Raw genomic sequence first — 144,179 nt, forward strand, 5'->3', positions numbered from 1 at the left:
AAGTGCCTTACGAAGCTGCCCACTAAACCATGGCATGAAGACACTTCTCAGGAAGCAAACAGAGGTGGACGGCAGGTAGGGGGAGGGCTGGCACGTTTCCACTCCAGGTATGACCAACCACCAGCCCACTTATGAAGTCTGAGCCTTGGTGGAAGTTTTAAGTAAATAAATAAACAAACCTAACCCACCCCTTCAGGGTCAAGGGGACATTTCACAGCGAGTGAGCAAGTGACCGCTTTCTGCCAGAAACGTGTGGTAGGGTGAAAACACGGTGAAAACAGAAGTTTGGAAAGGTTTCTGTCATTAAGTGATTTTACTGCCAACAAATGATGTGTGAATCTATAAAAGCTCTCATATCTCACACTTTATAACTGGAGACACCATTCTCTAACCTGTTAAAAAGCTTCCAAGTGATCCCCTGGATTTTAAAACCCATTTGTGAAGCACATAAAAACAAGTAACTTGCAATTAATTTGCAAGAACCATTTACCAACATCACGGAGCATGGAAATGTACTAACTGCGTAATAATAATATTAATAATAATAATAATAATAATAATAATAATAATAATAATAATAATACACCTTTGCATATTTGGCAGGTGGGGTTGAAAAATGAGTACTCTGATTTAATAAGCAGAGTGCACAACACTCACTATGATTTTCCAAAAGAATGAAGCGTATTTAATCACATCACTCTCACTAAGACACTGTCAAAAGTAATTCAGAGGAACAGAAGGTTTTTGAGAAAACAGAGTATTTTTGATTGCTGATAGAAAAAGACTTTGCCTTCCTTGATCTTCCAAGCTAGAGATGATAATAAAAACACAGGAAACATTTAAATTTGTGTTTATTTCTCTATTCTTATACTTTAAAAATTCCTGTTTCTGTGTACATTTTTAATGTGTATTGCATATTATGAAGAGCTGGGGAGACAGGTAATTCACAGATAAATATTTTAAAGTGTATATAATAATACACACATCTTAGTAATATGTTATTACATACATGACCTGCATGTATTTCTATACGCCCCTTATGATGGGTGAACATATATTCATATACCATGTTATATACAGTGTATATTATATTATTGATTGTAATCATTTTGTAGTATATGTTACATTATGTTATGCATATTGTACATAAATATCATATTTGTTTATATTTGATAATGCATATGTATATGTTGTAATCACATACATGGATTTATGTCTTGTAATTTACGTATGTTATACTCTTACTGCATAAGAGTGTATGTGGAATCCTCCACCATGTCCCTAGTCCATTCACTCTCCCTCATTCCTGGGGGACTTCTTCACATTTTCTTAATCTGCCTTAAACTCTTGACGTCGTGTTCCTCATCCTCCCCCTCAGCTGATGGTGTTGCTTCCTATTTCACCACGGAGATCATACCACTGCAGGGAACTTTCGCCATCCCTGCCCCGCTGTCACCTCACCCCTGCCACCAACACCTGTGCCCAGCTTGCTACCTTCTTTTTATGGTGACAATGAATGGATGCCAGTCTTCCAGCTGGGGCCCGCCTCTCCACTCATGCACCAGGTGCCCTCCCCTCCTACCTGCACAGAGATGGCTCCAGAAACCCTCTAGCCCCACCTGGTCATCATCAAGTTTCCCTGTCTACTGGGTCATTGCCATCAGTATACAAACCTGGTGTTTCTTCTACCATCTGTAAACAACCCCCACCAAAATAAAAAATTCCCCTTACTTTTACTTCTCCCAGACACAGCTGTCACTTTAGCCTTGCTCCAGGTGAGCTCATGAGCACTAAGTCACGTTATGCAACACACCAGGCACTGTTCGGTGTCACAGGCAAATAAGATGTGGCTCCTACACTACAGGGTAAAACCAGAGAAGGAACCCATCACAGTGGTTAGAAACCATCCCTGAAGGAGGACACTGGGAGAGGCACCAATGATGTCCCACCCCGGCCCCTGAAGGGAAGTCTCTCGTATTGGAACAAGACAAAGACATCAGCTGGATCTCAGGACGGGTTAGCCCAGCACACAGGTGGCTTCCAGGGACAGACTGTCAATGGACTGGGTATGAAGAGGGACAAGTCATTGACGTACCATCCATCTTGCAATCTAAAGAAGAACTAAAAACAATCATAATAGCTTACTGGTCCCTAGACCTAGCCCCTGCCCTGGTATTCTTGCCCGAGCAGCTGGCCAGAGGGAAGGTCTATCTACCTGGCTTCCCTTTGTTAAGACTTTAACACAGAAGAGAAGGGGCTCTCCAAGTGGAATATCCAGAACCAAGAGTAAAATGATAATCCTTCCATTCTGAACCCCTCCTCTGAGCCAGGCAGAGGCTGGACAAGGTTTCTACACAACACTTCTAAAAGGAAGCTATTTGCATCACTTATCCATACAAGAGGATTTGAAGACTCCAAGAGGTCAAGTGACTTCCCCAAGGCCACAGAGATAATAAATAAGGGACAGAACTGGAATATAGACCAGCTCTACCTGGGTTTTGGCGCTACACAGGAGATTGTGTGAGACTATTATAGGAGTGATCATTGTAGCTCAAAACAAAGAGAGATATTTTGGACAATGACCACTCACTGAAAAAGCTCGGGCTCTGAACTTTCAGGAGCAGACATCCATTTGCTTATGTGCCCATCCCCTATCTCTGATGGCCTTACGATGGCCCAAAATGACAGCCTGGCTTCTAGGCAGCTGTTGAGGTCCATTTCTGGGACCTTCCTGAGCTGCCTGGCTGCATTCCTGCCTTTGGCTACCACGAGATGCCCACATCCTTAATGTAAACTAGCTCCAGGGATTTTGGTTACTTGCAAGCAGAAGAATCTTAACTCACATAAAAGCCACGCAAGTATTAGCAGTTTTGAAAGAGGGCTTAGAGTAATGTAAAAGTCAGGGAATTTCCTTTCTAAACTTGGAAAGGCAAAGTAACCAAATTCCAATACTTCCCCCCAAACCTAATTTATAACTCTGGCTTTCTGATTTAAAAAGCACCAGAAGACTGTTAGAAATAACAGGGGGGTTTAGGGGATTAAGAGGTATAAACTATTATGTGTAAAATAAGCTACAAGGACATATTGTACAACACAGGGACTATAAACAAAGATAAAAAATTACCAAGGATTTTTAAGAAGGGATTTTAAGAATGAACCTTGAGTAGGGAAAAATATCCCTCTTTCTAAAACCAACCAAAACAACAACAACATAGCATTTATTTTCATTCATTTCACAGGAGGTAATGAAATAGAAACTTTCAGTTGGCTTATTTAAAGGGTTTACTTGTCTGAGCAGACTTTGGAAAAGTTCATTCTTTCTAAAAGCAAACACTTAGAAAGCTGGCTATTTGCTTCTATCTTGAATATGTGCCTAAATGTCTATAATTTCCCAGAATGTGCGGAAATGCGTTTGGTTTATTTCAAAAGCCTACTGCACACAGCCCCCTTCAATTTCCAGAACAAAATAGGAAGCTATGGAAAAGTACTCTACAGTGAAACTTTCCCACCTGGCAAATGAGTAGGCTGGTTTATCTGCGCACAGGCATGTTTGCATAACCGGGTTGCATCAGATATGAGACAGACAAGTGCTGAGAACAAAAATAACCAAATGTGGTGTTCTGAGTGCCTCTCCGCCTTCTGTATTAGGAAATTACCGTGGCCGACTAGAAGGAAGTGTTGGGACGAAAATGAATGGGAGGTGGTAGGATGCAGTAATTAAACTGTGTGCCCTTTTCCCCATTAAAAAAAAAAAAAGGAATCACTGAGAGCAGCTCTTTATCCATGTTGGTTCCTTTCCCTTCCGGGATTTCGATCAAGTCCTCTCCTTTGAACCAGTGAGGAGGGAAAGTTCTTGAGTTAGATGCCAAAACAGGAAGCAGGGATCAATCTTAGATCCCAATGCCACAGCTCGAAAAAAGAAGGACAATGAGCAATGCCCAAAGGATGCTTCTAGAATTTTCTACTGATTTTATGGTGAAATGGCTCTCAAAATATTACCCTCAAGTTTAATTGATTTCATCCTTAGAAATAAATGTCTGCATTCATACTTCAGCAGCACGTTTTGCTTAGTTTCTACCTGTGTTGTTGACAGCTCACATTTTCTGCTTCTTCCCCCTTGGAAGAGACCATTGATGTTGATGTTAATTGTGTGTCAGTGAAGGCATAGGGCACAGCATCCACCTTTCTTAGAGATGCAAGTTACTATAAAATTCTATTTTCTAGATGGAGAGAACCATGTGACATTTTATTACTAAAGATGTCACCTGCGATAGGGCAAGAAAGGGGCACTCAGACGTGGAAGGCATGACACTTACCCTATTTATTGAGAGCTTCCATCATCTCACTCTGCTATATTGACAGCTCTCTACCTCCGGAGAGGCAGGCCCAGTGCTGGCCCTGGGGCTGTGAGAGTGTGTCCGTGGGGCTGGCTGTGCTGGGGTAACTTGCGCTCTTCCTGGGATCATCCATCACTCTGGACCACAAGCACCACTACTGACTTTCTGCTCTCGATCTCCTCACCTCTCTCTTTCCCCTTCTGTTTCTCTGCTTTATTTTCCCTCTCTACTTTCTCCACCATTTTTTTTTTTTTTTTGGTTCCTTCCCTTTCTCTGTTTCCATTAGTCCCAAAGAGCAGAGGCAGCTCCAGAACGAAACCAGGGGTGATGTCCTGCTTTGTCATGTGCTACGTGTTTGCTTGTGGGAAGGCCATTCAATTCCTTTGAGCTTCGGTTCTAAGAATCTGGAGTAATAATGTTTGTGTGGCTAGTTTATGTGTACTCCCACATACTATTTAAGAGCTGGTATTATGATTGGAGAGGTACAAACAGATACATGACACCCTCTTTACTTTCCTGCCTGGAGTGGGAGAGGAGAGAGAGAAAGGTGGGGATCCAAAGTCACTGAAGGGACGTGCGACGCCGCCTCTCAGTGAGGACTCATTGCGTTCCAAAGTCAGTGACAGGTAACTTTGTCTTCACCACTTGCTTGAGGTGGACCTTGTGCTTTCCTCTCTTAGCTCAGTGACCAGCCGGCCGGGATGCCCCGGTCTGTGTCCACTACAGACACAGTGGACTACAGGCTTCTGTTTCACCAGGGCTTTCTTTCCTCTCACAGGCTTTGTCCACCAGGTCCATTCTGCTCTCCGTCAGTGGTTTAGGGAAACCCAGGACTGAAAGAGCTTACTCTCCTAAGGGTGATGATGACACAGACCTGCCCAGCAACAGATTAGCTGGGCGTCGCTTTTCAAAACTGGCGGCTCATTCTCTTTGTTACCTTTTTGAGAATATCTGGCTGAGCTGACAGTTTTTGACTCTAACATCACTCACTCCACCACACTTTATCTAACCCCTCGTGGCTTTTATCGCATTCTCTTTTTTTGTAAATACGGGCTTCACTGAGATACAATTCACATACCATAGAATTCACCCTTTAAAGTGCAATTCAGTGACTTGTAGTATATCCATGGCATTGTGTAAACATCACTGCAATCCAATTTTAGAACATTTTCTTCACCCTCTAAAGAAACCCCATATCCTTTAGCAGTTACTCCCTTCCCCTTCCCTTCTCTCTCAGCCCCTGGTCACCACTATCTGCTTTCTGTCTCTAGGAATTTGCCTACTCTGGACACCTCCTACTAATGGAAACATACAACATGTGGCCTTTTGTGACTGGCTTCTTTCACTTACAATTGTGTTGTCACGGTTCATCCATGTTATAACATGTATCCGTACTTCATTCCTTTTTATGGCTGAAAAGTGATCCATTGTATGGATATACATCTGGTTTACACATTCATCCGTTGCTGAACCTTTGGGTTATTTCTACTCTTTGGCTATTGTGTATAATGACTCTATGAACCCTCCTATATAGATTTTTGTGTGGACATATGCTTTGATTTCTCTAGGGTCTATTCCCAGGAGAGGAATTGCTGAGTCATGTGACAACCCTATGTTTAACTTTTTGAAAAACTGCCAAACTTTTTCTAAAGTGGCTGCACCGTTTTACATTCTCACCATGTGTGATGGCTCCAATTTCTCAAGATCGTGACATCACATTCTATGTTATGAGTTATCTCTGCACACATATTATCTTTGCACACATATTACTTCTCTCCTTGGATTTAAACTCCTAGAAGGCACAAACTGCACTGAGATGTCATAACAGCAACCACGGCACTCGGCAGGTTCTGAGTAAATCTCAGCTGTTAGTTGGATAAACTTTTTATTATAATCACTTACAGTTCCTAACTAGAGGGTAAGCTTACTTTAGGAGAAAATGCAGGTTTAATTTCACATCTTCCAAAAAAGTCTACACATAAACAGCCCTTCCATTTACTGGTCCTTTACTGGATTCTTACCATATATGACATTTAGGTTACTTGTCCAAGTAATTAACAGCAAAGCTGAAATTCAGACTCAGGTTTTCACTGAACCTCATTGCCCTTTCCGTCTATAAACTCCCCAAAGGAAAGGACCAAGGTTTCACTTGTTATTTCCCATTGTACACAGTACATCGCGGTAATTCAAAATAGCGTGTCTGATTATATAAATTTTGAGCAGTGATATAATGACTAATAAGCTAAAATCTAACAGTAAGGTATCGTTACCATGGTCTAGTTCAATTCCCTAATGCGGCTATATCTGACTATATACGGTAAGCATCTAACTACTTGCAAAGGACCACGGAACCATAGCCAGGACTATATCTCACTTAAATCCCCCAAAGTTGGCCTGTGTGCCTCAAAACGTCATCGCGTGGGAACCACAGAGGCGCTGCCTTTACAGCTGTTATCTCTGCGCCCAAGACACTGCCCGGCGCCATTCAGCTGGCATCCGCTGTCAGAAAAGCGGAACTGGCTGGAGACCTTTGCCCCTAACCAACATGGCCGCCCTGAGGCTTCAGGCTGAGGGCGGCAGAATGAGGATCACGTGAAAGAATCCTGCGCCTCTACTGGCTTTCTCTCCTGGACGGGCGGGGGACAATGACCCCCATGGGACCGGCCTTAAAGGGCCCTTGGCTAAATCCGCCAGAGCTCCGCCCTCGCGGAACAGCGGCGGGCGGGGCTGGCGCGCCGAGGCCGCGTCTCCGGGAACCCTGGTGACCGCCGCCGGCTGCGACGCGAGCCCGAGGAGGTTAACTCACAAGCCGGCCGACGGGAGAGCGCGAGGATCCCGCGCGAGCCCGGCGCAGCCGGCGGGGGCGCACGGGTGCGGGCGCCGGGATGGAGGACGGTGTGGCCGGGACCCGGTTCGGGACGGCGGCTGAGGCGGCCGAGGCGCGAGCGCCGCCCGGGGTGACGCTGCGGCCCTTGGCGCCGTTCTCAGGGGCGGCCGAGGCTGACGAGGGCGGCGGCGACTGGAGCTTCATTGACTGCGAGATGGAGGAGGTGGACCTGCAGGACCTGCCCAGCGCTACCATCGCCTGTCACCTGGACCCGCGCGTGTTCGTGGACGGCCTGTGCCGGGTGAGGGCCGGGCGGGGCGGGCCGCCGGGCGGAGGGCGGACACTTGTTGCCGGGAGGACGCAGCGCCGAGATCCCGGCCGGCCCGGGGCAGCCTCTCCCTGCCCGGGCCGCCGGCGGGGCGGGGAGGCGACCCCCGGGGCCGCGGCGACGTCCTGGGCCGCCCTGCCTCGGTCCTCTATGTCTCGGCTGGGGTGGGGGCACGCTCCCCGAGGTCCGGGTCCCCTGAGCACCTGCCGGGCCGCGCGTACAGCCCGCCCAGGGGGTTTTCAGAGGCTCGCCTTTCCAGCTGGTAACCGCCTCCCAGCGACTCCCCTGCCCTAGGTGTTAGCTGGGGTGGGGAAGAGGGGGCGACGTAGGAGGAGACAATCAAGGGATGAATTAGCTCCTGTAATTAGCTCCTTGGAGCTCGTACTGTCAGCGTGGGGGCTTGGGCCGTGACAGGCACTTACTCATCTCAAAAGGGGGTCGCCTCATTCACAGGGAGAGGGAAACAGACGTTGATTGGCGACGTGACTTACTGTTCATAAATAGGACCGCGTCTCCGCATTCTCAATCTGCACAACTGGAAGAAAAGCCAATGTTTGGGTGAGGATCCGCGGTTGTTCATTATCCAGCTCTTGGCCAGTTTTGGTCGAATGGTGTTGCGGGGGAAGGGGCCCACTTTCTCGGCCTTTAGGATATTTAGTCAGGAATCTTGCTCCGTGATGGGCGACATGCCACCATAAGGGACACTCAATACATGGTGAGTTGATTTCCCCCACCCAAATTCGCACAGTTTAGACGCTTTGGAGGGTGAGGGGGCAGGTATGAGTAATCAGCTGTGGTGAGGAGGAGGAATTTATTTCAAATCTGCAAATGTGTGCAGAATAAAATTTGGACAATGTGGGCAGTGCAGAATAAAGCCTGTCTTTGAGAGATATGGCCCATTTAGGAGAGCAGCTGTCAAAGAAAGTGATGCTTTCGGTGCTTGGCTGAGTCTCCATGTACTGTCAATGAACTGTAGCTGAAGGCGGCTGCCAAGAGGAACACCACTGTGGAACAGAGAATGGTGTGCCTGAGTCCCATTTATTTATAATTTATATGCTCATCCACTTTCAGAAAGGATTTACAGCGGCTGTGCTCTCAGATAATCGTCTATGTGTGCTTTCTAAAGCAACAATTGGCACACATACAGGGCCTCACTCATTCTACTCTAAAACCTTTTGTCTTCTTGAGGCTTAGGTCTAGCAGCATATCAAGTCTCTTTCTTAAGGGTCCTGGGTTGTCATTCTAAAGGAGCAAGATGAGATCATGTAAGATGCAGCTTATTCGCTTGGGTGTCTAGCAATTCGTAGGTTTACAGTTTCCCCAGTAACTCTTGGGGACCATCCTGAAATTGCTTTGTATAAAATCTCACCCACTTTGCTAGCTATTCTTTTGCCAAATGTATATTGAGATTCTGCTATGAGCCAGGCACTGTTCTAGGCTCTGAGGGCGCAGCGGTGAATAAAATAGCATCCCTGCCTTCAGGGCCGGCATTTTTGTTGTGGGAAACAGACAGTAAGCAAATACATGTCAATTATGTCAGGAGGTGATGTGCTATAGGAAAAAGTTAGACTGAGAAGATGGAGAGGTGGGGGGAGATGGCTGTTTTACATAAAATGATCAGGGAACAGCTCACTCACAAGGTGCTATATTGAGCAGAGACAATGTGTTGATGTTCATTCACTCATTATTCTTTTATTCTTCTGTTGTTTATCGAATGCTTACTACGTTCCAAGTACTGTTTTAGGCCTAGTGGATAGAGTGGTGAATATGGTGAGCTTCCTGGATAGACAATAAAAAAGGAAGTGAACAGGTGATTTCAGGTGGTGATCGGTGCAGGGACAACATACACAGGGTGATGTTTCAGAGAGCGACAAGGAGAGGGCAGGGTCTGGGTTGTATCAGTCACAGCCTAACAGGGACACTCTGGTGGTTCAGGAGGTTTTAATGAAGAACTGGTTAGTTGGGGCAGGACTGAGGGAGTCAGCGAGGAGTGTTGGGTGGCAGGGAGGAAGTCATGTCGCTGGCACCCTAGCAGAGGAGCCTCCTGGCAGAGCTACGGACACGAAGGTCTGGAATTGAGATGGTGAAGCAGGAAGTAGCAGGGAAGAAATACCCCCACTTGCCCCAGTTTTCTCATCTGAGTGGCAGAACCCAGCTGGCAGCCAGGAGGCAAGGGAGCCCAAGCAATACAGCCCGTGGGTGGGTCAGCCTTCCAGGGCCCAGGGCAGGTGGAGGGGGCAGAGAAGGGCCCTGGGAGCATTGCAGGCCAAGAGGACATGCAGATGGGGTCAGCACATGGCCACTTTAGATGGGGTGGCCCTGGGAGGCCGCTCTGCACAGCGTGGGCTTGGCTGACAGGGAGAAGCTCCTGGTGTAGTTGTAGTGTGTCTGGCATCCAGGTAGAGGGAACAGCAAATACCGAAGTTCCAAAGCAGGGATGAATGGAGTGTGTTCAGAGGACACAGGGAGGGCAGTGGTGGTGGCCCAGGTTGGAGGTATCCAGGGAATGGTTTCCATGGGGGCCTGGGAGGCGATGGCAGAGATTCGGATGTTATTCTGCTTGCAGAGCTAGCTGGAGAATGTCTTGGAGAAGGAGGTTGGGTGGGCAGGAGAGGAAGCAAGGAGGCCCCTTAAGAGGCTCTTGACTCCCGTGGTGGGGGCGCCAGGCAGGTGTCTGCACTGGGACAGTGGTGTTGCAGGTGAAGCAGGGCCTGTCCTCACCTTTCGGGGGACCAGAGCCTCAGAATGTGGGCTGGGGAGCTCTGAGCCTTGGGTGCCCATCCACAGAGTCCCGGAGACCATTGGTAAGCCTTCCAGTAGAAACATAGTTCCTCATTTAGCTAAAACCATCTCTCTAGGTGGGAAGATGTGACTCCTGAGATTTCAGTCTGACAGCCTTATTATTTTGAAAGCCCTGTTTCCTTAAAGCTGGGGTGTCACCTTTGGACGGTGTGATGAAACTGTGATTCCACTTCAGATCAGGGGTGTCTGACCCTTGAGTAAGTGGACCATTAACTGCATTGCCAACAGAAGTCCCTGTGCTGGTGGCCTGGGCCATCCCTCTCTTTAACCAGTCTGTTGAGGGGGACGTCCCCTGAGTGAGTGATGGTGTAGTAACCTGTTAGGGCTATGGTAACAAAGTACCCAGGGCTGGGTGGCTTATAGCCAGTTCTGTCGGCTGGCATGGATGGGTCAGGGCCCTTTTCCAGGTTTCACGCTTTTCACTGTGTCCTCACGTGGTGGAAGAGATGAGACAGCTCTGTGGGGTCTCCTTTATAAGGGCACTAATCACATCAGGAAGGCTCCATCCTCCTGATCCCTAAGCACTTCCCAACAGCTAACACTGTTACCTCTGTGGATTAGGATATCAACATATGAATTCGGGGGGAACACAAACATTCAGATGGTGGCAGCTGGTGTGAAGGAAAAAGACTGTCAGCGTTGTTTACATGTGTTCATATCATTGTCTAAACTTAATCTTAAAGGAAAGAAAGAAATTGACCTGAACTACCAATTCATTTGGGAATTTACATCAGAAGCCCGTTTTCTGACCAGTAACAGTTGGATCTGATGTGTAAATTTGTTTTATTAGCCAGATCATCATCAGTGCTGTAAATAATTTATGATGACTGTGTTCATTAAGTGTTTATCTAAAAAATAACTGAAACTGTATCATTAATTTCAAGTAATATTATTAGAGAGGTTCACACCATTACACATGAATGAAACCTTTTATTAAAATAAGGAGTTTTTTTGCTGTACAGATATTTGCTTAGCATATTTGATTCCCGTACTCTTTTTGTGAACCTTTTTTCTTTTTACTGAGAAAGCCAGGCAGTGCTTTGAACCACTAATTACATGTGCTTTGGATTGTTGGCAGTGGTTCACTGGGTCTCTGGAATAAGACTTTATTCCGTTGTCACCAAGTTAACCAGAAATTTAGAGTTCTCAAATAATATTCTGTTAGTTTCCAGACAGTAGATGTAGTTCGATAGAGTAATGGAAACAAATACCATTTTTCTGTTGTCTAAAACATGAATGTATATTTGATTGACAAAGCTTTGCCTGAAGGCTAATTTGGAAAATGCTAATCATAGAAAAATTTACTCTTCTAGTGAATAAACTCACCTTTCTTAAATGGCCACGTAAGATTTGTGATACTTTCCTTTTTTTTTTTTTTGTGGATTTTTTTTTTTTTGGTTTGTTTGTTTTGGCGGGGGAGGTACTTAGGTTTGTTTATTTATGTATGCATGTATTTAATTATTTATTTTAATGGAGGAACTGGGAATTGAACCCAGGACTTTGTGCATCCTAGGCACGCACTCTACAGCTATGCCTTCCCCCTCCTTTCTTTTAATAACGTGAAATATTCTGATGGACATGGAAGCAGCTTGAGTGGTGTCCTTAAATTCTTTGCATCAGTGATGACTCCTGAGCAGTTCGGGAAGCTCCCATGCCCAGGCTGCTCTAGGCCAGTCCCAGTCTCAGAGGCTGGGGGCCGCCTGGAAAGAATCACCTGGAAAGCTCCCCAAGGTGATTCTAATTGGGAGCCAACGTCGAGGACCATCGTCTAGCCAGAAGCGGGTCTTGCCTGACCAGAGTCATTGTTGTATCATGAAAAGATACTGAATAGCTGATCCTTGGTTCCACTTGTAGCCAGATCTGTGCCTTGATTTCCTCCAGTCTAAAATGGGAGTCAGCCTCTGGTTCTGGCTCCTCCCTTCTCCTAAGTGGTGTTTGACCTTGTGGCCAGGAAGTGGGATGATTGGCCGTCAGCACAAGGGTCCAGCCTTTGGGCAAGTGACACGGGAGATAAGAACATTTACTTCGACAGGGGGTTGTCTCTGGGGCCTCTGTACACATCCTCTCCTGGTGCTGCTCACCCTCCATCCCGGCGTCAGGTCCCAGGCTTGTCCTCCCAAAGCTTACACTTCGGTAGACAAGATACCACTCAGTAGTAATCTGATGATTGCAATATTTTGAAGATCCAAGGGGGCACGGCTGATATGCAGTTTCCTCTTGTAAAGTTATATATGCTTGACTGTGTATCTGCCTGTCCCCATGACCAGTCATCCTGTGGCAGCCTGTTGTAAATGTGACATTCCAGCAAGAGGGTAACAGGTGGGTTCTGTTACCGCATGAACCTCAGCCCTTCCAGGCCGTTTTCACTTTTCATCCTGGTGTCACAGGCACGTGGTTTTTCAGACTTCAATTACACATGAAATTTCCCCTGAAACCTCCTTAAGGGTGGAGAGATATTAAACCAATATGGTCTGGTTTAATTTGTTTGGGAAAGTTCAGGATGTTTTAAGTTTAAAGAAAGAAAAGCCTGCATATTATCTTTGTGCAAAGTTTGCTTTAGAAGTGCCCACTATTTCTCTAATTTTAGAATTTCTGACTCTTAAATAAACCCCTCCCCATTTTTTTTTTTACATTCATGGGGTTCTTATGAGTTCTCACCACTCCCTTCCCTAGCAAAATTTGGTCCTCTTTTCAGCTCCATTGCTCCAAGCGTTTTTTCTTCAGTAGCTGTAGCTTTAAATGTTATTGCCAGCACCTACAGACTTTTCAAGCCCCAAAGACAATTACATAAGGGACTCAAAAAAAAAAAAAAAGATTTGTGATATATCAGAATAGCTAAAGCAGAGGCTGTTTGATTCCCGGGTTTATGTTTCAGGCAATATTCTTTCTTTCATTTCTATAAATGTCATCAGATGACACAGTCCACTCTTTTTCAGACATGCCAATGAGGGGCCTGTCTGCCCTGTCCGGTGAATGCACCCCTCCTGTTACCATCAGAGCTGTTGTGCCCACATCAGTGTGTGTGCCGGGGGCAGGGTGGTGATGGCAGAGGCGGGAATAGACTCCTCAGTGTGCATTTTCTGTGCAAAATTGTGAGGACTCATTTCAAGGGCTGAGGGGAAGTGCCAGTTATTCGAAATACAACTCAGTTGTGACAGAGAATTTTTCCCTTTGTGAATACTAATCACTGTCACAACATGGGGACGCTGACAATTAATGAGGCGGTAAATGGCTTTGCTGTGTTCTCTGGGCGTTGGCAGGCTTCTGCCATGGTAATAGGAAGTAAAAATAGCTCCTCGACCCTTCTTGGGCAGAACAGAAACATTTTCAAAATATAACATCAGGAAAATATTAATGAACTCAACTCAGTCTTTGATGTTGGAGAGAGAGTTGACATCATGTTGTATAGATTTCAGTCACTGTAGAAATCCTTTACTATATTTGATTTAGTTTGTGTAGGTGTTTTTATTTATGTTTTATTTATATTTATTTTACTATTTATATTTACTTCATGGAGTTTAATATACTCCCGTTCCCCACTGATGTGTGTACATGAGGAGGCAGTGCAGCGTAAGAGTTACTGGAGTGGATCTTAAGCACACCTTTACCACTTACACGGTGTGACTCTGGGGAAGCCATTCACCCTACTGCACCTTAGCTTGCCTACCTTAAAATGGGGTTGCATAGTACACCTTAAGATGTGCATAAAATGCTTGTCCTAGGGACAGGAACATAGTAAACACACAATGTAGGTTAGTGTATTAGTTACCTACTACTGTGTGACAAACTAACTCAAGACTGAAAACAATAAACATTGATTATCTCCCAGTTTCTCTGGGTCAGGAATCAAGGGATGGCTTTGCTTGGTGCCCCTACCTCAACGTCTGCAATAGAGCATGAGCCGCCATTTCATCCGATGGCTCAAGTGAAGGAGTGTCTACTTCTAGATTGACTCACGTGGTTGTTGGCAGGATTGCATTTCTGGTGGGTTGTTGGACTGAGTTCCTTGGTGGCTACCGGCTAGAGGCCTTCCTCAATCCCTTGCCACACGGGCCCCTCCTTAGGGCAGCTCACAACTTGGCAGCTGGCTTCCATCAGAGCAAGCAAGAAAGGGCATGCGAGATAAAATGGAATGCATGGTCCTTTTTGTGACCTAATCTCAAGAGTGATTTCCCACCACTTTTACTGGATTCTCTTCGTTAGAAGTGAGTCAGTAAGTGCAGCTCACACTCAGGGGCTTACACCAGGGCATGAATCCTGGGGGGTGGAGGTCCCTGGGGGGCTGTCTTACAGGCTGCCTACCACAGTAACTGTTTATTAGTACATTTTTTACTCTGTAACCTTTTTTGACTTCTTGGAGCAGCTACTGTTCAGAAATGTTTAAGGTAGTTTCCCATCTGATTTGTTTTAGCTTCAACTCTTAAAAGAATATCATTTTAGACACCAATACTTAACATAAAATACCTCCCTGATAGGTTTATAGCTGGGTTTTGTAGCAAAAGCTGTTAGCCACTGAACTTTTGAACCAAGAGCTCAGGAAACTGAACCTTTTTTACACTGTGAAGGTTCAGTACATTTCCTTTCATTACTAACTTCAGCAGGTGCAGTGTGAAGTTCCCATGTGTAGTCATAATCAACACCATAGAAAGAGGTATTTGAGGTTGATCTGAATTCAGAATTAAAAGACAGAAATGTTATTTAATTCAGAAAGCTACTTTGGATTTTTTTTTTTGCACAATATAACAGTAGTCTGCTTTACTTTATCACCTTTATATTTTTTGTTAAATTTTCTGCTTCACTTCACAGATAATATAAGTAGTTGCTATTCATTAACATGAGATGCTTGAAGTATAATGTGTATCATTTCATCTTTTTACAAAGACTCTATGAAATAGGTACTATTATTACTCCCATTCTACAGATGTGGAAACTGAGGCTAGGGGGAGGCCAATTAACCTGTCCCAGGCCACATAGCCAGTAAAGGCAGGTTTTAGGACTCAAACCTAGTTTTAGCCAACTCCAAAGCCCATGCCATAATCATTTTATAGTGTGCAGTAACACACGTGAATTTTTTTGTATCTTTCACATCTTATTTAAACCCTAAGACATCTCTATGAAGAAAGTACTTTTATCCATAGGAAACTGAGCTTCAGATGAGCAACAACTCTGTTATTCTCTCAGCCGTTTATTTACATTAACGGATCTGTTGGAGGGCTTGCGGTCCATCAGTGGCAGCCGTGATGATGTTCTTGTGTTCCAGCAGAAGGCAGTGCCTGGTCACTGGGGCCAGACAGACCCGGATTTGATTCCCAGCTCCATCACTTCACTCACTCACTCACTCTCCCATTCATTCATTCATTCATTCATTCTACAACTGTTTCTGAGGGCCTGCTATGTTCTGAGCACCGTGCTGGTGACAGGCCAGCTGTGGGTCCCCAGGTGAGTCAGTCAACCTCCCCAGGTCCAGTATCCCCAGTTGCAAAAGGGGGACAGTAACCCTACCCCACAGTCACCGCAAGGCCAGTGTGAGGGGAGCGCAGCCCTCGGTGAGTGACAGACGCCATCCCTCCCGTTACGGGCTCCCCGGCTGGCAGGGAGGACCTGATAATTTTTTGTTGTGTGTGTTGTGTAAATACAACTAAATGGCGTAACAGATCCCTAGTAAACCACACGTCCTTGGGCACGACATCCACCCAGACCTCGTTTGCTTCATCTACAAAGTGACCAGGTTGACTGGGTCATCTCGGCGAGGTCACTTCTGGCTCTTGGATCACGGAGCACGGCCTGTTTACCCCTTGCTCCCCAATGTGTTCAATCAGACTTTTCTAAGTAGAAATTTGCTCAGGAAGAGAATTTCCTCTAGTGTGATTCTGGTTCTCTTCCACCCAGCTTCCCGGAGTTCCACCTGCGGGGGAGACAGCTTTTTTCGCCCATCCTGGGTTTTTGGCTGCAGCTTTTCCCCAAAAAGATGGATCACGAGAGAAAAACAGATAATCATGAATATCCTTGCGAGAAGCCTCGGTGAAACCTAACTCAAGGTGGAGGCTTAGAAGGGATGTGTGTAGCCACTTCCACAAAGAATAAATTGATAGAGAAATGACAGGAGGGGGAAAGCAGTGTCAGGCCCCCACACGGTAGCCTGCTGGGGGAAGGAACCTGACGGGGTGCCCCTTCAGGTCCCTCTGTAAGAGTCTGGAGCCCTCTCAGTAAAGGCGGCATTGCTATGCTACCTTCAGGCGGAAAAAGGGGAGAAGACAGACCTCTCCTGCATATGCTGCTTCGTAATGGCCTTCATTCAACTCAAAATAACTTCTGTGTCAGAGAGGCATATTTTGGGGTGACATTCTGGTCTCCACACCTACACTCCTGCCTGATCCTGCGTTGGTCAGTAGGAGGCCTGTCTGCTGGTTTGTGGTGAGAGAAGAGGTAAATTTCAGCCACTTAACACTTGTGCCTGTATTTGGTCTTGGAAATTTAATTGATCAGAGAGGAACTTGTGTCAGAGATGGTTTCACTGACCCCAGCGCTTACTCTGTCCATTTACCATTTGAGGGTTTGCCAAAGATACAGCCTTGCAGAGCCAGAACACTTAGGTGAAACTTTTTTTTTTTAAGTTTGTCCATTATTGGGGATTGTCCCAAAATCTCCTGATAATTATTTCTTTTTGATAGAGTGACAGTATATCCCAGTCGGTCCATCTGGTTAAAGCCTGTCGACCGGGAAAGTTACTAGTGGTACCATCTTTCACTCTTCTAAGTTTGGGTGATAAAGTATATATGTAGTTTGTAATTATACAGTTAGTTATAAACACCCTATTTATTTAGCATTTACCATTTGCCACATATTTTATGTACATCATTTCATTTCATCCTTCTTACAACCTCCTAAGATTAATACTATATTTGCCCATTTTATAGATGGAGAAGGCTCCTCCCTTCGCAAAACTAATCAGCACATAGAATCCCATGGCACCTGGGCGTCTGACTCTGGGCGCAGCTGCAGAACCACGGCAGGAAGGGCCCTCACGCCCAAGCCTTCCGTCTCTCCAAGGAGGAATCAAGGCTCAGAGCGGTGACAACGTTTTCTCCGGGGGGGGGGGGGGGGCGGTCACCACACATTTACAGAACTAGAACTTGCTCGCGGGTCTCCTTCCTCCCAGCCCACGAGTTACACCGCTCATCTAGTTTCCTGTGGAATAATGTCCTCCCCATCCCAGCTCCATCCCCACAAAGAACTCAGGGCATGCAGATGAGGAGAAGGACACCAGAGTCAACAGCTAGAACCGGCAGGGCTGTCTCCTGCGCCACCGTTAGGGGGCTGCCGAGGAGCAGGGTATCCCATCCCTCTTTGGGGAGGGGCGGAGGGAGCGTGGCCCAGAGAGCTGATCCCGGGCTGTTCAAACACCGGCCACCAGGGGGAGGTCACCTCACGTGTGTTCTGGGATGGAGCCTGGTAGTTGCCTTAGACTGTTTCAGGCATCAAAGACCGAACAGGCATTGTCAGAACGGAGAAGTCACTCCTTGTGCTGCCGAAGAAGCTCTTGTAACCATCAATGTGAGGTTGGAACTTTAAAGTGGAGAGACACCCCCCTCTGCTCAGTTCCCCATACAGAAAGCCAAAGCAGTGACAGCCACCCCCTGAGGGTACCCTCCCGCCGCGGGGGCGATGGGACCCCCTTTGGTTAGAGCAGGGAGCACAGGGATGCTGAGCTCCCCCCCAAGGAGTGACCCTCCTCTTCCAGCTGTGCCTGGTACGCGTTTGTGACATGCTCTGCCCCCGCCCCAACACACACATTTGTTGTACCAGCCTCTGACTCAAATTATCCGCATAAAGAAATGTAAAGAGAGAACTCACTCAGATGAAATAAACACTTCATTTCAGAGAGAAGAGGAATTTTCTGGGCTGGCTTCACCTATTGGGTGACTGCGTAGATTACTTCCAAAAGGCAAAGCTTGTGCTGGTGCATGGATTACCAGGCCAGTGTGGTGGGCTCCTGTCCTCAGACAAGTCCAGGACTACCTGCTGCTCGGGCCATGGAGGGACAGCTTTCTTCTGGGCTGGAGTCAGGATTCTGGGGAATTCACGTAGATCTTGGCTGTGCTCACACAACCACCTTTGCGTCCTGAGCTGCAGATCTCAGATGGTGATGGAGACCCCTCAGGGCTGAGTCAGCAGTCTGTCAGCTCCTGAAAACAGACCTCTCATCAGAAAAACTCACTGGGTTACAAACAGTGCGTGGCCTGGCCTGAAGAGCCTTACAGACGTTTGGCATCAGCAGGGTTGGTTGGCATCTATAGCTCTCTTTCTAGAATATCCGAATCCGAGATGTTTCTTTCAAATTCAACCACCTGTTTTACCCTGGCACACTTCCAGAGTGGTTTTCATTTTTAAAATCAGTTCTGGAATTTGTGTATTCCTTTGAAGTGAGACCCTAATGCAGTCTCTTATTCGTTTAATCCCGGACCCATATTGGGAAATACTGTAATGGATCATAACATACTTTGTAACATCCACACTCAGAGGATTTCAGTTATTTAGAGCATGTTCAGGGTAATGACCTGGTCCTCAGCACTAAGAGCCTGCCTGAGACTGTGGCACAGGTGAGGTGGATGAGGGTAGAGAGGTATTCGGGGCATGACTTCCTGCAGTGATTGGAAGGTAGTTGTGCAGAGGACAGAGTGGAGTGTTAGGTGCTGCATTCGTGGCCTGGAATGAAGCAGTAACACCTGAGGGCCGTGTCTGAGATTCTGAGCAGCTTTATCTTATATTGTAAAAGGAGGGCTGGGTGGTCCTTCACCTTACTAGGATGTTGTGAGAATTTAAGTACAGCAGGACAGTGTTTGTGATAGTATCTGAAGGCAGGGGGTACCTGAAATGATTTATTTCTTCTTTATCAAGAACTCTGTTTGAATGTCAATGAATATATGATTAGAGGTTTTATATTGAGTAACCATTTAATTTTTGTTTGTTTATTTCCTTTTCATTTATTATCTTGTCCTCCTTTGTTTTCTCTGCTAGATAGCACCAGGGCCACATTGGCAGGATCACCTACTTCCAGGTCTTCTTGTTGCTTGCTGCCTGTCTTATTTTTATGCCTCAGCCGAGAGTGAAAATGTGCTCCAGAGTATGCACATATTACCTGTGAGCGCTCACCCTTTATGGACAAATGCCTTACTTTGGAGCTGTGCATATGATAAAGGCAGTAAGATGCAGTAGATAGGAGTGTGGACCTCAGAGCCAAGTCAGTCTGAAATCAAATCCCAGCTCTGCCAGCAGCTAGCTATGTGACCTTGGGCAAGTAATTTAACTTCTCTGTGCTTCAGTCTCTGTGCAAAATGGCATGATAGAAGTATGTACCTCAAGGGGTTGTGAAGATGTGAGCATAGACATAAAGGGCCAAAAATAATACCAGGCTTACAGTGAGTTTTGTACATATTACCATATTATGTAATTTATTTTTCAAACGCAAAGATTACAGTGTCTGTATTGCTCACTGCTATTTATCCTGTGCCTAGGACAGTGCCTGCCACATAGTAGGCACTTCATAAGTATCGGTGTAGCAGTGGAAATCAAACACTAACATGAAAATGAAACTATTGCTCTTTTCAGTTCATTAAATATTAAGCCTTATTTTCCCAGGAGTAATTCTGGGCACTTCCAGAAATTGCATAAATTACTTTAGGCCAGTAGGCTCTGAAGCTCTAAAATTATTGCAGTGATTGTGAGCGTGCGCACACACGCGCCTGTGTGCAATTAACAGACCTAGATGTTGCTGAGCGGCTAGAATGCCGGCGTGAGATGCATTACTCCAGACGACTGGCGTGGCTTGTTATCACGCGGCGCGCTTAGAAAATCATGTTTTAACATGGATGAGCGTTGCTAAAAAGTTGAAGACATAGAAAACCTAAACACTTAAAAAAAAAACTTGATAAGATAATGGATATAAAACCATAAACTTTATCTAAAGCATAAAATCATTATTGATGACAGTAAGACATCCTAGGCTTTTCAGCACAATTTAAAAAAAAGATCCTGTAATTGAAAAATAAACATCCTGTTTGCTGGTGAGGTTTTACCCTTCCTCCTTCCCTCCCCTCTTTTCTCTCTCTCTTCCCCTTCCCTCCTTCCTTTCTCTCTTTTTGTTCTTAGAATGCCTTTTAGGAGACAGATCTTTTCAGAAATTCATTGTCATCTGCTAAGTCTCCACCTACTGGCCAGGCTCTAGCACCCTCCATAGAAGGTCGTTCTTTTGCCAAATCTTGTCCTAAGGGGGCAGAATCAACTTGTGATCTTATCTTTGAATGCTGCCCTGGTTTCCATTAGATTGTGCCAGGAAAGATGACCTTCCATAATGAAATGCATGCTGTCTGCTTAGCACGCAGTGGCCTGCTGTGCTTTTAATTAAATGAACCAATCTTTAAAAACTCCATTTTTATCCCCGAAGCAGCATGTCACCCACAGTCTGTCCCAGGTCAGTCATTCCAGTTGACTATCATAGGGCGGCACCAGTGGGGACTGAAGACTGGATCAAGGGGCTTTAGTGTGGTGTGATCTGGGCTCATAGTTCTTGGAGCCAGTTCTCTGTGCTTTTGGTCCAGGATTACTCACCCCTCATCCAGCCTTCTAGCCAGAGAACACAGCCGTTACAAGCTGACGTTAGCGGAAGTGACCCTCTGTTGCCCTGTGTCCACACTGTGTTGGCGTAAGTGTATTTAATGGCCCTGGGGAGAACTTTCTGAAGATCACAGCTCACAGTGAGTGCCGTTTACTGAGTACCAACTCTGGGTTATTATATTTGTCTAGGTTGCTGTGTGCTTTGAAGTGTAACTCACTGTAAAGTTTGTATTTGGTCATAAAAAGCATTTACTAAAAATTCCTCATCGTCTTCCCTCAACCTGTTTCTTAGAGACAACCTTGATAAGTTTTACTGTCCTCCTTCGTGCATGCTCTATGCAGGTCTGACGCCATTAGCATGTTGCCTGCAAGTTCCAAATCCTGCAGATTTGAAATAGCACCTAAATGGTCAAATGTCCTTGAATCAGGGCTCTTCTGTTTAATCTCTTCGTCCATTATCTGAACCATTTTCATAATATTTTAATGACCAGACCTTATGTTTTAGCCTTATTTAACAATTAAGAGGGCTGATGTTCCCCTGTTCTCATTTTCAGAATTTATTTTCCTGGCCAGTTTCCTTTGCTATTCTCCTTCGAGAACTTTTAAGAACCACTCTGTCATGTTCAGAGTATCCCCCTGCAAAGAGCAAAAACAAAAACGCAACAACCAAACCTGTTGGTATTTTGAGTGAGATTGTTTTGGGTTTATAGTTACTTAGGGAGAATTGACATCTTTCAGTATTATGTTCCTGTAATGTTGTTCTACTGATTTAAGCCATCTCTCACGCCACCTGTACAGGTTTGACGTTTTCCATATATGTATATTCTTTATATAGATCACCCATGTGTTTCTTTGGTTTATGCTTTAGATTTTTCAGTATAAATATTTTTATGTAAGCTTAGGAAGTGTATTCAAATATGAGATCTTGTCTTCCGTTATGCTTAATTTTACTTCCATATAAGGGAAATTGTTGTTTTCTATGCATTAACTAAAGCCTCTTACTGTTTCTAATAATGTTTCAATTGATTCTCCTGCATCTTGGAGGTATTAAATCATATCACCTGCCAACGGTGATGATTATGCCATTTTCTTCACAGCGCTTCTGTTTTATTCTCTTACCCACATGATTCTTTGACGTTAGATTTTGGCAGCGGCAGGTGGCATCCTTGTCTGGTACCCAGCGTTTAAGGGAAATGTGCTAGTGTTCCACCGTTGACCTTAACCTTGGCGTGGTGTTATGGTACTTTAATTTACCTTCCGGTATTGTTGATGAATACGTTCCTGTTCGGGACCTGGTCACACACAGCAGACACATTCAGCTCTCTCTCACTGCTTTTTTTGTAGTCTCTTACCTAGCACGCAATTCTCCTTTTAAAGAAGCGACTTTGGCCCTTCGGCCAGAGCCACCATCTTCCAATAATTCACCAAGATGACCAGCACAGAAAAGAGGAGAGGCACCCGCTCCATGTTCTCTAGGCCGCTTAGAAAACATGGAGCTGTCCCTTTGGCCACAAGCCTGCAGATCTACAAGAAAAGCGATCTTGTCGAAATCAATGGAATGGGCACTGTTCACAGTAGAACATCCCCCAAAACTGGATGAGTGTACAGTATTAACCTGGCATGCTGTTGACAGTGTTGTCAACAAACAAGTTCACGGCAAGATTCTTGCCAAGAGAACTAATGTACCTATTGATCATAGTAAGCATACTAAGAGCCGAGATAGCTTCCTGCAACACGTGATGGAAAATGGTCAGAAAAGGAAGGAAGCCAGAGAAAGTTACTTGGGTTCAATTGAAGCACCAGCCTGCTCCACCCAGAGAAACACGCTTTGCAGAAACCAGTGGAAAGGAGCCGGAACTACTAGAACCCGGTCCCTGTGAGTTCATGGCATGATGGGTGTAAAAATAAAATAAAATGAAAGACTTCTGGACTAAAAAACAAACAAAGAAAAAGAAGTGACTTCAAGCATTTTTTAAAAACTTTTAAAAATTAAAGTATAGTTGATGTGCAGTGTTATGTGACAGGGGTACAACATAGTGGTTCACAGTTTTTAAAGGTTATCCTCCAGTTACAGTTATTATGAGATATTGGCTGCAGCCCCCGTGCTGTTCAGCATATCCTTGTGGCTTGTTTGTGTAGTTTATATGTAACAGTTTGACCTCTTACTCCTCTAATCCCACCTGCCCCTGCCCCTCCTTCTCCCCACTGGTAACTGTTAGGTTGTTCTCTCTGTTTCCTTTTGTTGTATTCTCCAGTTTGTTGTAATTTTTAGATTCCACATGTAAGTGATATCATAACATTATTTCTTTGTCTCTCTCTGTCTGACTGATTTCGCTGAGCATGATACCCTCCAGATCCATCCACGTTGTTGCAAATTCCAAAATTTCATTTTTATGGCTGAGTCGTATTCCATTGTATGTACATAGCACATCTTTCCAGAACATTTTCTGAGCCACACGTCTCCATCTGCACAGTCTCTACGCCGTCAGCGGAACCCCCTGTGTGGATGGAAATGTTCTGTGTCTGCCCACCCAGTGCACTAGCCCCTGAGCGTCTGAGATGTGGCGGGCATGACTGTGAAGCTGAATTTTTAATTTTATTTCATCTTAATTAATTTAAATCATGACAAGCAATGGAGCCCTTAAAATGTGGCTAGTGCAACTGAAAAATTGAATTTTTAGTTTTGTGTGAGATTACTGTATTTTCGTTGAAATAGCCGCATGTGGCGAGTGGCTCCAGACTCGAGCAGCCTGGGTTCCTCAGCCGTGTCCTGAAAGGCTAGGATGTGAGCGTTAGCAAGGCCCTAGCGGCTGCTCACTGAGCCCAGAGAGGTTGAGATCGGCCCCACACCACACAGCAAGTTCATGACTAAGCTGAAGTGAGAGGCCAGGCTCCTTGTTCTCGTCTCAAGCTTTTCCTGCCATGCCTGGCCCTCGCCTTACTCCTCAATATCCACGTCCCTTCTTTAAATGACAACCAGAGTCGCGGTGTGTGCGGACCTATATGCCTTCAGGAAACACATCTTAGCCCCGCTGACTTCTCCGCTGAATGTGGGTGGACCCCAGGGCTGGTGTGGATGGAGAGGCTTCAGCTGCATCATCTCGCTCTGCAGGGCAAAGGCGCTCCGCCATCAGGGCGGGTGCACGGGCCCTGGAGGCCATGTCCCACGGCTGCTTGTCCGGGTTTTCTGTGTGGCCTCTGCTGGTGGGATGAAAGCACCATTAGGCACTGTGCCCGGGCATCCTCAGGAGATACTAGTACTGAGCCCTGTTAGTACAAATGTATTTTCTAGCCCATTCCCTAAAAGTGTAAATGCCCATGAGGTTGCCCTTTGCGCCTGTGACTAAGCTAAACCTTAAGAGAATTCAGCATCCAGTCAGGGAGTCGGGGAGGAGACAGAGGAAGGAGAGCCTTCCAAGGAGGCCCTTGGCCGGGGGCTCCAACGTAGAAGGAGGGCCTCCCAGTAACCAAGCAGCCACGGCGTTGCTCACAAGCTGCCTGGAATTCTTTCTGCCTCGGCCGGCCCCTTTCTCTCCCCTGGGGGATCCTGGTCAGGGCCACTGCTGGTGCCCTCTTAGCTGTCCCTTCAGCCAGTCATTCAGGTGAAGCAGGAGTGACCCGCCCTGGACAGGAGGACCCTACCCTTGTATCTGAAGGTCAATGCTCGTGGCTTAGAGGTTAAGAGCCCCGGATCACCTGGGTTTCAGCCCAGCCCTGTGGCTCCTTCCGTGAGCCTGGGCCACTCACCACCTGCTCTGTGCCTAGTTTGCCCACCTGGAAGATGGGGGCTCAGAATCACACCCCCTCCCAGGGCTCTGGTGACGATTACGAGTCTATAGGTGGAGGGTGCGTGGGGGGCCCAGCTCAGCTGTCCACCTTCCACAAATGGTAATTCTTCTTCACCTGAGAGAGGTCACCTCTCTCCACTGTGAGGGCGGGTGACCTCCAGGTTCCATCCACCTCTGCCCATCAGTGAGAGCTCTCCATGCGGGCAGATCTGAGGAGTGTTGCTGGGGTGTGCGCAGATGGCTGCACCAGTGGCCCCAGAGAGTCCCCTTTCCCAGCGGCATCACGTATACATCCTAGCTTGGCAGAGGGGCGGCTGGTGTATCTGACAGCAGGGTCCCAGGTCCCTGGGGCAGCTGGTCCAGCCCCATGACCCTATCGGAGCTGTCAGGACGCCGGCTCACAGGCCAGTCCAGACAGCATGTTGGTGATGCTTGCCCGGTGGCCAGTGCAGGCGGGTACAGGTCTGAACCTGTTTGCCAGGTGAGAAGTCAGCACCTCAGGTGGGAAGAGGACCTGCCTCCTGGGAGCCCGATCACACCCCCTTGTTTCTCTTCCGCAGCACCGGCTGCCACGGTGGCTCCAATGCCAGCACCCACCTGCAGAGCCTGGCCCCCAGATGCTGGAGTTTGTGATGAGTACATGGGTTATATACACTCATTGCAGAGTCAGTAACTTGCTAAAAGGTCAAACTCAGCTTGATCAGAACACAGCATTACTAGGATTCTACTCCTCCTGCAGCTGGTGCTCCAGTATTTCCCCCCATGATCAGGGAAGAGTCTTAGAGTACTTTCTTAGAGCTTAAAAACTGGGGAATTTTGCCTCCCCCTCTTTTCTGGTCTCCCAGCACACTCAGAGAAGGCACATGGCCTTGGTGACTTTCTCCAGCCATTTACTCAGCACCTGCTGTGTGTGGTCCCCATAGCAAGGGGGCCACACGGATGTGCTTAAGTAAAAGCTTGTATGGTGTTTTTTGTTTGTTTTTAACTGAAGCACAGTCAGTTTACAATGTTGTTCATTTCTGGTGTACAGCATGTGTGATTCAGTTATATATATATATATATGTCTGTGTATATATATATACATCCCTTTTCATATTCTTTTCCATTATAGGCTATTACAAGGTATTGAGTATAGTTCCCTGTGTCAGTGTTTATCCTGTGCCAGGTGCCGTTGCACCTGCTTAGAAAGGCAGATGTCATCCTCACACAAACCCTGTGAGGGAGATGCTGTTATTGCCCCATTTTATGGATGGAGTAACTGAGGTACACTCATTGCTGCACAGCTAAGTTGGGGTTGGGGTTGGAGCAGGATTTGAACGCAGGCTGTCTTATCCCAGAGTCCTAGTTCTTAACCACTACCTCCCACCCCCTACTGCCTCTCTGCTCCGGTCCCTCGCCTTAGTTCGATGCCAGCATCCCTGGGAGGTCTACACTTGTTGCATGAAGACACTGAGGCCTGCAGAGTTCACGTGCAGGCAGTAGCCAGCCTGGGGTTCAGACGCCACACCCAAGGCTCTGACTCCAAACGCTGCTCCAGCCTGTGCCCCTGGGGGCATTGCCATCCTAGCCCCTGGATTCTGCCTTGCCCCGCATCTGTCAAGGGCAAGTAACTGACTTGAGGGGGCTCCAGGCTCCCCTAGGGGCACCTCCTTGCTCCTCTTCCGTGGAACATTCTCGTATTTCTTTTTTAGCTGTGTCTCTGACTACAAAATTGTTCTATGTTCCCACACACATGTTGACTGGTTCTGTTTCCTCCAGCCTGTTTCCTCCAGACAGTTCACATCCTTTGCCTATTCAGCTGCTAGACTGTTTGAGGCAGGTCCACTGTCCGACTCAAGGGTCAGGACAGAAACTCTTCTCATCTCATCAATCTGTGTGGAACATCTTTACCCCTTTTCTGTCCTGCAACAATTCTGAAAATAATCACGTGCCCCTAATGTGGAGTAAGAGGATCAGAATGCAGACGTTGTTCATCCCCCAGCCCTCCAGCCTCACGATGAAACAAAAGTGTAAACTGGCAGTTTTTTCCCTACACATATTCTACAAGCATGACTGCCTAGGGAAGTGGTCATCCAGGGCACAAGCCAGTCCTCTAGTCTGAACACCGGTTCTTTGAGGGCAGGGCTCTTCCTGATTCACCCTGCACCCTTTTTGGGACCTAGCATGAGGGGATCTGTGATACATGTCTGTCACATGTAATTGATGGGAAGCCCCAGGAATACAGAACTTCCACGAAGAGAACATCCATGGCGGTTTTCTTCTCAGTTTTCTGGACATTTTCTCCAATGGTGTATTTACTAGACCTATTTCCTACTCTGAAAACCATGCATATCTTTTCTCCACGTCCCAGTTGTCTCCGCAGCCAGAGGACCCCTCAGCCGACCGTCAGACTCACTGAGGCCCGGGTCCTCCATCTCTAGGAAGCTCTGTGTCCGCGCCTCTAAAACCCAGACGGTTATTCCAACTCCGGCAGCTCCGTCCCTGCCTAAGAGGGAGGCCGTCTGGACTCGTGCGTGAGAACACTTCACCTTCTTAGTAGGAGCACAGGAGGGCGGAAACACTGGCTCGCCCAGCATCCCTTCATAACTTCCATAAGAGGAGGCTTGTGTTTCTGGGTGGCACCTCAGCCAAATCTTATTCCTAACAATTGAGTTATTTTACAATTGGTGATGATGCATCTGGGACCAGCCAAGCAAGGAGGGGCTTTGCATGTGGTAAAAATAGGTTGTGCCTTTGTTGCCGGAGAACAATAGGTTCTTTCTTGTCTGGAGCAGGAAAGAATTCAAGAGCGAGGTACAGTCAAGTGAAAGCAAGCTTAGAGAGATACACACTCCATAGACAGAGTTGGGGCCATCTCACTCAGAAAGGAAAGCGACTGAGGAGGCACTCACTCCAGAGGCAGGATGCGGGCCATCTCAAAAGGCGATAGGGAGAGAGGCCGAGCGGTGTTGGGTGTTTAAAGCAAAAGCAGATACAGCCTCCATAGGCAGAGTGCGGGCCGTCTCAGAAGTCAAGAGAGTGACTGTGAGGTGCAGAGCTGTTCGTTTTTATGGGCTCGGTAATTCCACATGCTAACGAGTGGGAAGATTATTCCAACTATGTTGGGGAAGGGGGAGGACTTCCAGGAAATGCCCACCTCCCTCGCCTGCTTTTTGACCTTTTCTGGTCAGCCTAGGAACTGTCCTGGTGCCTGTGGGTGTACCGTGAGGCTCAAGGTCCACTGGAAGTCAGACCTTCTGCCACCTTGGCTCTAACCAGTGTGTCCTGTCCTCAATGGCTGTGCCATTCCTTCAGTGCTCGTGCCCTGCCCCCCTCCCTCCGTCTCACCTTGGCCAACGGTTGGTTATAGGCACTCTGTTAGCACTTGGTTGTTGGGCTAATTAGCATTATGTCGAAACCCAGGAAATTGCTCATATTTGAGCATCTTTGACCTAAAAATATTGGTGCTTTACTGTTAGGCGTCCCTCCATGATCAGGTTTCTTGTATGAAACCGTTTCATAGTGAACTTCTCCAAACTAAAGCAGGATTGAAGTCATCATCTGAAGTCCCAGTCTGTGTAAACTTGGGTTAAATTTTACTGAAATGTAAGTGATGAAAGATTTAGCTCATTACAGAGGGAGGGCCAACCCACGTGTATTTGCAGTCATGTCCGGCGTTGGTGCAGTACTGAGCTCATGGGTGTTCTGTGTAGCGAAGCCCTCATGGCTGCTCAGAGCCCAGAGCGGGTCCATCTTCATGCTTCCATATGCACTTAAAAGGAATAGCACCCCAGTCCCTTCCCACATCCTCCTGGTGCTCCAATTAAGTCAGGCCATTGAGGTTTCCTGTGATTGTAGATTGATGTCTCCCAATAAGCCCTAGGGTACGTGGAAATCATATAGGAAAATCTGGTCAAGGACAAGATGGCCTGAGCCAAGAAATGTTTCTTCTTGGAATCAGGAAACACAAGTCACAGACAATTAGGTTCTGTTCACTTTTTAAGACCACACAAATCAACACGGGTCCTTGATAAATGGCTGTGTCCGTGTAGACTGTGAGCCCTGCTGTAGAGCAATGATAGGCACCTAGATGGTCCCAGAAAGGTGGCTCGGATGGAAAAGGAGATCAGGGATTCGGTGGGTGTGCATGGGAACAAACCGTCCCATTGTGTTGATGTGTTGTCTAATCCTGGTGCTGGGAAAACAGGATTTACCCCTCCCCCTCCCACTTAAACTTTAATCACCTCCCGATTCTGGTGTTGTATTCAGAGAGCAGCAGCCTAAATACTGATCCTTGGGTTTTATCAAATCTTTTTTTAGCCAGTCAATCAGCAGGCAGCGCCAACCGGCTGTGGCCCTGTGCTTGGGTGCTGTCACCCTGAAATAAGGAAGGCAGTTTTATTTGGGGAGGGGGCCTGAGTCCAGCAAGAGAGCTACCTGCAGATGGGGCCAGAGGGGGTGTCCCTGACCGGTCCTGATGCCCAGGTGCCCTGCGAGGCTGGGAGCTACCCCTGCCCCACCAGTGGCCCCCAAGAGCAGAACTTAACTCCAGAATGAAAGTTCAAACATTGGGGTGAATGAGGGTTATTTTCTCAGGTTTTCTAGCTCCCCATCATTTTTTTCGTCTCTCTAAAAAGGAAGACTTGGTCAAGATGGTGGGCCTGGAAAGTCTGACAGGGTGCGAGGGGGTGGGAGCGCTTCCCCATCCCATGCAACGACATTTTTACAGCTCAAATCCTGGCCGCGCTTCCGTTTGCTATGCAACCATGCATGTTGCAGCGGGGACAGGGGTGGGGGAAGGAGGGGTGATGGGGGTCAGATTAGATGGTGGCTCTTTCTGCCAACTCGCATAAACTGCTGGCCAGTTGGATATTTGCCTGCTAATCAAAAAATCCAATTTGTGGGGATCTGGACCCCTTTAGGTAGATCAATTAATTGAATTGGAATTTAGTGGCATTTATTTATTTATCTATCTATTTTCAGTTAACTGAAAATTTTTTTTTCCTTTTCAGTTTTATTAGGTAGAATTACTACAGTAAAGCTGCATACATACATTCTATTGCATGTAACCACATACACACAGTACACTGCACATTTCCTTTTAGTTTACATGTATGTTACTGACCATTGCTTCTAAGAACAAATTAGAGCTTTAGCTTTTTAAACTTTTCAGTGCTTTCAAATGACTTAAGCTGTTTGGTCTCAGAGTCATTGTGTTTGAAGCCCAGCTTCAATTTCTGTCCCTTGGCTCATACCCACCAGGGGTTCCCTGGTGCGGAGCCCCTCAGCACCCCTCCAGCAGCTGGCGCGCCCCTCCTCGGGCTCCTGGTCTGCACCACAGGGCTCTGTGCCTGCTCTTCCCTTCGCCCAGAAAGCTAGATCTGGCTTCCTCACCCGCTTTGGGTCTTGGCTCAAATGTCACCTTCTCAGGGGGCAGGACCCTGGCCATCCTATTTCAGCTGCACCCTGTCCCCTGGACCTTCTGTCCCCCACTTTGTCCCCACAAGACCCGCGGTGGGTCTCACTATTTATTGTCTGCCTCTTCCTACCCAACTCTGAACTGCATGCGGGCGGGGTTTTTTCTCCTTTTGTTCACGCTGTATCTACGTTCCCAGGTCCGAGGGCTGTGCCCGGTACACAGTAGGGGCTAAATCAGTACCTACCAAACTAGGGAACAGATCCCTTCTGACAGATCTCCAGTGGCGCAGCATCCTGGAGGTGGGCGCGGGACTCGGCTCTCTCTTGATTCTCTACTCTTCGTAAGGAGAAAGCTTTTGTTTCCTGGTTTCTTCTGAACACCGCACAGGTATCACCTTGGACGTGCATTATATGGGCGCAGCTTGATGGGTTTTTACTAAATAAACAAATCCTTATCGCCCCCAGATCATAACAGAGAATAGTATTGTGCCCAGAAATTTCTAGCCCAACCAAATCCAATCATTGTGGTCACTTTATGCTACAGCTGTCATTGGCCAGATGATCTTTATGTTTTAACAAGGACACGGTTTTACTTCTCCAGGAGATTTCTAGCTTCTCAAGTGCAGGAGAGGTGTCTTCTAGTCCTTCTGTAACCTTCCTCTGCAGCCTCGCCCAGGGACAGATCAGCCATAGGAAGAAGCGTTGGCTAAAATCCCAGTGGCCTGGAATATTGCAGCCCCGTAGGGTACTAGGTGAGGAGCAGGTGCTGGATGAGGGGGAGATTTGTTAACATGAAAAAAATGTGTGTCAGAATAATGCAGAGATAAGACTCCACCGAAGAGATGCAATTTAGAAAGGGAATTCAGAACAATTTTCCTTCCGTTTCCAGTTCTCATTCTGATTTAGAGGAGTCCTAAGATTGGTATCCTGTGAGGCGTGCTCACCAGACAGCCATTCAGTCGTTCACCTGTTCGTCCAGCTGACATTTACTGAATGCTTCTGGCGGTGTCCTTAGCCTCGGGGGAACCAGAACCTTGCCTTTGCCGTCAGGGGAGGTGCATTTTCACAGCAGAGACAGATGATATGTTTAAATGTCTTGGTGATAGTTTATGATTAGCGCCCCGAGTGAGGCACCTGAGGAGCCGTGAGGAAGGAGAACAGGAGAGATTTAATGGGAGCCCGGAAGGTTCTCTGACGAGGTGACATACAAACTGAGATCTCAGGGGTGTTGAGAGCCTGGTAAGATCCAGATAGGGGGTGGCTGGTGCAGAGGCCTCAGAAGAACGAGCGTGGGGTATTCACGCAGGAAGCCGGTGTGAGTAGGAAGTAAGAAACAAAGGGAAGATGGGTAAGCATTGAAAGGTGTTCTCCAGACTTAGGTCTTAGTCGGGGTTCTGCAGAGAAACAGAACTGAGAGGAGAGATGTACAACTACATCTACAGGTCGACCTCAGACACAGTGTGGGTCCCAGACCACAGCTATAAAGCCAGTTATTGCAATAAAGTGAGCCACACGAATTTCTGGGTTTCCCAGAGCACATAAAAGTTATGTTCACGCTATACTGTAGCCTATTAAGTGTACAATAGCATTATGTCTACAAATACATTGGATATAACTTAATTAAAAAGTAGTTTATTCCAAAAAAATGCTAACCAGCATCTGAGCCTTCAGTGCGTCTTATAGTAACATCAAATATCACTCACCACAGATCACCATAACAAGCGTCATAGTAATGAAAAAGTCTGAAATGTTTCAAGAATTACCAACAGGTGGTGCAGGGACACAAAATGAGCAAACGCTGTTGGAAAAATGGCACCGATAGACCGGCCTGAGGCAGGGTTGCCACAAGCCTTCAATTTATTAAAAACGCAGTGTCTTCAAAATGCAATAAAACGAGGTATTCCTGTGCTTGTGTGTCTATATGTGTCCATCTATGTACACAAGCAAAACGGAGTTCCGTATTCACAGATGCAGATATAAAGAGCTCTGCCCAGATGTCAGTTCCTCAGAGAGCTTCCTTGAATCTCTAGCTAAAGCAGCGCACTGTCCCTGCCCCTTCCCATCTGTCCTCACAGTTGTCTTCAAACGAGCATGTAAAATTTTAAAACACTGCCCTTTCAGCATATGAAACTGGTATCCACTGAATGCATATCAAAGTGTGACCCTCGGATAATGGATACAGCTTGCTTTTTATTTTATTTTATTTTATTTTATTTTATTTTATTTTATTGAGTTATAGTCAGTTTACAATGTTGTGTTAATTACCAGTGTAGCGCACAATTTTTCAGTCATATATATTCATACATATATTCATTGTCACATTCTTTTTCATCGTGAGCTCCCACAAGATCTTGTATGTATTTCCCTGTGCTGTACAGTATAATCTTGTTTATCTATTCTATATACACCTGTCAGAGATACTTCTTGCTTTTAGTTCCTAATGTCACACATTTGTATGGGGCTGTAGGGGCTAGTAGTCAGTGTGCATTTAGTTTTGTCATTTGGATTCAGGATACTCTGATGAATCCTCTCATGAAAGTCAGACTTAGAAAACGTACAGATTTCTTTTCGAAAAGACTTTGTCCCCCAGGCAAGCAGTTACTTGCTTCTGCAATGGTTTGAAGGAGCTTGACCTGTGAGCATTTTTTAAAAATTTGTAAGCACATGAGCCAAAGTTAAAAACAACTTATGATCTCTTCGGGATTTATCTCCTTTGGACTGATGTCCTCTGCACCCTTTGTAATTTTCCCCTGGCCTGTCCCTCATTACACCGTCTCACCTAGCAATTTGATGAAAATCTTAATTGGTGTCAATATCAACAGGACGATCTTTCGTAGGGGAATGTAATTTTCCACTGCAGTCAGCGATGACAGAAGAGGAGGTCAGTAAAAGAAAACCTTTTGCAAGAAGGCTGTATTTGCGGAGTTTTTCACAAGAACACACTGTAATTATGAAGTTTTATTTTTACCAAATACAATTTTTTTTTAACCATAGTAACGTCTGTTGTCTTAGATTTGGTAGAAACACTAGGAAAGAGAAATACTCTGAAGGCTTGTTTTGGACCATCATTTTGCCATGAGATTGTTGGGTGCTACCTGAGTCTCTGACTTCCCCTTTGGATTACTAATGTCTTCTGAGGGCCAGGGAGGGGTACGAATAGTCTTTGAAATGAGGTGTGACTTCTCCACATCTGGAATACGGGCAAGAGTTAACCTAAAAAAATTGTTGCCTGGTGGCAGGTGGCAGACTGGGCTCTTGGAGGGCTCTTGCCAGCTGTCTCTGGTCAGCCCCGTCCTCAGAATCCACACAGGAGCTGGAGACGCAGGGCCCTAGAGCAGGAAGCTCAAAGGAAAGCTGTCCTGTGGTAACTGGGAGTAAACAGCTGGCTCTGGGTTAGACTTCTTAACCTGTTTAGCTTGGTGCGCATGTGTGTGTGTGTGTCTGTCTGTGTGTGTGTAGAGTTTGAATTTTTAATGGTCAGCCTTCAGGAGTCTGTGGTGGCTGATCTGGTCACAAGATCTCCAAAAATTGGGGTTAAGTTTATCAACCTACAGAGATTTAAAACAACATAGAGGCTCTTTGTATTAGTTTTCCATGGCTGCCATATCAAAGTTCCACAGACTGGGCAGCTTACACGTCACAGCTTATTTTCTTACAGTTCCGGAGGCTCTAAGTCCAAGAGTGAGATGTTGGCAGGCTTGGTTTCTCCTGAGGCCTTGCTCCATGGCTTGTAGACGGCTGCTTCTTGCCGGGTCGTCCCTCTGTGCGTGTCTGTACCCTAATTCCCTCTTCTTACGAGGACATCAATCAGATCGGATTAGAGCCTGCCCCAAGGACCTCGTTGTACCGTATCTCCTCTTAAAGTCCCTGTCTCCAAATACAGTCACATTCTGAGGTCTAGGGGTTTCGGGCTTCAACATACGAATTTGGGGGTGGGTCACAGGTCAGCCCATAACACTATTGGTATAATCTTAGCCCTCCAGCTGAAACAGAGTAGAATGGTGGTTATCACGGGTTGTGGGGGGTGGGGAAGATGGGGAGATGTTGGTCAAATGGTACACACTTTCAGTTTTAAGGTGAATGTAAGTTCTGGAGACCTAATGTACAGCATGGTGAGAATAGCTGATAATCCTGAGCTGTATACTTGAGATTGGCTAAGACAGCAGATCGTAAATGTTCTCACCACACACATGGAAAAAAGGGGTAACGTGTGAAGTGATGGATGTATTAATTAGCTTGACTGTCGTAGTCATTTCACACTGTGTGTATGTCAATCCATCATGTTGTGCACCTTAAATATGTACAACTTCTGCGGTCAATTAAACCTCAGTAAAGCTGGGGGGAAGAATCTGCAGGAATTTATTAGCACCGTGGTTCCTAAAACAAGCAAGAGGTGTTCTCCCTTTGATGCTCTAAAATGGCAGCCACCCGACTCCTTTCCCCAAGCCTCACGTCCAGCCCAGGTGCAGGGTCTTCGGGTGTCTTGTCAGAAGATGCTCTGAGTTCACCTGCCCTCCAGCTCCTACTCCCTCATCTAACCCAGGATCGTTGATTCCCTGGATTATTGCAATGGCCTCCGAATCCTCGCCTCTACCTTTGCCCCCTGCTAGAACTCCAGCTCTCCACATAGCAGCCAGTGGTGTTTTTAAAACAGAAGTCCAATCCGGTCACTCTCTTCGCTCAGAATTCTCCAGCTGCATCCCAGCACAGGCAGCACAAGCTCCAGAATGCTTTTCTGGGCCCGTGAAGTTGTCCATGAACTGGCCGCCGTCTGCCTCCCCCCAAGTCTCCACTTGGATCATGCCCTTGTTGTGAGTTCTCCAGTGTGCCAAGTACGGTCCCTCCCGCAAAGGTCTGGAACCCTGGAAAATTCTTCCCGATCAACACACGGGGCTTACTCCCTGTCTTCTAGGTCTCTGCCCAGATGTCACCTCCTCCAGGATCTTCCTTGAGCCCCTGGCTAAACTGGTGCACTGTCCCCCACCCCCTTCCCATCTGTCCTCACAGTCGCCTTCAGACCCCTTGTCGCTCCCAGACATCCGGGTACATAACTGCTTATTTCCTCTCTATGCTGAAATGGGAGCTTCCTGAAGGCTTCCGTCCTCCTGACCACTCGTTCCCAGCACCTAGAGCAGTGTCTGCTTGTAAATAGGCAGGAGTCGTAACTGAAAATCCGGGGCTCATGGGAACCTGCGGTCAAAGGCCGAGAAGGCAGAGCGCCTTCGCCAGTGAGCACAGACCCTTTCCCCCCCAATCCTAAGAGGTCACAGGGGGAGACCCGCACTGTTCCCAGTCCCACCCAGAGCATGCCGCGCCTGGGACCATTCCTTGAGAAATCACCTGCAGGACTAATGACTCACCCAGCTTGCAGGAGAGCAGCCCTGTTGGCATTTTGATAACAAAGTCAGAGCTGGGAGGTCACGGGCAGTCTGGTCTCTAATTCTCGGACCTTAAGAGAGTGGTGCCCGCTCTGCAGGAAGGAAGCAGAGCCCCGGGAGCTGCCCTGCCCACTGTCTTGCTCAGCCGACGTGCAGACCACTGACCCATCTTCCTCACTTATTTTTTTTTCCCATAAATACTCTACTGAAACTGTCATGTGAGGTATCCTAACTGTGTTTAATATTTTTTAGGTTCTGTAAACAATAGAGACTTTTCATTCTTAGGGATTTTTGTCACATATAATGGGACTGCCGTCTGGGAATGGCCACTCCTTTCCTTTGGGGCTCTTGACTTCCGTGATCAGAATTTAGCAAACGGTGTGAGGAGAGTTGGGGGCTTGCGGGGGATGGAATTTCCCCTTCCTCTTTTCTCCTGTTTGAGAAAACTTTTCAAGTAAGAGGAAGGAGAGGGTATGAATAATACTTTCTCAGATTGAAAAGATCTTTTAAAAAAATTTTTTGTTTTGTTTTGAGGGGAGCTAAATTAGGTTGACTGATTGATTGATGGAGGTGCTGGGGATTGAGCCCAGGACCTGGTGCCTGCTAAGCATGCGCTCTAACACTGGGTTATACCCTCCCCTCCTGAAAAGACCTTTAAGGGGGCAAGCTCAACTTATTTTCTGACTTCCAGAGATACTCAATTTTGCTTTGTTCTGTTTTTAAGAAGCCTTTACTCCTCCCTTCCTTGCTCTGCCCAGTCCTGGAGCTGTCTGAGCAGAGACAGTCAGGACCCTAGAAACAGTGTCTTAAGTTGACTGGGACGCAGGACTAAGCAACTTTCCATCCTGAGACTCTGACAGAATTACAGGGGAGGCCCAAACACTGGCTACTTAAACCCTCCAGCTGGAACACGTGTCCAGTTGCTCTTTCCCACAGAGACGAAGACATCTCCGGGGCGACCCTGAGCCTGTCCCCAGAAGGGCCTAGAACTCAGGACTCACTGCTCAGTACATCTGTTTGGCAGGGGGGTTCTTCTCTGAGTGCTTGTTTAAAAGCCATATTTGAAGTTTTGGCCTAAAACTCCGCTCCCTCCTCCCTACCTGTCCTTTTCACAAACACCCCTGTGTCCCATACTTCTCTCTGCTTTCCCTTGACTTACAAGGAGCTTCTGCACCTGTGAATGTGCATGTGACACATGTGCGTGGTGGGAAGCTCCCAGGTCTCAGGCTTCAGACTCAAAGGGCCTGGGCTTGGGGTCCCTGCTCTGTGCAGCCTCAGATTAATTGCCTTTCAACTCTATGAGGATAAAGCGGGGCAAATACTGCACACCTCCTAGGATCACAGTGAGGCTCCCACCAAGGTGAGTGGCCTTGGAGAAGCTTCCAGAACTGTGCTGGGCAATGGGAGGCGAGAAGCACCGCCAGCACCTCACCGCCCCACCTTGGTTCTCATGACCTCAGCCCCCACCCGCTGTTGCAGGCGCCGTCTCTCCAGCTGCTCCGAGCTGCAGCGCATAATTCCTGCAGCCCCGAAGGACGTGACTGGATAACAGCCTGACAAGTGAGCTGCAGTGATATTTGAACACGAGCCCCGATCTGATTATTCTTCAGTCACTCAACCCCAGGCAAGAATGGATTCATACTTTCCACTGCCGCCTGCGCCAGCCGGTTTCCATATCAGCCAGAGCCTCAAGAAGATGGAAGGACACGCTGTCATTCTTTCCATCCACGCTGACCCTGCTTGCTTCAGGGCGAATGCCAGCACGTTTGGGAGAGGAAGTTGCAACTGCTGACCAGGCCGTGCAGACCGGCCCCGTTTCCAACACGCTTGAAGGTAGATAAGCAGGCTCTTGTGGTTCTGAAGCTGGACTTGCCTTACCTGTGAAAGCAAAACAAACAGGGCCGTCTCCTTCCTCCTTGGGAATTCTTGGTCAGGTTCTCTTATTTTGAGCTGTCGGTGTAACGGCGGTGCAGACGCTTTGGGTCTGGAAGTAGTGCCATGTGACTTTCTCCCTGGTGTTCCCTGACGCTTGGTGTCAGTTGTAAAAGTCAGCTTGATAACAGATTCCTTATGGATTCTTCCCAAGAGCCCCGGGAGACAGATTGGCGGTGGTTACTTCTACTTTACAGAGTCGAAAGGCAATTTAAAAGATAAAAGCAAAAATTCTGCTCAGGGTCATCCCTGCAAATCAGCGGTCCTGGTGGAATCAGAGCTCATGGCCCCCGACCTGCCAACCCCCCACCTCCCTCCTTTGAGCTCAGGGACATTCGTGGCTGACATTCTTTTCAGTTTTAGTAAATTCATTCAAGAGAAATGAGAGACCAGATCTATTTTAGGACCCCTGACTAATTTTGTCTTATTCTGTTTTCTGTAAAGCAAAGAGCTATTCATCAGCAAGTGTAAGCAATGTCTGAGTAACGCAGCTACACTGTGCTGGGTTTGGGGTCACGGTCATTGAACTGGTCATGAGCGCTGATTAGATACATGCATTGAGTCATACAGTGTACGTGCTGGGAGAGACTTAGTAATCATGTAATCCAGCGGCTCCCAAATCTGGCTGTTTACCAGAATCACCTAGAGAGCTGATTCCACATACAGACGCCCCAGAACTTCCCCAGTCCCAGCACCAGCGACCTGGCCTCTGTCTTTAGTGCTAAATTTCTAACAAGCTCCTCAAGTGATTCCTATACACCCAGCCTAAAAATCTCTAAATTTGAGGTTCAGAGAAACATTTGAGAATCACATTTTCTTATTTGCTGTTTTTTTGGGGGGGATTGGGGTTGTGTGTGGGGGGTGGTTTGGTTGCCTGCCTACTGTTTTTATTGTTCTTCAGGTGGAGAACCTGGGGCCCAAAGGCTAGGTGCCCCTTGCCTGGGGTCACACGACTAGTCAAGTGTTACAGTTGGGACTGGAAACCCACTTCTACTCTGTGCATGGCATTAGCGTGAACGCAGCCCGACGGCGTGGCCAGCAGAGGCTGGTGGCCAAGGCGCTGTCAGCAGAGACACACACAGCCCACTCTTGGGAATGTGTTGTAATGTGTCCCAGGCTCCTGTAAAGTCACTCTGGCCAGCATGCAACTCTCGGAGGACCCACTGGGTTCAGGAGATTCTTGGCTAACCCTCAGGAAGCATTACTTCTGTCTAGAAAGACTTTGCCCTCTCTGGGCAAGCCCACCGCCCCAGGGCCCAAATGGGACCCACCAGGATTGGAGCAGGTGCCAGGGCTTGGCCCTAGAATAGGGCTGGTCGGTCCAGTCTACCTGCTGCCCTGTGACAGCAACCTGCCTGGCAGTCTTGCTGTTACACAACCAGTTCAGTTGTCGTAGACAGTGAACTTCACTTGTCAGTGGCTTCAATTAAATGGCCCATTTTACTTTATTAAACATTGTTTTTCTTCCAGTTTTGTTGAGATCTAAGTGACATACAGCACTGTGTAAGTTTAAGGTGTACAGCATAATGATTTGACTTTAGTGCACATCCATCATACAGATACAAGAGAAGAAAAAGAAAAGTTTTTTCCTGGTGATGAGAACTCTTAGGATTTACTCTTAGCAACTTTCATATATAACATACAGCAGTAATAATTGTATCATTCATGTTGTACGTTACATCGCTAGTACTTTAAATGGCCTCAAAAATGATTGTCCAGTAGCTTCAGATGGGGCACTGGCTATCTTATTACTTACTGGACCTAATAGAGAGATGATAAGAATGGGTAGTTCGGTCTGTCTCAGATTTCCAGGGGGTCTGGCTAATTGCTACTCACAGCAGAAGACCTACTAACCTACGATGTAATACATTCCTTAATTTCCTCCTGCAAGATAATGCTGGTGCCCCTTCTGTTCCTGGACTTTCTCAATCTAATGTTGTGACTTATTTCCAGATCAAATATATAGAAATTTCTTTTTCAGACTGTGCCCATCCTGGCTACTCATGTAACATGGAGTCCAGTATGATGTCCTCATTTAGTTACCTAAATTATGTATATTTGGGGGGTGGGGATCATGAGGTAAGTAGTCAGAGATGCAGGGTCAAGGACAATGTAACATCTCCTGTTTCCATCCGGCTAGCCACCTTCCTAGGGGACCTTCCCCTCAGATACTTGCAGGCATTTCAAGCTCTGTGGTTCCAAATCCTAGCCATTGTCTTTATTCCTGCACTTGCCATCTGTCTTTTGCCCCATCCTATCCAAGGAAAAGGCTGTCACCACCTTCTCTTTCAACCTCACTTATTCAGCTACAGCTTTGTAGATTTCACATCTGTTTCCACTTTCCCATCCTCACTGTCACTGCCTCAGTTCACTCAGAATGCCTCTTACCTGGGTTTCTGAAACAGCCTCTGACCTTGCCTTCCTGTTCTGCTCCGGCGACTTCTGGTCTACCTCTTGTCTGCTCCCTGAATGATCTTTCTGAAGACCTATGCAATCTCCTCCCTATGCTGCTTTTAACAACTCTTCCACACTTACCGGTTGTCTTTAAAGTTCAAAATCCTTACTTTGCAAATAAGGCCTTTCATTTGCTCCTGCTTAGGACCCTGCCCTGTCCCTGCCATCCCCCAGCATAGCTCATCAAAGCCAGGGTGCAGAACCACTTGGGGTCCCCAGAACGCAGTGTGCTGTGTGATGGAATCTGGTGTTGGCTCCGTCCAGGATGCCTCACCCACTTATGCATCGCGCAGACCCTTTCCAGTCCTTCCGATAGCCTTAATTATTTTAAAATAGACTTTATGTTTTAGAAGAGTTTTATGTTCACAGTAAAATTGAGCAGAAGGTACAGAGGTTTCCCTTGTACCGCAACGCCACATGTGCACCCCGTTATCAGCATCCCCCACCAGAGCGATCGATGCATTTCTTACGACGGATGCACCTACCCTGACACATCATGATCACCCACCATCCATACTTCACATTAGGATTCACTCTTGATATCGTTCATTCTCTGGGTTTGGACAAATGGATAATGACATACCCACCATGACAGTATCATCCAGAGTGGTTCCACTGCCCCCAAAATCCCCTGTGCTCTGCCTGCTCCTCCCAAATAGCCTTTCAGCGGAGGTTGACTCCTTCCAACTAACCTCTGATCTTTTCAGATGAAGAAACAAAGGAACTGTCTCAGTATCACCAGTTCCCAGCACAGTTGCTTGTCATGTTGTATGTTATTAATAAATGTTTGATGAATGAATGAATGAGTTAGCTAGTCACTTTAAAACCAAGACACAGAATTGCCCCAAAGGGGAAAGCATGATTCATGAAGTATCTCTGGGTCTTCTCTCGCCTGCTCGTGTGTATTATTAAATTCATCTGACTGCAGTAGATTTCCTGCCAAGCAGCAATTAGACCCCCTGGAAATCTGCCCGGTTTCAACTTTAAAACATTCACATGCATTTACCAAGATGTGCAGCCTTCTCCAGTGCTCCTGCACTAATCTCTACCTGCTGTAATTTGTTTCTTCTAAAGACTATACTTGCTGGCTGGTTTTGGTTTTATTTTGTTTTTTTTTTTTTTAATAAAATGCATCGTTTTTCCTTAAAAAGGAAGGCTGAGTTTCAGAGCACACAAGACAATCATAGACTGATTTAAAGTACAAAGAGAGCTCCGTGGACCCTGGAAGCCCCACCAGCCGCCCACCCGCCGCTCCCTTTTTCCGAGTTGGATGGCGTCCCACGGGCTCTCTTCTTGTCACAGGCTTGTCTGGAAGGCAGCCAGAGCCCTGCCCTTGAAGAGGCCCCAGTTCTTGTTGCTGGGAAGAACAGGTCAGGGAGAGGGCACGTCTCGAGGCCGGGGGGTGCAGGTGTGAGCCCGTGGAGCCCCTGGCTCTCAGAGAGGATGCAGAACCATCCTGGTGTAGGGAAACAGGGGAAGCTGGGGGGCCACGTATAGAATCGTGGAGTTTCATCTTCGGGCGGTTCCTAGGGACCGTCTACATCGCTGAGCTCTTGGACACGAATCAAAACCTCCCTCAAGCTCTTCTGCATGTTGCCTTCCCTCCCCTCCAGCCATCACATCTGGGGTGCGTTGTTTTGGAAACTTGGGGAGGGCCCTGGTTCATTCACCCACTCACTCAAAGAAACACAGACTTAATGATCCCAGGCGGTGTGATGGGTGGAACCCCAGGGCTGGTGCTGCACAGGCCTGGGGGCGCCTACTCCACTTCTTTGAATTTGTTTCCCCATCAGTAAAACAACTCAGAGAGTGGTCCCGAGGAACAGTGAGATGGTGAGTTTGAGGGTCACATGGTGGCTGGGGGCTCATCCACTCTTCTGGGTTTCATTTGGTGATTTTTGTGCACGTCCTTGGTCAGTGGAATTATGCTTCAGAAGTCCTGATTCCTGCTCGATGCTGAAGGCCCTTGAGAAGACACTTTTACGTCACATCTTCCTCTCTCACCTCCAGGAGTAGTGTCTTCAGACTCCAGATGTGACTTTACTGAAGAGCGGTTCACCTGGAGAGCAAGGCTGTCTCAGTGACAGTGTTTGGCGCCTGCAAGAAGTTCCCGAGGGGGAGGGGAGGGAGGGAGGGAGGAGAGGAGGGAAGGCAGTGACGTCACTGGCAAGTTGAGTGGGTGGTTCCAGGCAGGGGGAGACCCTCAGCTGCATTTGCTTTACGGTGCTATCATCAACACTGAGGTGGCCCTGGGCCACCTGGGGGCCCCCGGGCGTGATGGCAATGAGGGGTCAGTACGTGGGGCAGAGAGCGGCTCACTCCACAGCTCTTAAAAGCTCCCGATTTCGGTAAAGAACGATCCACGATGCTGTTTGGAAATTCACTTGCTATCAATCGGCCGTTTTTAGCAGAGCCCCTCAAATTCTGGAATCCAGAATTGCCACCGTCCTTTTCCCCATATTTCCCCTCAGTTCCCTCTTGCCTGTCGGGTTCCACCTCCTGACAATCACACATTTACTTTTAGGTGTTAACATTTACGTTCTCTGCTGTAACCATTGCCCATGTTTTAGTCGTAACTTGATTCTAAAACCTGTAAATCAGGAAGTAGGGTTTATGCTATTATAGCTACAAAATATTCTTCAGTGCTGGGCCAAGCCATTGGTTAGAATTACATGTCCTTCTGAGCAGGTCCAACTTCATGACCCAGAGGCACTTGAAGAGAAATGTATTTAGCATCAAAGGTGAATGGAAACTCCTTTGATTCACTCCCAAAGCTGCCAATTGAAACTCGCATCACGTTATGCTTTCCTTCATGTTTGGACCTGACTTTCTTGAATAGATTTTTGTTTTTCTTAGAGTTTCTATTATTTTTTTTTTTAAGTGTCGTCATGCTTTATCACCGTCTTGAGTGTTTGCATCTTCTCAACTATGGCAGACGTTCCGTTGTTCTCGTTTTGGCTCTTGGACTGGCTCTTCTCAGGGTCTGAGGTTCACCTGCCACCCAGGGAGTTTTCTTCACTCCTTTCTTACTTTGGCTCCAGGGTTTCCTAGATCCCACGTTTTTCTTCTGTGTGGTTTACGTCTTTATTTTGCTGGACTGCATTCCCGTTAACTTCTTCTTCCCAATGAGACAGTAAAGTAAATCGATTTCTTGAAAATATCTTGAAATGCATGTGGAGCTTTGGGGGAGTTTTTGTTCTTGCTGTTGCCGCTGCTTTTTACCACTGCGCTCGAGGGCTAGTTTCTCTGCATGAAGAATTCTCTAGGGAACACTGTCTTCCCCAGAACCTTCAGGGAAAGCTCAGTGTCTCTTACAGTCTGTTATCATTCTGACTTGCCCAGCTTTGTAGGTGACTGGATTTTTTGTTTGTTTGTTTTTTGTTTTTTTGTCTTCAAACATCTCTCCTCATCTTTGATATTCTGAAATGTTTTACCCACTTGTCCACATGTGGGTCTTCATTCATGGTAGCCTTCATTTGGTAAGTTCTTTCTGACTGAAGCCTCATCTTGAGACCTGAAGAATCTGTTTTTTTGTTTTTGGGTTTTTTTTTTAGCATTCCTAATCTCTCCCTCTTTATTTATTTCTCTTCTTTCTGGAATCCTAGAAATTGAATGTGGAGTCTCCTACCTTGGTACTCTGTATCTCATGATTTCTATCTTTATGGGTTATTATGACACGGGTCATTTTGGCAGTTTTCTGCTAATTAGAGCAGCAGTGTGTATTGTAACAGCAACAACAAAAATGACAAATCTGAGTAGTTATAAGATGGAGTGAGTCCTTGGCGGAGGCAGGAGGGAACTGAATTGAAGGAATAAATGAAGGCTTTGTCTTTGAGAAGGAAGAGGAATGCTTCTTATTGACATAATAGCCAAGGAGCCATGCCAGGAAATAGAAATATGTTCTAGTACAGAAGAGAGAAGTTCACTCCAGTTTCTGGGCTTTGCTGGTCACATAAAATAGAAGTTGAGGTCATCCACTTAGACTGAAGACTCCTGGGCAAGAAAAGATATGGAGCATCTGCTGAGGCAACAAGTGGTGAATGAAAGTTTGACCCAGAAGCCTTGAAGACTCATCTGAAGGACCCAGGGTGTATCAGTGGTAGGGCAGGTTGGCCAGGTTTTGTAACATCCAATAATTCGGGGCTGTGAGCAGGAGGGGATTGAAATTTGGCAGCAAGTGTGGTAACAGGACATTGATGAGAGAACTCAACCAAGATGAAATATTTTCACCAGTGATGTTAACGTGAGAGAAGAGCTCGATAATCTTGACTTTATCCAAGTCTGCGACTCAGTGTTCTCTGTGTCCCTCCCCCCAACCCTCGATCACCGTCACCATGTCAAAGTTTGTCCCCAGAAGAACTGAGACCAAAAGGAAGTTGGAAGCCTTTGGTCCCCAAATTTGAGGGTCTCTGCTAAAATCTTTCCTTTTACATCAAGCCCGGATTCAAACATTATCCTTGGATCACCGTCATAAAGCCAGTCATTCTGGCTTGCACACACGCAACTTCCAGCTTGGCTCTAGGAGCAGGGCCCAGATAAGCCAAATGCACTCACTTTCATGGACTCTAGAATGCTGAAGCTGGGAGAACCTTCGGAGATCAAGCTCAGTGGTTTTGAAATGGTCTCATTTCGGGTTTTGTGGTTGCTGTTGTGTTTAATGAAATACCATTTTAAAACGAACTCTTCCACTGAGGCCACCAACACATACAGCGATGTACAGCCACCCCCTGTGGAGTAGGGGGTCTGCCCTGGAGCCCCGAGCTGAGTTCCTCTTTACCTCCTGTACCATCGTCACAGACCCCCAGGATTTCCCCTTATTTTATAATTGATGAAACTGAGCCCCAAGGAGGGCAGGCGAGGTCAGAACTGCACCCAGGCCGCCTGCATTCTGTTCACTCTGCTCTCCCTGCCACTGAGAAGCAGCACGTTCTGGACCCGAAAGGGCTGTGGATGAATCCAGACATTTGACATTTTAGCCTCACGGGGATGAAAGGAGACACCTCAGGAGAGTTTTAATCCGAGGCTCTTTTACCTTAGGCTCTTATGAAATCTCTCGGTCATAGGGGAGTTAACAGCTTGTGTTCTAGTCCCACAGATTCATTTGTGCCCTTCAGATAAAGTGCAGGCTCATTCTGAAGATTTTCCAGCCTGCTGTCCTCAGAACCTCTGGGTACCGTGTTTCCATGGTGATAAAGAGGACTCTTCTTGCAATAGGGTGATCGGTCTCTGCCTTTTCTTGGTCACCAATTATGTTAGTGATAATTAAATTAGGTCTTTGACAGGCATGCAAGTGAAAGCAGTTTGTTGTAATTTACCAAATTAAATAGAGTGTCGATGATTAATTGTAAAGTCATTTGAAATCATATCTGTATCCTCTGTATAGTTTTAATTTAAAATGAATTGATTAGCATTATTAGGGAAATTTGGATTCATACATTAAAAGTACATTCATGTTTTGGCATAATATTCATTTTTAGGTGGTAGATGTAAGTTTAATTCTTATAGAATAATTTAATGAAATTTTAAGTGGTGATTTATTTTTATCTTTTTTGTCAGAAAAAAATTGTCAGAAAAAATCAAACTATGTTTTGGCACATTTAAACATGTTCCATTCATTTATAAAGCAACTTCCCTCTGAGAACTCTTTAGAATCATGGTTAATTTTTGTGGGTCTTTGTTAAAGTTTGCAACTTACTTGAGTCTGTGATTGGAGAAAGGATTTTTCTTTTAATGTATTATTTATACAAAGTCACGTAAGTCTCTATAAACAAGAGCATTTCCTAGCACTGTACTGAAAGTCATTTGTGGGTCTTCTTTTCAAATTGTGTTTGAAGCAAGTTCACTAAGTATATGAAAATTAGGTGGGGGTTATGATCACATTCTATTTCTGGTTTATAACGGTGTTATTGTGTTGACCATGTACTTTATGTAGCAAATTTTGTTTCAAGTTTTCAAAAAAAAGAAAGAAAAGAAATCCAATCCACCATCATCAAAAGACAGAGATGTATTAGCAGAAAAATGTGTTATAGATGAAGGTAATCTGGAATGTGATTTCCAAAAACGTTTTGAGCCATAAAGTACGGGGCGCGTGGACAACATGCTTTGTACGTTTTAGCAGCGGAGTGCTAACTCGGGATGCTGGCCACACTGCTCTGTAGTCTTAACTCTTACCACCGAGGAAGCTGTCATTTACATCCTATTCTTGGGATTTTTTTCCGTGTTCACTAGGCCTCTTACACCACTGGTACTTAAATTAATGGAAGTTACATGCAGAAGCAAATAACCTAATCTTATTTGGAGAATTCTTGAGCCAAAAAAGCTTGCTTCATTTCCCTCCCCGACTTCTTCCCTCCCCCACTTCTTTCTTTCTTTTCTTCCTTCTTTCTTTTCTTTCTTCCTTCCTCCCTTTCTATCTTTTTTCTTTTTTGAATTATTGCCCTTTCACTTGATTTGTTCTCTCTTTTTTTCGCCAGAGCATATTTTACCTATACCATTTTTTTAACTCTGTATTTTTAGAAAGGAAAAGGCTTTTTTTGTTGTTTTCTGGAATCTTCTTGGTGTATTTTTTTTAATCTCTACAGGCAGCACACTTAATGAAACCTCAACTCATGTAGGAGCTTGGGGTTCTCATGTGGGGCCATAGAGGCCATGGGCACAGGCCCTCCCCTCCCTGTCCCCTGTCCCCTGACCCTCAGCTTCAGTCCGTGGTTGGACAAGGCCGCCAGGAGGAGTACTGGGAATGCCCCCCTGACCCCTTCATCCTGTTGCTTCCTGCCTCCTCCAGCCCCCCTCACCTCCACTTCAGGCCCCTTAGATCTCGCCCTGAGCCCAGTGATCTTTGCCTTAAAAATGGAGTTAACTGGCTTTAACCTCCTGGAGATTGTTTCCTCCTCTATAAATGGAAATAACCCATGTACACCATGACCAAGATGAGAAATTTTAAAATATATATGAACACCTCCATATGCACAGTTGCTGGCACGTGAGATGTGCTTAAATTGTTAGCTGCTTTCCCTTCCTGGTCTTCCCTTTTCTCTCCAGTTATCCCTCCACTCCCACCCCCTGGCTTGCTCCATCCTAAGAGCTCTGTCCTGCGACCTCCCTGCCACGCAGTGCCTGGGGGGGCAGGGCGCACCCACAGCAGGAAGTGCTCCTGGTTCTCTGGGTGGAGGGAGGGAGAAACCCCTGCCTTCCATCTGCAGCTCTGGATGTTGCTCTTTCCCTCTGGATCACAGTCAGATCCGGTTTGCAATCTAAAAGATGCTAATGGGCAAAGAATCGCTGCAGAATAAAGGCAGTATTCGTTGTTAGTGTTTGTATTAAATTCTTTGAAAATAACTTAAGAGAAATGAGCTCTTTCTTGGGTCTCAGTCTTTCAGGATTTATGGCAGTTCCTACACAGCAGTTCTCCCAACTTCAAAAATAAGTTTTTTCCCCAAAATTCCCTGTTAGCCTACCATTTAGTTCTTGGAAGGCATTTTTCCACATGCTGCCTAAAAGGCAGGTCCAATGTGCCCTGTTCAGTGGCTTCTGCCCCCATCGTCCACAAGCATAAGAACTTAAGAGAACCAAAGCTCCCTTCTGGTTAGAGCCCTTCACCATTAACATGCTACCAACGTGGGGTTCTTCCTTCGACTGATGTAAGGAGACCCATCCAGGGCATCCCAGGTACTGTAAATGTCAAGGAGCTAAGATCTAACACACCTTTGCTCCCTGGCATCACTGCCATTCCTTATCAGCAAATGCACATTTGAGACTCAGTTGCAACTTCACATCATTATGAAGTTGGAAAACATGATTCTCAAAGTTAACGGAAAGGTTAAAACCCACTCTACTCCGAAGTCAAGCTCTTAACAGCCAATCTGATTATGTTAGCAAAGTCTTTCGATGGATTTTGTGGGGGAGCAATTGCATCAAATATGGAGTGTCTCTACTTGCCCTTTCTCCTGCCTAGCGTGAGCACAGAAAAGTGTCTAGATTGCAAGATGGAATTCTGACAACTGGAGGGGACTATGAGACATTGGCCGAGGTATCAGCAGCCTTGGAAGTGCTGAAGCAGGAGATCGGCTTTCAGTGTGCACATCGATCTTCTTTTAATGAGAACGTATTGTGCTTTCAAAGCTGGAGCTCAAGTCCTGAGTGGAAGGCTCAGGTCCCCGTGGACGCTGCATTAAGTGCACTGCCAACCAGATCTGCCAACACCTCCCCTGTTCTCAGAGCTAAGCCCTTTCTGTGCGGTTATCCATCATGTGGAATTTGGTCCTAACTGTGCAAACCAACCAAATGCACGAGAGACACAGGACAATATCCATTTCACTCCGATTATCTTCTGTCCACGTAACAGATGGAACTCTGGGATATAAATGGCAAAAGAGGGACACATGTTTCCTCCTTCTTTTTTTCCTGTTGTATTACTATTTCATTTCCCCAGCAACAGCAGCAAGAAGTAGGAAATTCCAGTGAAGCCAATACTTGCTAGAGATTTCTTGGGTTGTAGGTTTAAACCTCACAAAGATTTCCCTAAGCATTTCCCCTGTCAGTAACTGGGCTGAAGTTTTAAGTTTCAAAGTTGATTTGAGATTATTTGGAATGGTTGGTTACCGTTTTCTAGTGGAAGGCTGCCTCTCAGAGCTTGTGTTCTCAATCTTTTAAGTATTCAGAGTTTCTTTTTACGTTAAAGCATCTGGTTTGTGCCGACACAGAGCTTCAAGTTGCAGAAACACGTAGAACCATAAAGACCTTTGGGGACGGGGTTAGGGTGGGAGGACGGCAAGGCAATACCATTTATCAGATTTTTAGTTTAAAGCCACGTCAAAGAACGCGAAAGTCAGGGTGAGGGGGTTTAGCGTGACTCTGGGCCCTCCTCGGCCTCCCCGCCAGGTGAGGATGAGGCTCGCTGGTCTTGCGTGTCTCCTGCGGGTCAGAAGCGGTCTGACTGGTGCTCCCCCAGGCGAACAGTGGTTGGTCCATACCTGCGCATGCGCGCCCAGGATGTGCACGTGGGCAGGTGTCGGTCTGTGCCGCCTGCACGTGTGTGCACGCACTGGTAGGGGAGGATGGGAAAGGAGCAGCGAAGAAGAAACAAGGAGAGTTTGGTTCGTTGTAAGTGAGAAGCTAGTAGACAAAGGAACCATGTTCTTTTGGGAGTGGAACGGTGCTTGTCTTGTAATCAGGACCTCCATAGACCCTGGCAACCAGCACGACCCTGGACCTAGCGCTTCCACACTGTAGCCCTCCTCTGTCCAGGGGACGTGCCACCCAGACCCTACACCCCTCCATTAACACCACGTTCTGGGTGCCCAAGACCCTGCAGTCCCTCCCCAAATGACCCACATCCACTTCCAAGATCTGTGTGGGCTTCTTCCCCAGACTGTGGACAGGTGGTGCCCTGCTAGGGCAGAGGGTGGCTGAGGGCAGCTGTCTCCGGGGCTGTGGACAGAGCTTCACTATGTCATTTGGGGTACCCACCTGGAGTGGGCAAGGCCATTTGAGGTGTGACCTCAGAGAGTGAAGTGCAGGCAGTCATAGGAAGAGAAGCGGTCAGTGTTCTCTGTCACACTCCAGTGGGGAACACCAAGGAGTCTGAGATCCTAAATTTGAGCCTGGCCTTCCAGGACACTCTGACTATCTTTGTCAGCTCAAGCTGTTATAACAAAATACCATAGGGGATGTGGCTTGTAAACATCAGAAATGTATTTCTCACAGCCCTGGAGGCTGAGATCAGGGTGCCAGCAAGGTGGGGTTCTGGTGAAGGCCCTCTTGTGGGTTGCAGACTGCCAGCCTCTCCTGGCGTCCTTACGTGGTAGAAAGAGTGAGTAAGCTCTCTGACCTCTTCTTATGAGTGCACTAATGCCATTCATGAGGGAACAATCCTTATGACCTAATTACCTCCCAAAGGCTCCACCTCCAAATACCATCCCATTGGGATTAGGGTATTGATATCTGAATTTGGTGGGGAACATTCAGTCCATTGCAATGACCATCTGTTTTTTCAAGGTAGGAAAATAGAAAGTATTTGATTTAAAATGTATTATTGATGTATAACTTTTGGCCATTTAGGTTCATGGTTATGCAGGCCTGTGTTTGTTCATAAAGGCAGCCTGTTGCAAACCCCTGTGCTGTATTATTGAGCAGGTCTGGAGTTCTTCACTCAGAAGTTGGAGACCTGGGGTCTGGAAAGGACTTTCTGTGCCCAGAAGCCATCTGTGCTTGCCAAAACTATCCCCATTTCCACTGTGGCATTATCTAGAACATTCCAGAAAGGTCTCAGGTTAGATGAGAAGTCCAAAGCACCTGAATGAGTGCAGTAACCATCCCTGCCTTCCAGGAGACGGGTGCAGCTCCACTGAGACTATAAGCATGGAAAGGCCTTACACTGTCGTGTGCCATTGGGGTTACGGTGGTGTCCCTCATCCTGTGGACCTGATGGTCACTGTACACAAAGTGGTGAACAAAAATCCAGACGTGAACCTGCCCTTACAGAGCAGCAGTCAAGTGCATATACATCATCATTGTTGAGGAGACACGGTGAAGCCCTTGACTCAAAAGTTATGTCTTTTCTCTGCAGCTAGAATTTATTAGATGTAAGTGGCAAAATTTTCCAAGAGCACAAAGAAGGAAGGCCATTGGATTCATCTAATAGCACCTTTTTAAAAATGGCAAAAAATGAAGGTATCAGCCAGGAAGAGGTCCTAGTGCTACGTGATGAGACCCCTTTTTGTGTAGGCAGTGTTTTCTAACCTGTAATTTGTGACACACACATACACACGCTCATCCAAGTGATCGCTGCAGTAGTGTCTTCCCCCAGTTAGGGCTGTCTGACTATGACACAGCTGTTCCCCAGCTGCTGGGCCCTCACCCTGCTGACCACCATGTAAATGGAGCAGCAGCCCAGATTCAGGGGCAGGGGTGGGCCAAGAGGCACTGCCAAGAGGCCGGTGGAGCAGGCAGCCCTATGTGGACCACACCAGACTCTGAGAGCCCGCTAGCTGTGCAGTGTTTTCAGTCAACGTTTCTCAAACTGTCCATAAGGGTGCCCTGCTTTGTTTCAATGTCCAACCTCTTGCCAACAAATAAATAAAATATAATAAAAACAAATTACTAGAAGAATGAAGTGGATCAGGAAGACATACAAAACACAAGCCTTAACTTTTTATTATTAGATGCAAGGGATATGCAATTTTTCTGATAAATTGCTTTTTTGTTTTTACATTTTTTTATTGAGTTATAGTCATTTTACAATGTTGTGTCAAATTCCAGTGTGGAGCACAATTTTTCAGTTATACATGAACATACATATATTCATTGTCACATTTTTTTTCCACCGTGTGCTGCCACAAGATCTTGTATATATTTCCCTGTGCTATACAGTATAATCTTGTTTATCTATTCTGCATATGCCTGTCAGTATCTACAAATTTTGAAATCCCAGCCTGTCCCTTCAATAAAGAAGATGTGGTATATTTATACAATGGAATACTACTCAGCCATAAAAATGACAACATAATGCCATTTGCAGCAACATGGGTGTTCCTGGAGAATGTCATTCTGAGTTAAGTAAGCCAGAAAGAGAAAGAAAAATACCATATGAGATAGCTTATATGTGGAATCTAAAATTTAAAAAAAAAGAACATAAATCTGATAAATTGCTTTAAAAGATTCTAAACTCCCAGTTTCTTTTCTTACCTCACTGAAGACTGGCCACTGGCCACAGACCACACTTGAGTAGCACCGTTCTAAATGGCAAGGAGAGGTCAAAGCTTGGACTTAAAATTAGAAATATGTGTATTTATAATTAGGAGGTTTTCATAAACTTTTCAGGAAAAAAAGAAGAAAATCAATGAACATCATATTCAATTTGCATTACTTTAAATTTTATTTCCAGTGAACAGAGCACACATTTTACATAGTTGTGGTTCTTAACCTGGTTTTTGTGGGGGTTTTTTGGTTTAGATTTTATGTATTTGTTTTTGGGGGGGGGAGGTAATTAGGTATATTTATTTATTTTTTTGATGGAGGTACTGGGGATTGAACCCAGGACCTTGTGCATGCTAAGCATGCACTCTACCACTGAGCTATTCCCTCCCCTCTTAACTGGTTTTTTATTCTGCTTTTGTTCACTGGCCCTTTTCTCACATGTACATCCCCCAGCTGCACTGCCTGGGTCCTGGCCCACCTCACCTCCCACCAGGTCGCTGTCTCTGCTGTTTGTGTTCCTCCAAGGCCTGATGTGGCCCCTACTTGCCTCTCTGACTTCGTTTCTTATTTATTTCCCATGCTACAACCCTTCCCCTGTACCCCATGTGCTCCACCGTGCTGAGTTCCAGACAGTTCTGGACCATCCCTGGCTTTTCACGCCTCCCGCCCGCAGCCCTGATAAACCAGCACTCTGTCCCCAGCGCTCAGTGAACCGCAGCTGTTAGTTCCCACAGATAACAAGCTCCCCACTTTGCTGCATTCTCTCAAGTATCGTTCTATCATAAACAGCACTGACTTAAACATCTTTACACAATTTGTCTTTTTTGAATATAGGAATTAATTCCCCCCAATGGAATCATAGAGTCCCAAGATTATGGACCTTATAAACATGGTTGTCTATTGCCAACTTGTGTTCCAGAAACGTTGAGCCACTTTTTGGTGTCAACACCCATAAATCCTGAATTTCAACTCAGAAATATGGTGCCAATATTGGCCCCAAGTTAGGTTTTACACTAGAGCGTACGGTAAGTCCTCAGGTTTGTAATTGCTAATGTCAAACTACTTGGCTTTTTGCCTTGGATAGTAGTTCTGCAAAGGCAAGGGCCTGTCTTCCAAAGTTCATTTACCTTGAAAACAACGGACACCTAATCAATGCATGATGGCAGAGGTGAAGACAGTGAGCCTGATGGGGAGATGAGTAGGAGTTAAGATAAAAATTCTGTTGAAAGATGTCCCTCCTATGTATCTGGCAAAGGTGGTGCTGAAGAGTAAAAAAGAGAGTCAGGCATGCGCAGAAGGTTGACACGGATGCACCGTCAACAGCATCTTTGATTATCTGGGGTAAGGGTGTCTATCCAACATGTGCGCTTGTCGTAATAGTGCCGGCACTGTGAGCACTTTGCGGGTCTCCCACTAAGTCCTCACAACAACTGTTTGGGCTAGTACTGGGGTGTTCTTGTCCCTTTATGGATGAGAAACTGAAGCACAGAGAGATGAAATAACCTGCCCAAGGTGGCAAGTCCACAAGGCACATAGTGGAGCTGGGGTTCACTCCTGGGTGGCCCAGAGCCCCAACACCACCCTGTGACAACGCTGTGTTGAACTTCTGCATTGGCCTGACTTGTAGTTCTTTGTGTGTGTGTGTGTGTGTGTGGTTATTATTGTTATTATTGTTGTTATTATAGAAAAGTCACAAGTTTAATACCAGTAACATTTGAAACCATTTGCCAGCGATGCCCACCATGCTTGAACAGAGTAGGATATCCCTGAAAACAAGGCTATCCAGAAGGATGATCACCATAAAGCTATCGGGATCAGGGCATAACACGGACACCTTACAGCCATGCAATCCCGAGCCTCCATTCAGAGTTCCCCAGTTGTCCCCGTGGTGTCCTTTGGAGTCAAGGATCCCACTGGGGCTCACTTGAGGCAAGTGGTTTGTCTTATCTCTTGAGTCTCCTTAAGTCTAGGACAGCTCCTTTGTCTTTCCTGGACTCATGACCTGGACACTATTGGAGGGTACTAGGCCTGTCATGTCACAGAATGGCCATCATGTCACACAATGGCCATTTGTCTGATGTTTCCCTAGGATTAGATTCAGGACTTGTATCTTTTTTTTTTTTAATTGAAGTGTAGTCGATTTACAATGTTGTGTTAATTTCTGGTGGACAGCACAGTGATCAGTTATACATATATACATATATATAGATTCCTATTCATATTCTTTTTCATTATAAGTTACTACAAGATATTGAATATAGTTCCCTGTGCTATAGAGTAGGTCCTTGTTGTTCATCTATTTTATATATAGTAGTGTGTATCTGCAAATCCAAAACTCCCAACTTATTCCTCCCTACCTTCTCACCCACTGGTAACTAAGTTTTCTATATCTGTGAGTCTTTCTGTTTTGTAAATAAGTTCATGTGTGTCCTTTTTAAAAAATTCTACATATGAGTGATATCATATGATGTTTTCTTTCTCTTTCTGGCTTACTTCACTTAGAATGACAGTCTCCAGGTCCATCAGTGTTGCTGCAAATGGCATTGTTTTATTCTTTTTTATAGCTGTGTAGTATTCCATTGTGTATGTATACCACAACTTCTTTATCCAGTCATCTGTCAATGGACATTTAGGTTGTTTCCATGTCTTGGCTACTGTAAATAGTGCTGCTATGAACATTGGGGTGCATGTATCTTTTCAAATTAGAGTTCTTTCTGGATATATGCCCAGAAGTGGAATTGCTAGATCATAGGGTAAGTCTCTTTAGTTTTCTAAGGAATCTCCATACTGTTTTCCATAGTGGCTGCAACAAACTGCATTCCCACCAACATTGTAGGAGGGTTCCCTTTCTGCACGCCTTCTCCAGCATTTTTCACTTGTGGACTTTTTCATGACAGCCATTCTGACTGGTGTGAGGTGATACGTCATTGTAGTTTTGATTTACATTTCTTTGATAATTAGCAATATTGAGCATTTTTTTAATCTACCTATTGGCTATTTATCTTTATACCTTTTTATAAAGCACAGCTCAGCAGTGTTAAGTATATTGACAGTGTGCAGAGATGCTGTTGTCCTAGCACTTCAGGTACTAAGAATGTCTTGGGAGGATGCGGGCTTAGCTGGCACCACATTCCTCCCTCCTGCCCTCCCATGGTGTAATTCCTCTGCCCTTTGCAGTGCCTCCCCTGGGCATTGTCACCTGTACTTCTTCCTGTGCCACGTGTGCCAGGTGCCTGCCTCCCCTAGAAAATCTGCTTTCCTGGGAATGCCTAGTATATAGTATGTATTCAGTCAGCAGTGGCCAAATATTCAGAACATCCAGGGGGTAATTATGGAATATAGAGAAATTTGATTTTTCAGGAGCATGAGAATGTTTCCAAACTGATGTCACCGCAGATTAAATCAGTGCTCCAGGAAGTCTTTATTGATTTACAGCCAAAATGTGACCTTCAGAGATTACCCCTGAGGGAACCAGAGCCAGATGATTATTTGATGTGCCTTCATAATGGAATTCACAGAGCATGCAGTCAGATTTTCTTGAAGCGCTCGTTCTGCCTGACATCACAGAAAATCTGAGGCCGACCTGGGAGTGCCCCACTTCGGTTAATGCAGTCACATTTAAGAAAATGTAATTGAGTGTAGCACTAGTGCACAGAGTGATAAACGATGTGAAATTTTCTGGGTAAGTCCCTGAGTTGGAAAAGATAGGATCTTGAGCCTTTTGAGGGCCAAATCCTGAATCCTATGTGCCTGTGGAAAATTGAGTCGGGCAGGAGCCAACCCTGCATCAGCTATTTTGAACAGTAGGACTGTTCTGGTCCCCTGAGCTGAGGCCAGTATCAATAGAATATTTCTGAGTTAAAATTCAGGTTTGATTGGTGTTGACACTGTGTATGAATTCATGTTTAGCTTTTTTTTTTTTCCTAAACAGATTACTCAGGTAACTAACTTTTATGTAATATAATCCAGAAAGAGGTAAACATTTTCCAGAAAGAACTGTTTCTAACAATTCTGCTTTCAGATATTCAAACCAGCTAAGTAGAAGTAGCAACAATATTTTTAACTCTTGGGGGAAAATAAAACTCTTCAAATTATTTTTGTTTACGTACAGAGCATCAGAATGGTATTTAAAGTTAAATAGGGTAAGCAGGCAGAGAACTATTTTCGGTAGCAAAAATAGTCCAACCAGGGCTTATAAATATATTTGGGGGATTTTTTTTTCTACTAAAAATAAAAGTTTTAAAGTAATCACATACCAAAAAGAGTTTTGTGGTGCTGGAGAAAATGGCCTAGATTGGGAACGTTTACTATGTATTTATGCTCATTGTGATTTCAGCCCAGCATTAGTTTTTAAATATATTGAGAGAGGCTTTGCTGGACATTTCTCTTTTTTGTTTCTTTATTTCTCCATTAATTCTTCACTTAGCTTCCCCCAGGCTCTCATTATGCTCCCTAGACAGACGTATCATTCTTCTGAGGTCTTTGTGAAACCATGTCAGTATTTGTGATTTTTGACACGCTGTTTTTTGTTGTCGCTTCAACCAAATTTTCTTCTGGTACATTTCAGATTGTTACATTAAGTATTAAAATTATTAAATAATTGCATAAATGGTTTCCATCCTAAAGCCTTATTTTCATTATTTAAAACTATGTACCCACCCTCCTTCCGTGCAGATGTTTTCCATCAAAGGGATGCCCCATAAAAACCAGAAACCTTGAGAGGAGTGTCAGGATGAGCCTTCCTTGTCTGCTTCTGTTCCTTTTCATCAGTTTCTCTTCTTCTCTATTTCCCGTCCCTTCTAAGAGTAAGAGATGGAGAAATGGGAAAGGAAGAGCCTGCTTTTCAAGTTCTTACAGAAGTCTGGGTTGGTGTCCTTATATGGAGCAATTCACAGAGGAGTGTTCAAACGAACCTTCTTGCAGAAACTTCCAGCGCCTTCCAGCGTGGGGGCTTCCTTAGTGGCCCCTTCATGGGTGGTTTGCACTTGTGCCAGACTATGCCCTTGATCAGACCCACCTTCAAACCAAAGCAGTCTAGTTAGAGTCATAAATCGTACATCCCTGTTAACAGTTTAGGCAGATTCAGGGTTTATATTCAAGTACTCAAAAATGCCCAGAACCTGACTTCTTGGATTAAAAATTGGGGGGAAAATTTTTTTGATGGTCTTAACCCTATCTCAGTTCAGAGCCTGAAGCGTGAATGAGCTCACTGATCAAAGTTCCCTTTAAGTCATATTTACTGACTCACCACAGAAATCTGCAGGCATGTGTGTATACCTCACCTGTGCCTTTTTTGGTACTATCTTAAGGATTTACAAGAAGGCGTATTTGGGTACAGCCATCCTGGGTAACAAACAGTCAGAGGGCATGAACGTGCATGTTGGTGGTGCCAGTATGAGCTACATGACCTTGGGCTAGCGATCTGAGCTCACCGAGCCTCATTTCTGCAAAGGTAAGAATGAGAATGCCTTCCCTGAGTCCTCCCAAGGGCTTGGGAGAAACTGAAATGAGTTACTACATGTGAAAAGACAAAAACTGCAAAGTGGAGGTTGAATATAACTTAGAATTATTATCAGTCAGAGCCTGCATAAGCAACTGGCAAATGTGAGCTACATTCTCAAAAGATCCTCAAGACCTTCTCTGGGTCCCAGTTCCGGGTATTTGGACTGACTTAATCCGCAGGAACAAGGGGCTGTTTGAAAGCGTGGCATCTGCAGCATTAGGCTGATTAGACCATGACCAGCAGGATGCTTGTGCGTCTTACAAACAAGTTCTTTATCTTCTGTCTTGCCTATAAAAGTTATAGAAACACCTGCATAATAGGATTCATCATGGAGCTTATTAACTTGAACTTGTCTGAACCCATCACTCAAGAGCATACGAGCCACTATCCAGAACAAACAGGGTTAGATAAGAGTCCTTATAGAAAGAATCCTGTGCTGTGAATCACAGATTGTGTCCAGCTTCCTGACACTGCTTAATTTTTCAGGCAAGTTTTCCTTCTCCCCCTTCCCCCCACTAATCCTGACCTTGTACGAATTTTCGAACGATGCCTGGAATAAATAGGCTACATTTATCCACCTTTGCATTCTCACAATTTCCAGCGACTCTAATCGGAGTTTCATGCAGCTAGGATGACAGTAATTTATGATCTTTTTAAAAAATTACTGCAATTACTGGGAAGCCTATTTTTAGTATTCAGGTGAAATGTGTTTATAGTGCTCCATTAGCATAGATATTAATATCTCTCCTCTGCTTTCCTGCAGTTTGTTCCATTGAATAAGCTGAATTCTGTTATATGTGATTATGATCTTTCCTGCCCCTGCTATCATCCTTTTGGAGCTCCCTCATCACTGATTTTGCAACAGATGAGACAGATCCGGGGAGGTGAAACATTCTGCCCAGTGCAGCACAACTTGTTTTTGCCAAAGCCAAGGCTAGAGACCAAAACTGACTCCTAGACCAGTGTCCTAAGATGCCATGGCTCCTCGGGAAACCAGATTAAAGCCTCTGCTATTCAAAATCCTTAAATTGTCAGATTTTCTATAGAAAAGGGTATATAACATTCTGATTGTTAGAAGTTAAAGGCTGAACCATTTTGAGCTGTCAGTGTCTAAAATGGACAGTGCAGCCCTGTCTTAATCTTAAATAGAGATGCAAGGGTTTTTCTTGATATTATCTTCTCTGGATAGTTCTTGATAAAGCCATTCCTCTATCAGCCCTGCTCATCAATCCATCTGTGCCACAGGCACTGTGTTTTGCTGGAGATGAAGGTGGTGCGGTGCATAAGGTGAAAAGAAGGGCCTGAGCCCGAGGCCAGCTTTCTTACAGAAGGTCGCTGGTTTTGCAGACCTTGTTGGCGCAAGACATCAGCGTGGGTTAACATCTTCCACAGAGCGGCCAAATGTCTCATGAATAATCAGCAGCCTTAAGAGAATCCAGCTTTTTCCATCAGCAGTACATGGGACCACAGGCACCTCCTTGACAGCTCAAACTTGTCAGCATCGTTTGCCACGGGGTATGATGGATCATTCTTCGCTATTTTAAGAATTTGTGTTAGGCTAGGTACAGTTTCATTGTCGCTTTGCTCCAGATTTTGATGCCACGTCAAACCTCCAAGAGAATTAGGCACGACATATAGCCTCAGTTCCTCATCTGTGAAAAAGAAATAGCGCCTCTCCCACAGAGAAGTTCGAGGGTGAAAAGAGAGAACAGATGCCAGGTACCTGCCTCCAAACCCAGTAGTGAGTAAGCTGTCGATTTGTGGAAGCTGTCGTTTCCCATCCATCTCATCACCACCGGTGTCACTGTTGACTGCCAAGTCTATTGACGTCTTCTTCTGTGAAAGGATATCGTCTTTCCATCCTTTAAGTGTGTTAAATGTGACAGTTTTTTTTAACGTTTATTATTTTTTCGAAGTTATCTGGAAATTTAAAATCCCATCCCCTGCTATGTGCTAATATGCATCTTAATATGTCTTTCAGTTCAGCATCTTCCCCAGGCTTGGAACAAAAGATACTGTCAATGATGGTGAAAGCTGTATGCGGGGCTTTCCAAGTGCTGGGTTGGGTTTTATTTCCTGCTTTCCTCTTTGGTCACTCCCTGACTTGAGGAATCACATGATCTGCATCAATCTTTTCATCAATGAAATAAAAATATATCAGTTGCCACCTCCACAGCTCATGGGATCATTGTGGGAGTTATGAGTTAGTGCTTCTGAAATGGGTGGCTGGAATGAGCCAGGTGAGCATGAGGAATCCACATGGCGTTTCCGGTTGAACGGACATTACCCTTATCCATGGCTTCTGTGTGGGCTTCACAGCTTTCAAGTACCGTAATGTACCCAATGTTCCCTCAACCGTTCGGTAAGAACACCCACCTCAGCATGGCCTCTAGACCTTTCAGGTCACTTGACTGATCTGGCCCAGGTCTATTACACAGTAAGAAACAAAAACTTCCACACTACTGGGTCCTCATCTGATAAGTAGGCTGAGGTGTTCCTTTGCACATATTTTCCAGCATTTTGAAAATTGTTCTAAATAGTTTCCCTACTGACTCAATGGCAGTAATTGCAAAAAATGAACCATGTCCAAGAGAGTTCTGTCGTATACTTTATGTCAGAGTATGAAATTTTGTCTTGAAAAATGGTTAAAAATTAAATGATGTATTTTCAGCTTGTGTGAATTACGAAAATTATTTATACTGTGTCTGTTTAGAATTAGTACCAGGAATGCTGAACTTATTTTAAATCCTTTATCAATTCTTTGCTACTTTTTTTTTTTTTGCCTTTTAACTTCTTAAAAATAACTTTTTATTTATGGAGGTTCTCAGACACTTACAGTCTAATGAACCCTGTGTACTCAACTCACCACCCAGATTCATCAGCGATCAACACATGAATCCCTCTTCCCATCCTTACACCACAAGGTAGTTTTAAACATACCCGTGGGCTTCATATTTCAATGATGTGCATCTCTGAGGGATAAGGACCCTTTTATAAATAAATAAATAAATAGATAAATAAATAAATAAATAAATAAATAAATAAATAAATAAATAAATAAATAAATGTACTTTCTTAATATCAAGTATTGATTCTGTGTTCAAATTTCCCCAGTTGCCTCACAAATCTCACATTTTTATATTGAAACACATACTTTTCAGGGTACTACCCAGAAAAATAAAAATACTTCTCAGTCTCAAAGCTAGAAGATGAGTAAGAGAAATAATTAGTAAGGGGAAGGCTTGTTGACTCTCTTCCCATCAGCTCCAATTGAAGATTTGAATTGTGCATTGCGTCTGAGTTTTTGGTGTTGGTGGTGGTGGTGGTGGTGGTGGGTTTTTTTTAGAGAGCACAGGTAATTTTAAATTTAAAGATAAATACTTTCCTTAAAACACAGGCAAATCAAGGCAATTCAAAGTACTCTGTGTTTCTTTTGGTAATAGTGTAAAAAAATCGGTGATTACATATTGAAGTGTCCTTTTAAGCAAAGCATAATGGTGACATTTTACAGAACAGAAACGTCTAAACTGCTTCTAATTCCCTCTCAAGATACGTCATCTTGTTCTGAGATCTCTTTTTGGTCTCAAAATATTTTTGCTTTACAGCTTCTTTGTTTCATTAAAAGAAGATCTGATTCTGAATTGAATTCACTAACTTTTGATCGTGAGCCCAGTTCTGTGCTATGGACTTATCTACTGGAATATATGATGTCCTTTTGAAACCCGGAAACATGGGTCTGTCTCACGAATTTATGACCAAAAGTTTATTTGGGAGTTAGAGTTAAGATTTTAAAATTGTACCTAGGTTTATGGATTTTATATATCATTCCACTTTTTATGTGGAATAACCTTCATCAGAATCATTTCAGGAAATGAGAAAAGTAGGATATGGTTATGAGTCAGCCATGGAAAACTACAGCATGGAATGAATTAGTCAGAAGAAGGGTTTCAGTGGCCAACATGAGCTGTGTGCTATCAGGAAGTGGTGTGACTTTCCATGATTTTATGTACTGTAAATCATGTGGCAAAATGCTCCAGACACCTGGAGTCTTTTTTTTTTTTTCCAATCTTAAGTTTTGAGATAAAATTGAAAAGTACTATGGCGTGAAAGCACCACAGCCCTCTCAGTAGTTGGCCATCCCTCCTATCAGCTCAAATGGGTTTCCACCCCACTCCCACTCTGTGGGGGATACAGACATTGACCCAAAAGCCCATCAGTGCTGCTAGGTCAAGTCAGAAAAGCAGTTGGCCTTGACAGAGTCGCTGCTACAAAGGACTCTGTCCTTTTCTTTTGTTTCTAATACATTTTTTGTGCCCCTGGTGTTGCTGCTTATATAGCAGTGCCATTTATGGTCTGCAAGAGAGTTGCCGCTCCCTGTGCCATGCCGTGTTTTAGAAAGGTGCTCTGAAATTTCAGAGGAGGCAGCTCATGCTGCCTTCTGTCAACCCCTTAAAGAGAAAGAAAAACTCGTAGAAGTGAAGTGGATTAAATTTTGGATCATGTAAGTTTCATAAAACTACATCTCTAGAGGCAAATGTTGAAAATATAATCAACCCCTAAAACTAAGCATGGAGGAAAATAAGTTTGTTGTTTTATTGACCATGTAAGTCAGTTAAGATCAGTAAGTAAGCGAGTCATCTCTTCCCTGTTATGCTTGATAGGGACATAGAGCATTCAATAATTACAGCTGGAGAGGTGTATATTTAGAGAGAGAGTGATAGATATCTGTATATACACATGCAATGTATATGTTGTTTACTGGCGTATCTAATGGAATAATTCTGTGAGTGCTCAACTTCTCATCAGCCATCGATGAAAGTCCAGTTGACTCTGATGCCCATGGCAACCTGGATAAACATCCCTCTGGAAGAATCCTGTACACCAGGTTCGCCTTGTTTGCCATGTGTGGCCATCTGGCAAGATTCCCCTGGAGAAGTATCCGTCCACAAGTGAACCCAGGATGGTTTAATGTTCTTGTCACGCGGTACCACTTAGCGATCAGATGGTGATAATCAGCACGATCTTCCTCCCCTTCCGCCCTCGACCAGCGCTTCCCTAACCTTACTGCGTCCCACAGATGAACGCTTGTGTCCCCTGAAATTCATACTTTGCAATGCTAACTCCCATGTGGTGGCATTAGGAAGTGGGACCTTTGGGGTGATTAGGTCAAAGGGCAGAGCCCTCTTGCATGGGATTAGTGCCTTTATCAAAGAGACCCCCAAGACTCCCCGCCCCTCCTGCCATGTGAGGACACAGTGAAAGATAGCCCTCTATGAACCTAGAAACAGGCCCTCACCAGACACAGGACCTGCCAGCACCTTGATCGTGGACTTCCCAGCCTCCAGAGCTGTCAGAAAGAAACGTCTGCTGTTTATATGCTGTCCAGTCTACAGTGTTCTGTGTTAGCACCTGAACAGACTTAGACAGCACGCATGAGCATCACCTGGGAATCTGGTGAAAACAAAGACTCTCCTTCAGTAGCTCAGGTGGGGCCCGAAGTTCTACATTTCTCACCTGTTCACAGGTGAGTCCAGTGCTGCTGGATCAGGGCTACCCTGTGAGAATCCAGGCCATCCAGGCCAGGACTGTATAAATGAGCAATGTCTGCAGAGTTAGCAAGAAGCCAAACCCCAAAGGGTGTCACCGTATGATGCTGATACCTCCAGAGCCCTTCTGTGTCCATGACCTCGAGGCTCTACATGACATTGATACCTACCCCCAGCAGGACCGGGAAACACCCCGGGATGGGAGAACCCTCACAGGCACGTGGCAGGACTCCCCTGCTGGCCTCTTCACCTAACCTCTCGACTACACTTCATCCTCTGAGCACACACGGCTGTCTGCACACACAGACTCTGCTGAAGCCTTGTAAAGGTCCGATAATTCCCTTTCTCCACTGGCTGGACTCTTTCTTAGTACAAAGATTTCTAGAACTGTTGGTCATCTGTGTCTTCTCATGGGACGCACAAGACCTATTCTTAATCTTCAGAGATTTTTATTACAGCCCACTTGTCTTCATCCTCCAATGTGCAAGGCTCAGAAAGTTAAGAAGGATGAGAAAGGATTTCAATTTTAGTGGCCGACGGGGAAATGCTAGACGTTCTATGAGCGAAGATTTGAGAGGTTTAAGAATTCCTCAAGATTGATTTAAATAAAGAGAGAAGAAGGAATTTTCACCCAGCGCGTAACCCAGCCTGGACACTTCAACGCTTGCTGTGTTCCAGAACCACCCATCATCAGACGTGGGTTTTGGACTAGCCAAAGAATGGTCAAGCCAAAGTGACAGAGCCACTTTTTGTCACCTCCTTTTCCCTTGATTGCGCCAATGGAAATAGGTTAAAGCTTTGATTGGTTATTTTATTACCATGGAATTTTCAAATAAACCAGCAAATCAAAATTATTATTTTAAGATCCTAGGAAATGTGATTCAGGGTTTGTCATTATTTTTTCCAAGGAAGAAACTGTTATAGACATTTTCTGCAAGGGTAAATTTCTGTGACTTTTCCAGTTAGAAGCCAGCCAGCAGACCCTTCACACAGCCAGTTTGAAAAGAAACAGTGTTCAGAATGTAGGAGTAAAAATAGTTCCACTGGCATGCATACATCCTCCCGGCTGGTCGCCCTTAGTGTAATGGGTGCCTTTGAAAGCCTTTCCACTGTTTTCCTTGGGTCTTTGTTTAGGGGGAAAAAAACCCATTCCAAATGATTGCCAAGAATGTGGCCTTTGAAAAGGCATGCTTAATCATTGACACAGAGTCTCCTGTCTGTCTTACTTTATCAACATCAGAGAGTTATGTGGTTTAGCGTATGTGAGACTGACTGACAGCTTGGTGCTGGATGATGGCGGTTGTGAATTTATGGCAAAGCTCCGCACAGGCCACTGGACGAGTCTGAAGTCTGTGCATTCCAGTGGTGATGCTCCTGTCCAGTCATTTTCTTTCCGGGACATTTCCTTGAAAACACAAAGATGACCTATAGATTAGAACTTGCACTTCTGCAGAGACCTTCTATAAGAATTTTTAGTTAAGAGCAGTAGGTAGTTCAAGATGGGTGTGTTTTATGTGGTACATACTCTGAAGTTGGAGATTGTACTAGTTTGCTAGGCTAGGGCTCCTGTAACAAAATGCCATGGACTGAGTGGCCTGACCAACAGAAATTCATTTTCTAATAGTTCTGGAGGCTGGAAGTCCAAGATCAAGGTGTCAGCAGGCGTAGATCTCTTCTGAGGCCTCTCTCCTTTGCTTACAGATGGCTGCTTTCTCGCTGTGTCCTCTGTGATCCTTCCTCTGTCTTGTTCATCCCTAGTACCCCTTTGTGTGTCCAAATTTCCTCTTCTTATAAGGACACAGTCCTGTGGGATGAGGGCCCACTCTAATAGCCTTATTTAATCTTAATCACCTCTTTGAAGGTCCCATCTCCATTTGAGAGGGGATGACGTTCAGCCTGTAACAAAGGTCATAGAAACCACTTTGAAATTGCAAAATTATTTTGTAGCCTTGTATTATTTTGCAGTTCTTCTGCTTCTTTTCAAGAATGGTTCTGTCATTATCTTAGGAGGGAGACGGCAGGTCTGGGATTCTTTTGTAGAAGTAAGAATTGCAACAAGGACTTCATTCTCTAAGTGATATTTCTGGTCAGTGGAGAGGGTTTCACTCTGCGAGGAGACTGATTTGGATGGACATCCGGGATGTTCTCCAGGTAACAGAGTGGACCTTTGCCACTTTGGAGTCTTGGTTGGGCTTCCTCTGTTCTCACTTGCCCACCTCGCTGCTAATGTGCTGTACCATGGCTACGGGACATCAGGGGGCCAGTCCTCAGAATTCCTCCTGGATTCTGTAGCTCCTGGGGTCAGTTTGGGTGGCCAGGTCTGCCCTGTGGGACTGCCCACTCCTTAAGGAACCATGGTGGAGTCATTTCCGGGCCCCAGAACCTGGCATGGGCAGTGCCTGTGGGAGATATTCAACTAACAGATGAATGAACGAATGAATGAATTTCAGAAGAACGTCAGCTATCGAGGCTACTGACCTTGCCCTCCATCATTTCCCTCCACCCCGTGCAGTCCCTTTAGTGGCTGCTGGTATAGATCCCACTGGTGGAGTTAGCCACTGGTGTTAACTTTAGGTACATTGGAAGCAAGGCGATATCGTGTGGTCAGTCCTGTTTTAACGTGAACTGGAGGGCCACCAGCTCCACCCTGGCCGGGAGAGAGTATTAATTTTCCATGTTTGGATGGACCTGGAGATCGTCATTCTAAGTGAACTAAGCCAGAAAGAGAAAGAAAAATACCATATGATATCACTCATATGTGGAATCTAAAAAATAAAAAAGGACACAAATGAACTTCCTTACAAAACAGAAACAGATGCACAGACATAAAAAACAAACATATTTACCAGAGGGGGAAAGGAGGTGGGAAGGGATAAATTGGGAGTTCGAGATTTGCAGACACTAACTACTATATATAAAATAGGTAAACAACAAGTTTCTACTGTACACCACAGGGAGCTATAGTCAATATCCTGTAATAACCTATAATGGAAAAGAATGTGAGAAGTATATGTATGTATATGTACGACTGAAACACTATGCTGTACACCAGAAACTGACACAACATTGTAAACTGGCTATACTTAAATTTAAAAAAATTGTTCCATGTTTACCTTCATAATTTGTCCTCTTGGGGTCTTAGGCACCCACCACTCATGCTGATTTTGAGCAACCACAGCGAGTCATGGGGTAGACGCCTCTTCAAATTCACCTAAACCACCAGGTGAGAATGTGAACATTGCTATGAAGAAATAAAAATAATAATTATACGAAGTCATAGTCTGTCCATGAAAGTGCCTTCGGGGCAGATTTCACCTTTCTGAACGCAAGCAGCCACAACCATGGCTTCTGGCCGGCCGACTCTGTGCTTTTGCCCGGTACCTCCGACAGCCACTAACCGCCTGAGTCAGGAGGCGCCAGGACCCAAACCAAGCATGCACGGACAAGGCCCCTTAGTCACTGGCCCAAGATACCCAGCTGCATTTCATCATGCAGGATGGAGACAGTAAAGAGCATGAGTAACAGAAGGCAAATGAAGGAGAACTTCAGACATGACGATTTGGTCATATCCCAGCATCCGACAAACGAAATTTCACAGTCCCTCTCCCGCTCATTGACCACAAGATAATTTGTTGGCAGGACAAGTTAGCAAACTCATCAAGCCTACCCAAAATGAGAAACAAGCACACAAAATCAGCACAGAGGGGAGAAGCCTGCATTTCTTGGTACCTGCTTTATCCTCTTACAGTCCTTTGCTTGAATTTACAATGTAAACTTAGAAGGTTTTATTTGGATGGCATCGAGACAGAATGTAACATTCTTCTGCCGGCCCATTTTGCACTAGATATTAGTAGATTTACTGAGAGATGTAGATATTCATAACAGCTTTTAAAATTATCAAGAATAATGTTTTTCAGTTAAAACATTGTTTCTCATGATGTTAAACAAAATATCAATTTTATCACAATATAGTTAAAGACAAGGATTTTTTTCTTTATTTTTTAAAAATTTTGGGGGGGTAAGTAGATTTGTTTATTTATTTTTAGAGAAGTTACTGTAAAGACAAAGAGTTTTGAAGTATTATAATGGTACTTAAGTTCTATCTCGATAAAGCTGTTGAAAAAAATCCAATGCTCAATTCACAGATATAGAGAACAAACTAGTGGCTACCAGTGGGGAGAGGGAGGGGGGAAGGGGCAGGTTAGGGGTAGGGGAATAAGGGGTACCAACTACCAGGTATAAAATAAGCTACAAGGATGAAGTGTACAACACGCGGAATGCAGTCAGGATTTTGTAATAACTATAACTGGAGTATAACCTTTAAAAATGGTGAATCACTATATTGTACACCTGAAACTTATATAATATTATACAGCAACTATACCTCAATTAAAATATGTACTATGCTCATATTTCAAACGTTTCAATATTGTGGAAATTTTAAATCCTGAGCACATACTGACTTAAACCTTTGTAATCATTTTTACCCTTTGGAAAACTGTGCTTTCCCAGTTCAAGGGGACCTCAAAGAGCTTTTGCAGAAATCAGAGAGCTGTCGTTTTATTAAGAGAACTGATTTGACTATTGCTATGTTAATTTCAGAATTCTTAATCATCCAGCTCATATCTAACCAGGCAAACCAAATTTCATGTGTAGCTTTGAAAGCAAATAGCATACTGGAATTCAAACACATTGAATGGCTTACTTCAGTGTTTCTCAGAAAGCAGTAAGGCACAGTTCTTAAGAACATGAGCTTAGAATCTGTAGACTTTGGTTCGCAATCCTGGTTCCAAAGCTGAGTGATAGCGAGCCTTAGCTGGAGATGCCGTAACAAAATACCTTTGTCTGGGTGGCTTCAACAACTGACATTCGTTTCTCACAGTTCTGGATTCCGGGAAGTCTGGGATCAGGGGCATCATGGCACAGGTTCTGGTGAGAACTCGAGCGAGCTCTGGCCTGTCTTCCTCTTCTTGTGAGGACCCTACTCCCATGGTGGGGGCTCCCCCGTCATGGCTTCATCTGAACCTGATCACCTCCCAAAGGCCACACTTGCTAACACTATTGCACTGGGAGTCTGGGCTTCAAATATGAATTGGTAAGGGACACAATTCAATCCACAGCAGTGGACCAGGTACTTAATTTATCTCATTCTCCTGGCCTCTTCGTGACAGGTTTTCACTTTTTCTCCTGGGACTGTTTTTTCCAAATTTTCTATCTCCTAGGAGGTATTACGTAGGTACATGATAAAGGGAGAAATGTGGGGATAACTGGTTGCCCATGAAGTCCCTTCTCTTGGCTCCACTGGAAATGCCCCCATCTCCCAGGTGTGCTGGGAGAGTCCCGGCACCTGCCCTCAGGCTCCTGAGACGCCCGGGTGCTGGGGGCCCTAGTCCTTCCCTGACATCACTGCCCCTTGGTGACTGTGTGACTGCAGCCTGGTGGGAGCCTTCCTATGACCCTTTGGGATCCAAAGAAAACACCACCACCAAAATCCACCATATAGCTAACTACATAGGCCTTTCAAAAGTAAGCCTCACCACCGGGAAAGAAAGTAAGGACCCCCACATAGAGGTTGTGGGAAATGTCCGTTCACACAGGTACGTCCCTGTTATCCAGAAAGTCATTTTCAGTAAGTCATGCACTGATGACTAGTCATTTTCTCCATCTTTTTTATTTTCCAGATGGGACATAGTAACGGGGCAAGCTACTTATACCTTTCCTGTTTCCCCTTTTAGTGGGAAAAACACACTCTCTTTCCATATCTAAAATGGAATTGAACATTTCTTGTAAAATATACATCTCAGGGAAAAACCCATTGCTATTTTGAACCTCTTCCTCCAATTCTTCAGTTCCTGGTAGAGTGGCTGTTGCCTTTGCCCTCTGACTTCTACTTTCTCAGCTGGAGAGTTATAACAACTTACTTGCTTCTTAGTGTATGAGAAAGCTGTGTTTCTTCAAACGACAAAAACAGTTTTACTTTTAAGCTGCGATGATTTTTCTTCCGTGTTCCTGTGTGTGGCACCCCCTTTGCATCAGCTTCTAAAGTAAATAGTAGTTACACACATATTGACAATATCTTAGCAGCATGATTGGGATTTTTTCCAACAGTTTAATGCTCAGTTATCCCAGTAAATGATTTCAAGTTAAAGCCTACTTCATTGGAAACAAAGAAAATGGTTCCTATATTTAAAATAAAACAAAATCTAATGGTAAGGAAGGAACTGTGACAAGTACACGGAGTCAGTATTTTTACGTCATTTCCTCTTAGAGGCAAAATTTAGTAAGTTCTCAGCCTACTGGTTGGCAGGTATTTGGAGCAGGAGGCTGGTATTAGGCAGAGTTTGGGTTTTTTTTTTTTTTAGTGGAAAAAAGTGAACTTTTGCCTCGTGATTTCTAGGCATTTTCTGAGTCACCGAATTGTTATCCATTTTATTTCTGTAAATCACTTTCTTTCACCATTCTTCTGATGATCAAAGAGCATGTTGTCTGAAGGATTTCATCTTATTCAAGATTGCCTGAAACCTCTCTACATTTCTCTGTGTTCAAGCAGATAGTTGAGACTCAGACAATATCTCCTTTTGGACCCATTTGAAATGACACATTTCAAAGTATCTCTGTATTAAAAGAGGTCATTCTTTCCTGTTGAACAAGAAATTAAGTGAATGTGCTTGGCACGCTGGGGCTGTTCTTAGGGTGTGAGAACAAACCTGCTTGATTTTAGATCCCAGAGTTATGATCCTCCCAGGAGTGTTTCAAATTCATGGAAGACAAGGAGGGGCTGGGGTGCAGGGAGCCGCTGGCATTTGGGGAGGAGCCGCTAAAACGGTCTAGAAGGCAAAGGACAGGGCCATGCAGGAAAATTTCTTTCATCCAAAACGTCATGAGTGTTAAATGTTGAGAAACTCTGAGAGGAGCCGTCGGCTCACAGACTCTTAGGACATAAGGGACCTTCCCGTCCAGTTCGGCTCCCCCATTATCCACAGAGCAAGCTGAGGACACACATCTCTCTGCCCAGCGTCCTTTTCCCTGGGCCCCACATTGCAGCAGTTTTCATCAGAAACCACAACGAGCCCCAGATCCACTTCCTCATTTCTAAAATGATCCTCTTAGTCACGGCTCCGATCAGCTTTCTGTGGGGACCCACGCTCATGCACGTCAGCGGCACAATCTTTTGTTGGAAAATGTCAAGCCAGTGTTCACACTGACCTCCGGTTGGGTTCTGGAAGCGTGGGTGACACGTGCTGACCGGTAATACTGCCCGTGGTGTGATGCTGTAGTCGCCTCACCGGGGCAAGAAGCAAACTTGAGGTGATGGTGGAACAAGACTGGGGTGTGCAGGGGGACTGCTTTTGTGGCTTTGCTTCGCTCTTGCCTCCTGGTTGAGTTCATGTCCCACTGAGAAGCCTCCAGGGCTGCTGAACCAGAAGCCAGTCCACCTGCCCCCGATTGCAGGCACAGGGCACAGGAAGGGTGGTCTGGGGGCTCTCACACCGCTGACAGGGGGCTGGAGAAGCTTTGTCAACATAAAGTCACGTGTCAAATGCCTCCATCTCTCTGATCGGTCCTTGGCCTTCAGGGCTTGATCTTGAGGTTTGCATGGCACAGCCTTATGCAGCTTCCCTCCTGGCGCCCAAGGACGCTCGCTGACCCCTTTCTCGCTCGTACTGCTGTATGCAAAGACTTAAAGGACAGTCCCATGTACGGCCTTTTACTCTGACCTAGAGCTGTGCTTCCTGAGAGCAGGGCTGTGACTCATTCACCTGCTGTCTCCCAGACCAGCGCGGCTCCTCAGACAGGGAAAATGCTCAGAAAACACTTGTTGAGTGACTAAGGAAAGGAATCCGAAAATCAGATTTTCCCTCACTCATTTACGAGTTTTAAAAGGTACCAGGTACCTTTTTCTTTTTCTTTTTTTTTCCCTAAACTTCTCTTTTTAGATCAATATTTTGGAGTTGACAGAAAGCATGATCATTAATTCATTCAGGCATTCAGTCCACAGGTAGCCACTGGGCCATCTTCCTGGTTCCGGGACATGGGCTAGATGTGGAAATACAGCAGGCCACAGCAAGGTCCTTTTCCAGCCCTAAACCTGGGACCAATTACCAACTGTCATGTGTGCCAAGAAGGAAAAGGAGTGCTCGATAGAGAACTTAACCATGTCTAGGAGGCCAAGGCAACTTCCCTGAGGAGTGATGTTTTAAATGGCTATTCAAGCGGGACTCAGCCAGGAGCAGATTCGGGTGCTCCAGGCAGAGAGAGCAGCCCCGGTAAAGGTCCTGAGACCTGAAGACGGGCCCAGCAGCACCGATGGACCTGGTCAGTGGCCGGAGCTGGACTTCGTCAAGGGCAGGACCTGCACCAAGAGGTGGCAGGAGCCACTGGTGGTCACGATGCCGGGTTTTCTCCTGAGAGCCAATGGAAGGGCACTTAGAAGGGCTATAGAGAGAGAAGGACAGGCCATTTCCCAATGCTCACGGTGGGAACGTCTCAAAGAAGAGGACGCGGTGATGTATTTTCTGAGGCTTACATGCCAGCCTGCTTCCCAAGATGCATCCTCTTCCTCATGCTCCAGGTCCCATCTGTGGAGCATCCTGCAAAGAACTGGGCGGGGCTTCCAGCCATCCCTTCAGATAAACGGGCTGCCCTAAGCTCAGGTAAAAGCATCATTGGCCATCCACACACGTCACCCTCCGCCAGGACCCTCAGGACAGCCCACGGTGAAGGAGTCCTCCCAGGAGTGAAGATGGGGGTGGGGGATGACTCAGGAACCAACCAGAGAGATAGAAGGAAGGATGGCGTAGCTGAGGGGAGAAATGGGCAGGGATTTAAAAGAGAGAAAAGAAATCATAACAAATATATTAGATATTAATCCAACCAAATTGGTAAGCACTTTGAATGTCAACAGTCTAAATGCACCAATTAAAAGACAGATTATGACAGTGGACCACTGTCTATAAGAAATAAGACCAACCATATATTGTATATAAGAAACCCATTTTAAATATAAAGGCATGTATAGATTAAAAATAAGTGGATGGAGATATAAGTAAATGCTAACACTAATTTTAAAAAAGTAAAAAAGCGCCCTGGGCCCGGAAGGGTGATGTGGCTGGGGCTTCGCTGGCCTCACTATGTCTGCCATTTCCAGTTTTCAGAGTCTGTTGACTGTGATCTTGCTGCTTATATGTACCTGTGCTTATATCTGATCCTTGGAACCCAGCCTCCTGGACAGAAATAAAACTGGGTTATTGGGTATATTTTGGAAGCGCGCCAGAATTGGCGAACGGAAGAACACTTACGTTGCAGTGTGCTGTATTGTGATGGCCTTCAGCATCCTCTTCAAACAGTAGCTTGGAAAAATGCCAGAATTCAATTGTCATCAGACTGATTTCGATAATGAAAAAAGGGACTTACTGCAGAAAATAATGGAACGAATGGTTAACCATTTTATCTCTGAACATTGAATGACAAATTTCCAGCTGCTATTCTCTATTTTTGTTATTGGACCAATGTTCTATATAAATAATTAGGATGTAACCATTTACTACTTAAAGAGTTAAATATGTCTGTAACAGTCAACCTCAATACTGTCACTACAGTATCACATTCTGCATATGTCAGTCTGTTGTGTCAGATACCGGTTTTTGGTGAGGTGTCTTTAAGGCACATAGTAGAAAACAAAATTGGTAAATTACTCAAGTTCCTTTCACTGTGATTTGGAAATGATAAATCTTTATAGAATGAGAACTTTTTTTGGACTAGCTTTTTTGTTGGGAAAAAAAAAAGGTTCAATTTGTGTGGGTAAAGATTGCATTCATATTGCATAAGGCTTGCTTTTCCCCTGGCCACACCATTTCAAGCATTAACCAGAGTACCTCTTCTCTTAGCAAACTAGTTTATTACAGATGTTTAAACTATTTAAAACAAGCCTATGCAGTTCTTAAGGAGGAAGATAAAATGAGATGACTTAAAAGTAGTATTGAGGAAATGTTCCTATTTAACGTCAAAGAATTTAGAATATCTGACTGGTGGTGTAGCCTCTGAAACCTCTCTGGTAAAGTTTAGATAAATGTCCTAAGCATAAATTTGACCAGCTAACTGTCATTCTCTGAATGAGATTACATGCTTAGAGTAAAAAGAACAAAACAGGACAACTAGAGAATGATAATCCTTTATGTGTTTTCATTCTTTTTACTGTCAGGTCTTCACATTTTAATTACTGCAAAATACAAACTGTATGTGTTTTTTTTTTAAATACAGCACTTTAAATCTAGCTTATGTTTTGTCTATTAACTTGTACTGGAATCTTCTGTGTAACTTAGTAAGTGATGATACACAAAAATTCAAATCTACTTACCTGTATACCATGGCATAAATATCCTTGGGCTTTGATGATAAAGGAAGACCTTCAATAATTTTCATCAAAATGCTGAAAATGTGACTTATAAATTTTGTAGTAAAGCAGTTATTATATATTTATGGTTAACATTTCTTAAGAACCAAAATAGAACTTCTTAGCTAAAAATTGCCCACTATAGATAGTATTAATTAGATATTGTTCTCAGCTATTAGTTTCCTATAAAGGTAAAAAGAATAAACCTTGGTTTTTTTTAAATAAAAAAAAAGCTGGAAGAAATGAGGAGGATGCAGGTGGATGAAATGGAGGAAGAAGATAGAAAAGAGAAACAAACACAGGACTGGTTCATTCTGACTCAACATCCCTGTGCTGAGCCCTGGGTGTGGCTTCTCCCATTACAGCCTGACAACAACCCTAGGAGACAGATCTGGCTCTTAAAGTTTGGGGACTGAGGTCAGCCTGCCCCTGCTTGCAGCCTCCCACCTTCTCTGGCCCCACTTCCATTAGAACTTTCCTTCTGCCACTGCTTTAATGGGTATTGGCCCCAGCTGCCCTGGACCCTTAAGTTGAAGGAGAAATGGGAAGTTTGCATGACCCCCTTGTCTGGTGTCTGCAAAATGTCCAGTGGCCAGTCTAATCTGACACCTGAAAACGACAAGTCTGGAAGATTATTTTTCTTTTGTGCTTTTTAAAACTTTTTCAGATGCAACCAAGGAGTAGAAGGATCTTTGAATATAAGTTAGAACAGCCCCAGCTGCCACTCATGCCACCTCATCGTGCCAAGCTGTGCTGGGTGGGCCTTTTATGTACACCAGAGGTGCTCAAACTTGAGCATGCGTTCCAGTCACCTGCAGGGCTTGTGAAAACACAGAGCTTCTGATTCAGTAAATATATTCTTAGCTGCATAAGGAAATAACACAAGTTGAGTGACCTAACACAACACCCACTTATTAGCTGACAGGTCTGTCGTCAGTAGTCCGGGCGCGGTGCGCTGTGGCTGGCTTCTCTGCCCCGGGTCATACAAGGCTGGAATTAAGTCATCAGCAGGGCTGCCTTCCTTTCTGGAGGTCTGGGGAAGAATCTGCTTCTGCAAACATTCAGATCCCTATTTCTTTACAGGGTTACCCTCCTTCTGAGAGGCCACCCCCATCCTTGCCACCTGGCCCTTCCTCCTTCAAGCCAACAATAAGAAATCTCTCTCAGGTCAAATCTCTGACTTTGGGAAGAGACTGGTATCTTTCAGGAGCTCACCCTGGCTAACTAAGCTCCCCTTCACAAACCATACTGTGTAACATAACCTAAAATCCACCTTGGCCATAGTCCTGGAGATTATGCCCAGCGTGTCCCCCGGGGGGTGGGATAGTGGACCGTATTAGAATTCTGTCTGCGACAGGAGGTGGGGCAGAAATTTGCACTTCTAACAAATTCCCGGGTGATGAGATAGCTACTGCTCTGGAAATCACGTGGTGAGAACCACTTACCTAGGCTAATGCCACCACCTTTGACTTAGATGTGCCTAGTTTGCAGATGAGGAAACCCACAGTGTTAAGTCTAGAGGTAATATTCAAAATACACAGCAGCTAGTACCTCGTGGGCACCGACCGATCAGAACAGATGTCAAACCAATCAGGACAGACTTGGCTACGTGTAACCACTGTGGTCTTGCTGGCCAGCACCTATTGACAGAGGACCCCCCCACCCCCCAGCAAGTGAGGGCTGGAGCCGGTGCCCACGTCAGAGCCGGCGCTTGGGCTGCTCCACAAACGAAGGTTACTTTTTGCTCCATTTTTGTTTTCTTGAAATACAGTCAGTTTACAATGTTGTGTCAATTTCTGGTGTGTAGCATAATGTTTCAGTCAGACATACACATACATATATTCCTTTTCATATTCTTTTTCATTATAGGTTACTACAAGATACTGAATATAGTTCCCTGTGCTGTACAGTAGAGACTTGTTGTTTATCTATTTTATATATAGTATCCACAAACTAAGATTAAAGAGAAAATGTCCCACTAAGGCTAAGTCAGAAGAGGAAACAAAAAGATATTTTATTGATTCCAAAACCTGTCTTCTTTTCTTTCTGTCTGTTCTATGTTCTATAAAGCCACTTTCCTCAAGGTTAAAATCTGCATTAGTTTCCTGTTGCTGCTGTAACAAATTACCAGTTTCAGTGCCTGAAACCGCACAGATTTGTTTTCTTACTGTGGAGTTCTGGAGATCAGAATGCCAGAATCGGTCTCAGTGAGCTAAAACCAAGAACCAAAAATGTTTCCTTGCCTTTTTCCAGGTTCTAGAGGCTATTGCCTTGGTCCACAGCCTCACATCACCACAGTCTCTGCTTCCATCATCGTGTCTGGGTCCAACCTGATCCTCCTGCCTCCTTCTTATAAAGACCTGCCCCCAGACCATCCAGGGTCATCTCCCATCTCAAGGTCCTTAACTTAGTGCCACCTGCAGAGTCCCCTCTGCCATGTCAGGTCACGTGTTCAGGGCTGCTGGGATTAGGACAGGGGTGTCTCTGAGAGGCTGTTCCTCTGCCTGCCTCACTACCCAAGGCCCACGTGTATGTGGACCACAGCAGCGGCAGCTCTCCCAGAACCGCCTGTTGCCAAGGCCTTTGGAGACACGAGGTCATTAGCGTCACAAGCAGGTTCTGTCATTACTGTCCTCCTTTTTCACACGAAGAAACTGAAGCACTTGGGAGTTAAGGACCTTGCCCAAGATCACATAGCCAGGAAATGAGACCACCAGGATTCAAACCCAGACGGTCTGGTTCCAGAGTCCACGCTCTTTCCCACTCTGCTGCACACCCCTCATCTGTGGACAGAAGGAAAGCAGGCCACTTTATATAAATGGCAAGAAGCCAAAGTCACCATCCTGCCTCAACCCCTCCCCTCCCCTCCCTCTGACCCCCTCTGCGCCTGTTAAGGACCCTTCTCCCAGGTGGGAAAGCGATCAGTCACTTTGGTCTGTCCTTCCTTGCTTTCCAAGTGTCCTCAGTAACAAGGCCTAGTCACTTCGGCCTGCCTCTGAAACGTTGCAGCGACTGTTGCTGGGACACAAGCCACCCAGAACTCCGTGGCTTAAAACAGCAACGGTCCTTGTTCTGCTCATGGATCTAAGTGTGTGCAGAGATGGTTCTTCTCCCCTCCGTGTGGCATCTGCTGGGTTTGCTTGGCTGGGAGCCCACTCTTGGGATGTCACACTCACATAGCTGGTGAATCGTGCTGGCTGAGCCCACTGGGAGCTTGGCCAGGGCTCTGGGCAGGGGCCCCGGCCCCTCTCCACGTGGCCTCGCCCCGGCCCCTCTCCATGTGGCCTCCCCCCGGCCTGCTTGGACTTCCTGACAGTATGGTGACCGGGTTTCAAGAGATCAAGGCAGAAGTGCATGGCTCCTTATGACCTCGCCTTGGAAGTCACATGGTGTCATCTCCACTATACAGTGTCGGTAGAGACACTCACAAAGGCCCTCCCACATTCAAGGGCAGGGAATACACACCCTTCATCTGGATGCGGGAGTGGCTAGATTCCACAAGGGCACGTTGGGTGGGAGATTTGTGGCATCTATCTTTAGAAAATTCCATCAGCCAGAATTATCTTTATAGCAGCTCCCTGCATCCCCCCCAGCCCACCCACACTCCTGGATACATTTTTCCACAAGCTCAGATTTGGGTGTAGGAACTAAGAAGATTTTGTCTAATCTGTTCATTATATTGTTTTTACTAAAATATTAAAAATGTAGCCACATATATTACACGAATCATTTGTATTTTAGAAATAAGTCAAAGTAGCAAAAGTAGGATTTCCCAAGAAATCCAGGACACCAGATGAACAGATGTCAGCACTAAACCTGTGCCATGCCAAAATGCAGGCAGGCAAAGAAATTTATTCAGAAGGAATAAAGTGTATATGTCTTTTAATGAAAGCAGCTCCTTGGTTGATTCTGCATGATAGTGGGAGAAGAAAATGTTAACTTTCCTAACACCTTCTATTCAAATAGTAATGAGAAAATACAGGGATATATCCTTTTCCCACCCATTTAAAATCTAACCCTATTTTCAAGGCCTTGTGAAGGAAAAATGTTATTTTCTTGTCACTGGAGTTGCAGTCTTCTCTCCCAGGCTTCAACGTTTGGCCTCTGTAATGGCAGGAACCGTGTCTTAGGGTTTTGAAACCCCTAGTAGAGCACTGAGCCCCTAGTAATGGCTTATTAAGTATTTTGTGGTCGATTTGACTGTGAATTTTTAAAGGACCAGTCACGCCTTACTCCTCTCTGTATCTGCAGCAAGGAGTCAGGTACTTAGCTGCGTGCTTTATGCAACAAATATTTATGGAGGGTCCTAAGTGTTCCAGGGTCCATGGCTTGGTCTGCCCTTAGTTCAGTGGAGGAAACCAATTAAAATGTGATAAATACTAAGAACTAGAGGTTCCCAGTGTTATGAGGATATGTTATGCGTAACTTGAACCAGTGGTGGAGTTCAAGAAGGCATTTAGCGGATCCTTAATTAATGGTGGTTGAATGATGAACAGATGAATGGTCTTCTTGAGACTTGGGAGTCTATTCTTAACTCCGAACATCCCACACAAGAATCTGCTCAATGTAGACACTCGGAAAATATGTGTCTCATCTCCAGGTAGGCAACACCCTGTCCCAGAAGAGCCCACCTGTCCAAGGAATTTTCCTTTGTAACTGACTTGCTGCCTGGAATTTTCCCCTTAGTGATGCATTCCTTTGGGGCTGAGACTTTGATCTCCAGAACGTGCTGATTAAATACAAATTCTCTGGGAGGTCTTATATGTTAAGCAGTTGCCATCATTAACACAGCAACAGGAAAAAGTTCATTAGGTAACGTTCCAGTTTTGTTAGAAGGGAGATGCAGAGGGCAGGACTGTCCCAGGGAGAAAGAAAAAGATCTGGATATGATTCTGGTATAGAAGAAGAACAGAAAATAATGCAGATGAGGAAGCCGTAGGTGTGGGAAACGACAGTGACGGGGAAGAATTCTATAGTTTTGCTCTGAGATGGTATTTGAAAGACCTGGATGGGAGATTTTCAAAAAAAAAAAAAAACCCATCAGATGTTCCCTGCTGACCACACCCTGGAGCCCGCAGAATGTGCTGTGTGAGGTCTGCTCTAAGGCGGCGCTCAGCCCAGCGACCCACGCTGCGGAGCAGGGCAGACTCACACTCACCCGACCGTGTCCTGGCCTGGGCACGGCCCTGACTTCACGGAAACGGGCTCCACACGGCTGATTAGCCAGGCATCTCACCAGATAAAGACGGTGGCAGGAGAGCTTATCAAAGAAAAGCAAAATAAATATTTCTCTGGTGAAATCCCTGTCTTTCGAGGTTTTTAGGTAAGAAATGGGATTCTTTCAGCCGGCACTCCAAAGTAATAATGAGTTAAAAACACCAGGTTTGGCAATGGTGCATAATGAATACTTACAGTGCAAAGAATTAAAGGTCCTGACATCAGACCATTATGCAAAAAACAAAAAAGGAGTCTGTTTCCTCTCCAACTAACCTTCAGCCTTATCTAGTGTATCTGTTAACCGACCGTGGTTTCTGTGACCATTGAGACAGAATGTATGGTGGGGGGAGGGGAAAGAGAAAAGCTTTTTTTATGATTACATAAGTAATAAATGTGCATTGTAGAAATTCTAGGAAGTCCAAAGACACAAAAAAGGAAAACATTGCAATCTTCTTGAATACTAATACGCATATTTTTTCTTTTCACCAAAATGGAGTCACAATAATAAACATTGCTTTGTAACCTGCTTTTTCCTCCTAAAAGCAAGTTGTAAACATCTTTTCATGTTGTTAAATAGTTTTCACCTCCTTCCTGTGAGGTGTGAGTGGTGTCCCAGTCTGCTGAATGGATTCAGCATATTTCTTGGATGGTCACTGATTGGATGGTTAGCTTGTTTCTAGCGTGTTATTTGCATAAAGAACATTGAGGGGATGTATTTGCATCTGAATCTTTGCCCAAGGGATGAGGATTTCCTTAGAATAAACTCCTGGGAGTGAAACAGTTGAGTCAGCATTCAGGGCTTTAGTTTATACTGGAAGTTTAAACTGTTGAGTTTACTGCATCACCCACTGCCATGTGCTTCCGAAGTCCCTTAACTCAGTGGGTGAGCTCATGAGTTGGAGTGGAATCAGTAGTATTTCATGGTGTCCAGTTTAAAGTCTGGCGTATTTGTGAGAAATTTCAGATGATTAACTTAGGGTTCAAACCTTTGAACCTGGGTCTTGTTGGTTCGTTGACTTTGGGTCTGGTTCGTTGGTTGGTTGGTTGTTGGTTGGCTGAGAGACACAGTGAAACACCCCAGGTCCCTTCAGGAATAATGGATTTGTCCCCTAGCTGCCCTTGTCAGCTGTCCCTTTTGGGGATTACTTCAGCTGAGGAGAGCCACCTCCCTAAGCCCCCTCTTCTCAAGGTAGCCCCTATCCCAGAGCTGACTAGTGTGGGGGTAACAAGCCCCAGCCCTTCGGCTCCAACAAGGGTCATCCTGTCTTCAGAACTGCCCACAGGGTCAGCGAGGCTTCCATTGGGACCACCTGGTAGCTCCACTCTGCCTCTGCCCTCCCTCCCCTCCCCCTCCTCTCCTCATCTTCCCTAGGTGTGGATCCCGGAACTCCCTAGTAAGCCCCCTGCACAAGAGCCTCTGTCTCAGAGCCTGGAAGCAGCCAATGACTGTTGAGTTTTTGGAGGGTTGGAGCAGATGCCGGGGCTCAGCAGACCCCAGCAGCCGATCATGTATGTGCCGCATAATTTCACCTCCGCAGTGGACAGTAGTGCCACCACCACCTCCCTCGGGATGGAAGAGCCAGGGCAGCTCAGACTCATTTCTTAAAAGGATGATTTCCTAAAAGGAGGTTTTCTTAAAAAGATGAATTCACGCTCCCATCTTCCTAAGATTTATTTCAACCTAAGAAGGAAGATCAAGCTGTACCCTAGCATTTTACAAGAGCAGTTTAAAGTGCTGACCGTTTAAAAAACTGTCTTAAAAGCTTCCCCCTGAGAAGACCGGGATCTCAGTCTATTTTCAGATCATCTTTCTAACCATGTCATCAAACGTGCATCGTGGCAAAACCCTTCTGCGTCCATTCCTCAGAAGCCAGTTCTGTAGAAATCTGTGTCTTAAGGTTCCGATTCTCAGCCCAGCCGTGCGCCTCCCTGGTGTGGCCCAGTCATGTCTCATGATTGCTAAAGAAACCAGCTGTGGTTTGTAAACGTTTGAGCGGAATCTGGGTCATCCCTATAATAACGTCCCCACCATTCACTTGCATAAGAGTGTAATTTCAGGAGTGGAGAGCACATTCTGCAAAATGCCCAAGGAGTCACCCACAGAAATGTGTTAGGCCAGGAAAAAAAATAAAGAATTGCTGTGTAAGGAGCAAGGGACACTCTCTCTAAAGGTACCATTTGGAGGAGATGATCTGACCCAGAACATTCTGAGCCTCAGGGATACGGATGGGTAGGCTGCTTTGTGTGTATCCCTGCCTCTCAGTGTCTGGCTCATAGCAGGGAGCTAATCTGTTTTTGATGACTTACTAAATTAAGCCAGAGACCAAAACCTCAGATGCCTTTGGGGTCGGGAGTGATGGGGTATTTGAAGAACATGGACTTAGCCACATGGGCCTCCAGGCCCAAATGGCCACATCTTCCTTTTTTTCTTTTTCTTTTTTTTTAAAATCCCAAAGAAGCTAGAAATTCTATTTCTGTGTGAACCCCCAACTTTTAAATATTGGCAACTAATTTTTTTTTAATCTTGGGGGCACTGCCAGTTCACAGCCAGTAAACTAACCTGCCATTCTAGACCTGATTGATGGAAAGAAGGCAGCTCTTCCTTCTCAGATGCTCTGCTGCTAAGATGCATGTGCGAGTTTTAAGTCACTTGACACGAACGCCCCAATTTTCCTAATGAACAAAGTCGGCATGATTGTTCTTGTCTTTCATGGTGACTGTTAATATTCAAGTTGTAGTGGTATCGTCTTTGTTCTGTTTAGTTTACTGCTCGTTACACCTGTTCTGAATCACTGTCTTACCCACACGGAGGCGACAGGTTATACTTTCTCCCGTGACTTGTTATCAGACTTTTAAACAATCCACGAAGAAGGCATTATAGGTGTGAAAAGCCAGCGAACCCTGTGGTCCAGTCGGTAACTTCTCTACTGCAGACATGGAAATCAGGCCCGTGGGTAGTGACAGAAAGAGTAGGTAAGAACACATAACACACTTTTCTCTTCTCTTACATTTGGCAAAAAATGATTTCTGAGCTGAGATCCCGAGATTTAAAACTGGGTATGGATACAAACTCAGTGTAGCTAAGTTACTGAAACCTGTGTTTTGTATCTGGTGTTAAAGATTTACAGTTTAGATTTGGCCTCATTCTTTTCCCCGTCCTCTTTTTTTTTTTTTTTAAGCTTTTTGTGGGGGGGGGATTAGATTTATTTATTTACCTGTTTGTTTTTTAATTTCTTTTTAATGGAGGCACTGGGGATTGAACCCAGGTCCTCGCGCATGCTAAACAGATGCTCTACCACTGAGCTATAACCAACCCCCTCTCCCCTTTCTCTTATTGGATCTTCAACTCTGGTTCAGCCAGTCACGCACCGGAGATCCATGGGGTGTGTGCGTGTCCTTGGCACTGTGTCGGGTTCCTCGGGAGAACCTACCAGAATGAGACCCGGCCTCTGCCTCCTGGCAGCACACACAGCAACCAGGATTTCATAGGGTCAGTTCTTCCGAGATGAGTATGGAATATGGAACCGAAAGAACAAAGCTTTTTGTCAGCATTAACACTATAGTGTCAAACTCATCCTTTGAATGAAGGGGATTTACTTGGTGGGAATGAATCAGTCTAGGACTGAAATCTGTTTCGAGCTGGAGTGGAAGGTAACCAGGTTCTTGTGACCAGTGACCACAGAGCATCCTGTCACTGGCCCACTCCTGCGTGACTGATCTTGCCCAGGTTTTTGTCACTGCAGGACTGTGCTCCGGCTTGAGAACAGCTTTGGAGCACAGATGAAAATCAGTAATTAAAGTGAGGTCAGGAAAGGAATTGACTAAAGAGAGCAAATAAGGAATGATTAATTAGGGTGGCTTTGGCCCCAGTCGTCTCTAAATAAATGTTACCTCCCTTAATCCGGGGCTGCCGGTCTCCAAGTCATTAAGTATAGTTTTGATTTGCCTATGGCTATTTCTCCATCTTAAGCATTGCAAGTGGTGAGTTTCCAAGAAGTTACAGAGGGGTGGTTAACCTTCATGTACTAAGGAAAGATTGAGGTAATAAGGAAAAAAGAGTTAATGGGATTTCAAGTGCACATGGAATTTAACAAACAAGATGAAATCTTGTATGAACTGTGACCTCTCTTGTAAGGGATAAATTTGAACACAGTCTTCACCTCTACTCTCCCCCTAATCAGTTGGTTATTTTATTTTATTTTATTTTACTTTCTGTCTTTTCTTTCTTTTTTTTTTTTGGAGGGGGGGAGGGTGATTGCATTTTTTCTTTATTTCCACCGTAAGCTTTAACAGAGCATGATTGCCAATCCGCTAAAATATGTGTTTAGGGTTTTCACCATTGCATCCAGTATTTTTGACACTGGCATTAATAAGCCACCTTTTAAAAATTTTATTTAAATAATAGGAAGTTCTGTGTTATCACAGAAATACAAATTATGTGTGTACTATATTGTACTAATCTGTGCCAAGTATCAAACAACATTTCAGGCTTTTCCATTTTTTTCCAAAGCATCGGATATGACCCAGGCTGAAGTTTAGTATCAGTATCATCTCTTCTGTGTTATCCTACAGATTCAGAAGATTAATGGTTATTAAACAAAAAGGTGGTTTTCATTAAAGATGGTTTTCTCAGTTTAGATTTAGAATTCATAGAGGGGAGGGTCCAGCTCAGTGGTACAGTGCCTGGTTAGCATGCACGAGGTCCAGAGTTCGATCCCTAGTACCTCCATTAAAATACATAAATAAATAAATAACCTAATCACCTCCCCCCCCAAATTAACTTCCTGAGCCCAAATCTGGCTCTCCTGATTACCCCTAAGGGTGAACCAAAATAGGAATGCCTTTAGAGAGCAAGAAGAAGAAGATTTTCCTGTTCTTTTATTTACACGTGATCATCAGGAAGAAACAGAAGTCTGGGAACTTAATCACTACTGCTTGGACAATAGGCCTTTCTTTTGACTACGAACCTCTTGGATAAACGATTTTGAGCGCATCTGCTGGCAAAAGCATTTTGTTTGTAAATTCTATACTAATTCTACTCCACATGATGCACCTTATAAAAACATACCCTAAAAATAGGCATTTTAAAAAGGCGAGGCGAGCATATGTTCAACTGAACTCACTCTGCCCAAATGACAAAGGATGGTCGAGACCCTCATCATAGACCCCTAAGGAGACTTACAAGGCCTCTGGGAGTGTCCGTGGGATGGGACCTCAGAGTCTGGAGCTGATGGTGCAGTCCTGTGCCCGGACACCCTGTGAGCCCCCGTGCAGCAAGGACAGAAGAAGTGCACCCCAGAAGGTGGCCAGCACCCACTGAGTAACACTGGAGTGGTTCTGTTGCATGGGCGTCAATTCATGCTCCTCTGCTCAAAACCCTCTGATAGTCGGCACGGAGGCCAGCGTCCTTGCAGTGGCTAAAGGTCTCACGTGGCCTCATTCCCAACCTCTTTCTCCATGTCCCTCCTCTGCAGCCAACCTAAGCCTCCTGGGCCTGGAATGTGCCAGGTGCCTTTGTGCCTTCTGTTCCTGGACTTGGAATGCTGTTCCCAGCATCTCACAGTTCTCTCCCTACTTCCTTCAAATCTTGATGCACCCACATGTCATCTTCTCAGGACACCTTTCCTGGCTAGTCAGTCTTTTAGCATCTTCTTTTCCCAACTTTTCCTTTCCCTCCTTTCTGCCTTATTCCCAGCACTATCACTATCTAAACACGCTATATATTTTACCAACCTAGCTTGTTTCTTTTTGTTTTCTTTTTCCCTATCTAGAATGTAAGCTCCATAAAGGCAGAGAGTTTTTGTCTATCTTCACCTTTCACCTCTAACACCTGGAACCGTGTTTGGGTGAAAGAACAAATGGATGCTTGGATGCATGGATGGACAGATGGATGGATGGATGCATGGATGGATGAATGGATGAATATCAAGTGAAAATCTTCACCTTTAACCTAAGGAGCATGAGAAGCCACCAGTTTTTATAGCAGAAGAGAAATGTGATTGAGCTCGGCTTTGGGAAGTTTTATGTTGTGGGAATTACACACTGTTTTGGAAATAAGAAATTGGCCATGGTGAGGTCAGTTAGAAAGGTATTGTGGTTGCAGAAGGCTGCTTGAAGCAGTGTGCAGGAATGCAGGGTGAGGGTGGTACACGGACCCTCCAGGACTCTCCATGGACCAGCAGGGCACATAGGAGAGGAAGACACCCAAGACTGCAGAGGGACTGAGAGGATGCTGATGGGGAAATACCAAGGGGCACTGCTGCGAGGGGGGTATAATTCCATGGAACAAGAATAGAATCTGCAACCAAAGCACCTGGGTGAGTCCCGGCTCTCCTCTAGACTGTGTGCCCCTCTGAACCTCAGTATCGTTATCTACGAACTGGGAATTAAAAATGCAACTAACACGCGTCAACCCCTGATTGTGTTCCAGGCCCGATACTGGGCACACTGCCTGCATCAGGTTGTTCCGTCCTCACCACAACTCTGGATTTGATGCTAACTCCATTTACAAGTTGAGGACAAGAGCAGTCCCCTGAGTTAATAGCACCTTTTAGACTGGGAAGTGATAAAGACGTGAGAGAGGCCCCTGTGTGTTTCTTTTGTACAGTAAGGTAGGTTGGGGGGACAATGCTAGAGGGAAGGGCTACGAATATTAAGTAACAGTAAAGCTACTCCCTTATCTCGGAAGCTAAAGCTCCCCTAAAACACAAGTTTCATCGGCATGCAAGATAAACACCCTGGGACCTTTGATCTCAATCAGGTGTGTCCTGTTCCCTCCCAGGAGATCCTTTGCAAATGTCCTCATTCTTTACTCTGCTTTCATGTTCAGAGCAGAGTCAAAACTCAGTTTCTCTCCCTGCTCATTCTTTGGAAGGTTCCACGGTGGCACATTCTTGGCGGCATCGTAAACTCCTTGGGGTTTATAATGGGCGTGCTGAGGTCATGTTCACTGTGCTTTAGGAGTGCTGTAATGGGAATGATGGATTTCAACATAAACCTCAGTTTTTCCTCACTGAAAATAGAAACTTCTTAATGAAAATGTTCCAACTGCTTGAAGCCAGAGGAGGCAACTGCAGGTTAAAAGATTCGTTTAAGATTTTTATGGAGTGAATGGAAGAAATGCAAAACATCTAAAGCTTTCAGTGGACTAAAGCGTTTCATTTCTTCTTTAACTTCTGGTTTCAGTTTTACGATTTTAAAAAGTTCAGTTTTTCAGTGTGCTTTTCAAGAGCTCTAATGAGACGTTGCTGTGGGTGCTGCTTGCTTCAAATCATCTACATCAGACAAGCAAACAAGAAATCAAGAGGGGTCTGCAAATAGGAAAGTCAACTTTTAAATTCTTGCTTTGGAATAGTTTTTATTCTCAGTGGGGAAAATTGCTATTTACAAAGTGAATTCTTTTCCATAGGACGTTTAGAAATCCAAGTTCGTGTATAATAGACGTACAGTCGAAGAGTGGACGTCCCTAATAACTGTCAGATCAGCAGATGCAGGGAAGTACCTCTGGGTTCAGGGACAGGAGTCTGTCCCCTTGGGCAGCCGGGGTGTTGGGGCACCACGAATGGGCCATGCTATTCAGGGTGACCCACTGTGAAAGCTCGGATCTGCTCTGCACTGCGCATGCCCTGGACGCGGAAGCCAGTGTTGGCGGACCCAAGGCGCCTTCCCCTCTGGGCCAGAGCTCAGGTACACTTCGTGACCCAGTGAGTTTTGCCAGCATCCAATCCAGCCTCCCTACAGCCAGCCACCATTTTGAGCCCCTTTTCCTGATCTAGAAATAGAAGCACTCAAGGTCACTAAATATGATTCAGATGGAGCTGACTGCCAATTCAAAGGCAGGTACAGAATTAACATATTTGAGGAGGCTTCCTGGACAGCCCAATGAAAGAGCTATCATTTCTTATTTATTTCTGTAAGCAAAGATAGTTGGACCATCTTCAAATACCTCACTATTCCTTTTTTTTTTTTTATTCATTTGTATAATGAAACGACGATTGTAAATTTGGGTGAGCTCAGCGCTGTTGTCTCAGATGAACAGAAATGTTCCAGATCTGCCCACACAAATGAGCTGGAGCTTAGTGGCATGAGTTTTAACAGAAGGAGGAGAAGGAGAGGAGGAGGAGGAGAAGAAATTAGCCTCTTCTTCCTCCTCTGATCACCTTTTAACTGTTTAGCGACGCAGACTCTAGGAGAGAGAGAAGAGGAGGGAGGAGGGTTGGAGCAGAGGGAGGGAGTGTACTTTAGAGAAGTTCCGGACCACCCTGGAGGAGAGGAATGCAGTTCTCCTCTGTTTTCTGTCTCCCCATCCCTTTCCCACTGATCCGCCCCCCACCAGCCCCTCCCATACCCTCAGGGCCACCACGCCACCACCAAAGTCTGCCAGGACCCCCAGGACACGCTGTAGTCTCTGCACTGAAAACACAGCACATCCGAGCACATAGTCCCCATCACCCAGCGATGACCAATGTGACCAGTTCCTCTCGGTGCTTGATGCATACCATACTCTTCACAGGGTTCCAAACTTTTTTAGAACATATGCATTTAGATCTCTTGGGTTGGGAGTTACAGGTAATTTGGCAAAGCAAACACCATACCTGGTCTCTTACATAACCTTACAGTTGGCAGCAGGGCACCGTGCAAGGAGATTAAGCAATGCTCACTCATCCAAGAGGACTCTGCATTTCCTTTTATGGAGAGATAAATGCTCTGCTTTGCTTTTTCCTCATTGCATGTACTCCTTTTATTATTGGCTGACTTTAATGATTCTTTGAAGTTAATTTTTAAATGTGAATGGCAGGATTCCACTTAACTTTTGGAAGCTTAAGAGGCATCCCTGTGTGCCCCTAGACTAGAGAGCATTTTTATAAATAATGTGACTGCATTTAGGTGAAAATGGGGAATTGGGGAGAGTGAGGAGGATCCAGAACCCAGACTGCCACAGGGACCTAAACTGGCAAAGTACTTGGAGGTTCAGGGTTGCAGCCTTCTGAAGGAACTGTCATCCTGCCATCCCACTGTGCTTCTCCAAGACCAGACATGTCACCTGAAAAAAAGGCCAGCTGAACTAACTTTTCAGTTGTAGTGTACATGCTTTCCATTTATTCTTCCTTTCCTATTTTTTAAAAGGAACTGAGACAATCCCTTTACTTGTTTATTTTTGTTGGTTTTGGGGGGCAGTGGCGGTAACTAGGTTTCTTTATTTGTTTGGAGGCACTGGGGATTGAACCCAGGACCTCATGCATGCTGAACGTGCTCCTTACCACCCTGGTACAGCCTCCCTCCTCTTCCTTTCCTATTAAAAGACAAAAAACTTTCAGTCTGTAGATCTCTAAGCAACACACCCTCTTAATGCTTCTTTTCTCAGTTTCAGAGTCTAGATTCTCTAAAATGTTTTGGTATCTTTTTCTGAATTCAGGAGCCATTAGAAAATGATCAAAGTGTTGCGTATTCCTAGTTCTCAAATTACAATAATAAAGTTTTCCAACGAAAACCCTAAAATCTCTTCCCACATTCTCACTGTGGACTACAAGTTGGAATTAGTACGTTCATCCAATAAAGTTCAATCAGGAAAAAAAGGGGGGAGGGCCTATTTCAAAATGAATTCCAGTTTTTTCTTTAAAAACAGAGTTTATAGACCATGACAGATTTCAAAATGTTTTCTCTAATACCCCAATATGTGAAATTTTGACTGAAGTTTTCCAGAAATGACAGGGATCAAACAACTCGCCAAGACTTCAGTTTCCAGGTTTCTCCCAGCCTTGAAACTCCCCTGGAGGATAATTACTATTTACTGCTGTCAACCTTCCTCCTTTTCTTCTGTAACATTTTCCATCTTAAGAAGGGTCGTCCCATTCAGCCCCGGAGACTGGTGGCTGAGTGGCTGAATGGAATTACTACCAGTGGAAACTATGCTGCAAGACAGGGGAGATAAAGCAGCTGCAGAACAAGCCTGGCTGTTTTTTCCATCCTCCCCAAGCAAAGTTAATTAGCATAGGGAAAATGACTAAGGTGTTGACGTCACCTCTTTCCAGTAGAAACTTACACTCTGTCCCTGTCTGCCGGAGTGCAAGCAGGACTTGACTCAGGAATTTGGTGTCCAAACAGGATGCTCTGGAAGCTGCGCTTTTTTTTTTTTCCCCAGGGGGCTGGACCTCAGAGCTTTATAAGCGCTGGCTCGAGAAAGAACCCACAGCCTCTGGTAAAGGAACCTCACTTGGGGCTTGACTGAGTTCAGTCTCTAGTGCTTTCACTGTAAGAAGGCAAGATGCACTTTAGAAACTTTAACTACAGTTTTAGTTCCCTGATTGCCTGTGTGGCAAACAGTGATATCTTCAGCGAAAGTGAAACCAGGGTAAGGCTTCTTATATAATGTGATTTTTGAGAATTTTTGCAGCATTATGTTAATTGAGACTATTAACTGAAATATTTGTGGGGGAGAGAGGTGGGGGGTATGTGGCTCTATTGTGGGTTTTGGGGTTTTGAAATAGATCCAGAATACTTTGAGTCAAAAATCAGAAGTTTTTGCCTGAGGTTTAACTGTGAAGGAACTTTTAAAGCTCTCAATATTTAAAAACGTCCACGTCCCTTGACCAATTAGTAAGGCAGGGTTTGGCATTGTGTTTTTTTCATTCGGTGTAGCTTGTAAGTAACCTTTTGGAGGGAGGACTTTTCTGACAGTGAACAGAAACGTTTCACTTTGACATCTAGAGTTCAGAATAATTTGATTTTATCTTAGGAAATAAATAGTGGAAAGATATTTAAATGTATGCAGTAATTACAAGAGCCTGTCTTCGAGTTTCCAGATTTGTCTAGTTGGAGAAAATGCAGCCACAGCAAATAATAAAACTGGATAAATAACTTAAGTGTGAGATAAGTTTACCTCCTGGGAAGCAGCTCTCATTGGTGGTAAATTAATATAATTAGTCATTTTAATTACTATACTTTTCTTCTTCATTTGATTAAAGTGTAAGGTTTTTATCAGTAGCCGTGCAGCTATCTAATTGGTCTTTACCAATATTGCATATAAATGAATTCTGCGTGTTCTGTTTGGGGGACCGTGATCACATTTCATCTTTATACCCAAAGCCTCATTGAGACATGGGAAGATTTCTTTCTTTTTTTTTTTTTTAATTCAAATTTAACTCTATAATTGTGTACTATGCTTGTGAGCCAGGACTGTAGTTTTTGAACTACTTAGAGTATGTTCTATGTATAAAAGTTCTATAAAGTCTATATATTTAATTTTAGCCTCATATGTGTAAAATCACTAATTTATTTATTTCATTAAGTCAAGATGCCATCCAACAACTATAATAACTAGGTATCAGTTATTAGAACAAATAAGATTATCTTATAAGAGAATAACGTGCTAGCAATATGAAATTAACAAGATAATGTGGGTTCTCTTGTGTTTTGGTCCTAAGCCCTGACTTGTATTCTAAAAATATTCATCAAAGTCATCTCTCCCAAATTATGAATCATAACTTCAAAACTAAACAGTTGGCCACAGTGCCTATGGATGAGGTCACGTGAAATTCCAAATCTGCGCAGACACCCTTGCGCCGGCAACGTGCCCGTGCTCAAGAGAGGCGGATAAAAAGCCTGTACCTCCAGAGGAAACCGCAGGTTTCTCATTCTCTGCCTCTGCAACACCCCTCCTGGGAAAGGCACAGACATCTCCCTAAAGGAAAGAAAAGCCAGGGAATTGGAAGAGAGCAAGTTTGTGAGTAGTTCCCACTTCCCCTGAACAACCTGCCGGTAGAGACACCAGCCAGAAGGGAATGCAGGACCTGCCCACTGAATATTCTCCAAGATTCTCCTCTTTTGCTGAGTCCTCTCTCCCCTCTGCAGAAGCGCTGTGTTCTCCATAGTTCTCCAGAGAACTGGTGGGCCCCAGGCCTCCTCTTCTCACTAGTCCCCTGTGTAGAGGGCACCCCGCCTCACCCAGGCTCTCAGCCACCCCCATCTGCCTCTCACCATCCTGAGTGTCTAGTCTGAGAAAAAGACTCAGAAAACACGGTGACTAAAAGTCCATGCACCCTGTTTCTAGAAGCTTCAACTGTCCATCAACTCCCTCTCCGGTTGGAAGGATTTCTGTGGCCTCCCAGCCTCCCCCCACTGACACCCCCACCCAGGACCTAGCCCAGGGGGGCTCCCCAGAGCTCTTCTCAGGAGCCAATGAACTCTCTCCTGATTCTAAGCTTTCAGTCATTGAACTCAGGCATTGTCTTAGAAAGTTCTCTTAGAACTCAGCTCTAAGAGCTCCTGCTGTTCCGTCTTGCTCACTAGTTCCTGTAACTCTCCAGCTAGGTCTGTACATGTGTTAAAGCCAGCGTGCAGAAAAGGGTTTGGGTGCAGTACGTTCGTGTTTTAAACCAGTATTATTTTGGAGAGTTAAAACGTAACAGATTGAACGGGAAGATAGTCATGGGAATGTTTTAAAAACTGCTTCCTTTACCTTAAGAAATATAAGGCTTTTTATTAACATCATTGTTTCCCAGTTCAGTAAAAAAAAAATTTTTTTTCTTTCAAATTAGCTCCAGTGCTTTTAAGCCCTAAAGAAATATTTGATGTACAGGGCAGCGCCCTAAGTTGAGTGGTGGGACTGGAGTTCACTAGACTGGGGAAAATCATGGAACTGGCAGGCCATTTGGGTGACAATGACCAAACTGGACCTGCTTGGAAAATGTTCATTCTACTTTAAAAAGAATGTTTCTGTGACTGTAAGAAGTGTTTAAGTATTGATCATTGTTCAGCTGATTAAATGAATTTAGTAAATCATACATTCTTACTTTTGTATAAAATCACCTATATTAAATTAAAAGGGCAGAAAAGTCAGTTTCCTCAAAGAAGAAAGGCAGGTTCTCTGTCTTCTCTAAGAAAGAAGTTAGTTCTTGAAATGATTAATTAATTTTCCATATGAGATGTAATGAAGTCATCTAGTCAAGGGTCATTTGCAGGTAAATTTCAATTCCTTTTATATTTATTTTTCAGGCCAAATTTGAATCCCTCTTTAGGACATATGACAAGGATATCACCTTTCAGTATTTTAAGAGCTTCAAACGAGTCAGAATAAACTTCAGCAACCCCTTATCTGCAGCGGATGCCCGACTCCAGCTACATAAGACTGAATTTCTTGGAAAGGAAATGAAGTTATATTTTGCTCAGGTGAGTGGACATCATTGATACTCATGCTTCTCTCTTCTCCCTCCCACCCTTAAAAGTAGCTTATACGTCGATTACGTGTACGTTGATTTAAAACTGCAAGAACTCCTCTCGACAAAGGCAACATTTATACTCAAAAATATTCAAGTCAAACTATTTTTAAGAAGACATCAGGTGTATTTGAAAGTGACCTCAGAAATGACCTGAGTTTAGTAGTGATCGCCCCGAGCCTTCCTGACTCAGGAAGGTGGTAGAGGGCAGGGTTGTGGGCGTGGCTACCCTAGAACCCTAAGACCACCCAGCAGGTGTGCGGGAATTTGTTCAAGGTTTAGTTTGGGCTAATGCCACCTTCCAGATCGAGAGAGGACGGGAGCAGTCCCGGCTCTGTGCAGGTTCCCAGCAGCCCACTCACTGCGGAGAGCTGGTCTCTGCCAGGCCGGCCTGCACATCAGCCCGAGGCTGCCAGACCCAGCCTGAAAAGAAAAAATGGGTTCACCATACAGGTGGTAAATGCTAAGAAATCCTTCTGGTAGGTGGGGGTCCGGCCCCAGGGCACTCCCCGTGGGCTTGTGGGCGGGTTTGCTTTCTCTCCTGCTCATCACCCTTCCAGCTGTCCCCTAGCCCGTGCCCCTTACCCCTTTGATGCTGGGCCGCCCACCTTCTAGGCAGCTCACGAAGTTCCATTTGACGATGTGACAGGAGTCCAACAGGTTAGCAGGGGGAGAGGAAGGGACTTCTTGAACGCTTCCCCCTGGTTAAAGAGACCCCCACTGGGGTCCTGAGTTCCCCAGGCCATTATGGGAAAAGACAGACTCTTTAGAGGGGCTTCCTGACCTTGTGGGAAGGCGAACTTGCCCGCCCTCCCAGGGTAAATGAGAGCCGGGATGCCCTGCCCCCTGGTGGTGAGTCCGAGGTGCAGGCTTTGACCTTGGATCCTTGGTTAAGAGTAAGCTGCTTCCTGTGTTTGGTAGGGTTCCGTGTAAACACTTACTTAGTCCCTCCACGACTTTTTCTGGTTTATTAAAGTAAATACATGTTCACTGTGAAATTTTTATGGGGGAAAATATTAAGGAACAAAGAAAATCCAAATTGTTAAGATTCTTTTTTTTCAATTGAAATATAGTCAGTTACAATGTGTCAATTTCTGCTGTACGGCATAATGTCCTAGTCACACATAGATAGAAACATATTTGATTTCATATTATTTTTCATTAAAGGTTATTACAAGATATGGAATATAACTCCCTGTGCTATACAGAAGAAATTTGTTTTTTATCTATTTTTATATATAGTAGTCAATATTTGCAAATCTTGCACTCCCAAATGTATCCCTTCCCACCCCCTTTCCCCTGGTAAAAACTCGTAAGGTTCTAATGTAGGATCTTTCCAAACAGCCCTCTAATCACTGGTATAATGTTTAAGCCTAAACTAGGATCTTGGGTTTTTGTTCCTTATCATTATTCTTTTAAATATGTAACCTGGAAGGTGGATTTCTTTTTCCTTCGTCACTTCTGGCATCTGACTCAGAGCCCCAGTGGGAGCCTGAGACTGTAGTGGGCAGGAGTCCTGCGTCCCCATCCCTACTTTGCCTCCCTGAAAATCTGTATCATCTTAGAAATGGCTTAGCCTTTTTGAGCTTCTGTGATATGAGGAGCTGGAAGCAGTTGATTTTGAGATCTCTTCTGACCTCAGCAACCGTGCTTTATTTTTTTCATTTATACCAAAATTATCTCTGTTCATTTCCATCAGTCTAGGTCAAGCATAATTACTTGCAGTCCCTGTGCCTGGGAGACCCAGTCCTGGGAGGGGGCTCTTATCATGTCTGCACCATAATCTGAGTTCCCTTTCCCCTCCCCTTATAAACCTCACTGTGATTCATCCTCGGGCACCTGTTCTGCTGTCTGCACGCGGGTCTGCCCTTCACATCTGTCTTCTGTAAGCTGTCATTAAGTGCTGCTGCATTGCTCCAGTTCTGCCCTTGAGAAACATCCACCTGTATTTCTCTCTCCCCCCAGACTTTGCACATAGGAAGTTCACACCTGGCCCCACCGAATCCAGACAAGCAGTTTCTGATCTCTCCTCCCGCCTCTCCGCCGGTTGGCTGGAAACAAGTGGAAGATGCTACTCCTGTCATAAATTATGATCTTTTATATGCTATCTCCAAGCTGGGGCCAGGTAAGCAGTGCTCTCAGGTGGGGAGGGGATAAGGTGACGTGCAGAGATGGTGCTAAAGGCACAGAGACTCGCCTGCAGCGGGAGCAGTCCTATCCCCATTGCTCTTTTGACCTCTCATGTGATTGGTGCCAGCGTGTTGTGAATCATCCCTATTTGCTTTCTTCTGAATCCAAGTAACCCATGCTGGGAGTGTGCACGCCTGCCTCTGGCCTCATCCCTTAAGAAGGCATGCGAGTTGGTCTTAGGGACCAAGTACCATGACCACATCATGTGAATCCATCCCCTCACCCACTGGGTACAGCCTGTGCGGGTGACTCAAGACCTAGCCTCACTTCTTGTTGCTCCAAGTGGGGATGGGCTATTGAACTTTGGGAAGGGAAATCAGGCCTTCCCCTCTTTTAGAAATTTTATTTTTAGCCAAGATAATTTCATCCATTGATCTGATTCTCACCTACCCTTTTGAATGTGTGAGGGAATGGAGGACCATAGATCAGAGTGGAAAAAGATCCCCAGTCATGCAGAGCCCCAGAGGGAGGGGTGCGTCCCTGCTGAGCTTTCCCAGGGGGTGGAGGGAGGGAAAGAAGAGGTTCTGGTCCTCTGAAGGGACAAAGGTGTGAGCACTTAGGAAGAAAGATACTCTGGCCTCAGGCTTCCCATCCAGAAGATGGGTATTACTCGGTGGAGTTCTGAGTGGTAAATGAGCTCACCATGTAAAAAACACTTCATACAGTGCCTGGCTTATCAGCATTCCTCAAAGCATGTTTTCTAGAAACAATAAAATTTGGCGGTTTCTGTCCCATCTGACAGGGTTTGGTTAAACAGGAGGTGCCGTGGGGATCTTGGGGCAAAGAGGTTTGAGCCCCTCTTCTGCCCTATCTGTGGAGCAAATCCAGTAAACACTGAGGCCATCAGCTTTCTCCTTGACCAGCAATCTGATGTTCCTTTGAGTTGAGATTTTATTTTCTTGGACCATCAGCCGTTTCCCTTGGAAAAGATTACATTTCTGAAAATATCGCTCTGACGGAAATTCCCTCTGTGGTAGAAAGCAAGGATCACATTACTTCCTGCTAATCGTGGCCTGAAGGTCAAGGTGGAAATGGCTGGTGCTCCTCCCAGCAGCTCCGGGCCAAGGTGCATTAGCAAAGCCCAGGGTTGGAATCTGCTGGGATGTTAGAGAAGGGAGGACGGAGAGCTCCACCTGGGGAGAGGTGTCAGACTGCCCCGAGGCAGGACATTCTGTTCTACTAATGAACATTCTTCACTCTAGAATCTGCCACTTCTTTACAGAGGTCTTGTTTGAGAAGCCTTTATAGAAAATAGACATAATGAGATCATTTTGCCCTTAGTTTCCTTAACAATGAGTTTGAGTTTTTTCATATTCAGCTGTGCTTTTCAGCCAGCAAGATGGCCAAGATTTTGCAAATATGATCATACACCCATGTTTTCTGGGTTGTGACTCACTGGCGGGTAGATAAGAATTTGTAAAGGGTATTCTGACCAACATTTTGAGTGGTCTGTCTGACCCTCCATCTTAATCCTCCCCCCTCAAGAATGCTGAGGCTCTTTAACCCTCTCAAATGCAGTTAAAATAACATTCCAGTCTTGTGTGTGGAGTAGAGAAGGAGCCACACCTTTTTTATGAATCAAAGTATCTTGACCGAACCTGGTAAAACTCAAGCTGACATAGAACAGCAGGACACTCCTGGTTCCAGGGGGTTGATAGTTGTATGAAAAGGATGCTGTGCTCAGCAATGTTTTCGGAGCGCCTGCTTCAACCAGCACCGCGTCTCCCGTGCTTCCTGTCCCTGGTGTGGGCGGCGCACTGCAGCTGGAGCTGGGGAAGGAGGCTCAAGATGTCCTTTCTTCATGCCTTTATTTGTGCAACGTCTTTTCACAAATGGATGCCCCTGGTACCACCAGCGGGCCTGGTGGACATGCTAAGTATAATTTACATTCCTTCCATACCTTTCATGTGCTGGGACTCTGAGTGTTTGATTGAAAGCAGAGTTATTTGTATGGTGAGATATACAATAAGCCACCAAAGAAACACCAGTCCAGAGTGTGTCCGGCTGTGTCCCTCAGTCCCCACTGGATGCCCATGGAAGCTCGGTCGAGCAGACCCCTCCATGCGCGTCCACCCGCTCTTGCTCTTTGGCCCTCAGGTCCGTGCCTGAGTTACCCTGCAGTTCTTTCCTTTCCCTAGGGGAAAAGTATGAATTGCACGCCGCGACCGACACCACTCCCAGCGTGGTGGTCCACGTGTGTGAGAGCGATCAGGAGAACGAGGAGGAAGACGAGATGGAAAGAATGAAGAGACCCAAACCCAAAATTATCCAGACCAGGAGGCCGGAGTACACGCCCATCCACTTAAGCTGAACTGGCCCCCGGACGAAGAGGTATTCCAAGTCACACTCACGGGAAGGAATCTTTTACTGTGGAAGTGGCTGGTCACAGCTTTGGAGGCAGCAGCCGTGATCGCTGTGGCAGAAATTGCAGCTCACGTTGCTCAGAAGAGAACCGAGGCTTAGTCTTCTGGTTCCGACGCTGTGTATCTGTCAATGTTCATGGCTCCCGGGAATTTTCCTGAGCCAATCACTGAGTTTGGGGTGATCGCACAAGGACATTCGGGAACGTCTCGAGAAAACCGATAACGATAGTGTTCTGTACTTGTTATTTTCTGGTAGGTTCTGTTTTTGCCAGGGGCAGGTTGATCAATGGGTCCGGGGAGAGCCTTCTGTTTCTAACCAGCCTATGATGTAGACTGCTCTCTCCTGGTAGAGAAAGGCACTGCGTGGGGCCACGAGGTGTCTAGTGCAGAAGGGTTGTGAAAACAACAGTGCAACGTGGAAATTGTAGCGTTTCATTTCTTCCCTGTCATGTCCTAATGTTTGTGCATGTATATTACTGATTTTCAGAGCTAACCTTTGTTCGTATATAGAGTTATGCCATTGTTGTTTCACATCTTTTGGGAAGATAGGAAAGCATTTGAAAAGTCTGTCACCTTTCCAGATTCGTGACTGTCTCTGCAACAGCGCACACACGTGGGATTCCACCTGGAATACATCCACTCGGCATCCTATCCGATGCAACATGGACTTGTGCTTTTGCAAAAGAAGTCGATCTGCAATTCCTATGTAGCGTTTTGCTTATAAAATTCGGAGACAGCAGTTCCACTGCCAACTTTTAGTGGGTGAGAAGTTTTAGTTTAGGTGTTTTAGGTTAGACAATAAATTGGTTTCATTTATTTCTTTTATGTGGGGGGTTACATGAATCATAGCCAAAAACCTTTTTTGGGGAACTGCCAGTTGAGATTCATTGATTTTTTTTTAATCCCACTAAAACATCAAGATAAACTTGTAAATAAAGCTGATAGAATACATTCACACCTGTTGTGCACTCGGGTGAGGAATACATCAGTGGAGGCTAGTGTAAGATATATTAACCTACTTGTATGTTGTGAATTGTATGTTGTAGAAACGCCTTTCAAATGTTGGGCAGGACTTGAATTCGAAGCATGTGAAGTGGATAGTAGATTGTGTAAAGGTTATGAGAAGGATGCAGTGCCTTTCCCCATTAATTCCTGATGGAATTGTTACACTAGGTTAACGTTTGTAATTTTTTTTCTAGTTGTAACGTGTATGTCTGGTAAATAGGTGTTATATTTTGGCCTTACGATACCATAACAAGGTTTGTCATTTTGAAATACCGAATGTCAAGTAACAGTGCATGCTTTGGAAATGTGGGAGGTGGTTTTCTTTAAGAAGCAAATATGTTTGATTGTTCATATCAAGAAATTGACTGAATGTTCTCAAAACCCTGTTTACAGTACTTGGTGGGGCTGGGGGCAGGTGAGGGAGAGACCATTGCCTAGCTGTTCAAGTGTTCCTAGTTAAGTGCTTTTAAACTGGAGAGGCTAACCTCAAAGTATTTTTTTTAACTGCATTCTATAATAAATTGACACAATATGCTCTTTACGGAAAAGTTATCCATTTGTCATTTTATTTCTAATGGTCAACCTGTGACTCCTTTGAATTCTGAGGTCTCAGAAGAATTCATCCCTTCATCAGTTTCAGTTTGGAAACTCCTGGTTCCCAGCTGTGGTTCCCAGAGGGTCAGCCACACCAACAGCACATCACTTAGTAAAGGGGAAAATGGATGAAACTGAAATCAGAAGTCTGAGTATGTCCTTTGTCCAGGGAGATGATACTATGATGAAAACCCTTTTTGCCAGCAGCTCCACTAAACAATGTTTTTGATTGTTAATTTGAGGAGTTTTCTTTCCTGTTAGAAAAGATATCCACCAAAGACACTAAGTTACAGAGGCCAGTTGTGTTCAGAAAGTTGGTCTGTAAGCCTCCTGTTTGAATCTCACCTGGAACTCTTATTACAAATGGTGATGAGCTTGGCCGGCCCTCAAAGGCTAAATAACCCCCTACTTATTTGCTGAATTCACACAAATGACGTTAATCTTGATTAAGCTGCACAGCAGGCATTTTTCCACAAAAATTCACAGGCTTCTCTGTTTTCTTCCTCCTTCTGTCATTCTCCCAGAGCACTGGCACATCTTAAAGCCATATATGTTTGAGGTTTACATATGTTACAAAATCCACATTTCCATCGGTTTGGCTGAATCTGATTGTTGGGGAGATTAACTAATCAGGCACCCGGGGTCGCGGGAGCTGTTATCTGTCATCAGGTTAAATAACCAGGAGCCACTGCTGAGCAGAGCTGGACTGGGAGGGGTGTTGGTCCAGGATCCTATTTCATAAATAACCCTGGAATAAAGTCGAATCGTGTTGTCAGTTAACTCAGACTTCCGCAGGTCCCCTTACACAGCTGGGGAAATACAGGTGGAAGGTCCCACTGCCCGTGAAGCCATCAGATCCCAGAGTAGAAATCACAAGGTACCGCACAGCCTCACTCCTGACGGATGCTGTCTGATGAGCAGTCCTGTGGCAGGTGCGCGCAGCAGCCTCCACTGAAATTCCGAAGCCAAAAGTGCTCACAGCCTGGTTACCAGGCAGCAGGCTGCGGAGGGCCCCAAATCATGTGCCCAGAACTCACGTGTGTCTCCAGCCCTGCTGGCAAGAGGACTCAGTAAAACGCAAGATGACAGACACAATGCAGGTGGAATCACGCAGAACACATCCTTTGCCATCGATCGGATGTGTTCCTTAAATAGCTTTTTGATAGAATGTATTTCTCATCTGAAGGTAAGTAGCTTAGAGCTATCCATCCCTGGGAAGAAAATCAGCCCCTCGAAATGTATTCTAAATCCAAAAAAAAGGCGGTAAATGGTGAGAGAAGTACAGCATTTCAAGTGGCTATTAATCCTCCAGCTATAAGCACTGATTTGCCGTCAGCGAGCATTTAGGATTTCACATTTCCAGAATGTTGTGTGAATTAGCACCCACGGGAGATTTGGGTTTTCAGAGAGCTTTCACTTTAGGTGAAATTATACAGAACTCGCTTACAAGGTGAATAGATTTTCTCAAATATTAATTGCAAAGAGTTAAATACACTGTATGGACATGTTATGGCCAAAACTGAATCAGCCGGCAGCTGGGGTGCGTCACACTTCACAGCACTGAAAGAACCCTGGGGAATATGTGCATGAAGTGCCTATCAAGTCACCTTCATCTAAAGGTCAACAATTCGAATGGAAACTAATAAATAATTCACCTTAAAATTATTTGGGAAGACGTTAGTATATCAAAAAGAAAGACCTTTTTTCTCCCCCAATTCTCGTGGCTTCTAGTTCTAAAGCAGGACATGTGAGAAATTGGTTTTCAAGTATACCGCCACTCTCGGCAATCTTTAATTCACATCTGAAGTTCGCACTCTTGTGACTCACCAGCAGTGACATGGCCACCAGGTAGATGGGTTTTGTTCTCACCTACCTCACTTTGTTGAGCACCCCCTCCCCGCTGATCGTGAAAGGTCACTTTCATCATGGCTCTGTTTATGAAAGACAGGAGATTATTTGCGAGTGATTAAATGTGGCGCTTACATTCAATATTTCCTCTTCTTTCAAGATTCTGATTAGGGATCCGATGACCATTCCACAGCGATTGAGAGCCAAGCGATGGCTGCAGCCCCTGCTCACAGCTCTGTCTTTCAAGGTCATCGGGGCCTCTTTCCTGGCTGGCATTCATATCCCGGTCATGTGGAATTCTCAGTGTTTCTAACTCACCGTGTGCTCTCTTCCCTCTGCTCCATTACGCATGAGTCCCCTGCCTAGAACATCACCCCACCGCCACAGGCCAGCTTGGGCTAACTCCACAGTGATGTGCACCCCCTGAGACCAGTCCCATGTCTGCCCTGCTCACCTCTGTCTGAATCACTAGCAGCTACCCCTGTGCCCAGCCTGAGGCGCTCAATAAATATTACTGAAATAATTAACCGACTCCTTGACATTTGTCCTATGAGTCTCCATCATTAATGTCTCTTCCCACTGAGAATCATTTCCAGCTACTCCTGCCGAGTCTCCCATGGTGTCCCGTACTTCTCCGTTATAATAGGTATTGATTTTAGCATAATTGTTAACTTGTCTGTCTTCCCTGTTAAAACTTCAGTGGAGGTGGGATTCCTGGTGGCCTGTGGCTCATAGTAAACATTCAATGAAAGCTGGAGGGAGGGAAGGATGGATGGATGGGTGGATGGATGGATGGATAGGTGGGTGGGTGGGTGGGTGGAGGGAGGGAGAGATGAATGGATGGGGATTTCAGAAGATGAAGAGTAAGGGGGTCACTGAGAAAAATAGAAAAATAGTAAGTCCTGTTCCCCTCTCCCTCGGGGTTCAGTAGAACCAAAAGCAGCTCAGTGTTTTAATCCAACAAATTGCCAGGTTGCTAGAGCAACAAGAAAGAAAGAGACAGAAAGGAGACATAATTGTGTTGGGGTAGAGCAGTAGATGAGAAAAGAAAAAAAAAACTTTGTTTTTAAAATTTTCTTTTCAGAACAGGGTGATTGGCTAGAGGGTGAGTGACTGGAAAGGAGCCTGAAAGAACTTTTCAGGACGATGAAAATGTTCTCTATCTTGATGGAGAAACTCAGTAGGAGGAGGTGTTACAACCACACAGCAGTAGTTTGAGCCCCACTCACAACTTCTTCCAACTGCAGAAGCTGATGGAGATGAGGAGGAGAAAGGGGCGGGGAGGGTGCTGCAGAGGAGAGGACAGCCATGGCGCTGGGCAAGGCCTGCGTGCAGGGGACGCGGCGCTGGCCCAGCAGGTCACAGCTCATACTGCTGGCCTGCAGATTTCAGGGCCCGTGTAAGCTGGCTGCCAGGGCCAGGGGACCCTGGTTCACCGCCACACAAGCCCCTTGGCCTGTCTGGAGGACCCAGAACCCTGTGGCCTGGAGCTTACCCAGTGCAACTGTGCTCGGTGGGGGGGTTGGAGACTAGAAAGATTTCCACCAAGTTCCTGAGACCACCCTGAAGACAGAACCTCCCTCTGAGGATGCGAACCCTGCAGTGTGGCTGGGGGTGGGGCCTCCAGAGGCAAGAACGGGACAGGAGAAGGAGGTCAGCTGGGGACCGCTCCCATCCTCACCACCATCCCAGACCACAGACACAGGAGGGGCGGCCTGCTCAGCCGCCACAGGGGCCTGGCCGCCGAAGCCACGTGTACGGAGATTTTTATCAAGGTGTCCGATGACTGCTTTCCCCACTCCCGGCATATTTCTCGTGTTTTCAAAAACATGTTCTGTCCTAATGTCTGATTATTCTGAAAACTTTCAAGAGAGAGTTACCCCACAGATGGCCTTCCCGAAACACCAAAAGCATGAGTTAAACTGATTGGCTAACCTAGACCCGAAGTGTTGTGCTAGGCTATTTGTATGCCTCCGAAGAAAGATGCCCTGAAATTTCAGATCGTAGTGTCATTACACACAGTCCCTGTTCTAAAAACCAGAGTAGGGGGCTTTCAATATGCCAAAGCTGCTAGTTACTGGTGGCCCTCTCCCCTCCTATGTGGTTTGTGATGCAGTGGAGGTTTTTTTTTTTTAGGTTGTCATAACATGTAAAATGTACTTCAAAGCGCAGTGGAGTTTTAAGGAAAGGAATTGTATAAAACATAATATGACTGCTCAAAGATTCCTTGCCATCACTCAATTAGGTCCTCTCATAGGCAAGGGAGAATCTGGGATAGGCCACCCCTGAGCCAGCATTTCATCCTCCCAAGAGACATATTTGAGGCTGACGTGCTGATGTGTGTTTATTTCTCTCATCATTAGAGAAGTGCTTTCCTTCTTTCAGAAAGAAGTCTTGACATGCTTCTTGGATCAGGTCCTTGTTCCCTGCCCCCTCTCCCACCCAGCCGTCTCTCAGGAACTCCAGAATTGCACATCCGGCAGGGCATGCTGATTTCCCATCCGCATTTCCAGGTGGCAGCCCTGTCCACCCTGTGACTCAAGCTAGGGCCATGACTCAAGTCAGGGCCAAGGAAGGTGGCCTCTGGCTCCTTATCCCCCTCTTCTGTCACTTTGGTCACTCTGTCTTCTGTCTTTAGGACATGCCCCCTGTGCTCCAACCCCATCAGACCCTCATCATTTCTCACCCTACTCTAGGCAATGCTCCCCCAACCATTCTCCACAGTGCTGCTCGAGTGAGCTTTCTAATGTGTATGTCTGACCTTCGTACCTCCTTCATCTTCATGCCGAAGTCCAAACTCAGTCTCCTAAGGTGCCCCCATCTCCCCTGGGAGTTCTTCCTCCCCTCCCGCCAAGGCTGTAAGCACAACGGGTACCTGCGCTTCTCTGGACGTTCCTGCCACGCTTCTGCCTCGGTGTCTCACCTGCAATGCCTGTCTCTGACCTTCCAGCTTCTGGTTGTTCTCCAGGACCCTTCTCAGGCCTCGTGTCCTTTGGGAAGTGCCTGACCCTTGCCTGTCCCACCAAAGAGAACTGCGTGTCCCTGCTCCAGCTGCTGCAAAGCCACTGAGTCCCCAGCACAGCTCTCACCCCACTGAGCTAGACCCCAGGGGTTGGCCTCCCTTCCAACCCCCAGCCAGTTCACCAGCTCTTTCAAGTGACTTGCCTCTGACTTCTCAGCACCCAGCAGGGGCTTAGAATGGAATCGTCACTCAATAAATATCTGTTGGATGAATTGCTTACAACCCAGCTTGATTCTTTTTTCTTTAACTCTGGATAGACGCAGTTCCCCCCAAACACAACTGAGGGGCTGAGTCTGCAGGCAGTGGAGGGGAGTGGCACCTAAGGCAGATGAATACTTCACAGGGGTGTTCGTGTTTTCTTAATGAAGAATCTGTGTGCCAACACGGAAACCCGGGCCTGGCTTTCCCAGGGTGTGTCTAGGAGAGGCTGGTTCTCATCTCTGTGCCCCCTGGCTGTGTTCACATTGTGATCTGCCCGACCCACCCAGCCAGTTTAATTAAGCAAAAGCAAGAAATCCCTAAGTGATGAGAAGGCACTTCAAGGACATGATTAGTCTAGACACCCAGCAGTTTTCCAAAAGGTTATCCCCTTGGGGTCTGTAGGGCTCCCCAGTTTTTGACCTTCACCTGCAGTGTGGAACCACTGCAGCCACATAATTCTGAAGGCACAATAGTGATTCACTCCTGAGGAGTTCCCCTTAGGGCCTGGAAGCAAAAGCATCTCTGAATAATGTAAGGCATTTAACATACAAGTGCTGTGCCGCTCAGCCGACAGTGTATGTTGAAATCATTTCTAAACAATATTCCATAAAAAAATATTGTTGTTAAAAATGTTTATTTATTTATTTTTTTCAGAACCCTCTGTCTTCTCTTACTGAGCTCAACACACGAGAATTTCTACCAACTTGGAGGTGGAAACTGAGTGTCCTGAGGGTGGGGTGACTGGGAGACACCCCATGCCAGGCCCTTTTCAGGGGTGTAGTCTGACCTCTTTTGAGCTGGAGTAACCAGCTGGGGGTGTTTGCATTCATTTTGTTTCCCTTTTTTTCACACAAGAGGGGAGATGGAGAAATCTGCATAATGATATTCAACAGGGCTCAGGACGCATCAACAGAGAGAGTGCAGGGAAACCAGCGCATCCCCAGCTCGTAGGGGTTGCAGCGTGAATTAGAGCACATTTGTTTGCACCCCGATGTCAACTGGTCCTGCTCGGGTCTCTAAGACCTGGGTGAGTTCAAACTCCAACTCCGTAGCTTAGGAAGCCCTGAGCGCATGCAGGATGCCTGCTGCTTCGGGCCTCACACTGTCTCAGCCCTGCTCTCTTCCCTCTGGGCTCATACCTCCTGGGTCACAAAGTGTGCCTGAGTCATCAGCTTCCACAAGAAATCAAAAGGACAGAAAGAAGGGTTTGGTTTGGTTTGTTCGTTTTAAACATCTTTACTGAGCTATAACTCACATACATGCAAATCACCTGTTTAATGTATGCAATTCAATGGTATTTGGTATATTCACAGAAATGTGCAACCATCACCACAGTCAATTTTAGTGCATTTTCATCACCTCAAAAAGAACCCCCCACCCTTTAGCTACACCCCGTCTCCTCTATCTCCCCGTCCTTCCCCTGCCCTGACCCCAGCCCAGCACTAAGCAACCAGCAGTCTACTTTGTTTCTCTACATTTCCTTACTCAGGAACTTCACATGGACAGAATCATATAATATTCTGTGGCTGACATCTTTCACTTAGCATAACGTTTACGAGGTTCATCAGTGTCATAATGTATCAACACTTCATTCTTTCATGGCTGAATAATGTTTCACTGTATAGGTACACAACTTTCTGTGTATCCATTCATCAGTTGACGGACATTTGGGCTGCTTCCACTTTTTTTGGCTTTTATGAATAATGCTGCTGTGAACATTCATGTGAAGTATCTGTGTGGACATACAAAGTTTTTATTTCTCTTCGGTAAATACCAAGAGTAGCGGAGCTGGGTGATATGGTAACTCTATGTTTAATCATTTGAGGAACTGCTTTTCTGTTTTCCAAGGCAGTTGAATCATCATACATGCCCACCAGGAGAGTGTGAGGGTTCCAATTTCTCCACATCCTTGCCCGGACTGACTGTTTATTGGTATCTGATTTTTTTTTTTCTGGTCATCCTCGTGGGCATGAAGTGGCATCTCACTGTGGTGTGAGTTTGCATTTCCCTGATGACTAAGGGTGTTGAGCACCTTTTCCTGTGCTTAATTGGCCATTCATCTGGATTTGAGAGGTTGGGGGGGGGGGTCTCATCTTGCAGAACATTCTACCATCTCACTCTCCCTCTCCTTCTTCCTCATCCTCTATCCTCTTGAATCCCACATGCCCCAAACACTCACCTAGATCCAAACTCTTCTCCCTCCACAACATGCAGTGGGGTCCCCTTCCTCTGAAGGCCCCATGCCAGTCGACACAAGGGCCAGGGCTCAAGGTCTGCCGACAAAGGTAGGACGTTTGACACCAACTGCTTAGATGAAAATTTCTCCATCTTCTTGCATCTGTGTAAGTGGCATATGGGAGTGGCTTACTAGGAGATAACTGTTAGTATTGGCAAGCATTTCAATGTGCATGCTCACTCCTTTGGAGTGCTGCAAATTCACACAGAGAGGAGCTAGTCCAAAATTTCAGAGGGAAGGAAGGAGTCTGGTGGCACATGTTGAAATTCTGGACCCCAAAGTGCTCACTTTTCATAAGGATGTTCTTCCCTTAAAATAAAACAGGTGGTTTTCTGAAGAAAGAGACTTTGGAAGATGAGAAACTCACCCATGTCTGATGGTAGCCATGGTGGGATTTGAATGGAAAGCTCAGAAATTCTAGAGCCGTACTTCTTAAGGGAAACTGTCATGGCTTCATAAGTATTGTGACTTCTGATCAGAGAGTCATCTGACCAGCCTTGGCTGAATTTCAATCCCAGGCCTGGGCCCTGAACAACTCTTTGCACTGCACATGCATGTCCTCAATGCACTCTTGTCGACTGACGGATGGACCAGGTCATCAGGTGGGGTCAGGGGGCTGAGCGCAGGGGGTGGAGTGGGGCAGGGCACAGGCTCTCCTCGTCATCGCACAGTGTGTGCTCCATCCAGGAAGGCACTAGGGGTGATCAGGAGTGGCCAACAAAAGAACTCCAAGGTAAGCCTACACCTGTATAAAGGATGGGACATGTCCTGCAACAAAAAGCCAGTCTGAGTTTTGGTCTTTATTCCTGGTGGGTGCAAAGAGATAAGAAACTAACAAGCTGGGTGACTTTGTCAAATGGGCAAGCCACCCTCAGGCCAGTGTCTTCACCTGTTGAATTCATTCATTCACTCATTTATTCATTCATCTCTGAACGGTTATTGAGTGCCTGCTAAGTAGCCAATACAGGGTGAAATGACGGAGCTAGAGATGAGTCCAAATCCTCATAATCCAGCCAGGATGAAACCGAGCAGGACTCTGAGGGGCCCTCCCGAGTTCAAGACCCATTCCACGTCCCCCACTTCTTGTTTGTAGGAAAATGGTGTCAGCCTCTTAGATCTTCCCTGAGTTCCAAAATGTAGATTCAAACAATTACTAATTAAAGGAGTGAGAGAAGGCAGAAGCAAAGGGAAGGCAGCCAAGAAACAATAGTGCAGATGGGAACCAGGGTCCTGGCTCCACCTCGTGGGATGTACTTAACAAGATAGCTCTGAGTTCTTCTACAGGAACTAAGGCCCCCCACCCCTCCAGGTGGAGGACCCCAGACTGACTGGAACCAGGAGGCTGAAGACCACCCTGTCACCTCACCACCCACCAATCAGAGGAAGGTCACACTCCCTGTGCCCCTCCCCCCAAGTTTTGCCTGTAATAATTCTTCCCAAGAATCATCAAGGAGTTCGGGGTTTTTGAGCAGGAGCTGCCCAGTTCTCCCTCCTTGGTGCTTTGCAATAAACCTTTCTCTGTGACAAACTCCAACATTTTGGTTTGTTTGGCCTCGCTGTGTGTCAGGGACAAGAACTCAGGTTCAACAACAAGGATTGAATGCAAGAGGAAGGATTGGGCCATTCTACCTTAGGGAACCCAGGAAAGGTTCCTTCAGCGTGTGATGTTAATGTTGGCTCTTAACAGATGGGAAGGACTCTGCCACAGCGATCAAAAAAAGGAAAGGTGTTTCAGATTGTTGGCACTGCAACAGCAAATGAAATGGAGTGTTTATCTTGTCTTTGCCCAATTCCCAGGGCAGCCACATTCCCGCTCTTACTGAAGTATGGGACTTACAGGTCCACATCCACTGGTTGGTGATAACACCAAGTTCAAAGCCTGCCTTGGGGTCTACTGCTCCCCAAGGCTAACAGCAAACCTGAGGCTCGGGATTCTTGTTGAACTCATTGTTCCTGGAGTCCAGGGTGTAGCTGAGGTGGACCTTGACTGAAGACTAACAGATGCTGGCCGTCATTAGTCGGCAGAAGTCATGGACACTCCAGCTATAGAGCTAGGGCCTGCGGAGGTGAGGTCATAGTTCAGGGGTGGGTTCTCCTGTCTGGACCTGTTCCTGGGGCACTGGCACGGGGCCCGCAGACTCAGAGTTTCCTTCTGTGTACCAACCCTTACATCCCCAGGCTCCAATGACTCTTTAATTCTCCCATGTTCTCACCAACCACGCCTCTTGGACCCAGGGACTGTAAACCTTCCCATCCACCTCCACCCAGCCCTCCGGGTCCTGAAACCCATTTTGCAGGCGCTGAAACCAGTGTATGATCTCAGTTTCTTTCTCAGACAGTTGAGTATCTACCTCTAGGACCATATCAAGAGCAGAGTCCTGGCAACAGGCGTATCCTCCCAGACCAGTGGGTGCCTGTCCCCACACCCATGCTGGAGCCCCCTCCCCATTCCCAGTGGAGCTGCGAGCACCAGTCCTCGAGGTCTGCCTGGGGACGTGCTCTCATCGCTGCCTGCAGCAGACTACTGCCGTGTTCAAGGCTGTGGGGGCCCTTTCCCCGTCACTTTTTCTTTGGACAGAACTTAACGATAGTAGATAGCCTTGACTTGCCTGGTCCTACTCTCTGCTGCGATATGTATATGAGTTCCTGGTCCCCCTTCCATGAGATCTGGGATGGTCTTGGCTGCTCAGCTGTGCGCTTACTGGGCAGTCCAACTTCCATGGTAGTGCCGCTCCTTGCCTGGCCTTTACACAGGCTTATCTCGCCTTTCCCAGAGCAGAAGACAGCAGAGGCAGACCAGAAAGAGTCCTGTAGCTTTGGGCTGAGGGTGGATGACTCTGGACAAAGTCTCACCTCTCTCAGCCACCCCAAAGCAGAATTTGGCAGGAAGCACCTAATTTTAAAGAAAATTAAAATTTTTGTACCTTTGTGAAAGCAGGAAGTTACAACTTAGAGCCAGAGAGGCAGGGAGTCAGGGCACCATCCGCCTGGTTGTTCACATTTCAGGGAGATGGCTCCAAGGCCCCCAAGAAAAGCATTTCGGAGAAGCCAGACTGTAAAAGGCTTACTTCGTTTTCTGAAAGGTTTACACACATCTCAAAGAAACAAAGAAAGAATTCTAAAAGGAATGCTCTAAGAAAGCGAGTTTCCCTTTTGGCCCCAGGGAAAATCTTTTTGTTTGTATTTACGGTTACACTGCCCAGGGCATTAGGAACAGTTGAGAATCCACTGAGGGGCACTGGGAGGATGGTCCCCCAAGCCCGGGGTGGAACTGCCCTGTAGTCCACTAGGCTGGCCTTCCTGGCTGCTGGCCACTTCGCTTCTGGGGTCGCTGGCTAGTCCCAGAGCTGCCATTTCTCCAGCTCTCAGGAGCGCCTTCCCAGATCCTGGTCCCCACATTTTCCTTTTCTCATCCCCACCCTCATCTCTCTGTCTGAAATCTACTGTATGTTGCATGGAGTGACCTTGGAGACACAAACATTTTTCTTATTTTTGAGCCACTGGAATATTCTAAATAGTTCCAGAGGTGTCACTAGGTCCTGGGGAAGTGAATGAAAAATCCAGATACCTGGGACTCTCCCCACACCGATGAAACCAGAACCTCTGGAAGTTTTTAAAGCTTCCCAGGATTCTACAGTGCAGCCAAGGTTGGAAATTGCTGGCAGGGGCAGAACGTGGAGAGATCTTTTGTGTGTTACTAGGGAGTCCGGACCGGAGCCTTTGAGGAAGGCAAGGCCCTTGAAACTTTGCAGGGAGAGGGAGAATAGGATTGGGGATTCTGAAAGATGTTCTGGCAGCCGTGCGGAGGGTGGACAGGAGAGGAGCCAGGCCTGGGGACCAGGTCGTAGGCTTTCGGATAATTCAGGTGAGAGCCATCTGGGCCGGGGCTGGGGTAGGGGCAGCAAGACCAGGGAGAAGGGACAGAGACTGAGAAGAATTAAAGAGGAGCTTCGACCTTGCTCACCATCACTCAAGGTCATCCTGTCCCCTTCTCTCTGCTTTTAGGTTACTGTAGTCTAAATCAGTTTCCCGAAGAACAGGAGTTAGTGTTCAGACCAAGAAGTCAGGCAGGTGTCCCCTCATGAAGGGGCAGACCCATCTGCTTCTACCACTCATCAAAGTCAAGTGTAAGGTAATTCTAACAGGGGGATGGTCGGGGAAAGAAAGTCTGGCTAATTTTATCTATTCTTGCTGGTACAAATTTTTATCGTGTGGTTACATTACGTAGATAAAGGAAAACCAAATTTGTGATGGTAAAAAGCATCATTAAACAATTTCTGCACGTGGTTGATGTTTTGTGGCAGATTCAGAGCTCCTGGGATGGAATGTTTGGGATTAAATCCAGGATTGCTGTCCTCCACCTTCTTCCCCTTGTTCCTAAAAGTCTGTGAAGGAGAGTGACCCATTTCCCAATCTATTTGGCAGTAGAATTCCCTAAAATGCAATAAAAGAGCCTTCACTGTGGGGCTGAAGTCCTGAGCATGGGTTCAGATTGGTGGAAATCTCAGATGTGAGCTAATCAATCACTACTTCTCCCCAGTAGGGGGCAGTGTTTACTGCTCAGTCCTCAACCCTGATGTAAGGTGCCCCCTACAGGGACAGACAGTTTCTTCTTTTCCTAACTCAAGCCTGTTAGTTCCAGTTTCCAACCATAGCCGCAGGAAAATGTGCCTCATGTGTGAGAATTCAGCAAGAATGATGGACGTGACTCTTTTTCATCCAGAAAACCTGGATCTACTTTTGCCTCCTCTTCTTAACAGACATTTCAGCAACCTGGCCAGTTAACCACCCCTCCTTCTGGAGATGCTTTATTTCCCAGACTTGCAAGGCGGTATCTCTCTTGGTTTTCCTCATCTCTCTTTGCTCTCAGCCTCCTCTCCTGCTTTATGCTCCTGAGAGACTGAATAGACAAATGGACAATGGTCAGATCATATATAAAAAGAGAACACTGACCCACGACCTGCAGCAACCTGTCCAGGAACCCATACCCTGGTCTATCGTAAGCAGCCCAGGAAGCCAGCCTGCTGCCGGTCAGACGTGTAGAAGCCAGACTGCCACGCCTAGTAACAATACAGGAAGTGCATCGATAACTCCGGCAACAACTGGCCCCAAGTGGCCAGGACTTAGTAACTGATGGCTTTCCAATTTTTGTCCCCACTTCCAACTTCAGGCCAACCAGAGAAAGCCAAATATGTGCCTTAAGCATTCACGCAGGATGTCCGGCTCCAATTACCCCACCTCCAGCTTCCCCAGGCCCACGGCCTCTGATCAGCGCACACTGAAGCCCTCTCTTTTGTCCACTGTGAGGCTTTCCCACTCCTCTGCCCGCCTTGACTCTCTGCCAAAATGCAAGTGATAGTGGCTGACTCTCTAGCTACCAAAAGCTCTGAATAAATAGCCTTTGCTTTTCTCATTTGATTGTTCTTCATTATTTCCACACTCCACGATGAAACTCTAATCCCTGGCGTATCTCAAGACACGAACTTCAGACCTCTCTTCTCTAGCTGCCCTTTCTCCAGGGTTTTCTTCTCATCAAGTCCCCTTGCATTAAGTACCATTGGTACACGGATGACACCAAGTGTGTGTCTCCAGCCTGAGTCCTCTCTGACCTCCAGAGTCAATGTACACGCGCCCAGTTCTAGACTTGGACTTTGAAAGGCATCCCAAACTTCCCATGTTCAAAAGACAAATTTCCTAAATGTACCCCCATCTTTCCTATCTCAGTTAATGACACCAGCCTCCAGGCAGCTGCTCAGCCTTTGCTGACCGCCTAGGTTCCACTTCTCACCTCGTGGACTCTTGGGCTCTGCTACGTTATTCAGAGCCATTCAGAGAATTCTGAATGCCTCAGAGACATCTGCTCTGCCTCAAAATGTTTCTATTTGTTTGTTGTTTCTCCCCCGCCCCACCCCAGACTACCAGCCTAGCCCAGACACCATCATATGTCACCCAGGCCATGCTGCGGAGTGAATGAGCAAGCAGCTGGGTTGATTTCTCATTGACCTCCAATACCGGACTGTTCCCAATAGTTCGAAAGAGCGTTGTCAGCACGTGTAATTAATCTTTCAGGAAACTTCGAGATTATATTTCACAAAAGATATGATGTTAACAAGGGGCTGGTGAAATGTAAAGGTAATTACTCTTCAAGTTAGAACTCTTGATAAAAAAGAAACCAAAGGTTTCCATACCGCAAAGGATCTTTGGACCCATTCATCTTCATCAACACTGAGACCAAGTTTGCTCACAAAATACTTTTTATTTTCCCTAGGTTGTTACTGTTCTTCTGTGGTATTGGTTACATGTTCTTACAGAGCTCACTCTCTCTCTCCGTATATATACGTACAAACAAATACACGCATGTGTATTAGGAAAAAGAACAGAGGATACTATTGTGATTACCTATGTAGCTGAATGCAACTATATCACCACTTCGCATCTTGCAGTACGTGTTCCGGATATCTCATACACACAAAACGTTATAAATAGAAGTGAGACCCTCTACAGCCCGCTCCTTGATTCTATTTCCCTTCCTCTCTGCAGAGGCAACTGCTACCATGAATTTGGTATTTATAATCTCATGTGTGCTTTTATACTTAGTCTAAATTTCATAAGTCTGTAAGCAAGATTGTTTTACTGATGGTAAATTTTAAAAATTGGTGTACTTTAGATAATACTTGGCAAATCACTTTTAAAATTCAACATCGTTCTTTATGTTTATCCGTGTGGAGACATATTCCCATTCATTCTTCATTCATTCTTCATTCATTCTTGTTTTCTTTTCATCTTTGAGATTTACTGAGTTGTACAGAAAGTGCAAAAATAATGAGCATCACTTCCATTAATTTTCATGAAGTTGACATGTCCATGTAACCCCAGCTGGATCGAGAAACAGAATGTTAATTGCACCCCAGAAGCCCTGCATGGGACATCTTCTGGTCATCATCTGCTCCCTTCCCCAGAGGAAACATTTTCCTAATTTCTCACACCACACTTGTCAGTTTGAAAATTGCTGCTGGGATCCTTGTTAAGCTATAAACTCTCACTCTATCTTAGCCATTTGTTTTATGATTTGTGTGCTTTGGTGGGGGGTAATTAGGTTCATTTATTCATTTAATTTATCTATCTTTTTTTTTTAATGGAGGTATCTGGGATTGAACTCAGGACCTCATGCATGTTAAGCATGTGCTCAACCATTGAGCTACACCTTTCCCCCTATAAACTCCTACACGAATAGTGAGAAACCTGGTCCCACCTTCTGCCATCCATTTACAAGATTGTTCCATTCCAGTCCACATGTATAGCAGTATCAGAATTGTTAAGGAGTACCCTGAGGGACACAGCTTTACCAACTAGGGTACAGAGCTCATATGCAGTTCCTTTTGCCTTCAGTCTTAGAGATGTCACTCATTTTCAATGATACTTAGAGCAACATCTGCTCCCACTCCACCTACCCATCCCCTTCAGCAAAGTTGGTTCATATTTTTGTAATCAGTTAACCTCTGTTGTTTTAGTCTACATTCTTTCCCAGGATTCCCTCAACTTTTTAAACAATTCTTTCAAAATTTGCAATCATCAAATTTCACTCTTTGTTCTATAGCTTTTGACAAATGCATGATATATCTTGTATCCACTATTAAAGCAATTTTATTGCCCTAAAAATCCCCTGTGGTATACCTCCTTTCTTCCTTCTTCCCAAATTCTGGCAACCATTGATCAATTCACTGTGTCTACAGTTTTACATTTTCCAGAGTGTCATAGAACTGGAATCATACTATATGTACCCTTTTCAGACTGGCTTCTTTTCCTTAGCGATATTCATTTAAGATTCTTTCATGTCTTTTCATGGCTTGATACTCATTCTTTTCATTGCTGAGTAATATTCCATTATATGGAGGTACCACCATTTATCTGTTTGTTTAATCAGTTCCTGAGAGAAATGTGTTAAAATTCCACTCTGTTTGTAGATTTGTCTTTTTCTCCTTTTTTCCCTACATTTTTTGCTTTATACATTGATGATATATTAAGTACATGCAAATCTAGAACTTTGATATCTCTTTTATGAACTGAGTATAATCATTACGAAATGCTCCTTCTTATCTGTTATGCCTCTTAGTCTATTATGTCACGTATTAGCACACTTACACCAACCTTCTTTTGTTTAGTGTTTGCATCGCATATTGTTGTCTGTTCTTTCACTTTCTGCATTGCTGTACCCTTACATTGAAAAAGCGTCTCTTGCAAAGGACATATAGCAGGTTTTTTTTTTTTATCCTGCCTGATAATCTTTGCCTTTTAATTGAAGCTTTTTATATATAATTACTAGTGCATTTGGGTTTAAGTCTACCATCTAAATAATTATTTTCTGTTAGCCCCACCTGTCTATGTTCCTTTTCTTTCTTTCCTTTTCTGGATTAATGAAGTATTTTTCTTTATTTCATATTTCCCCATTATTAATTTATTGTCTGTACATTTTTCATTATTATTTTAGTGACAACACCAGAGGTTACAAGATTCTCCTTGAATGATTAAAGTCTTTCTTTTGCCTTCAATTTTAAAGGATATTTTTCACTGTGTATAGAATCCTAGGCTGGCAGGTGTCTTTTTTTTTTTTTTTTTTTTTGATTCCATCATTTCTTTCGAGAAATAAGGTATCTATCTCATTGATGAGTCTTTGAAGTTACGTATCTTTTTCTTCCCTCTGTCTGATTTTAAGATGTTGTCTTTGTCTTTTGTTTGCTGCATTTGTATTATGATGTGCCTATGCGCGACTTTCTTTGAAGTAATTCTGCCTTTTTTTTTAACATTTTTTATTGATTTATAATCATTTTACAATGTTATGTCAAATTCCAGTGTTCAGCACAATTTTTCAGTCATACATGGACATATACACACTCATTGTCACATTTTTTTCTCTGTGAGCTACCATAACGTTTTGTGTATATTTCCCTGTGCTATACAGTATAATCTTGTTTATCTATTCTACAATTTTGAAATCCCAGTCTATCCCTTCCCACCCTCCGCCCCCCTGCCTGATGTTTTTAATACTGCTTTAACCTGTGGCTTGGTTTTTTGAAATCAGTTTTGGGAAATTCTCAGTCCCTATCTCTGCAAATAGTTCTTCTGCTCCATTTACCTTCTTCTCTATTTCCAGGACCCCAGCTGTACCTGCGTTAGTCCTTTCCCCCTTATCTCTTATACTCCTTTTTTGTACTTTTCCATTATTTTTTCTCTTGCGCTTCACTCTAGGTATTTTGAACCTACTTCTTCTAACTCATGAATCCATTCTTCAGCTGTGTCTAATCTGCTACTCAATCCATTCACTGAATTGATATCTTTTTATAAATTCTAGCTTTCTGCCGAAATCATATTTATTTATGAATTAACTCTGGAAATTTATTTTTTTCTGGACAAATATTTCTTTTCAATATTCAAATTTTATTTCTTGGGTGGCTTTTTTCATTTATTTGAGCCTTTCTATTTTTCTTTATTCTGTTTTTTATTCAATTCTGTTCTTAGTTTAAAATTTAATTTATTCTGCTTTCTTTAGTTTATCTCACAGTTCTTCTTTTGCTTTTTGAGTTAAATTTAATTTACTTCATATTATTTTTCTTTTTAAAAATGTATTAATGCTATAAATTTATCTCTAAGAACTACTTTATGAACCCAGAGGTTTTTGTATATAACACTCTCTATGTCATTTAATATCTTATTATTTTCACTATGTTTTCTTCTTTAACCAATGAATTAAGTAGGCACATTGGTTCTTTAGTTTTCAGATATATGAAGTCTTATTGACTAAGTATTTATTGTTGATATATAAATTCTTTAAAAAATCAAAAACAGGATTTATTTTTCTATCAAATCTGTAATCCATGTTCCAGCCGATGCAGGAAGGGTAAATCAAGCCCCACATAGACTCTGGGTGAAAACAATTGTAACTTCCTACAGGAAAAGGAAAAAGCAACTTTTTTTTTCTTTTGAAGAATATCCTAAATATTTTTGTGCAGATGAAAAAATTCATATATTGAATGGGTATGTGCTGTCTTCTTTTATACATTCAGATGTTTCCTCTCTGCTATCGTTTTTACACAGATGAGGCACCAATAATAGCTCTTTAGCTTCGCTAACAGTCTTATCTCCATGTCACTGTATAGTCTGATAGCCCAGAACCACGCTATGACTTCAATGTATATGCCCCAAGAACAACTGAAAAGTTCTGAATTAAATTCTTCAAACCTTTATTGAGTGCCTACTATTAGACCCTGGGAGGTGATCCGGCTGGTTCTGAGAAGCATAAATGGTATTTGGACAGTTTTTCTCCTAAGTGGTAGGAGGGTGTTTTCTGGGGGTTAAGAGAACCAATCTCTCCTCTGCTTAGCCTGCCTGTGGTCGGTGTGGGCCTTGGCCCTGGGAGTGGGCTCTGTGCTCTCTTCTGACAGGTGCTGCCATGGAAGAGCGAAGAGCAGTAAGCCAGGAAGAAACGGCAGGCAGAAGAACTCTCTCTTGCTCATGGGAGAGTCAGTCTTTTGTTCTATCCCAGTCTTCAACTGATTGGATAAAGCCCACCCTCCCTGAGTAATCTGCTTTACTCACTCTGTGATTTAAATGTGAATCTCATCCCAGAACCCCCTCACAGAAACACCCAGAACAGGGTTTGAACAAATATCTGGGCACTACGTGGTAGTCCAGTTGACACATAAAATTAACCATCACATCATAATATTAATATTAATATTAATTCTAGTAATATGTTAATTACACCCACTGATTTTCTTGTATTATACTGTGTTAAACTAACTTGGTGTTCCTGGGGTAAACCCACCTCTATTATGATACAGTGTTTATTTTAGAACTGCTGGGTTCAGTTTGCGAATATTTTATCTAGCATTTCTGCATCTATTTCCAGGAGTGGTACTGGCTTGCAATTTCCCTTTTTCATCCAGTCCTTATGTAGTTTCATATTAGAGAGTTCTAGCTTCATAAAATGAGTGAAGAATTTTGACTGCCCTTCATATTAGATTTCTTCACATGTTTTAGAATTCTTATTTTGAGGCTCATTTTGAGAGAGGTTTTTGTTTTTATTCTTTTCATTTTTTTCCGCCCACCTGCTTCCACCGCACCCAGTGAGGTCTTTTCTGATGATCATCTTGTGATAGCTTTCACCTGGACTCTGGGATTTCATCCTGCACCAGATGTTGTAAAGGCAGTTTGGGGCTTCTGTCTCACTCACAGCAACTGCGGGGACATTCATGGCATCATGAGACCAGTACATGACTAGATTCAGTTTTTGGCTGGGGGTTGGGTCGCCAGCCCTACATTCCTAGATCCTCATTCTTCGAAAATCTTGGTCTCCAGGTAATGGTAAGCCATGATTTCTTTCTTTCAGGGCTCCCACCCCAGTTTCTGACTTCAAGCAATGTCCTTTGTTCCTGTCTGCCATCTTGGATGTTTGTGTCTTGGGTTTGTCACACAGGAGCCAACCTCCCTGCCGGTTTTAGACAAAGAGCCCAGTGGGTCAGAGGCTTCTGGCGGTTTTCTTCTGCCTTTGTTGAGCCAGACATTTCTTTTTAGCTTTCTATTTTTAGATCTTATCTGTCATGGCTTTGTGTTCAGAGCTAAACGATGGATCAAAGCAAGAACTCATTGAGCTGTCTTGTTCAAAACACTCTTCCCTATCTTTTTTATTTTCAATTCACTGCCTTGTCACACAGGGATTTAAAGAAGCTGATTTACTTCATCACGCCGATGCAATGAGTCAAACAGAGCAGGTGTTCCTATTACCCCAAGTGACAAATGGGCAAAACAAGAAACAGAATTCAAGTGCTTCAATTCAGGGTTAGCAAATGGATGATTATGGTTACCTGCAGAGATTGTACCCCAACACAGCACTCCAGAGCTCGTCCCATTTTACCTTTCACTCATTCTTGCTGCCAAGAGAAACAGAACACTGAACAATCATGGCATTTACTAAAGACAAATCCCTTGACCAATTTTGCAATGCTTAGGACACCTTGAGCATTTTGTGATTTCCAGAATAGTACCAGAGGAGAAAAGGTCTGATCTGCTGTCACAATGCTGGATTTTAATTTAGATACTGTCATTCTCACTTCTTCCTCCCATTTACCTTTCCAGCCCAAATTTCCATGCTCCAGCATTCCATTCAATTCAGCTTAACTCAGCAAGTGTTCATTGAGGCTCTGTCATGCTCAGACACCACCAGCTCATACAGTCTGGTCTATGACTGGTCTATGACTGGTCCAGAAAGGGGTATCCCCCAAATCATGGATAGGAATGTCTAGGAATCCCCTTCCACATGCCTAGCTCTGTGCTGGTCGTAGCAGAGGACTGAAAGGCAAATCCTTTGGTAGAATCTTTTATTGCAGGAGAGCCAACATGGTCACTGATTCCTGACATGTAGGGTAGAAAATGAAGAGTGGTGAAGTGGACCATGCAAGGATGGATGAAGAGGGTTGGACTGGGCCAAGGGATTGGCCAGGAAACTCTTGTGGTAATAGCTGATGTGGGCTGGCCTGATAGGGGCTTCAGAACTGAGAAGAGAAGAGCAGTCCTGAGAGCACCACAGGCAGAGGGCCGTGGTCAGTGGTGACACCCAGCTGCTGCTGGCATCTGCACAGTGGTCCCCAGCAGGAAGACATCACTTCTGCCAGAAAGTCTTTGTATGTGTTAGTGGTGACATGGGGGAAGTTAGTGAGAGAAAGGACATTTGAGCTCTAATCTGCAAGGTGGGAGAATTTGGACATACATTTGATTGGATGCCCTTCTGGGATGCTACCCAAAGAGGAACACAGTAAGCAGTGGATTGACCTGACTAATTATCCAAGGAGAAGATTCATCTATTGAGAAAAATCGTAAGGAAAAGGGTCCGAGTCCAGACTAGGACATTACCCAGAATAAGGATTTAGTTTGAAGATCAAGATTGTCATCAAAATCTTTTCACTGTTGACAAATTTTGCACCTAAAGGCATTTTGGAACTGACTTTTCTAAAGATTTCCTTCAAATATATTTCCTCTCATCCTCCTTTGAGTCCTGCCAGACACCACCTCTGATTTCTTCTCTTATTCCTTCAATCCCCATGGAGGACCTGCAGAAATCCACAGGAATCTGGGCTTCCAGGCTGAAGGTCCTGGTTGAAATAACACAGAAACTATGACAATGGCTGTGAATAGCCCCGTTTCTAAAAAGTGACCTTCATGCATTCCCAGAAAGGCTGCCTGCCCTGGTTTTAAATTCAGGCTTGCCAACGTCCTTCCATCTGAGGCACGCTGGCCACAAGAGTGCTTCTGTGTTATCGGGAATTGGAGGTGCACCAAAATAATATCAGACACGCAAGGAAGTGAAGAGATGCTAATCTCATTCCTGCGGCTCCTTGTTCTTTGGCTGAGTAAAACACTCAGCATATTGTTACCTTTGTGATTTTAAATCCACGGCGTTCAAAGGGATTATACATATGTCAGTGTACACTGGACAGACCGAGTTTAAAAAAAAAAACACATAAGGACAATGTTTGTATTCAAATGTCAAACACCGTATGTGTAGATTTAGTGTCCTTTCTAGGCCATAAATAACATTCCAAGCTGTAATTAATTTATCCATGTTCCTATCAGCACAGCATTATTCCAGGACATAAAGGGGTGGAGAGAGGCAGAGCGAGGTAAACCAACACTGTTATTTCTTTGGAAAAAGTTCTCTTAATTAGATCTGTGCTCTTTCCATAACAAGGTGAAAGTGTGGTTATTTGTCAAAGGCAAGGGCAGCTGTCATGTCTGAATCAGAGGGTCCATATCCAGCCATAGTCTTCTTTGACTGACTCAAGGGTGGCAAAAATTAGTGCAGCTGCCCCCAAGACCTAGGCAGAGGCAGCTTAAATGACTATTTTGATGGACAATCTTGCTGCCCACCCATCAGACAACAAGCAGTGGCAATTTTTGAGCATCATACACGGTAAAGACCAATAGAATTGATGCTAGAGTTGAATTTGTTTTATGGGAGATGCCTTAAATCAACAGTTCCTAACACTGCGGCCAAGAATCGCACCTCTAGGGTTCACCGGTCTGCCGAATTGTAGGTAAAATGTCGCACCTGTGGCATTAGGCTGCGGCAGGGTAAAAGTGTCACTTTTCCCAGATTCCCAAGAGGAATCCTGAAAAATTCAGAACCACTGCTCTACAAGGAGAAACAGAACACAGACAGCTGAAACAGCCAAAAGGCCCTTGCAACACAACACATGAGCAAGGCCAGAACAATTCAATGAGGAAACGAGTTCCCAGGTGTGCAAAGTGAAGGAATGGCCAGAGAAAGGGATTTGCAGAAGCTCTGTCCTGGAATGGAAGGGCCTGGAGCAAATGTAACAAACTGAACTCTTACAGAACCAGGCAGGACATTCCGTAAGTGGGATCTGCTAAGTGTCCTTGTCAGGGAGAATGTGGAGTTTGCATTTTTGTGAGAAGAGGCTGATGTTATCAGCTCCTGCTGTGTGTTGTTCTGCCAAAGATGGGCATGAAGTTTCTAGATCCACTGAGTTTTGTGAGAGAAGTCAAAAATCTAGATATTTCTTACAAGAGCTCTCAATTTTTCTTAATCTGAAAAACTAATTCAAAATTAAAGCAAACAAATGCATGCTATGGCTGGAGGCTCAGAGCTGGCCAGTGTCCCCTAGTCTTAGACCTTTGCTGAAGATCTGGGATTTGAGGACACTCATCAACCTGTAGTTCATAAAGCTGGAAGCAGAGGGCAGACTCCATGGAGAAGGGTCTGAAGCTGGAAAAGGTGGGCGGTGCACAGAGGATGGGGGCAGCACTGGTGTGGGAGCTCAGGGGAGCAGAGCAGTGGGAAACGAGGTCGGGGAGCTGGAACGGCAAGTAGGGCCCCACTCCATCCCTCAGCAGGATGTGGGTGGTTTCTTTTTAAAACAGGAGCAGCTCTCTAGAGAGTTTTAGGAGAATGCCAGGTGAGTGAAGCATTTGGGAAGGATGCCTCTTGTGTGCAGGACCCCCAGGCAAAGAGGAATCCCAGGGGGAAGCTTGAAGCACACCTCCTGTGACCAAGCAAATCAGGTGGGAGATACAGGCCAAGGAAGGAGGACAGAAAATGGGAGAGCACCGAATGGCCAGCAGAGAAGACTCGGACATGTCCGGCCATCTCTGTGGGATGGTGATGGGACTGGGGTAGCCCTGGGGGAAGCCTGGGCAGCGAGGCGGGGCTCTCTCCTCCCAGTCTGCACCTCCTCACCTGTCACCGCGGGCAGGATAGGGATTTCAGTGCCCTTCACCCTTGGCCTTCTGGTGGGAAGGACGTATTGTAATTTCAGCATCTTATGGCTCCCGGATTATGCTCTGTGGCTGCTCAAGAGAGGTTGCTGGCTTTGCAGGCGTTTCTCACTGAGAAGTGAGAGTCACCCACGGGGATAGAGAAGCCAAGCTTCCAACAAGGCTCTCTCTTTGTAGTTTTACTTACAATAACTAAAATATAAATGTCTCAAAATAGAAGAGTGGTTTCATTACGGTACATGTGATAGAATATTCTACATACTGGAATATTATATGCGGTCATTAAGACAACATTTACAACCCCCCTTGTAGCAACAGGGGGTCCCTGTAGTATAATACGTGAAAAAAATAGGGTCTTGCGATGCATAAAGCTTTTCTACAGTTCAGATCTCATCCATAGAATAGATTTTACATGGTGTAAGTCCACATCAAGGCTATGGACGTTTTAGGACTTTCCGAAGTGGCTGCGTGGGTTTAGACTAGCACCCACCGTGCAGGGGGGTGCCAGCTCCGCCTGTGCCATCTGGGCTGAGTCCTAGACCAATGCCACACCCCGTGGATCCCCTCGAGAGCCTTCACTGGTCTCCTTCCCCAAGAGAACACCAAGGCAGAGGTCCCAGGAGAAGCGACTGGCCGAGGAAGACTGTGGGGGCCTCAGAAAATCTCTTCTATCTCTAGGTCAGGACTCTAATTTCTCTGCTCCTGCCTGCAGACCGCAAGCCTGGACCTAATTCCCCAGCACTTTCACGGGTCTGTCATTTGGGAATTGCTCTCTTGGCCCCAAAGCTGGTGAACAGCTGCTGTCAAATTTGTCTCCAGTTCACTCTGGCTATCGTGCAGTTTGCCCCTGGCTACCCGAAAGGCTGTTCCCATGGCCCCAAGGACTTAGGAACAGGGTCCCCAAATCGTGGGTGGCTCCACAGACTGCCACTGCACACTGGGACCTTCACTTGTCTGGTCCACAGCTGTACCCCCAGCTTGGCAGTCAGGAAGTGCTCAGTAAATGCTTTCCGAATAGATGCATGGCCGCTTCTAGGGTTCAGGGTGCAGCTAAAAGGAGTCGGCTGGGGTTCTGGGCATCTTTGAAATTATTGCTTGGAGCTGTTTGAAGGGGTGTTTGGCTAATCTCTGGCTGAAGGTGGGGGGTCTCCAGGCCTCTGTGGACGCTTGGTCACAGCGGCTTCTTGCCTGCCAACCCCAGACTCCCACAGGCGGGTGGATCTGGCTGTCTGGCTGGCTGGCTGGCTGGCGGTTCCAACACGGCCTCTCTGCGGGCTCTGCACCTACCCCGCGTGCTTTCGCCTCCCGGACGCCGGTGCGGAAGGTCGATGTGGGCGGGGGCTGGCCCGGCGTGGCCTGGGGACCGCGGGCTCGGCGGGGACGGGGCGGGGCGCCCTCTGGCTCCCGAGGCCCCGCCCGCCCGCCAGCCCCCCAGCTCCCCCCCTCCTCATCCCCGCGCACTGGCCCCCGGAGCGCGCCGCCCGGGGCGCGGCTGTCGGCGCCCTGCGCTCGGCCGGCGTGGACTGCGCTGCGCTCCCGGCTCCCTCGGCGCCCCGGCCCCGGTAAGTCAAGGGCTCCTGCCTCCCGGCTCCTCGCCCGGCCTGCGGCTCCCCAGTCTGGCGACCCTGAGGGGGCTCCGGGGACCCGGTCCCAGCCCCCGGGCCACAGAGGGTGCCCCCAGGCCGGAGGCGACGGAATAGATGGCTCGCCCTGAAGCCTCCTTTCCCTCTGCCCTGTTCACGCGCCTAGAACTCATGCCCCCAAATAACGACATTTCCCCATTGTGATTAAATTACAGTCGTTCTTGTAGAAAATCAGGGAAATACCTAAAAACATCCAAAGAAAACTAAACCTCCCTCCCCTCGCCCAGGATCCCGTCCCCACCTGGTTTCAGAGACCTCCAGTTCGGGCAATGCTTGCATACACACATGGCCTCAAAGGGAACTTTTTTTCTTTCTTTTTTTTCTGCGGGAGTCGGGGGACAAGAAAGGTTCTTGGGGTTGGCGTCTCCCCCGGGGAAGAGGCATGGGATGCAGGGCACATTGCTGGTGTCTCATCTCGATTGCAGTAATTGGGGAAAGTGTGGAACTTTTGGAAGAAAGCTGAGCCAGTAGCAGTCATGTGCCATGTGGGAGTCTATCACATGTTACCCCCTCCCCCCCCGCCCCCTTTTCCAGATTGCTATTTGTGACCTGAGTCCACTTTTAGGTTGAGAAGGAGCTTCCAGCTCCATTAAAGAAGGGCCTTGTCAGTAACCACAGCTGTCACTTATGGTCCCAGCGGTGGGGAACTTTGCTGGGATCACACAGCAGCTTTAACTCATGTGTGAGGAGTGAATTGTCAAGAAGTTCCTTGATTCTCATCTGTGGGCTTCTAACCGGGTGGGGGGAGCGGCCACCCCCTCTGCTTGCTCTGCTCGGTTTCCTGCTCCCGTGAGAGATGAGCTGAGGACGGATCTGAGGAAGGCATTCTCAGTGTCCAGAATATTCAGTTCCGATATGTCTTGTTTTGGACAGGTTATTAGAAGTGGATTGTTTTGAAAACAAAGCGCACTGTGAGGACATCAAAGGAGACTCACTCCTGTCATCTTAAGTCTCTGAAGGTGGAGCTGGTAAGACAGTTTGTGTGGTTCGTGCTTCTGGTGGCTGAATGGGACATTTGCTCATTCACGCATGCATGTCTGCGTCCTGTGAATATTTACTGTGCTCCTACCATATACCAGACACCGTTCTGGTCTTTGGGATACATGGGAACTGCCCAAGCAAAGATCTCTGCCCTCAATAGCTTACAGAAGCTTATTGTTTGGGAAGACAAACAATAAACAATGAACATAATAAACAAGAAAACTGCACTATATCAGCAGGTGGTAAGTACTCTGGAAAAAGGGACAGCAAGATAAGGGTGATGAGTAGGGAGGAGGGATGAAAACTATGCTGTATTATTAGCAATTACTCATGGCCTTAAACCTTTTTAGAAATAAGGTGGGATGCAGACATATATAACTATATTAATAGTATAAATTTTAAAATACAAAATAAATAATGTTAATAAAATAAACACGAAAATAATTTCAATGCTATTATACTACATTAGAGAGGTTTTCATTTGGTTGCCCACTGAGCTCTTTCCAGAGCGTCTTACACTTTATTATTTCCTCTCACAGTCACATTGTAGTTGAATTGAATTTAATGCTTTGCATCCTTGTTCAACTCAGCAACCCCTTATGGAATCATTCTGGGTGCTGGAGTGGGGATAAGGTGAGCAAAACACCTCTTCTCGAGCTTCTGGAAGGAAGTGTACAGACAAGCGCACAGATGATATGAGCGGTTCAAAGGAGGGGAGGGGAGGGGACATCTGGTAGGGGCTTCGTATCCAGGTTGGCATAGGAGCCCGCTTTTGGAAGACCAGTAGGATTTTAGCAAGCAAACATGGTGGCTGTGCCCCTGTTGCAGAGAGAGCATCAAAAGCAAGAGATACGGAAGTTGTGGGCTTATTCCATGCCTCCCAAAACTCTGTGGTATAGTCAGAGGAGGTTCCATTTTTCCCAGTTTTCAGATGAGGAAACTGAGGCTCCCCAAATTCATTTAATTTGCTGAAGGTGAGTTTCTTCCTTCTGTGGGACTTCAGCTACCCTGCTGGAGTCTGGAAACCCTCCACGCCAACATGCTTGTACTTTTTCCCATGTTGAGTTTGACCAGGTCCCTTTCCTCGGCTCCCTGGTTCACATTTCTGTCCTTCACATCCCAAAGCTCCTCTCGGTCACATGCAGAGAGGTCTGGGAAGCTCTTGGTCCTGTGACCAGACTCAAGAGCCCCACCCCACATCCAGCAGGGAGGCGACAGAAAGCCCTTTTCAGATCTGTGAGGACAGCCGGATGCTGTGCTTCTGCACCAGTTTCACCCTGAGTTTTGGAGGCCCCGCCGCCTAGTGACTCCCCTCTCGGGACAGAGGAAGGTGCGAAGCCCAAGGCAAAGGCAGCTGCCTGCCTGGGAGGGTCTGGGTCCCACTGGCTTCTTCTCTGCTAGGAGGTAAATACATCTCCAGAATTTGGAGCTAGTGCTGTGATAAAGATGAAAACAGTTGACAGTTATTTCCAAAGAAAATTGGCTCATAGAATTTTTGACAGTAAGATTATAGTCACCCAAATTAAGCTTATCCATAATTGTTCCTACTGCAATTCTGCTTCAAGACTGGATGCTCTTTTAGGGATACTTAAGGAATGCTGTTAAGAATGACAGGCATGTCGTCCCCATCCCACCTGGGTAAGTGAGCTCAGGTCCCAGAGAGCCCCGTGGCTTGTCTAGGGCTAAGCCAGGGCTGGAACTCAGATCCTTTAGCTGGAGATCAGACATTCCGCCTTCCCCGACTTGCCCCCAGAATCTTTCCCTCTCAAAAGAGAGGCTGGAGTCAGCCACAAAAGCCTTCCTCTTTCTGTAAGCACATAGAACGAATGGGGAGGGGGGGGTGCAGTACTAGGAAATCTGTTTTAAAAGCCTCCAGGCTCTTATCAGCGCTGATAGGAGCCGGAGCTGGAACACGTAGGGAAATGCAGGAGGGCAGTGTGTGCCGGGAAGGGGGTGACATCACCCGCTGCCCCCCTCCTCTGGGTGCGCGGGGGTGCTTGCAGAACCCTGGGGCACTGGAGGCCCAGTTGGCCTCCATTTGTGGCTGTTCAGCTCAGCTCAGCTGCCCAGAGCCCCAGATTCTGAGTGGTTCTCAGTAGGCCAGCAGCTCTCGGTTTAAACTTTAAAGAAAAAAAAATTACACTAACTTTGATTAGGAGCAGTGTCTATGTCTCATGAAGGCTCAAACAGGCAGAAGCAGAAACTTCTAGAACACCCCACCCCTTCTTTCTGAGCATCAAACTGGTTGTGTTTGGAGCTGAACCTTCCTGGTTCCTGCTGTTTCTGCCTCCTTCAGCTCCCTATTCATCCTGGAAGCTACAAAAAGCTATGATTCTCCCCGGTCGGGGAGAGGGGTCCTCTGATGGCAGATTTAGGTCAGAAACCAGCCCCCAGTTGGGTAGACCCAGTTTCACCTGATACAAGTGGCCAGCTCCTCCGTTCCTTTGAGCCCAAATAATCTGCCTTCTCTCTGCAAGGTCCTGGGAATTCCCTTTTCTATGTTAATAAAATGTGAGTCCATGGCTAAAAGATTAACATTTAGATGTATTTTGATAGGAGTCATGACCTTGGGCAAGTCAGCTCACCTCCAGGGGACTCAGTTGTCTACCAAGTTAAGACTGTTGGATCAGCTGGTCTCCAAACCCATTTGAGTCCCACAGTCTTAAACTGTGGCCAGGGGGCAATGCTTTGGCATTATAATGGATGTGAAATTGGAGAACGAAAGTTAAGCCCCCAGTGTTCATGTAGGTTGAGTCCTGTGTCATTTACACCATGCTGGCCATTACAGGATGTTGCCAAACTCATTTTGTGGCTCATTTGGCAAAAATATCATGTGACCCAGCATGCAGGCCTTGGGGGCACAGAAGGCATTTAGCAAAAGCAGTATAATCAATTAAGTGTAAAGTAAGAAAAAGATTTTTCTTTAAAAATGCAGAGTTGTTATGTGAAAGGCCGTTCATTAACTTGGCTTTTCTGGTCCAGTATGAAGCTCCGACATGCTCATCAAAACTGAAGGTGCCAGCGTGAGCTAGGGTGGGGGGAGCTGAGGTCACGGGGGTGGCTTGAGAATTTCTCTCTGCACCTTCTCTTCACATTACATCAGGGATGTGCAAGACTGAAAAATAAAATCCGAAAAGCAAACAAGATTTGAAAATTATGCTATGAAACTATTACTTCTCTTCTTCAAAGTTCCTCCGGTTCCCTTGCGGCACAAAAGACTGACTGGTCTATTTCCTGAGGGTCAAGACCATGGCTCTGTGGTTCTCAGTCGACGCTACCAAGTAAGATCACTTGGGAAGCTTCTAAAAGTCCCAGTGCCAGACAGGGACCCAGACCAAGGGTCTCCCTCTTCTTCTAAGGCCACTGTCCTCTCAGATTAAGGCTTTAGCTTTCTGACCTCATGTAACCTTAATTCCCTCCTAAAGACCCTGCCTCCAGCTACATCACAGTAGGGGTTAGGGCTTGAACGAGTGAATTGGGGGAGGACACAATTTGGTCCACAGCACATACACTGAAATGCACCCATTCGATACAATGTGTGTATTAAGGGAGCTCGTTCTGGTGATCACCTGTGGAATTAAGGGCTGGGAGTGGGGAACAGAAATAAAGGTGAATCAACTGATCAGCTGCTCGATCAAGAGAGGAGACTGTGCAGGTCCGCGGGGGCACACACCATGACTGATGTGTCTGGTAGGGTACCTCTCTCATTGAGATTTTCTTTTAAATTGTGTGCCCATGTGTGTGTGCATGTGTGTCTGCGTGAGGGGGAAGGACAGTACATATTTTTTGACTTAGGTTGCGCTTTTCTTTTAGAAGGTTTTCCTGGGGGAGCTCCCTGTCCAGCACTGAAACCCTGAAGGCCAGGATGATCCTGCCCAATGCCACAGCCGTGACGCCCTTTCTGACCACGCTGTGGCAAGGGACAGTTCAACAGGGCAGCAATTCATCCGGCCTGGCCCGCAGGGCCCCCGGTCATGATGACAGCAGGCTGGCCGCCCTCTACATCCTCATGGTTCTTGGCTTTTTCGGCTTCTTCACGCTGGGCATCATGCTGAGTTACATCCGCTCCAAGAAACTGGAGCACTCCCGAGACCCATTCAACGTGTACATCGAGTCTGACGCCTGGCAGGAGAAGGACAAGGCGTACTTCCAGGAGCGGATTCTGGAGAGCTGCAGGGCGTGCTACGTCGTTGAAAACCAGCTGGCTGCCGAACGACCCAATGCATACCTTCCCGAGAGGAAGCCTTCGTTGTGACCCGCCACAACTGGTTTAAACTAGACCGAGTCTCCCTGATGATCTGGTTTTTCTAATCACAAGGTCCTTGTACTCTTTATCATATGGATGTAATTGGTTTTTTTTTTCTATTGTAAGGGGTGAGGGGTGGATTAACAACACTATATTTCTAGAAATTACATTCCTCCTCTAACCGACTGTCAGCAGTTCTCCGGTGTCTGTGTCTGCCTTGTCAATTCCAGCAGCATCCCTAGGCCGTGGCCTCTGAGACTAAGAGCTGTGTCTCCCAGACTCCCTTGCAGCTGGCGAGGTCACGCGACAAAGTTCTGGCCGGTAGAACTGGAGTGATGTGCGCAGTTTCCGAGTGATCCTTGAGAAAGAAAGGATGTTCCTCGACTCCCCTTCCTCTCTTCCCAGTGGGACTGGGTGAGGTGTGAGCCAGCCCTGGCTCTGGAAAAGGACAGTGTATTCACAGAGTGCAAAGCAGCAAGAGGCTAGGTCCTTGGGCAATGACATGGGGCGTCCACCATGGGGCAGCTACCAGCTCAGGCTTTATAGGAAAGAGACACTAATTTCGATCTTCCTTAAGCCACTGTTATGTTGGCTTTAACAGCAGCAGAATCAATATCCTAACTTATACGCCTACCTTATGAAACTAAGACCGAAGACATAATGTTCCCATCTTTGTCACAAGCACACTTCCCCACTGGTTACAGGACAAGACTTACTCTCCCTTTTCACTTCTATCCTCACTCCTGTGGCTCAGTTCTCTTCCTGCTTTCCTGCCTCCCACTCCTCCCTTATGCCCACCCTTCCTCACACACACCTCCCCCCGCCCGCAGACACACATTCACATGCACAGCCACACACATGCACGCAGACACACAGATGCACAAGGACACACACGCGCACTTCCTACTCACACAGCCTAATCTCCGTCCTACAGGACTGAGATGCAGGGGAAAAAAAAAAATCCCACTTCAGAATGTGAACCAAGGGGAAGGGGCTCAGTTATCATGGTGGGAAGGAGGGCTGCCCTCCCTGCCCTCAGGAGCCCAGGGGAAGGCCTGGGTGTGGGCTGATGTCAACACACAAGGTGAGGTGCCTGTTGTGGTTGAAACCTGTCCCCCCAAAAGATACCTTCAAGTCCTAACCCCAGTACCTGTGAGTGCCACCTTTTCTGGAAATAAGGTCCTTGCAGATGTGATCAAGGAAGGTAAGGTCCTAGGGGTGGGCCCTAACCCGATATGACTGATGTCCTGACGAAAAGAGACGATTTGGGCAGAGACTGGAGTGATGCAGCTGCCAATCAAGGACCACCAAGGGCTGATGGCTACCACTAGGAGCTGGGGGAGGCAGGAGCGAGTCTCCCTGACAGCTTTCAGAAGAAGCATGGCCCCATGACACCACAGTTTCAAATTTCTGGTGCCCAGAACTGTAAGATGAAGGGTTTCTATTGCTTGAAGCCGCTCAGGTTGGGCTACTTTGTTCCAGCAGCCACGGGGAGCTCAGTCAGTGCCTCTCCCCCTATCCCCCCCACCCCCAACAGCACTTTCCTCCAGTCCCTTCTCCTCCGGAGACAGAGGTCCCCTTGGAAGCTTCCCTCCTTGCTGAGAGGTGGGAAGGGGATTCAGGGGTAGGTGTGGACGGTACCAGGGGACGTGCTCACAGCAGTGGAAGAAGCCTCATGAGCCTGGCCTGTCCTGAGAAACCACGGAGGATGCGGACCCTTGGTCTCCGCCCTCTTCCCCGGCTGCTCCGGGTCGTCTGCACCGTCCTGAAAACAGTCCTGCTGGGGCATTCCTGAAGCGGGTGGAATACTTAAATAAAACATCCTTGTTAGAAAATGGCACAGAATATAAATTAACAGCAGCAGGTAAGCATCACTGGCCATCCTCCAGTCCTTGCTTCACATGACGGACAGGGGTGCCTCTGCGGGCTTGGAGGCAGGGTTCCTGATGGGCCATCTCTGGGGCAGAAGCCTGGCAGGGGTTCCCACAGTCCTCGAGACATGTGATTCTTTGGGTCAGAGCCCTTTGGAAATCTAATGAAAGCAAATGACACTCCCCCAGCTCCCAAATTGCACACAGACACAGCATTTTGCCCACCATCTTGGACGTTCCTGGGCCACCTGAAAATCCGTTCTTGGTTCTAAGCCCACCTGTGACTGCTGGCATCTCCTGGCCCCATGTGACTTCCCTGCTGGGACAGACACAGATGGCCCCTAGTGAAGGAACGCAGGCCGACGGCTGGGTTTGGAGAGGGACCCAGAGCGCACGTGGTCTGCAATGTGAGTCGCAGCGGCGGGCCGCTGGGGTATTCCGGGCACACAGACTGGCTCTTTATCACCGGTTCACTCTCCCCCCCGAGATTCCTGCCACCTTCAAGGCACAGGGAGATCCCGTGAGCTTTAGTCCTCGCCGTCCTTGGAGGACCAGGCGTTCAGTTCACTTCCCCGCACCCCTCAAACCTCTTGTGTTCACATGTTCACGTGTTGAAATGCTTGTTACCATATTTAAAAACTTAGTTTAACATGCTGCAGTGTCTGCTACGTGCCAAGTACTTCTCTGAGTGCTTTCCAGCTAGAATCTCAGCATTTTGTGTGCAATGTTTTATGTATTCACTGGATAAGACAACATGTCTTTTGAGATATTAATAACATCTTTCTTTAAAACACCAGAGTCTTTTATCATGATCTGTGGTGTATGTTTTGTTAATATCACTATGATACCTTTGAAATGTGGATGTGGGTTCTTAGAGGGGCTCTGATGAGGCAGCCGCAGGGGCTCGGGAATAAGGAAGTAAGATTGCCTGTGGATGAACTCTGCCCTCGACGCCCGCGATCCTACAGGCAGAAAGCAAGTGGCAAAGCCCCAGGTGGAGCTGGAGGCAGACCTTCTAAGGGAGAGGCTGAGGCTGCCACTGAATCCCAGGCGTCCCCAGCCAGCTGCGAATTCAGGCACCGTCGTGAGGGACTTGTGGGTTTTTAAGAGAAGCTGGAAATCTGGATATTTATTTGAAATCCCCTGATTTTTAAATGTTGGCAATTAGTTCCATTTTTTTTTTAATGTCTGGGCCAAAGAATATATGACCTTGAACTGAATTCTGCTCAAAGACCACTGACTTAACCACCTATGCTTTAAAGAGAAAGAATAGCTCTGGGCCAGCTCCAGGCCACACTTGATAGAAAGCAGAGTCAGGGGGAGGGTCCTGAGTCTGGAGGGCTGCCTGGCCATGGTGGCAGAGGCGGGCGGAGCAATCCCGCAGGTGTGGTCCTGGCCAGTGGACCCTCAGACCCCAGCCCTGTGAAGGGTCGCTGCATTGGGCTGGCTTCCCCTGGCACCACCAGGACATCCTATTCAGATGCCAGGCCCCTCACTCTCTATCAGTGTAAGGGAGGGCATCATAACGCTGATTCTGATCCGCAGTCACTTGGAATTCGTTGTGGAATCTGCCCAGGAGAGGTGGACCTACTCTTTGAGCAGACAGATTGAGCCTCCTACAAGACTGACGGCTGACCGTGGGCTGCGGTCCACTAGCCAACACCAAGAATGTCCTGGCACCTCACCTCTCCTGGGGTCACCTGGCCTGGCTGGGCAAAGGGCACTGGATGAGCTATGCCACGTGTAATTAATTCACTGGACCGCGGCCTTGGAGAGCAAGCTCTCTGAAGGTTAACTAGACCACGGCTGTCACTTAACTGCTGAGAAAACTGAGGTTCAGTGAGGTCCACGGACACACCCAAGGTCATCAGTTGCCTGAAGGAGGAAGCCAGCAGGAGGTCTGCTTGCATCACTTCCAGCCCTCACTCCTCCAGCTGCACCAACAGGTCAAGGGCTCCTGGGGGCCTGGGAGGTGGGGAAGGAATGACAGAGCTCTGATTTTATTCTTTTCTATACACTAACTCAACTTGATCATCTTTTATAGGATACACTTACTAATATCAGACAGTTTAATTTCAAAAAAGACCCTAATACCATCTGCACTGTACACCCAGAGGTCTGCTTAGAAAGATGTAAGGTGATCAGCAGACTAGCTGGGCCATTCCAAAAAAAAAAAAAAAAAAAGAGAAAGAAAGAAAAAGAAAAAGGCAGACTGAGCCAAAAGCAAGCCAAATTGCAAGTTCTAAGAATATGGTTTGAAATATGGTCATTGCCCTGGCTCTGAAATTCAGTCTCCCCTCAGGATACTGTGGTAACACGACAGTAGCCACAAAAAGAATTAGAAACAAGCTGACAGGCAGGGAAAACTGTTACAGATGGCACAACCTTTGTATCTCCAGGCAAGGCTGTGCTGAGCGCAGATTAATGTGTGTGGCTCTCTCCAGAGGACGCCCGATCTTAAATCCGTATCAGTAGATGACTTCCCTATGGGCACAAATGATACATAAATACTAAATCGGATTAAGGGAGGTAACCAAAGGCTATGAGGGCTTGAGGACAAAAGAAATGTACAGAAAGCTAAGAATGGATTGATAAGGGGCGGTAAATTCTTCAAGTAAGCAAGATGCATTGGATACATAAAACCAATCTAAATCCAAATACAAAAGAGAGTCAGATTTAGAGCAATTGGTCCCTCAGGCTCACTGGTGTGTCAATCTACTTGAGGTCAGTAAAGCCGGGTATCACAGATACTTCCAGAAATACTGGGGTGTGTCTGCCAGTCTCCAAGTGCGGAGGAAGGCGCTCTGCGTGCGGCTGCCCCCTGGTGGTCATGTTGAGAATTTCTCAATGTCCGGGGAGCCTGAGCTCCTGGAGGCAGTGAGGTTCTCCGGGCGGACTTTAGACATTCTCTGGGCGGGGGCTTAACTCCTACTCACTCATCAGGTGCAGTGGGACAGGGCCCACCGTGGACACAATTATGAAACAGGAGGGAGAGAGAGAAGGAGGCCTCTGGAAGGGAGGCGCCCGCTCTGAGCAGGGGCGCTGGGGCCTCAGAATTCTTGGAAAGTTGCTAGGACACCTCTCCCTTCCTTTGTGCCGGAACCTGCCCCTCCCCTTTCCAGGAATAGCTCTTCATCATCCTCTCCAGCCTCACCCAGACCTAAGCTCCTTTCCATTCCAGGCTGTCACCGAAGAGGCTCAGCAAATTCGGGTCACAATAAACTGAGGGATACCGTCACGGAGAGGAGAAAAGGGGAAAGCTGCTGCTTGTCTAGGGCTGGTCCCTAGTGGAGGCGGGGTCCCTGCCCCCCACGGCCGGAGCTGCTGGCCCACCCCTCTCTCTCCACTGGGCATTGCCCCTGTCACTCTAGACCGTCCCCAGGAGCAGGCTGCCCTCCGAGTTTCAGAGATCTAATGCCGTGCGAAAGAGTGCGAGGAGGGGGCTAGGGGCTGGGCTCACTCCCGGGGTCCGGAGGGCTTCCCCCAGGACAAGGAGGGGGCTCTGGGGTAACCTGATGATCAAAGACCTTAAGGTAGCATGGGGCAGCTTCTGGTGTACAGCATAGTGATTCAGCTACATATATATATATTATATATATTCTATTTTACATTCATTTTCATTGTAAGTTATTACAAGTTATTGAATATCATATAATATCACTTATTTGTGGGATCTAAAAAAAAATGATACAAATGAACCTATTTATAAAACAGAAACAGACCCCCAGACATAGAAAACAAACTTACAGTAACCAGAGGGTAAAGCAGTAAAGAGGGATAAATTAGGAGTTTGGGATTTGCAGATACATACTACCATATATAAAATCGGTAAACAACAAGGTCCTAACTGCTTTTTGAACATAGCTTTTCTGTGAGAATCCAGTGAGCGATCATACTAATTTCTTGTGGCTGCCATAAACAATTATCACAAAATCTGTGGCTGGAAACAACAGGAGTGTATCCTCTCACAGTCCTAGAGGCCAGAGTCCCAAATCCAGGTGTCGGTGGGGTTCCACTCCCTCTGGGGCTTTAGAGGAGGACCCTTCCAGCCTCTTGCCGTTTCTGGCATCTCCAGGCATCCTTGGCTTGTGGCTGAATCCCTCCAACCTCTGTCTCCATCTCACTTGGCCTTCTCCTCTATGTATGTGTCTATTCTTCTTCTTATAAGGACACCCACCAGCCGTGGGATTTGGGACACCACCCTAATTCAGGATGATCTCATTTGGACTCTTCCCTTAATTACATCTGCAATGACCTTGTGTCCAAACAGGGTACATTTTGAGATTCTGGGTGGACATGGATTTTATTCAAGCCACTACAATGATTCTAGGCCATGGGTTTAGACAGTGCCTGGCACACAACAGGCACTTAATACTTGTCAGTACTCTCCGTTCTCACCAAGCGGAAGTCGCTATTATGAAGCCAGCTGTGATTTTTCTCAAGTGATGTTTTCACTGCAAGTTCTCATTCCTTAACCGCGGGCTTATCACCTGTTCTGTGGCTGATCAGTCAGGGACCAATCAGGAAACGAATAACCACAGTTTGTTTCTGCGGAGAAATTGATAGGAAGAATTGGTTAAACAGGTGTTGAAGACCTGAAGAGGTGGAAATGGGAAAAGAGACTGAGAAAACGAGGAGGTGCTAAGGACAGCAGCCAGCAAACAGAGCGAGAGGGAGAGGCCGAGGGGCTTGTTACCCCGCCTCTTCTTGGAAGCCGGTCGCCCTGTGAATCCTCATCCAGGCTGCCTGAAGCCGGGGACTGGAGGGAAGATTGCTTATTCGGGGCTGAAATGTAAACTAACCCACGTGGGTTCCTCCTCAGAGGTCAGAGGCCGCCTCCAGGGCTCCCTGGTGGGCACGTGATGGGTTGAATCTTCCTGCCTGTTTTTCTTTAAAGGGTAGCCTTTCTGATACTTGTCAAGAAAGGAAGAAAGGAAGGAAGGAAGGAAGGAAGGAAGGAAGGAAGGAAGGAAGGAAGGAAGGAAGGAAGGAAGGAAGGAAGGAAGGAAAAGAAAGAAAGAAAGAAAGAAAGAAAGAAAGAAAGAAAGAAAGAAAGAAAGAAAGAAAGAAAGAAAAGAAAGAAAGAAAGAAAGAAAGAAAGAAAAAGGAAAAGAAAGAAAGAACGAACGGAAAGAGGGAGGGAGGAAAGGAAAGGAAAGAAAGGAAAGGAAAGGAAAGGTCCAATGTTTCAGCTATTAAGCAAGTCCCCAAAGTTGGCCAACCTGACCTCCTCCCAGTCAGGAGAGTGTGAATTCAGGGAGCAGCTGAGGGCACACACAGACTCATGCTGCATCAAAGGAAGGAAAGAGGGAGAGAGAAAGACGTCACCACGTGGCAAGTAGAAGGCAAGGAGGGAGGCCCACGAGGTGCCATGCAGGAAGCGAGGCAGAAGGTGCATTTTCCTGGTGCACGTGTGTTCACAGGATCTTTGGGAGAAACTGAAGCCGGCATGGAAATTTTGTGTTTTTCTGCAGCCAGAGGAGGAAGAGAGCATTTGATAACTGCATTTTTAAAGCTGATTTCTTGGCTCAAAGACTTTGGGGCCTTATAGAGCACTGAGACATTCAGTGTGTCACTCCCCTCAGCTCCTAGAAGTCCCAACATGTCTGGACACACTGAACTTCAAACAGACTCAAAGTGGACATGACAGGCAGACAGACCACAGTCATTGCCCCTGTGCATGTCCCACTGCTGAAATGTGCTCAACTCCATGGGACAGCAGACCAGAAAACATCACGCAGCCAACCAGGTACAGTATGATTGGATTTTAGAGATGGAGAGGAATGTTCTGGACTAGGGTTTAGCATACAATGGCCCACAGGCCAAATCCGGCCCAAGGCCTGTTTTTGTAAATAAAGTTTTATTGGAACCCAGCCACACATTCATTTATATACTGTCTGAGGCTGCATTCTTGTTACATGGGCAGAGTTGGGTCCTTGTGGCAGAGAGCACACTGAATCACAAATTTTCTGAGTTTTTTTATTTTTAAACCATACTTGGTAACCTTGGCTCCATGTGTTCCGGTGGATGCGTATCCTGGAGCCAGCAAGTGCAGGAGCCACAGGTGAGAGGCAGGTGAAAACCCTCTGGAGTCTGAGAGCTGAGCATACTTCACAGTTCTTTGAAGTTTTGTCTGTTAAGCATGGAATATCAGAATTGGGGTTTTAAAAGAACAATGCCCATTGAATTATGCACTTTACAGTTTTTTGAGTGCTTTTGTATGTGTTATGTGTAACCTCCACATATCTAACCGTTGTTCTAGAAAACAGGTGCAGCGCCCGCATGTAAACCCGGCTGTCTCATCAGCGCCCTCTATGGGAACCCCTTGGGCTGCTCACCCAGGGAATCCGTCTGGGCAGCTCCGCGGGGACTGCCTGGTTGTTATAGCAGCCTCTCGCCGCAGGGTGGCAGAGCAGCCACGGGTACCACGGATCCCGCCCCGCAAGAATCCCGGAGTCCAGAGCTCTGCCTTCAGGGGTCTCCGGGAGCGCGCGTGGACAGACGCGGGCTAGTGGTGGTAGCATCAGGACAGGCTACGCTGAACTACTGAATCAGTAATTACGGGTGGCACCGAATCAGAGAGAGAATAAATTGCTGAATTTCTAATGGCTTTGTGGATAAAGTCAGGTCAACCTGCACACATACAGTTTTCACACCTTTTGTGTTTCTTCCTATTGTGAGGCAGGCGATCTCTCTCACTCAGGGGGACATTTCTACGAGAAGGTGCAAATCAGGGGCAGAGCCGGAGGTCTAGGGGAGTGGATTTAAAATGCTTGAAAACAGGAATTTCAAACATACTAGCACAGAAATGGCTAGGATTCCCTGTAAAGAGTTAATATGTTCATTGCAAATTCTTCACTCTTTAAAAAAAATAGATTTGCCTTTTCAATGGGTAATAGACACATAGTGAAAAAACAAAATAAACAAATAAATCATTTAAAAGGATTACTGCCCAGCGGGCAGTAAAAGGATTCTTAGGTCTCTTTTCAGAGACCTTCTTTGCACATATAAGAACATCCAGCTTTTATATGCAGATGGGGCACAACACACACCAATGTGCATCCTGCTTATTTTTTCCTGCTTACCAAGATGTTGAAGACTGGTCCTCTTCTAGACATCTGCCTCATTCCTTTTAATGCTTGAATAGGATTGCATTGAATGGATTTCCACCCTGTCTGTACCATTCCTGTCTTGATGGACATTTAAATGGTTTCCAATTTCTTGCTTGCAGTGACTAGACCAGTACGTATTTCCTGCAGTTACGTTCACTCTTAAGTCCCCCAAATTCCCAAGAAGGTATGTGTGTTATAAAATTTTAATAATACCAATTGACCTCAGTAATGATAATACTAGTAACTGACTTCGACGAGCTGTCACCATGTCGGACACCGTTCGGACTGCTCTGTAAATTGTGGTGAAGGCACTGTGGATAGACCCACTTTACAAATGATCTTTACTTCTCTACTAGTAGTAAATGAGATCTCTTTATAATTTTAATTTCTATTTCTATCATTATGAATGAGAATGAGCATATTTTTATCTGTTCAAAAGACACGTGTACTTCTTTTTCTGTGACTAGCTGTCCATGCCTTTTGACCATCTTTCTGTTGAGTTGCTGACCTGTTTTTTTAATGTTAAAAGCCTTTTGATAAGTAAGAAACTTGACACTTTACCACATGTGTTGCTAATACTTCCCCCAAATTTATCATTTATTTATATCTTGACTCAGTTGATCGTATTTTGCTTTTGCCACAAATACATTTTTCATTCTTATGTAGTTGGATTTATCAGTCTTGTCTTTCGTGATTTCTGACTTTTGTGTCATGCTTGGAAAGATGGCCACAATCTGGGATTGTAAAAATAAATCTCCCAAAATACCAAAGAAGATTGTGGTAAATGATGCTGTTATGAACATCAGGGTGCATGTATCTTTTTAAGTCAGTTTTTTTCACTTTCCTGGATAAATACCCAGGAGTGGAATTGCTGGATCACATGGTAGCTCTATCTTTAATTTTTTGAGGACTCTCCATACTGTTTCCCACAGTTGGCTGCACCAGTCTCCTTCCCATCAGCAGTGCACGAGGGTTTCCTTTTCGCCACATCCTCACCAACCCTTGTTATCTGTTGTCTTTTTGTTGGCAGCCATTCTGACAGTTGTGGGGCGACTGCATCGCGTTCCTGCCTGTGCTGAAGTGCTTCCAGCGCTTCACCACTAAGCATAAGTCTAGGTTCTGACTTTGGATGTATTTAATTTAGCTTACTAGGGAAATATCTATCTTCTTATTGATCAAGATTTTAAAAATCAGGATGGAATTGAAATTGAACAAACACCTGTCTAAAAATCTTTGTAGAGGAACACGTTTTATTTAGACTTATTCATATGGTAGATCACATTCATTGACTTCCTAATATTGAGCAATTCTTTCATACTTGGCACGATTGAATTTAGTTGTGATGTTTAATTATTTTAATGTACTATTGGCTAATGCTGTATTTAGAATATTTACATCTTTATCCACACGTGAAGCTGGTCTGGGGTTACCTTTTATCGTGGTGGGTTTATCAAGCTGGGTTATCATTGATGTACGAGCTTCATCAGAAAAACTGGGACGCTTTCTCCTTTCCGCACGCTCGAGAGCGGTTTTAAAACAGCATCCTTACCAGTGAAGGCTTAGGAGGGTTCACCTGTGAAATCAGCTAAAGCAGGTGCTTCTCTGGGGGAATGACCCACAAATTTTTCAGCATCTTCTATGGTAACTGTTATTTTCTGATTTTTAGTCTCTTTTAGGGTCAGTATTGGTCGTTTATATTTTCCTAGAAAATCATTTATTTAGTCAAAGTTTTCAAATTTATTTGCACAGAATTGAGCAGAGGAATCAAGGAGTCATTTCTTTGATTTCCTCTTTGTCTATTGCTATTTCATTCACAATTCTTATTTTGTATGTTTCTTTTCCTTCTTTTTTCTTTCTTCCTCTCTCTCTTTCTTCCTCTCTTCCTTTTCCTCCCTCCCTCTCTTTCTTTCCTTCCTTCCTTCTTTCTTTCTTTCAGTAACCAGGTCTTAGATATATTATTAACATTATTGTTCTTCTTGTTTCTAAATTCTACTCTTATTCTTTTTAATAACTCCCCTCCCACTTTCTTTAGGGTTATTTTCCATTTCTAACATCTAGAATTAGGTGGTTAAATTAAAATTTTAAAGAAGCCTTATTGAGATATAATTTACATACCATAAAATCTACCCATTGTAAGGGTACAGTTTGATGAGGTTTAGTAAATTTATACAATTGTGAACCATTACGACAATCCAGTTTCAGAACATTTCCATCAGGTTAAAAAATTCCCTTGTTCCTGTCTGCAGCAATCCCTGCTTCTACCTCTGGACCCAGGTAACACTGACCTGCTTTCTGTCCCTGTAATTTTGCCTTTTCTAGAAATTTTATATAGATGGAATCATACAGTATGTGGTCATTTGTGTCTGGTTTTTTTCACTCAAAATAATGCTTTTGAGATTCATACATGTTTATTGCGGAATAGTGTTCCTTCTAAAAGATATACCACATTTTGGTTTTCCATTCATCTGTGGATGGACATTTGGACTATTTCCAATTTGAGGCTATTACAACTGGTGCTGATATGAATGTTCGTGTATAAGTATTTATGAATATTTAATCTTTGTGTAGACATGTATTTTTATTTGTCTTGTGTAGCAATCTAGGAGTGGAATTGCTAAGTCATAGGGTAGGTATATGTTTAATTTTTAAAGAAATGTCTAAGCTGTTTTCCAGAGTAGCTGTATCTTTGAACATTCCCACCAGCAGCGTACGAGAGTCCCTGTCTCCCCACGTCCTTGCCAACATTCACTATCGTCCACTTTTTAAATTACAGCCATTTTAGTGGATGTACAGTGATATCTCACTGCAATTGTGATTTTCATTTCATTAATGACTAACAATGCTGAGCATTTTTTTTGCGTGTTATTTGCCATTTGTGTATCCACGTTAGTGAAGTGTCTGTTCAAATCACTTTCGGACTTCTTGTTGAGTTGTTTGTCCTCTCCTTATTAAATTGTGAGACTTTTCCCTGTGTTCTGAATGTGGTCCTTTATCAGACATGTGACTTGCAAGTATTGCCTACCAGTCTGGGTGACTTGTCTTTTCATTTTCTTAATCGTGTCTTTTGAAGATCATGTTTTGCATTTTGATGAAATCCTGCTTATCAGGGTTTTTTATTCTTTCATAAATTGTGCTTTTACTCTTATGTCTAAGAAATCCTTGCTTAATCGAACATCACAATGATTTTCTTCTATGTGTCTGTCTAGAGGATTTATGGTTTTAGCTCTTACACTGAGGTTAAGCTAAACAACCCATCATGAGTTAATGTTTGTGTGTGGTGTAAGATTAGGGTCTCAGTTCATTTTTTTTTAACATGAATATCTAATTGTTTCAGTGCCACTTGTTGAAATGAATGGCCTTTCCCCATTTTTTGGTAAATCTATTTTTATTTTTTCTTATTTACTAACGTTAGCTGTATGGCATAGGTTCGGATATGTGCTGTTTTTAATCTGGTTTTAGATATAATTTTACTTTTAGTTTTGATTTTCTTTTTTGATCCAAGAATTTTCTGAGGTTTCATTTCCAGATAGAAAAATTTATATTTTTCAATTTAAAAAATTAATTTCTATTTTTAATAATTGTTGGTAAAGAATATTTCTACTTCAAAAAATGTTCTGAGGTGTCCTTTACAGCCAAATATATGATCTTTTCTGTGTGTGAAAATTCAATTGTTTTTTTAAAAAAGTGTATTTTGTATGTGATAGAGTTCAATATATATTAAATTAGTTCTGTCTTACAAAATCTGTCAATTATGTATCTTTATTTCTATACCTTTACTTAAAATATTTGTTTATTTTTTCTATTATGGACTGATAGATACATTTAAATTGCCTGCTTCTATTTTATTGTTATCTTTCATTTTCCATAAGTTTTGCTTTATGAATTTTGATGCTATGTTATCTGGTGCATATATGCTAATGACGTTAGATGATCAGAGCAGATTAGTAAGTACATCCTTTTTTATTTAATGCTTTATGTTTTGAATTCAACATACATGGACATTTTAACATGGAAATTTCTTCTTTCTTTATGTTTATATTTATTTTGTGTGTTTATGCCCATTCTCTTTCTTTTGATGTAATTAAGCGATATAAAGCTTCCAATTATTAACTAGAACATGCCTGGTACATAGCAAGACTAATTTAGTGTTTGCTGAAAATAAAAAATAAAAACAAAGCCCCTTTGTATTTCCTGACTACAAAGTATAATTAGTTATTGTTTGTGTTGGGTTTTTTTTTTCTATCTGCAATAGACAGGTAGGACAAATACATTTAGTCTTGATTTATTATCTGGTTTTAGATCATACTTTTTGTTTTTAATGCTTTATTTTTCATTTTTCTTATTTGTTATATTTTCTTTGCTTTGCACTTGGGAAGCCTCTGACAATTTGAAATGTTTATAATCTGCTTCTTCCAGTGGTTTTTTTTTTTTTTTCCTCATTAAGGTGAAATTCATGTGACATAAAAGTAATCTTTTTAAAGTATACAATTCAGTGACATCTGGTACATTCACAATATGATGCAACCATCACCTCTGCCTGGTTTCAAAACATTTTCATCACCCCAAGGGAAATTTCCTACCCATTAAGCATTATTCCCCATTCCTCCTTCTCCTGGCCCCTGGCAGCCACTAGTCTGCTTTCTGTCTTTATGGATTTACCTATTCTGGACCTGTCACATGAATGGAATCATACAATAAGTGACTTATGTTCTGTACTTTCTAAAGCTCTCCTGAATCCACGGACTTCTATCCAGCCTTTCTCCCGCTACCCTCTTGCTTGCATTAAGCCCACAGCTGGCTGACTGGTTTTTCTGCCTCTGGTTTTGTTCCTCTTCGATCCATGCCCTATAATGCAGTCTGTGTGATCTAGGACAGGGGGCTTTTGTCTTTTTCTGAGCATGTGCTACAGACTTGCTCAATTACTAGACCCCAGCCCAGTTCTGACTACCCACAGTAGACGCCTGCCTCAGCCTGGCCAATCAGAGCCATTCTTTGGGATATTCCTGGCTAAAGAGGGAGAAAAGCATCCTCTTTCCCATCTGGTGGTGAAACTACTGGGATGTGAGTCTGAGTGCCACGTGCCACAAGACAGAGAGAGGCCGAGAGGGAAGGCAGAAATGGACAGTCCTCTCTGGATCTAGCCCTGAGGGCAGCTCTCCCCTGCCCTCTCTTGCTTACTTGAACCTGTGGAGTTTCCCTTTTTGCTAACTCCTGTTTGAATTTGGTTCTGCATCCCAGAGCATCCTGATGGGAACCATCATTACAGACAAGACTCATGGGACCTAATAACAGCACGACTTTGTTTTGTGCTCCCACTTCTTTAGTTCTGCTCTGTGGCCTCTACACAGTGTGCCCCTAGAGTCAGGTTGGGAAGATGGTCTTAATTCAGTAATGAAGATGTGCAGTCTTATGTCATAAGCAAAACCCCGAACTCCATCTCAGGTTGAGGCTCCCCCGTCTCCAGCTGGGGCTGTAGGGGCAGGAGAACTGCAGGGGGATAGTGGGCAGCCTTCTGCCTTTCAGCACTGTCCTTCTGCTCCTCACCTTGTACTGTGGTGTCTGACCTCCCTGGGGCCAAAGCAAGGGAACGGGAGAGAGCTAATGGAGCAGAACGGTCCTATATGTCAGCTATGTGGTGGAAGTAGCAACAGGTGAGTGTTTAGAGCTAATGTCCTCTCTTGTGGGTACATTTTTGAAGACTTGTTGAGCATCATCTGACAGACTGCACAGGGCTGGTGTTCAACAGCGACCCCATGTGGCAGCAGGAGGAAACAGCAGCAGAGGGTTATTCAGATGCTAGTCCTCTGGGCTTGGCTGAAGAAGCCAGACTGTCCTCCCTCCCTACTCTGGACAAAGTTCCTGGGAGTCCTGGTCAACCTGGGAGGCCTTAAGAGTGAGATAAATATAGGATTTCCTGCTAACGAGGAAGGTGAGGGCTCAATTAATTAACTGGGAGAAGAAATAAAGCGTGACTGTATTTGCCCCTTGGAGTGGTTCATGTCGTCACAATTAACTATTCTTTGTTTACAGCTGAGGTTCAGGGCAGTGAAGTAACTTGACCACAGTCCCTCAGTTAGTAAATGATAAAGCCCCAATGAGAACCTGGGTTCTCTAATTCCAAAGGCTCTGAGTTTCCCTCTGCACCTCCCTGGAGACAGAAGTGACATTTAATGTTCCTAAATGCTAGGGGACGACAGTGAAGGTAAAAGGAAAGGCAAGAATGACATATAAGTTAAAGATTTTTTAAAATATGAAAAACATCTTTTAATTGTCCTCTGGGAAGTTGTACCCCCTGCAAAGGCAGAAACGTCCAGAATCTACATCCTTGGCCACAGGTGTCCTGGACATCAGCTTGAATGACCTTTTGCACTGCAGTGTGTCAGAATTGGTTAGTGGGGTCTGCCTCCCAAGCCCCCCAAAAATACTTCTTAGGAAGAAGGCCAAGTGTGGATATGGGCATTTATTTATTTACATTTTAGAAAATGCTGGTTCTGGTCCCCCAGAATGCAAAAACACTTGTTTCTTTTTTTTTTTTTTTTTTTTTCTCTATTTCAGAAAGTCAAATCCACATCACTGTCACCTTGGCTCCCAATTTAGACATTCTCTAAGCTGACTGGCCCTTCAGTGGACAAAAAACCGCCATGGCCCCCTGGGAGAGTTCAAGTTCTAATGTCAAAGGAGCCAGGGGGTATTGGGGTCCTTGCTCCCGGGACTGTAGCTTACTGCATGAGTGGCTTTGCTTGATTGCCTTTAGGTTGGCATTGGTCTAGACTGAACCAGAAGGCCAGAGGAGACACACATCAGTGGGAAGGAAATTCTTGGCCCACGTGATGGTCCATTTCACTGTTATGTAAGCACTCGAGAACGACAGAGTTGGCGTCACCCACCCTGCATAAGAAGGCAGGCAGCTGCCCAGCCCCGTGACCATGATCTTGGCCACCCCTCCCCCTCCCCGCCGGGCACAGGGCACTTTTCATTAAATGGTGTCATGTGGCTCCAGCCACGACAGAATAGAGAACTCTTCTTAAAAACAGTGTTTATATGTTTCTAGATAAACCTTAAACTTCATTTCCCCATCGCCTTTCAGGGCCTTCCATGTTAACCAGCAGGGTGGGGTTTGCAAGGACATATAAGATGCATGCAGGCAAGTGCACACAGCTCTGTGAAGTGCCCCGCAATGATGAACTCCTGAGACAGGGCATGTCCATCGTGCCCCCTCTAGCCATCCTCAGCTGGAGGATATTCATTACCCTGACTTCTCACAGCATCATTTAATGTTGGCCAAGAGAGGGTTTCAAGGTTATGGCTTTGCCTCAGCAGTGACAGTCTACAGTTCAGACTGGAGGGCAAGCAATAGGGAGAATTCAAGGGACTCTGGGTCCAGCTTGAAGGTGACATTCAGGGCGTGGAAGGGGAACGCCTTTGTGGCCAGACATCCCACCTCTGTCACCTGCGAGCTGTGTGACATTGGCCAAGTCAATTCTCTGAGCGTGAAAGGGTGTTCCCCTCTTTAAGTGGCAACGCTACTCCTGCCTCACAGGGATTCCAAGAGGCAGAAACCAGGAGGAAACTGCCTGGCCCAGGGCTATTCCCTGACGTCAGTGGCCCCTTTACAATTTGGATGAGATCATGGGACATCTTTCCTTACATCTCCCTCGTTTTCCTGGAGCTTTTCCCTCCCTACATCCCATGCCAACATCCTGCTGAGTCAAATGCTGATACCTTCTGACTTCACAGATGACAGACTCTCCGAAGCCTCCACCTCTTGTGTGCCAGCTACCCGGGCATGTCCTCCCTCTCCCGAGGAAGCTGGCACTGGCATCCTTCCCGTTCAGACACCTCCACAAGGAGCAGCTCTTCCCAGACGCCACCCCGGGCTGCCTCCCAGGGACCAGAGGGCATCAGACCCTGCTGTCCCTCCACCTTGCAGGTAAGAAACTGCAGCTCTCAGAGGGGAGAGGACTTGCTCAGGGTCACAGAGCCAGGGCACGGCAAGGACTTGAGCCCTGACTCCCAACCCTTATCATTGCATTTGCCCTTTATCATGAAGGATCTCCAAGCTGCCCCTTCTTACCTCTCATGGTCAGTGTTGGGATTCTCTGCCTGTGTGGCAGAGCTGGAGGGGCCATGGTCCAGCCATCCCACAGCAAGA

At 45.5% G+C, this 144,179-nt stretch overlaps 2 protein-coding genes and 2 pseudogenes across 5 annotated transcripts; all 4 read left to right on the forward strand.

Moving 5' to 3' along the window:
• The first annotated feature begins 7,070 nt into the window (after positions 1-7,070).
• On the forward strand, positions 7,071-97,537 carry RCAN1 (regulator of calcineurin 1). 3 transcript variants are annotated; one of them, XM_032471089.1, is made up of 5 exons: positions 88,328-88,564; positions 89,637-89,935; positions 91,207-91,380; positions 93,393-93,552; positions 95,756-97,537. In XM_032471089.1, the coding sequence occupies exons 3-5, from the start codon at positions 91,360-91,362 to the stop codon at positions 95,926-95,928; spliced, it is 354 nt and encodes a 117-aa protein (XP_032326980.1). In that variant the 5' UTR covers positions 88,328-88,564; positions 89,637-89,935; positions 91,207-91,359; the 3' UTR covers positions 95,929-97,537. The 3 variants fall into 3 exon arrangements, with proteins under 3 accessions (XP_032326851.1, XP_006187543.1, XP_032326980.1); XM_032470960.1 differs by lacking the exons at positions 88,328-88,564; positions 89,637-89,935 and adding an exon at positions 7,071-7,465; XM_006187481.3 differs by lacking the exon at positions 89,637-89,935 and having other exon boundaries at positions 88,324-88,564.
• Positions 21,737-22,845, forward strand: LOC102514402 (annotated as a pseudogene).
• LOC116660867 lies at positions 68,993-72,375 on the forward strand (annotated as a pseudogene).
• Positions 97,538-121,571: 24,034 nt separating the features above from the next.
• On the forward strand, positions 121,572-127,256 carry KCNE1 (potassium voltage-gated channel subfamily E regulatory subunit 1). 2 transcript variants are annotated; one of them, XM_032471423.1, is made up of 3 exons: positions 121,572-121,736; positions 122,691-122,785; positions 126,615-127,256. In XM_032471423.1, the coding sequence occupies exon 3, from the start codon at positions 126,664-126,666 to the stop codon at positions 127,051-127,053; it is 390 nt and encodes a 129-aa protein (XP_032327314.1). In that variant the 5' UTR covers positions 121,572-121,736; positions 122,691-122,785; positions 126,615-126,663; the 3' UTR covers positions 127,054-127,256. The 2 variants fall into 2 exon arrangements, with proteins under 2 accessions (XP_032327314.1, XP_032327269.1); XM_032471378.1 differs by having other exon boundaries at positions 121,576-121,736; positions 126,612-127,256.
• Positions 127,257-144,179: the final 16,923 nt, after the last annotated feature.

Source organism: Camelus ferus, chromosome 1 (assembly GCF_009834535.1).
Source record: "Camelus ferus isolate YT-003-E chromosome 1, BCGSAC_Cfer_1.0, whole genome shotgun sequence".
NCBI lineage: Eukaryota > Metazoa > Chordata > Mammalia > Artiodactyla > Camelidae > Camelus > Camelus ferus.

Coding starts and splice junctions, on each gene's coding strand:
- RCAN1 (XM_032470960.1), top strand. CDS start 7,223: ATGGAGGACGGTGTGGCCGGGACCCGGTTCGGGACGGCGGCTGAGGCG. Junction 7,466..91,206: donor TCGTGGACGGCCTGTGCCGG/GTGAGGGCCGGG, acceptor TTTATTTTTCAG/GCCAAATTTGAATCCCTCTT. Junction 91,381..93,392: donor TGAAGTTATATTTTGCTCAG/GTGAGTGGACAT, acceptor CTCTCCCCCCAG/ACTTTGCACATAGGAAGTTC.
- KCNE1 (XM_032471423.1), top strand. CDS start 126,664: ATGATCCTGCCCAATGCCACAGCCGTGACGCCCTTTCTGACCACGCTG.